We start from the raw sequence: 132,865 nt of genomic DNA on the forward strand, positions 1-132,865 counted from the left end.
GATTATGCATCATTTCTGTATATCCTCATTCATATATGTCCCCCAAATAAATATGAGCCAGACGTAATAACCTTAAATAAACTGTGCTGTCTTTCCCTTATAGGAAACATCTGTTTAAGTGTTCTAAATTCCATTTAGTCCACTGAGGTCAGAACACGGACGTTCTGTGCAGCCATTGCCTTATTTCCTTTCAGGTTTCATCTCATGTCCTTAATGCTCATTTATGTGGACACATCATCCTTATTTTTACCACTGCATTATGTCATTATTTATATTTGGACCATGTCAGACTGAAAGGTACTTAACGAAGGCACAGGGGCTTTGTAGCTCTTTTGTCTGTTCCCACGTCTCACACAGGTTCTTACACATTCTTATGGCTTGCCTCACTTTTATCTCTGTGATGCCCTCAAAGGTTCAGTGAAGGTGATACAGTCCATTATTAAACTGCATTATTGTCAGCAGCTCACACAATCACACAGAATCCGAGAGTGTTCAAAACACGTTCCTGTATTCTATGACTGAGTTGTATCTTCCAACTCAAAAATTTAGGGGTGTCACCAGTGGTCTCTATGCCACTCAACTGATCCCAGCTCCTGAAGAAGCTGGTACATGCCAGGGAGAGGAGTTGGTGGAAGAGCTCTTTGCCCCTATTTTGTTCAAAGGATTTACACACAGAAAGAATTTAGATCCAGGCAAATAAAACTTTATCCACCTATCTGCCTATCATTCTATCTATCTATCATCTATTTACCTATGTATCCATCACTCTACACATTTATTAAATATTAGGATGAAAAAGCCTGAATGTAGGTTCAGTGGCCTGGGTAATGGCAAGGGTGTATCAATAAGATATCAGATCATGGGGGTATAGACGCTCATGTTAAGTGTCAGTGGGACAGCAGTGGGAAGAGCCTGAGACAGGGCAGAACCTGGAGGGTCAGAGCTGAGAGCCAATTCCTGAGGAAGTGACCAGCGTCCCTGGCCTTATGCAAGGCTTAAAATCAAACAAGATGCCCCCACTGGTTAGGAAGATGGAACAGGAACCAAGTGGTAGAGGGTTTTAAAAGCTCTTTTAATGATAACACAGGAATGCATTTAAGAGTACTCATTTAATCATTGTTAAATAAATATACATGAGAAAAAGTCAGAAGTGCTATATTGTTATAACCTTGTCATTGTGCCCCTTCAGTGTCTGGAAGAGCACACAAACAGGCATAGATCATTAGCAGAAAGAACACAATCTTACCAGAATTCAATCTTAAACATATTTAGGGTCCATAGGGTCCAAAATATTTATTTACTACCTATATTACATAGGCTGGTGTGTACTCGGAAGTCCTATTTCTCTTCCTCAATCTTCTCAGCCTCCCTCACTCCTCCCACTTATTACATCTTGCCCCTGCTGGGGAACCCATCACTCTGGTGTCTTTTGTGGTCAAGGCTGTTCGAGGTCTGTTTTTGGCTCCATTTGCTGGTGCAATGGTGGATGCTCAAATTCTTCGCAAAGGGGCACCTTAGCAAATGAAATCCTCCAGATTATTGATAATAACTTCAATCTACCTTTAGGCTAAAAGAACCCCCCTAAAAGATAAGAAACTGAAAGAAAACTGAAGGCTTACCTCTCTAGGTGTAGAGTAAAGACTAGATCAAGATACTTCTATAATTTAAAAAAATGTAGACATCCTATATAGGTATTGTCCTGGGAGGTAGAAGGACAAAATCAGGTCTGATGTGTGAAGGGCAGTAAATTATTAAGACTCTACTCCACGCTTTCACGCTGTTACCTTTTTCCTAAAGCAGAGAGTCCACGAACAGCCACCACCTCAAAGCTGCAAGGGTAGAGCAGTGCTGAAGCAACCAGAAATGTTAGAGAAGGAAAAGCGTTTTGGAAATCCTCCAGACACTCACACTCTACTTCATTTTTATGTTCAATACTGGATTCACTGTGCAGCATCCCTGCCAGGTCCTGAAACCTCTGTTGATAAACTCCTTCAATGACAGAGAGCCTCGGCACGCTAGTGAGTCGTCTTCTTTTTTTTTTTTTTTTTTTTTTGCGGTACGCGGGCCTCTCCCTGTTGTGGCCTCTCCCGTTGCAGAGCACAAGCTCCGGACGCGCAGGCTCAGCGGCCATGGCTCACGGGCCCAGCCGCTCCGTGGCATGTGGGATCTTCCCGGACCACCGGGGCACGAACCCGTGTCCCCTGAATCGGCAGGCGGACTCTCAACCACGTGAGTCTTCTTTTGTATTGCGTTAAATGCCATGATGTACCACTCCAATCCCTCTTCGCCGCACCCTCCCTGTCCCTTTTAGGAGGGAGGCATCCCTTCCCCATCCTGCTGGGAATGTTGACAGGTGAGGCTTTCAGCTGAGTCTCTCTCCAGGAACTGTCCTCAGCTGAAGAGAGTCACTTTGCCCAACATTACACCTCTTTTCTAGGTTGACTTGATAAGAAGATACAAAGGCCTGTCCTTCTTGCCTCAACTCAGGACAGCTCTGCAGGGTCATCCCATATCAAGCCCATGGGATTGGCTGAGGCCTTTGTTGAGACTGCACTACCATTCAGCTTTTCACTCTGCCCAATCCTGGTCCCTTCACTCTGCCCACAGTTGTTGACTACAACAGCACTTCCTGATAAACTTCCTACATAGAAATCTCCATCTCAGAGTCAGTTTCCCAAGGAACCCAACTTGTGATATAAAGTATAAATCTGCCTTCGTATAAAAAAGTCCACTTGTCCTAATTTTGACCTCAGAAGCTGTACTGGGTAAAGCAATTTCTGTTCTACGTGATGGCCTTTCAGATGTTTGAAGGCAGTAATTATGTGCCTGGGGGAGTTTGTGAGAAGGAAGAGGCACCAGACAATGCAATATGACTTTAGGGCCAGAAGAGTGTTGTGTCTTGGAAACCATGCCTGCATCAGAGCTGCCAAGCACAGTTAGAGATATTCCCACCCACAGGACCAGCTGGTTCCATAAACAGTTTCCCATAAGCAAACTTGAAGACAGTCTGTATAAGTTTTCTATTATGCAAACAGTTCCTGCATAAAAAATACCACAAATTTAGCAGCCTTAAACAACACCCACTTATTAGCTTACCATACCATAGGTCACAAGTCCAGGAGGGCTCCACTAGATTCTCTGCTTAGAGTCTCATAAAGGCAAAATCAGTGTTTCAGTGGGGCTAAGATCTTATCTGAAGGGTCTGAGGAAAAACACTCTCCCAAGCTTGTTCAGGTTGTTGGCAGAATTTAGCTTTTTGCAGCTATACAACTGAGCTCTCTATTTCTTTGCAGACAGGCAGTCATGGACCACTTTCTGCTTTTAGAGGCCCTTCTCACATAGCCCTCTCCATCTCCAAACCAGTGATGTCCTGTACGTTTTTCACATGCAGATCTCTCTAATTTCCTCTTCTTCCATCAGCCAGAGTATGCTTTTTGCTTTTAAGGGCAAACAAGTAGCTATATATATATCTCACTTTAAGAAAATATGACACATGTAAAATCCATATTTATTATGAAAACACAACTGAATAGTGATCTATAACATCATGGGTTTTCACAAAATTTAAAGTCAGAAGGAAAAGTTATCTAATCATTTCAAACAAAAGATAAATTAGTGAAAACTTAAGGCAAAGTAGTAATTACCTGAAATAGTTACAAAATAACTTCTGTATATAAAAGATTTGTAATGGGCTTTCTTTAAAAAGCAGGCAACCCATGTATCCTTAAATGATACAATATGTTGCAAAACCACTTATGTACATCTGAGAATGGAAATCTATAATAGATAATAATTGAAAATTTTCATGTGCAGAATGCCAACTTTAAATTATTCTTTTTACATATTTATATTTGAATACATCCTGATTCTAAAAGTAATATATATATTGTTTTAAATTTTGAAAAAAAATACATAAAAGAATAAAGGAGAAGATAAAAATCACTCATTTCTACTTCCAGATGCAATCATTTTTAAGATTTGGTGAATATGCATCCAGTTTCCTAACTGAATGCCATTAAGCTTTCTATTTAAACTTCATTTTAATAAATACATATTAGTTCACTGTATGAATGGACTTTAACCTACTTAAGTATTACACTAATTTTGGATATTTATACTTTTAATATATTTGCTATGATAACATACTGGGATAAACATCATGATCTACATTTTTTATCATTTCCTTGGGATTAATTTCTGAATCACAAGATATAAACATTTTCAGTTTCTTGAAACTCTTGGACTCAAGGACACCAGGCAGAGTGTAGGGCAGTGGTGAGATACCTTACTGAAAACAGAAGTGTTAGGTAAGGGGCTTCCCTGGTGGCACAGTGGTTGAGAATCCGCCTGCCAATGCACAGGACACGGGTTTGAGCCCTGGTCTGGGAAGATCGCACATGCCACGGAGCAACTAAGCCCACGCACCACAACTACTGAAGCCTGCGTGCCTAGAGCCCATGCTCCGCAACAAGAGAAGCCGCCTCAATGAGAAGCCCATGCCCCGCAACAAAGAGTAGCCCCCGCTCGCTGCAACTAGAGAAAAGCCTGCACACAGCAACGAAGACCCAACGCAGCCAAAAATAAATCAATAAATAAATAGATTTTTTAAAAAAGAAAAGAAGTAATAGGTCAAAGTCTATGTATATTAAGAGATGAGACCCTCATTAATCACCCTCTTCACCCACTTGGCTCCTAGAACACTGGCAGACAGCATTCAAGAAACTGACCCAAGAGAAATGTCCTACAACAATGACATTTGGAAATCCTACAATGAATAGCTAAATCCCATCTAATAATCCTACATTTTAAAATTAATCTATTACTCTTTATATCTGTCATCTACAATCAGTAGTACCTTACAACTCAAACTACATTTTCCAGTCTGCTCTCTATTTGTCCACCATTATAGTATCCTACAGAATACTTTTCACTGCCCTAAAAATCCTCTGTGCTCTGCCTATTCATTCCCTCCTCAGGCAATCACTGATCTTTTTACTGTCTGCATAGTTTTGCCTTTTCCAGAATGCCATATAGTTGGAATTATAAATTATGTTACCTTTTCAGATTGGCTTCTTTCACTTAATGTTCCTCTATGTCTTTTCATGGCTTGACAGCTCGTTTATTTTTAGCAGTAGATAATATTCCATTGTCTGCATGTACACAGTTTATTTATCCATTCACCTACCGAAGAAGAACACCTTGGTTGCTTCCCAGTTTTGGCAACTATGAATAAAGCATCTATGAACATCTTTGTGCAGGCTTTTGTGTGAACATAAATTTTCAACTCATTTGGTAACTACCAAGGAATGTGACTGCTGGATTGTATGGTAAAAGTATGTTTAATTCTGTACGAAACTGCCAAGCTGTCTTCCAAAGTGGCTGTACCATTTTGCATTCCCATCATCAGTGAATGAGAGTTCCACATCCTCACCAGCATGGTGTTGCCAGTGTTTGGATTTCAGCCATTCTAACGGATGTGTAGTGGTATCTCCTTGTGTTAATTTGCAATTCCCTAATGACATATGATGTGGAGCATCCTTTCGTATCTTGTTGGCCATCTGAATATCTTCTTTGGTGAGGTGTCTGTTCAGGTCTTTTGCCCATTTAAAAAAATCAGGTTGTTCCCTTTCTTATTGAATTTTAAGAGTTCTGTGTATACTTTGCATAACAGTCTTTTTTCAAATGTCTTTGGCATATATTTTCTCCCAGCCTGTGGCTTGTTTTCTCATTATCATCAAGATAATCAAGCATCTTTGCAGTGGAGTTTTTAATTTTAATGAAATCCAGTTTATCAATTATTTCTCTCGTAGACTGAGCTTTTTGGTGTCATATTTAAAAAGTCATCACCATACCCAAGGTCATCTAGATTTTCTCCCGTGTTATATTCTAGCGTCAAGTATGTTTTTAAAGCGAATAGAGCCCCAAACGAGAATAAAGGGTCCACACTAGGCAGGTCAGCCACCACTTCTTATTTATCGTTGTTATCTCCAAAGACTAAAACTCAGCTTGGCACATAGCAAGTAATCAATACGTATATGTTTACCTGGATGAATGAATGTAAATGGCCTTTTTAGTCAGCATTTAAATTCCCACCAATAACGGACGCCCAGCTCGCCTCTCTTGCTCCTTTCCTGGCCTTCCGCGGAGCGGCGGGCCTCGGAGCCCCTCAGGGCCCCCTCCACTCTTGTCCGTGGCCCTCCAGGCTGCAGGTGGTAGCTTCCTTTGCTGGGGGCGGTGCCTGGACACCGGTGTTCCTCGCCTGGAACAGCCTTGCAGCCCAGAAGGAAGAGTGAAGAGCACTAGGCGGCGAAAGAGTGCGGCTTCGGGCGGCCGGGTTGGAGGCGCTCGACGGCTCGCCGCGGGCCCCCTGGACCCTGCTGAGCGCTCGACCAAGTTGGAGAGGCGGGGGAGCGCCCAGCCGTGGAAGCGGGACACTCTGGACTGGGCCAGCCCCGGCGGAGTGGCGGCCAACAGAGCGCCCACCTGCCCCGGTCCTGCGGCGCCAAGGTAGCCGGGCCGCCGGCCGCGGGGTTTCCGAGATCCGCGCGGCTCGGCCCGAGGGCGAAGGAGAGGGAGGGCGGTCGCTGACACCGCCGCCCTTCAGTCCCAGGTCTCTGCGCGACCGAAGCCGGCAGGCTTTTCCTTCAGCTCTCGGTTTCCCGGCGGCGGCCGGAGCCGTGCCGGAAGCAGGCGGCGCCACGGGCGCCAGGGGTGAGACCTTGCTGTCCTCTGCGCCTCTTACCTGTTGCGCGCCCTTGCCGCCGAGTCTCAAGTGGGCATGTTTCAGGTGGGCAGGTCCAGCATCCCCAAACCTGCCGCCCGGAACCTGGAGGACCTGGACTCTGTGCAGCGCGTCCTCTTACACAGGTCAGTGCTGGGCCGGGGGATCCGGGAAAAGACAGCCCTCCGTTCCCAGGGATGAGGGCGAGGGGAGGGGCGACCTTTCTTTCGAGCATCTTGCGGCGAAAGTCTCGTTTGGGATTCTCCTTGGGGCGGTGCTCGCCGCGGGAGGGGAGTCGGGACCTGCCCTCCGCCCTTTCCAGAATCGGACGCTCGGGATTCACCCGCTCTGGTCGCTCCGAGGCTGGCCCCGCGCGGGACGGGGTTACCCACCCCACTGCAGAGAACACCACTTTCTCTAGAAGAGATACAACAATTAAGCAAAGCTGTTTTTTAAACACCTCTAGACTTTCTCCAGGAAAACGAGCTGAGAGGTTTGTTTGGATTTGGGCTGTGATTGGAATTAGAAGGAGGCACTTTTAAACAAATCTAAATTCTATCCCCCGCTCCCAAGCACACACTCACGTACAGTCACGCGTGCGCATCCACACACGTAACTACACAAAAGAGATTTAGGAGTGCGTCTCAGAAGGATGAGAATCCCAACTTGCCATAAACTGCTACTGTATTCATTTACTCTGTCGAACCTTATACTTTATGGAAAATAGACTAACAAATATTAAACCCCATGGTAACGGTTAGAGGTTTATGGAAGAAAAAGAACTAAGAATCCACATGGAGAGCAAATTCTATTTCCATTTTAAGATTAAGAGAGGATGGTTGAAACGCCAGGCAGCTTAATGCTGCTTTGACTCTAAGAGAGCCTGGCCTTCATAATACGTGATCTGGGAAAAACTCGCTTAGAAATATGTCAAAAGTATCTCTTGAAAGAGTAAGTGGCGCTTGGTTAATATCTGTCAGGGGGAGGCTTATGTGAGTTCTCTCATCTGTAAACGTTTCAAGTGACTCTTTTAAGTCTTTGTACAAAAGCATATGAGCTGTAGAAATCTTGTTCTGTTGGAAGTGTGAATAGAGAAGAAAGACATTTCTGTATTTGAAGAAAAAGCAATATTTTGAAGGAAAAAAACAATATTCAACATTTTTAGCCTATAAATAAATAGTATCCTGTTTTACTTATTCTGTTAGCCAAAGATAAGGTTGGAAATGAGAAAATTGGATAATGCTTATGGATTTAAAAGTATCAGACATAGTATTCGATTCTGAGGAAATAAAGGCATAAATGGAAAAAATGGCTTAGTACGTAACTAGAAAAAATGAACTTAGTAAAGAATGACATTTAAAGGTTTATACAATCCTGTCCTGTTGGAAGTGTGCAAGGAAGAAATCCAGTCTCTTCAGTTTAAAAACTGTCTTCTGAAACCTGCAGTTTTCCACAGTTGGTTTCCTTCCCCTCTCTCCCCAAGAGAGCCCCTGCCGTATACAATAAAATATTATCAAATGAGCAGCTAAAAGGGGATTCTGCTAAATTCCCAAAGACAGTTCTCCCTGCATTTGAAAAAATTACAGTCCATGAATAATCCCCCAATTTATTAACTAGAAACTCATTCACAGCATGACTTTGATAAAGCTGGGAGGGGTGTTTGTTTTAAATGCTTAAAACCCTGATGCAACAGAATTTCTTCATGTTTTAAATGTCAGGTGCCAAAAAATTCCAAACTGATTAACCCTGCAGGGTTTCACATCCAAAGCACAAACCTGTCTGAATGAACCAGGACAAAAGAATATGTTTAAACTACAGCCATCAAAACTGAGATGATTATTTCAGAAGTAAGTAGTGGAGTGTTTCTGGAATAAACCTGCTCAGTATATGAAAAGCTACTTTATCTGAATTACAAATAACTGCACCCACATGCTATGGGAACTAATGGAATCTGAAACTTCAGTGTCTTTGTCAGTATGATGCCTACAATTCTCTATTTTTAACAATATGTGAAAATCTTTTTGCTTTTGCAATGCCTTATTTTTATCAGTGGTTATTTACTGTTTAATGTTTTCAAACACACTTATTAAAAAATTGGAAACATCTATAGAGGTTTCTGTTTCATTTCATTAAGATAGATTTTCACACAAGTTCATATTTAATCAAATGCCTTTTGCTCGTATATGTAAAGATTTGTTCAGACATAATGTAATAGAAATTAGAGAAAACAGATAACCTTTAAACTACACTCACCTACTCATTATAGTTCTCAGGCTCTAGACCAGTGCATGGCCTATTTTTTTTACGCCAGTTTTACAACATTTTCATGTTTTTCCTTTAAAACATCCCTTGTAAGATATCCACAAAATTTTGGCAATTACATTAAAGAGACCAGTAGCCTTGAGCCACAGAACATTTATAGACAAGAAAGAATAGCAGACTATTCTATTTTTACATCTTACTTTAAAGGATAACCCTTATGAGTGTTTATTTTTTAATTACTTGTATATTTTCCATTGTAAATATTGTTTTCAAAATGTAAAGCATTAAATTGCTGTGCTCTTGAAAAAGATACTTCAGCCAAACCAAAACTGAAGCAAAGTTGAAAATTTTTCTTTGCATGAGGTGTTAGCATTAAATTGCTGTGCTCTTGAAAAAGATACTTCAGCCAAACCAAAACTGAAGCAAAGTTGAAAATTTTTCTCTGCATGAGGTGTTAGCTTCAAAAGAAGCAAAGTTGAAAATTTTTCTTTGCATGAGGTGTTAGCTTCAAAATATGTCAATATTAAAATAACAACAGCTCAGCTTAAAATATTCAGCTATCCTACTTCTTTTATTTTTTAATTTTTTATTTATTTATGGCTGTGTTGGGTCTTCGTTTCTATGCAAGGGCTTTCTCTAGTTGCGGAGAGCGGGGGCCACTTTTCATCGCGGAGCGCGGGCCTCACACTATCGCGGCCTCTTGTTGCGGGGCACAGGCTCCAGACACACAGGCTCAGTAATTGTGGCTCACGGGCCTAGTTGCTCCGCGGCATCTGGGATCTTCCCAGACCAGGACTCGAACACGTGTACCCTGCATTAGCAGGCAGATTCTCAACCACTGCACCACCAGGGAAGCCCTATCCTACTTCTTGATAAAAAAGTTACATATAGGTTGTCTGAGTCAGGGAAAACTTCAGTATTGCATTTCTCAGTTATTTTTACTTAAGTAAATCAACAAATATTTGTGTCAGTCTTGATTATAGGAAGTACTCAAATAATCATATTAGCACTCATTAGAATTTTGCAAAGATTTTTCAAAAATTTATGCACTAGGTTACTGCAATTTAATCATTCCCTTGGAGTCCTATTCTGTTGCATACTGCATAGTTGTGGGATTTGGCAAGATTTAACTTGTCTATATTTTCCTGTTCATTCTATAATCTAAAAGGATAATACCCACTTCACAGGATGGCGGTGTGAACTTCAGGTGATATTTAATTGTTCTATAAAAGTAAAGTTCTGTGAAACAGAAGGGATTATATTTACAACTGTCCTAAAAAAATTAAAACAAAACCCAAAAAGACAGCTATTCCTAAAGGCTCTGAGAAGATTCAGCTAAGTGACTTTTGCCCAGAGCATAAAGACTAATGTATGGTTCTGGTCCAGGCTAGAGTGCTGACATTTTGACGCCTAAGCCAGCAGAGAAAGTGAGCTAAAGGCGAGTCTCTGAAAATGTTTGATGACCTAAATTTCATGCTTTTGGCAACAGCAAAATAAGCATATTTTAAATACCTCAAATATCCAAAACTCTCAAGGGTAAAGGTGTGCCCCATTAGATAAAATTCCTTTTAAATGAATAAAATATCCTTTTAAACTCAAAAAGTAAGATCTAAAATAAATAATAAAATCAAAGCTCTTTGAAAATATGGTATATATCACACACTGCTCTGTTTCCTAACGTGTAAGACATTAGATTTTAAAGGTTATCTCAGTTGGTTCTTAGCAAGCCTGTATAGTAGGCAGGGACTATTATTGCTGTCTTCAGATGAAGAAACTGATCTTGTTCCCGGTCACTTGGTTATTAGTGACAGAATCAGGATGAGAACCTGGCTCCTCTGACTGGGGAATGCCTGGCACTTATGGATTATCAAGCATTTTCATAGTGGTTATCAAATTACTGTAGAGTTTGACAAACATAGTGGGGGTTTTTTAGGTGCTTCTGAGGGCACTTGACACTCATTTATAAACTATGGTTTTTGTAAATCTCATGTGTGTCCTACTTTTTTCTTCATCAGCAGATTGTCAGGCATCAACAATTTTTGCTGCTGTGTATTCCTGTTTTAAGGAGGCCTTCCTTCCTTTTGGTTGGCAGCTACTGATCTATGGCAGTAGAACAGTTTACCAAATTTGTTAGAACTTGTAAATGAAAATATAAAATGAGGATAAGTAAGAGTAAATGAATTGGGTTTGGGGCTTAAACTTTGTGCCATCTACTTTAGTTACTTTTATGTTTGCTTCTGGATTCTCATCTATATTCTCTTATTATTCAAATGCAGCATGATCTTAGAACAAGTTCCATACATTTTTACGGGTAATTCAATTTTTATATAGGGAAATGAGAATTTTCAATCATAATGCAATTCTATAAACATAAGATTGCCAAAATGTTATTCTTATATATTATGACTCTGTCCCAAATTTGAAAAATTCCACATTATGAGGTCTGTTTTTAAAATGCTATTTTGCTGAGTCTACCAAGTTAATTATTCATGATTTTAAAATGACTGCAATTGTCAGTATTACTACATAGTTCATGAATTATTATTTCCATGTGCACAATTAAGGTGATATGAATTAGTTCCTAACAAAACTCTGTTACATGAATTTCTTACCTTGCAATTAAATTTTTTAATGGACATGACCTCCTGCGGCCCTCTTTTCATTTAGTTCTCATTGCTAGCTTATATTACTATTTAGGAAAGAGCTCTTGAACCTGCTAAAGATACTAAATATTTAATTATGCTCTTATCTGGTGTATTTAATGTCAGAATTGTATTGTTTGCCTAATTGAGATGGTAATCAATGGAAATAAGGACCTTATGTCTCATATATATTAAACTAAACATATCTGGGCCTCAGAAGACAGCTGGCCATTTGTGTAGTGAAAAATAGAAAATAAGAATATACCCTGGCCTGGAAGTTCCCTGGTGGCCTAATGGTTAGGATTCTGAGCTTTCACTGCTATGGCCCAGAGTTCAATCCCTGGTCAGGGAACTGAGATCCTACAAGCCATGCTGTGCAGCCAAAAAAAAAAAAAAAAAAGAATATACCCCGGTCTCAATCTTTTAAGTCTTCCTGCAATTGATAATTATGAAACAGACAGACAAAGTCAGTATTCTTATAAAGCCCCTGAAAATGGCATTTTATTCTTTTCCTTTCTTCATCCTCTCCAGTATATCTAAGGGTATCAAATATTCATTTAATTAGTATAAATACGATATATAAAGTTAGAAATCTGGAAATCAGATTACCATACCCTGAAAATTTAATTAAGAATTTAAAATGATTGCTATTATTTCTTCTTTTGTGAAAGATCAAGCAAAGGTGTAACTTTCTCTGGGGGCAGGGGAGGAATTTTGTTCATTAAACATACAGAAATAAAGTCGACATAACTCAGAGATTTATCTCGTGTGAAAGGACTTTTTTTTTTTTTTTTTTTTTTTTTTGGCCGCACTGCGCGGCATGCGGGATTAGTTCTCCGACCAGGGATCAAACTGGAGCCCCCTGCAGTAGAAGAGCAGATTCTTAACCCCTGGACCACCAGGGAAGTCCCAAGGACATTTCTTAAAAGATATACTTTTATGTGGCACTTCTTGCTCTGGTTCAACTTTGTGTAAGATCAAAGACTGAAAAGAAAAAAAAAAACAACAGTCATGTCTTCTAAGAGTTGTCATTTGGTAGTGAAGATAGACACATTCCTAATTAGTTTAGATACTAGGCAGACTGGCAGTTAATTATACCAGAACTTTATGGGATATGTTATGAGGGGAAGATGGAAAGAGGAATTCTTACTATAAGGTAGGAAAAGAGTCTGGGAAGACTTCTTGGAAAAGGTACAGCTTAAATTGGGACTTGAAGGAAAATGTAGTGTTTCGGATAAGCAGCGCTCCACAGACAGGGAACTGTGTGAGTAAATGATCCACAGAATAGCTAATGTTTTTTGACACTTTGTGTGCTAGGTATTTTACATGCATTAACTCACTGGATTCCAAACAGTCCCGTGAAAGAGGTACCAATATCCTAAGTCGCAGGTAGGAAAAGTGAAGCTTGCGGAGATGGGTGCTGAGGCAGGGAGAGGTCTGCCTGCCAGGCTTAAAACCAGGAGGTGGGAGTGGGTTCCAGCCTGTTTGCGAAATGGTCAGTGGGACTTATAGGTATGAAGCATAGAACTGAGGTAAGGCTAAGGGCAGTGTTTCCCAAGTTTGCCTTTGAGGATCACTGGGGTTACTTTTTAAAATAGAGATTTCCAGGCCCCTCCCCTGGAGGTTCTGATCCTGTTGAAGTGGGGCAGGACCCTAAAGTCTGTATGTTTAACAAGCACCTCAGGTAAGATATTTTGATCAGCAAGTTGGACACACTTGATTAACTTAATTAATGCATAGCAGGAAATAAGGCTTCTGATTCCTAGTTGGTGCTCAATTATTTGTAGAATTGGAAATTTTTTTTAAAAGACTACACAGTTTGGATTTTATTCTCTGTTTAATGGGGTGGCATTGAGACTTATAAGCAGGGTATGAAATTATTAGATACTTATAGAAAAAAATGAAGTGTTATTTATAGTAGGAAAATGTGGAGTTTTGTTAAAATTTAAAATGTCTTTTTTCTTTTTTTACTTCCAATAGGTTGCTTTTAAAATGATGAAAGGCTAAGTATTAAAGAGGTGCCTAAAGCATTTTAATTTTAGAATGGAATCTTAGGGATTGTGGTGAGAATAAGTATGTATGTTTTAACGTGAAACATAACTATTAGTGATTCCACCTTTTAAAATAATAGGATTTCTGATTTTAAAAGTAATACATCTTTTTTTTTTTTGGACCTCAATACTGATGGAAATATTTGTTTCTCTTCCTTCCTGGTTCCACTGTCTTCAGGCTTCTGACCCCATTACTTTCTCCATCACTTTTAGCTGGCAAGGTTGCCTTCTACTTACCAGAGAAAATAAACACCATCACATGGAGACTGCCTCAGCTTCCTGAGAGAAACTGGCAAGTCAGCATCCACACCTGCACCCTCCTTTGGGTACCAGCTTCAGGGAAGAGGTGTTAAACAAGGTTATAGCCCTCCATCTGTTCCTAGGGTGCCGTATCCTCCTGCCACCTCAAGAACCTCCTTTACCATTTATGAACTAGTCCCCTGTTCTCTAATTTGAGTGGTATATGGACCTCTCTTTTCAGGAAAGACTCTTGCAGATTTCCAGGGATAACAACTTTATTATAATTTTAAATAAACAGGCATAAGCTCTGTGCTTTATAGCTCTTATAATAAGATAAAAACAATTTTATAAATTAATACAAATAAACTACAAAATAAAATTCAATAGCTAGTTTACAGTTATAAAAAAAGCAAATTTAGAAATTAATACAAGTAAAACTTAGGATATTCAAATATACATAGTTTAATGTGACAAATGAAACTAAATTGCAGCTTGAAAGTTTAAATATTTGATGGCTACTGCCCAGGTTCTTTTGAGTTCTTCATGCATATATCTCTCTGGGCCATGGGGTGACTCATCTTCCTCATCTTCACTACTCTTTTCTGTTTGGAACATAATATCCCATAATAACAAGATAAGTTAAGCCTTCCTCTAAGAAATCTGCTGTGGCCCCACATGCCCTAGTTTGTTTCCCTTTGGGTATTCCAGTAGAACTCTGTATTTATCATAGGACACTATATGTTATAAACTGCCCATTCACCTTTCAGTCTCTACCATCTACCCATGTAGTTTAAGTTGAATCCCCAGCACCCATCCATTGATATCATAAAATAACATTATATCCTTCTCTTACCTGCTACAAAAGGAACATTTCCCCATGCATTACTCTTTGAAAACATTTCTATTCACATCATAATATTCATCATACTTTATATATAAAGGTGTATTTAACTTTTCCCCTATTGTTGAATATTTAGATTGCTTTCAGCTTTTCAGTTTTACAAATTTTATAAATTTTATTTATATTCCTTATTTTCTTAGATCTCTAATAGATGAATTACTGGGTCCTGAGGAGTAAATATAATCTAGTGGTTAATGACTTAAGCTCAGTTCTCCGTTGGCTTTGATGCCTGCTAGCTATGTGACCATTAACAAGATGAATAAACTCTCTAAGTTTCAGTTTCCTTATTTTAGTATAGGGATATTTAGTTCATATATATTTATAGACATATGAATAGAACAAGTAATTAGAACAATGGCTGAATCTCACTAAACGCTATTATTTTGTACTTACAAAAAATATTTGATGTAGATATTCACAAATGACAGGTAAATTTTACCTGTTTATACTTCCAACTTCAGTGATGAGAACACTTCACCAAATTATAAAATTTTCAGTTAGAAAATGAACACGCAGTAGATTTCACAATATGAGCACCAATTTGAAGCACCTCTACAACATCTGCTTGGGAGAACTGTTAAAATGTTTGCCACTGTGAAACAATAAGAAAATCAAAGAAACAATGGCGCGTATTTACATCAACACCTAGAAGGCATTGCTTAAAGGCGTCCACTCCTTGCGCGTAAGGAGAGGTAAAGGGTAGCTTTCTTTACCTCAAGGGAAACTCAGGCGGAGCGCCTCTAAGGTTTTGGAGAGCTGTTCAGCGTAGAAACAAAGTGCAAACCGCAAGAAAACAAAACAGTGGGCCTCCGCCAGTTTTAATAAGTTACGCTGCTCCAAAGGAGTGTGTTTAGGAGAGTGGAAGTGGTTAAGTTTCAGCTTCTTCCATTCCTCCCGGATACCCTCCTGGAAGTTCAAGTTCATTGGCTCCGTTCAGTCGTCTCGGTTCTCTCAGGGAAGCTTCCTCGTCTCCCTGGCAACCTGAGCTGCCACCAATTGAAGCTGAGGATTGGTGGTCACGTGTCCCCTACCCCTTCCCGAGCGGAGGCAACATGGCGGCCCCGGCATAGCTGCGAGATTTGAATTACCCTACTTGTAGCTGCTGCGTCCCTGCTGATGGCGTCTCCGGCGTTGTGCGGTTCACGTCAGAGCCCAGAGGGACTCCCTGGAGACCCTTCCTCACAAGAAGAAGATGAGGATTGTGGTCCTGAAGATCCGGTCAGCGACTCGGGCTCATACTCCTCTACAAGTACCGATTATGAGTAAGGTTCTCGAAGAGGGAGAATTAAATCCATTCCTTCTGCCTCGAGAGTGTACACGTAGGCTGGGGGGAATTCGAGAGTGTTGGCGTGGTAGAGACTGAGTGTTTGAGGTTCTATAATAAGTGGGGTTTATTTGCACCACGTTTCAATTGTGTGGTAATATGAGCCGAAATGACTGTGCCATTCTTTGTTACTTTAGGTTTTTGTGATTTTCAGAGGAGGAGGTTCTCTTCTTTGTGGTCGGTTCTATAATATATGAGAGTGTATCTATCTGTTAGAGTGTTCATAAAATTCTGTTCTGTCGCAGTGGCTTCTTGCTTTGGTGTCAAGATCTTTGTGACTTTAACCTCATTAGTGTTTAGAGTGAAGTGCACCCTCCACGTTTTATGTCAACTATTAAAATTATGTAGATTTTTCTCGTTATAAAAATGAATATATATATAAAAGAAAGAAAATCCACCCTAGCCTCACCATCGAGAACAACCTCTCAGCATTTTGGGGGGTATTTCTGCTGTATTTTCCTATACATTCCCATGGTTTTCTTGTTTTCTATTTTATGTTATAATGTAATTTTAAAATACAGAATATCTAAGTGTTATTTTCTACTTTCTTATCCCTAAAAATAATGAAAAAGTTATTTTTATTCACAGTACCCAATGCTACTTCAGTTTTGAAGGAATTTATCCCTTACTGCTATAGATTAGAAAAGTCAAAGTAATTAGCAGTAGCTGGAAATGACTAGCATTGAAAAGGTTCTGGTGCCAAAGCATCAATCAGTGACTGCCATATATAGTCATTTTTAGGATGACATTTTATGTGTATTTAGAAATAACAGTTACAGGTATTTAATGTGTATTTAGGAGTATCAGTTACTTGGCAATTATTTTCACCCATAGGTACGTAAAACATTTTTATCATTATCTTTAAAAGCACAAGGGAGAAAACCATCACTAATGGCTGCTTAATTATATTCTAGAGGCTTAATGAGGACAGATTATATTCTGGAAGACTTGAACAAATTTAAGGATCAAATACTTTGTACAATCTTCTACTGTGGTCGTTTAAAAAATAATTACAAAACTCATGGCTATCAAGCAAGGCTGCTGGAAGGAAGTATGGATTATGTAGAACCTTATTTGGTCTTGCTATGGGAGCCATAGACAGTGTGAGATTCAAATTCTTGCTTTCTCTACATCTTAGAATCACACATTTTTAACCCAGAGAGAATCTATAATATTCCCATGGTCACACAGCCAAATGTTGTCAGTGGAGAAATTTAAGAGACCTGATTTCAAATGGGGTGCATTGATTTTGATGAGTGAATAAATGAGCTAGTCCTTTTTTCTAGGAAGTAAGCAAGCTGAGAACTCATGTTAGAGAACTTATTTCAAAGCATTTTGTGATTTGGAATACATGTGTGCATATATATATATATATATATATATATATATATACACACATATATATATACACACATATATATATATAATATTTTAGCTTTTTAAAAAATGGGCATTAAACTTTCTATATCAGTCATTCACTGATCACTCCACATATGCCAGTGTCTTTATCATCCTAATAATTAAAGTACAGGAAATCTCGATTGTAAACTCTTTGGCTGGTCTATATTTCAAGTCCTACCAAGATTCAGATTATGGCGGTCGCTTCTTGGTGTTTAGGACATGAGAGTTGATATACACTGACCAGGTAGGCTTCTGTTCTGTTTCTTCCTTATGGTATTTACTTCCCTAAGCTGCAGCGTCACCAGTGCAAAAGGTGGGCTTCCCAGCATGGACAGGACACTGGAACATGTGGATCCAAGGTATAGGGATGCGAACCTAAGCTTTCTCATCAAAGCTAAGATATATGAATTGCCTATTGTCTTTCATTGCCTACATGGAGGTTATTAAAGAAGTTATGCTACTTATTGATTCACATAAAGTATCCTGAACTTTCAGGGCTCTAGTTAACTTCTGCATATTCTTTCTGGAAATTATCATTGTTTCTTGCATGCTTTGAAACTGAAAACCAGTTTGAGCTGCAAGTGATTGTCAATATAGAATTAATAAGTTTATCATTTTTTAGATAAAATGTCTTTAGGGTACATTCTGGTATAGTACTTTTAATAGGTTTGTTTAAGACATAAGAGAAAATTTTTAGATTGGTGCAGTACATCTTAACCTGGCATATTGGCAAGTTCCTGAGGAAGCTTCAGAGGTAATACTGGAGGGTGGGTTGGGTTGAGGAAACCATCGACTAGTTTCAGTATTAAAAAAAAAATTATTTATTTACTTATTTGGTTGCACCGGGTCTTAGTTGAGTCAGGTGGGCTCCTTAGTTGCAGCTCTCGGGCTCCTTAGTTGCAGTGCGTGGGCTCTTTAGTTGTGGCGTGCAAACTCTTGTTGTGGCATGCATGAGGGGTCTAGTTCCTTGACCAGGGATTGAACCTGGGCCCCCTGCACTGGGAGCACGGAGTCTTATCCACGGCGCCACTAGGGAAGTCCTGACTAGTTCCAATGTTGAAATAACAGAAATCATACACTTACTTGCAATAATGCCATGCTTTCTTTGCTTTGGTTTACAATTACCCAACTCATTGAAGCCACATTGGTTCATGTTGGCCAAAGTCATCCGTTTTATGACTTAAATTTTTGATTTTTCAGAGTAACTTGTTTATTGTTGTGAGTTTTAAAGCCTTGACTGATGGAGAGAAAAAAAGGATACTTTAAAAAGAGAATTTAGCTATAAAATGCTAAGGAGCTTCCACTGACAATAAGAAGAATGACTGGAGAAGAAGGAAAATATGTCCTTTAATTTTTTTTTCTGGTTTTTTTTTTAACAACTTTACTGAAGTATAATTGACATACAATAAACTGTACATGTTTGAAGTGTACGGTTAAGTTTTGATAAGTTTTGACATGTATACATCTGTCAAGATAATGAACATATCCATCTCATCCATCTCATCTCATTCCCCGTTTGCCTCCCTCATACTACTCATGCCTGCCTCACTCTTCATAACCACTAATCTGCTTTCTGTAATGATAGCTGAGTTTGTGTTTTCTAGAGTCTTATAAAAATGGAGTTATGTAGTATGGACTCCCTTTTTTGTCTGGCTTCTTTTAATCAGCATAATTATTTTGAGACCATTCATTTTGTTGCCTATATGTTGTTCATTCCTTTTTATTTCTGAATAGGATTTATTTCTGAATAGGATTCCATTTATTTCTGAATAGGATTTCCTTTTTATTTCTAAATAGGATTCAGCATAATTATTTTTTTCTTTGTGATTATTCAGCATAATTATTTTGAGACTCATTCATGTTGTTGCCTAGATGTAGTTCTTACCTTTTTATTTCTGAACTGGGTTCCATGGATATATCAAAATTTATCTTTTTCTTGGGTTTTAACTTGGGAATGTGCTACTCGAAGAATAAAAATATTTCATTCAAAGTTGTGATGTAATATATTAATATCAATTTAGTATAATATTTTCCTTTTTCTCTCCTGCTCTGAACCTTGACTTTTTCCTTTTAATTTAATTTTTCTTTTATCAAATTATATAGATTAAAAAGTCAAATAGTATGTAACTAGGTTTATGATGAGACATGGTAATTCTCTGCCAGCATCTCTGTATGCTTCCAGCTCAGCATGTTTGAAGAGAATTCATTGTCTGCCTTGTTTCTCCTCTAGTGTTGCCCATCTCATTTGCTGACCTCACTCTCTTCTTACTCAGGTCCTCAGATCTAGTAAGTCTCCAGCCCTGTTGAGTTGCTTTTCTGATATCCACCCCACCACCTCCTCCTGCTTCTCACAGGCACTGCCTTGCGTCTCCCATACACCAGTTGTCTAACTGGTCTGGGTGCCTCTAATTTCTCCTGTTTTCAGTCTTTCTCCCATACAGCTGCCAGAGTTTGCTTTCTAAATAATTTTTCTCTTAGAGAACCTACTACAAAAAGATATAATGTGTCAGTTTGGATCAAAAATAGAATTAAACACATGCATGAATATTACCAGCGAAGCTAACTAAAATGAAGTAGATATCCACCTGCTTAACCAGGTCATCCCTGTGATCAGGAGGAGAAGGCCAAGATTTAAAAACTAACAGTAATACTTCAGGTTTGTTTGCTGATGACTGTATTATTCAGAGAATTCAACCACTTCAATTACAATGGAATGTCTTTATAATGTAGCCTGAAATAACTGAGACTTTTGAAAATGAGACTAATTCTGTTAGTATTCATAGCACATCTGCAGTGTCGGAATAATTTTTTCAACAGATTATTATGAGAGGCATCCTGGTACAGAGTAATAAGTACTAGATTAAGAGTAGGAGTCAGAAAACCTGAAAGTGTTAACATTTTCATTTCATTGAGTTTTCTCTGGTCTTGAGGGATTCAGAATTAGGAGAATTCTTGGTTATAATTTACTGTTTTACAAGATGTCTCAAGACTGCTATATACTAAGGGGCAAGTACTTAAAGAGAAAATAAAGGCTGAATGTGTAAACATTTCTACCTCTTTGGAAATGAAGTCTTTGTGTTGATGACCTAGAAAAGACATGCTTTTCTTTAACATGAAAACTATCTTCCTGGTACTGGGAAACTTGATGGGCCTTCATCTATTTTGACTTTTATTTCAAAATTTAAAATATTAGGACAATTGTGTTAGGGCAGTGGAACTGTATGATACTATAATATCATATAGTATCTGTATAATACTATACAGATACTGTATGTATCTGTATGATACTATAATTATACTATAATGGTGGATGATACATGTCATTTTACATTTGTCCAAACCCATAGATTGTACACCACGAGAGTAAACCATAATGTAAGTTGTGGATTTGAGGTGATTATGTTGTGTCAATGTAGGTTCATCGATTGTAACAAATGTACCACTCTGGTGAGGGATGTTGATAATGGAGGAGGCCATGCAAGTAGGGGGACAAGGAGTATATGGGAAGTCACTCTACCTTCTGCTCAGTTTTGCTGTGAACCTGAAACTGCTCTAAAAAAAGAAAAGTCTTTTAAATCATTTTTCTACTCAAAAGCTTGATGGCCTCCCAAATAAACTCCAGATTCCTTAGGATGCTTTTAAAAGCTCTTTTAGATCTGTCCCTAGCCTATCTGATCTCATCTTTGATGATCTTCCTTTAAGTCACCTGTATTCCTGTTTGTCTTAGCTCTGGCCACTATTTAAAAAACATCCAAGGGAATTAATTCCCTGGCTGTCCAGTGGTTAGGACTCTGCACTTCCACCACAGGGGACATGGGTTCAATCTGTGGTTAGGGAACCAAGATCCCACGAGATGTGTGGTGTGGCCAAAAAAAAAAAAAAAAAAAAAATCCTAGACTGAGTGGCTTATAAACCATAGCAATGTATTTCTCACAGTTCTGGAGGCTGGAAGTCCAAGATCAGGATATCAGCATGGTCAGGTTCTGGTAAGGGCCCTCTTCCAGGTTGCAGACTGCAAGTTCTCATTGTATTTTCACATAGCAGAGAGGAGAAGCAAGTTCCCTGTGTCTCTTATAAGGGCACTAATCCCATTCGTGAGGGCTGCACCCTTATGACTTCATCCAATTCTAATTACTTCCCAAGGGCCCCACCTCCTAACACCATCCCATTGGATGGAAATGTTTCAATATATAAATTCTGGGGGAACATAAACATTCAGTTCATAATATTACTACACTGAAATATTCACCCATTCTCATTCCTAAAATTTTCTTTCATACCTACACTTATACGTATTGATACTTTGTTCTCTGTTTGAAACACCTTTTCTTCCTATCTCTGCTTGTCACAATCATTCAAGTTTTCATTTAAGTGCCACCTTCTCCTAGGACCTTATTTGATCCCTCTTAGACTTAATTTCTCCAATAACATTTTTCTCCTATAGCAGTTTTCATTCCTCACTTTTGTCACTTGCATTTCAGCTAGGTGATGAGCTCTCTGTCCACCTGACATCTTTAAAAGCACAATAAAGCCCTATCAAAAAATGATTTGCTGGTCTTTGATTTCAGCTACTAGAGTTAGATCGTATCCTTAACTTAGTGATGTGTAGACATGCCCTGTTTAGCAGAAGGGCTGGGGTAGGGAATGGGGTCATTATTAGCATAGTTCTAGTGAAGATGTGTTCCTGATGTAAAAATTTATTTCATGCATTGACTACACAGTTAGTAGTTCACTGGCTGATCCCTTCTTCTCTGACATGCTTCACATTTGTTCCAGTGGTAACTGGCTGGGCTAGAAGCAGCATCATCAGCTCCCACCAGGTTCCCCACCTCCTCAAGCTGCTGTAACAGCTAGCATAGATTTTAACCCTTAAAATCATGGTTTCCTTTTAGAAAACAATCAAAAGACTTCGGGGATGAAAACTAGATATTGCTGGTAGACAGAACACAGAAATGAAAACACAGAAAAGCATTAGGCAGACCCCTACTTACTGAACAAGCCCCAGATAGAATCCATGATAATTTGTCATGGTGTTTTTATTTTGTGTGGTTTGTCTTTGTACCTAGGATTGTCCTGCTGTACCTTAATAGGCACTATATAACTATGTAACTACATGTGTTGGCCACTTTGGTAAAGCACATTGTGCTTTCCCCACTAAAATGAAAAAAAAGAAAAAAAAAGTATTATAACAGGTTTGAAGTAGTAACAAAAGTCTGTTTTCCTTAAGGAAATGTGCCATGAGGGCTGGCTATTTTGTTAGTGTTTTTTCTTGTGGTGGCCAAGGAAATTGTGATACTACTTCATTTGGTGAAAAATGCTGACATTAACGCAACTAAGGACCTGAGAGATTCAATAACTTAGAAGAAGAAAAAAAGATTTAGTATCAACGTAGAATTTTGAAACACCTGAGTAATTGAGAAACTTAAAAGCATTATCTGAAGTTCATTTTCTTTAATATACTGTTAGAGCTTATGTAAGTGAACTTGTTTATTTGCAAATTAGCAAGTTTTTCTTTGGTAAGAAGGACTCTGCTCACATTTACCACATCATTTAGGGCCTTGAAACCAATTATAGTGCCGTCAAACTTTGCGGGCAGACTATAAGTATACAGTTATTTCTGTTTAGAGCAAAGTAGAATGCACAAAATAAAGATCTCATTGAAAGACATTTGCACAATGACAGCTTTGCAGCTTGCACCATAGGCTCTCAGAAAAAAAAGAAAGAATATTTATATTAATATTGATTAATGTAACCCATGTATTATAAAAATATTAATTAAAACTGATAGATTTAATTCTTTTTTAAAAATAAATATTTTAGACTTCCCTGGTGGTGCAGTGGTTAAGAATCCGCCTGCCAATGCAGGGGACAAGGGTTTGAGCTCTGGTCTGGGAAGATCGCACATGTGGCAGAGCAACTATGCCTGTGCGCCACAACTACTGAGCTCACGTGCCACAACTACTGAAGCTCACCTGCCTAGAGCCCATTCTCCACAACAGGAGAAGTCACCACAAGGAGAAGCCTGTGCACTGCAATGAAGAGTAACCCCTGCTCGCCGCAACTAGAGAACGCCCACAAGAAGCAATGAAGACCCAACGCAGCCAAAAATTAATTAATTAATTAATTTAAAAAAAACTTTAAAAAATATTTTATTTTGGAATACATTTAGATTTACAGAAAAGTTGAAAAGATAGTACAGAGAATTCATGTAAATTCTTCACCCAGTTTTTCTCTGATGTTAACCTTTTACACAAATAGGGTACATTTTTCAAAACTAAGAAATTAACATTACTATAATACTGTTAACTAAACTCTAGACTTTATTCAAATTTCACCATTCCCCTACTTATGTCCTTTTTCTGTTCCTGGATCCAATCCAGGGTATCATATGGCATTTAGTCATCACATCTCCTTAAGTCTCCTCTGGTCTGCAGTAGTTTCTCAGTCCTTCCTTGTTTTTCATAACCTTGATCACTTGGTTAAGGTGATGTCTACCAGGTTTCTTCACTGTGAAGTCGCTGTTTTTCATTTTCCATACTCTTTTCTTTGAAAGCATGTCACTGAGTCCAGTCTACACTAAAGAGGAGGAAAGATTAAGCTCCATCTCCTGGAGTGAAGAGTGTCTATATATAATATTAATTTCATTATTAATAAATAGTTACAATGAAAAGTTGGCGGTTTTGTTTTATTGTTGTTTTTAATACACCCCCTCCATTCTAATAGAACCAGTTTGAGAGTACAGTCTTTCCAACTCTGTTAAACTTTCTGATACGTTAATCAGTTATGCTCTTGATGTTTTTCTAAATAGGAAGTAATCACCTGTAGTAGGAATAAGGAACCTTTTGGGAATCCTGAACTGTGGCCTTAAAGGCAGTATCTAGTTTTGGTTCATATCTTACCAGCACTTAGCCTGGAATCTAGTAAATAGAGATCATTGGAGGCATCTTCATTTATTGCTAGGGGTTGGAAAAGTGCAGAAGTACAGGAGGTATATCTAATAAAGGTGTAAGTTTCTCTCCAGTTCTGACTGTGGTGCAAGAGGATGGGAACTGTCATTTATTTGGCCTTTACCATGCCAGGCACATTATTTTATTTGCTGTTGATAACAGCCCTGTGAGGTAGCTATAATCTGTTTTCTGGAAAAGGAAACCTAAAGCTTAGAAAAGTGAAAATCTCAATAGAACAGTGTTTGAACCAAGGTCTGTGACCTCTCGGGTCATTTTCTTTTTACTATATGTTTTGTCTTCTTTTTCAGTTTCCTATGTTCATTTCCTTGTCTTTATTCCTGTCTCTTTTCTCCCTTCTTTTAATTTCTCCCTTTTTAAAAAAATTTCTTCTGCTTAAAGTGAAATATTTTTTAAATAGCTTAAGAAAGTGGATCTCATTCTTTGCTGGTAGAAATGTGAATTGGTATAGTCTTAGGGTAAAGACACCTATCTATCTATCTATCTATCTATCTATACCCCTACATAAAAGAATGGTTACTGTATTGTTGTCCATAGGGGCAAAAAAAAAAAAAAAAAAAAATGAACACAAAGCTTATCAGTAGGTGAGTGACCAAATGTGCTACATCCCTCATGCTACATCCCTTAATGTAGCCATTAGAGGTTTTTAAATTGTTTTTTTAGTGATAAATGATAAAGGGGTGTGTGTGTGTGTGCGTGTGTGTGTATAGATTCCACTCACTTTTTCAAAACAAACAGTAACAAATAACCCTATATATGTTTTATATGATTATAAGAACACAGATTAAAAAAGAATTTTTATTGAAGTATAGTTGATTTACGATGTTTGTTTTTGGTATACAGCAAAGTGATTCAGTTATACATATATATCTATATTGTTTTTCATATACTTTTCCATTATGCTTTATCACAGGATATTGAATATATCAGTAGTTCCCTGTGCTATACAGTAGGACCTTGTTGTTTAGAACACAGATTTTTAACATGTCAGTGAAAGGTAGGAAGGGAGAATGACATGTATGATAATTACGTGCCCATTTATATAAAATGAGTCTGTGCTTATGTGTGCATGAAAGTACAGTCACCAACTAGAAATCTAGTCAACACCAGTTCTTTCCTCTCCCTCATCATCGCATCTAATCAGTCTCAACATCCTGGTGATTTTCAAGCATTTCTCAAATGTTTTTCCTACTTTCCATTTCCTCTACAATTGCCTTAGTTATCATCTTTGGTTGGACTACGGAAACAGCCCCCTAAATGGCCTCTTATCTTTTTTTTATAATTAATTAATTAATTAATTTTTGGCTGCATTGGGTCTTTGCTGCTGCATGGGCTTTCTCTAGTTGCGGCGAGTGGGAGCTACTCTTAGTTGTGCACAGGCTTCTCATTGTGGTGGCTTCTCTTGTGAAGCATGGGCTCTAGGGCGTGGGCTTCAGTAGTTGTGGCACACGGGCTTAGTTGCTCCACGACGTGTGGGACCTTCCCTGACCAGGGCTCGAACCCGTGTCCCGTCAATTGGCAGGCAGATTCTCAACCACTGCGCCACCAGGGAAGCCCCTGGCCTCTTATCTTGAATCTTGTCCACCTCAATTCCTTCTTCTATTGTCCTGTCAAAGTAGATCTATTCAGGGATTTCTAACATGTAAACCCCTCTACCTAAAACTCTTCACTGATGCTCTCTTACCTACACAACAAAACCCAAACCCTTTGCCAGGGTCCAAAAGGGCTTGCAAAATTACAACTTGCAAAATTAGACTTCTCCTCTCATTCCCTACCTCACCAGCTCCACTCTGGCAACCGCAGATGAGCTTTAGTTATCCACATAGGCCATGGGGACTACCCCTCAAGGCCTTTGCTTGTGCTGGTACTTCTGCTTGGGATTCTCTTCTTGTCTTCCCCCTCAGCTCCCCAAGCCCTCCTCCCCAGACAGTTGCTTTAAAACTCACCTCTGGGGTCTCCTCTGCCAGAAGTCTCCCTTGACCTCATCCTCAACCCCAGGCTAAGCTGGATGACCTCTCTTTTGCACCTACCATGTGTATTGTCATGAATTCCTTCTCAGTTTCTCTTCCCCACTAGACAAGGGAAGGAACTGAGGTTTTCATCTTTGTAATTCCAGTACTGTCCACCATGCCTGGCACTGTTTATTTGTTCCACAACTGAATGCCACCCCCTGTGGCACCTCCACCTGCAGGGATCTTTAAATCATAACCAAAAAGTGGTTTCGCATTCATATTTTAGAGAATAAGTGACTTCCCTGGTGGTCCAGTGGTTAAGACTCTGCACTTCCACTGCAGGGGTCCCGGGTTTGATCCCGGGAGCTAAGATCCTGTGTGCCACACCACACTGCCCCCCCCCAAAAAAAGTATAAATTCCAAGTTTTAGAGAATTAGGTGAACCATCTTCATGTTTAGCAGAGAGGGAAAAATGTTTCTTTGGTGTCACATATCTCTCATACAAATGACAGACCAGATTAAAAGGGTGAGATTATAAAGCAAGTAAATTTCATTCATTTTCTAATTAATATATATCTTCATAAGTAATTGTGTTTAATTATGGTATTTTCATTGTGCCATTTTATTTTATTTTTTAATTAATTAATTAATCTTTTGGCTGCGTCGGGTCTTAGTTGTGGCAGGCGGGAATTTTTGTTGCGATGTGCAGGCTCTTCCTTGTACTACGTGGGCTTCTCTCTAGTTGTAGCATGTGGGCTCCAGAGCATGTGGGCTCTGTAGTTGTGGTACACGGTCTCTCTAGTTGTGGCATGTGGGCTTAGTTGCCCTGTGGCATGTGGGATCTTAGTTCCCCGACCAGGGATTGAACCAGCGTCCCCTGCATTACAAGACGGATTCTTTTTTTTTTTTATTACATATTTATTGGAGTATAATTGCTCTACAATGGTGTGTTAGTTTCTGCTTTATAACAAAGTGAATCAGTTATACATATACATATGTTCCCATATCTCTTCCCTCTTGCATCTCCCTCCCTCCCACCCTCCCTATCCCACCCCTCCAGGTGGTCACAAAGCACTGAGCTGATCTCCCTGTGCTATGTGGCTGCTTCCCACTAGCTATCTACCTTATGTTTGGTAGTGTATATATGTCCATGCCACTCTCTCGCTTTGTCACAGCTTACCCTTCCCCCTCCCCATAACCTCAAGTCCATTCTCTAGTAGGTCTGTGTCTTTATTCCTGTCTTACCCCTAGGTTCTTCATGACATTTTCTTTTTTTTTTCTTAAATTCCATATATATGTGTTAGCATACGGTATTTGTCTTTCTCTTTCTGACTTACTTCACTCTGTATGACAGACTCTAGGTCTATCCACCTCATTACAAATAGCTCAGTTTCGTTTCTTTTTATGGCTGAGTAATATTCCATTGTATATATGTGCCACATCTTCTTTATCCATTCATCCGATGATGGACACTTAGGTTGTTTCCATCTCCGGGCTATTGTAAATAGAGCTGCAATGAACATTTTGGTGCATGACTCTTTTTGAATTATAGTTTTTTCAGGGTATATGCCCAGTAGTGGGATTGCTGGGTCATATGGTAGTTCTATTTTTAGTTTTTTAAGGAACCTCCATACTGTTCTCCATAGTGGCTGTACCAATTCACATTCCCACCAGCAGTACAAGAGTGTTCCCTTTTCTCCATACCCTCTCCAGCATTTATTGTTTGTTAATTTTTTGTTGATGGCCATTCTGACTGGTGTGAGATGATATCTCATTGTAGTTTTGATTTGCATTTCTGTAATGATTAATGATGTTGAGCATTCTTTCATGTGTTTGTTGGCAGTCTGTATATCTTCTTTGGAGAAATATCTATTTAGGTCTTCTGCCCATTTTTGGATTGGGTTGTTAGTTTTTTTGTTATTGAGCTGCATGAGCTGCTTATAAATTTTGGAGATTAATCCTTTGTCAGTTGCTTCATTTGCTAATATTTTCTCCCATTCTGAGGGTTGTACAAGATGGATTCTTAATCACTGGACCACCAGGGAAGTCCCTGTGCCATTTTAAATTATGGTACATTGTTATCTAAATTTTTTATGGTGGGGACACAGTTATTTAGACTCATCAGAGTAAAACTACAGAGATATTAAATACTGATTTCTGCAGGTACAGACAGATATGTCAAAACAACTGATATGGTGAATAATCCACAGTAAGTAGTGCTAAGTGCCTAAAATGATTCCACACACTGGGAACCAGCAACTGCCAAAGAAATGTTAGTTTTGATATCTGGGGATAGTTATGCCTTTTTTTTTTTAACCATTCATATATAGTTGAAAATTCTATGTTAATTACCAACTACAGACCAGCATAGTGGTTAGTTTCTGATTAATAGAATAGTGCATTTTTTGGATGAATTTTCACAGTATTTAGAAAGAAACACTTGACTTTTAAGTTAAAAAGAGCCAGGATTGCTAATAAACACTGCAGAAAACAGATGTCTTCTAACCGATTGAATGATTAGAACACAAATTATATCGTGCCAGGATATTACAGCTCATGTTTCTGAAAAGTCTCTCCACATGTTAGTTCTTCCACTGTAACCAGTTTTGCTTTAAAGAATAGCAGTTTGAAAGGTAAACTGTTTGTAACATTGAACAGGGTAGAGTTTGTGGTTAGGTCTGTTACCCTAAGATGGGTATTTTTGTTTTTTAATGCTCTTTGAATCATTTTAATAAAAATAATTTTGTGTTTTTCAATGGCCTACTTCCCAGTTAAAAGTTTTTTATAATCACATGATGAATCATGTAATGTGTGGTTTACTTTTCTTACTACAATTATTCATTAAAAGGAATTTTATGAAATTATAGGCTACAGAAGTGATTATTATTAACTGTGATTACAAACTATTTGTTTTCAGCAAAGATTTTAGTTCGTGGTGGGTAAATGTTCCTTTTTTGAAAACTTATTATATAAACAAAATCTTTTAATACTGGTAGGCTTTCACTTTTGTTTTAACATGTCAGCCATGCTGAATAATTTCTTTGCACATAGGATATTTTTATGTGCAACTTCTGAATGTCTCACATCTGTGTATATAATTGTATAATCAACTACTAATGTAAATCATTGTCCAGTGAAATTGTCTAAAGTGAACAGTAACCACACAGGGACTGAATTAAATTTAAAAAACAAAATAGAACCTTAGATTCTAGAAGGGGGCCATCTCTTTTTTAATTTTTCTTTTCTATCACTATGCCATTTTGATTCCATCTCCTCCAGCCCCAGTTCTTCAAGGCTCTACAAAAAGCATTCTACAGGAAATAATGTTGATGCTCACAATAAATTAGAATCAGTGAGGAGACTCTGAAATAATCAAAGAACTTTCACCCTTCCCATCTCCCCGCACCTCAACCCCTACCCTCACCTGCCTGCCGGAAAGGCATAACTGTTTTTCCCATGTTTGGCTGCGATTTAGATTATCTTTTCTCTTTTTCACAGTGACCTGGAGCCTGAGTGGCTGGACAGTGTGCAGAAGAATGGAGAGCTATTTTATTTGGAGTTGAGTGAGGATGAAGAAGAAAGCCTTCTTCCTGAGACACCTACTGTGAACCATGTCAGGTTCAGCGAAAACGAGATTATTATTGAAGAGGATGATTACAAAGAAGGAAAAAAGTATGAACCCAAACTCAAGCGGTTTACCAAGATTTTAAAAAGTAAAAAACTTTTACCCAAGCGCTATAATAAAAAAAATAGCAATGCCAGTGGGCCAGTATCCATTCTAAAGCATCAGTCCAATCAGAAAACAGGAGTTGTTGTCCAACAGCGGTACAAAGATGTGAACGTTTACGTGAACCCCAAAAAGCTAACTGTCACAAAAGCCAAAGAGCAGCTCAAGCTTCTGGAAGTACTGATTGGGATTATCCATCAGACCAAGTGGAGCTGGAGAAGAAGTGGAAAACAGGGCAGTGGAGAGAAGCTTGTGGTCCATGGCCTGCTGCCAGGAGGATCTGCTATGAAGAGTGGTCAGATATTAATTGGTAAGTCCTGCTGGTCCTTGTTTTCAGGGTTAATGGTTGATGATGCTTTGTGAGGAAAGTGATCAAAACAGAATTATACCCAGTGTCTCAACCAATTAAGGGCTGCCTGACGATATTTGGGACAGTAGTGAAATTGGAAGGATTGTGTACTGCAATGCACAGCATTCTTAAGACGAGCACTTTAGTGCATTGAATACACATGTGTGCCTTGTTAGGCCAGGGAACATCTTAACTAATTTTCAAGTTTTTATATAACTTTATTTCATCTTGGTTTTCTTTGCTGACAAGAAAAAGAAAAGTTGACTGTACAGTGATAATTTAGGTTTGAATGACCTATATCCAATAACATGATACAAAAATATATAATTTATGAATAAAAATACTTTAAAATTGTATGCTTGCACTTAAGTGCCCCGGGTTCTTGGAGTAGTTTTAAACTGTTTCCTATGGCATATATAGCAACATTGGTGTTATACGTAAATTTCCTTTTAAGGGTGCTTGTCATAAAATATCCCACCAATTTTGAGGGGAAAATAAGAAATCCACAGGTTATTCTGAATATATGTTAAGATGAGCATTTTGTGTTGCTGATACATTTTAAGCTGTTGGGTATGTTTGAGTTAGTAGCAAAGATAGATTAGTTACCTAGAGATTGATTAGTTACCTAGAGATAGATTAGTTACCCAGAGATAGGTTAGTTACCCAGAGATAGATTCATTACCCAGAGATAGATTCATTACCCAGAGATAGGTTAGTTACCCAGAGATAGGTTAGCTACCTAGAGATAGACTAGTTACCCAGAGATAGACTAGTTACCTAGAGATAGACTAGTTACCCAGAGATAGACTAGTTACCTAGAGATAGACTAGTTACCCACAGATAGATTAGTTACCCAGAGATAGGTTAGTTACCCAGAGATAGATTCATTACCCAGAGGTAGGTTAGTTACCCAGAGATAGGTTAGTTACCTAGAGATAGACTAGTTACCCAGAGATAGATTAGTTACCTAGAGATAGACTAGTTACCCACAGATAGATTAGTTACCCAGAGATAGGTTAGTTACCTAGAGATAGACTAGTTACCTAGAGATAGATTATTTACCTAAAGATAGATTAGTTAAAGATGAGGATATTTTGTTAACAAAACTTACAGGTAGTAACAGTTCTCCAAGCTGATGGTCTTAAGTTGACCCAACCTGAGAGATTTTGATGAAGGAACTTTTATAGATTCTTTAGAAACATTTCAAAATATTTCTTTAAGTCCAAATTTTTTGTTTGTTCATTGATTCATTAGATAATTTTTTGAGCACCTGCTAAATGCCAGGAGCACGAAGATTACTCTAATGATCCAGTTACTCCTCCTAAGGAGCTCATGCTATAGTGGAGCTCATGTAGGGTCAGAAATAAGCAGACAGTTTCCCACAGTGTGATAAGTGCCATGATAAGGGTTTGCAGGGAGGAACCCTGTAGGAAGGGCATCTGTGCAAAGCGTGTATTCCACATGGTTGCAACAAGATCTCCACATTCTCTTCTTACAGTGTGATATTGATACTCCTCCCATGGAGAGTTATGGTATGTGTGTGTGTTTCTGTGCCCCACTGCCCTGGCCTTGAATCTGGGTGGGTCTGTGACCACAGCTTAATGGGTACTGTACACACAGACTTAAGAAGTGGGCTTATAAAAGGGGATGCACCCTCTGCCTGTCCCCATTCTGGGAGGAAGGCCAGGCCACATGAAGAGGCCCTGAGTCGTAGCATTCTGGCTGATAGCCCCAGCTGAGGCCCCAGCCACGCTCAGGAACAGCCATCAGACGTGAGTGAAGAAGACGTCCCGGTAACTCCTGCCCCAACCATCTGGCTGCAGCTACACAAGGAACCCTGAGTGATAACCTCAGCTGAGCCCCATCGACCCCAGAACCGGGAGAGACAATAAATGATGGTGGTTGTTTCTTTCGTTTTTTTTTTTTAATTGAGATATAATTGACGTATTACATTACATTAGTTTCATGCGTACACCATAATGATTTTATATTTGTTTATCCTCCGAAATGATCACTGCAGTAAGTCTAGTTAACATCCATCTCCACACATAGTTACAAAGGATGGCTGTCGTTTGAAGCTACTGAGTTTTTTGGGTGATTGCTTATGCAGTAATAGGTAACTGGAACAGGAGCTAATGCATACTTACATTCTCTCAGGTCCTCACCTTCCTTTTTTGTCAAGTTACAGAATTGGACCAAAATATCTCTAAGGTTTGTTCTGTTAGTTCTGTCAAAGGAGACCAGAATTCCTGCTTATGAAATCCGGCCTGGTTGTTGCCCACCACCATAACTGTATGATCCCACATACTGGGAAACCTCGGCTACACATTCTCTTTATACTCACCTGGGGCTTCTGCTTGGAATGCCTATTTGGACCGAGTTATAGACAGATCTCTAAAATTCTTTTTACCCTTTTCTCTTGAAACCTAACAGAGTGGTGGTTATGACCAATGAGCCTCCTATTCCATATTTCCTTTCCCCTGATACTCCAGTCTGCTGAACCTTCTAGGAATGGCAGTTACCTCTGGCCATGATCTTTGCACCATCTGTATGGGAGGAAAGAGAATGAACCAGAGAGAGGAAAACTACCAGGGTGGTCCTACTGTTTATCGTTAAAATAATTTAAAGATACACAAGATGCTAGTAGTCTACCTTTTAACCTGAGTGAGGTAACATGGATGCGTTCACTTTGTGATAATTCATTGCATTGTACTACAATTTATGCACTTTCCTGCATGTGTATTAAATAGCAATAAAAAGTTAGAAAAATGAGGCTCATGAGTTCAATTTTGTAATAGAAAAGATTATGATTTACTAATAAGTAGAAAAGGAAATTTGTCAGAATAAAATGATTATTTCATCTTTGATGCGAGGCAAAATGGTTGGCTCATAATAAGCCCTCAAAAACATTTACTGAATGAATGAATAAACCATATAAAAAGAATACATGCAGGGAAAACAATTAGAAGTTAATATCAATACAGCAAAATGCTAATAGTGTTGGATTAGGGTGGGGGCATTATGGATAATTATTATTTCTACTTTTCTAAGTTTTTAATTTTATGATTATGTTCCATATTTTTTAATTTTATAATTTTGGGACTAAAGAATGGATGATTTTTTTTTCAGCATTAATTTTTTAAAAATTCTCTGAGCAGTCACAGGTGTTAAGCTTATAAATAATGAATATTACCTTATGCCCCTTAGAGCAGAGATATAAATCGCTGTTAGGAAAGAGACTTCCTCCTTGAATACTTCATCGAGCAGATGCTCTTGTTTATCAAGATCAGAAATCCTATTCCAAGTTGGGTATGTGTTCATACCCATTTGCAAGAATGGACGATTTTAATGTCATGGTGGGTTTGCTAATCGCACAAGGTGCTTCTGTGGTGGTAATTTCTCACTTGCTTCTTTCATAGTGACATTTCACACTGCAGTCACCCCACAGGCAGGAAGATCATGAACGCTTTGTCCTGGTCAGTGCAGTTTGCTGGGGTGACTTCTGCTGTTGTCTGGCTGGAGGGTGACCCACTGTTGACTGAAGTCCCTTGACCAGCACAGTGAGATGGGTGACTCTTCTTTCCATTTACGACAGCAGAACTCTGTTCTATTCTCATTCTTCTTTGCTGGATTCTTGGGGGTCTTGCTACCTTTTTTGGTGCCATTTTTGCTGTTCCTGCTGCCAAGGGCTTGCATGTTTATTTTTTATATTTCTATTTTTGTGTTTCTGTTAAAGTTTGACAGTTGATAGCTCCTGGACTATCTGTAGCCAGCCACTGACTCAGTTCAGAACAAATAGAAGTTCCCCTTTTATCTACATCCTAGAAACTGCATATCATCTCAGTGATTTATTTTTGTCTTCAAGATTACCCATTTTTTGGTCATTTTAAACTAGATGTTTTTTTAAGGATTGGGAAGGCTTGGGTTAGAGAAATTACACATTGATATTCTTTTTTTAAAATTAATTATTTATTTTGGCTGTGCTGGGTCTTTGTTGTGGCATGCAAACTCTTAGTTGCGGCATGCATGCGACATCTAGTTCCCCAACCAGGGATCGATTTCAGACCCCCCCCCTGCATTGGGAGCATGGAGTTGTACCCACTGGACCACCAGGAAAGTCCCCACATTAATATTCTAGACACACATACCCCTGGAAACTTTTTCTGATGAAGAATAAACAAAGTTTTTATTTCAAGCTCTTTTTGTGTCAACTTCTAATGTTCTCACCTGTGATCACTAAATAGATTTGTTTTGTATAATATTTGTGCTAAGTTTCTCTTTTAAATTTTAAAAAATTTTGGAAGTATTTTTGGATTTACTTTTAACAATCATTTTAATTGAGGTATGACCCATAATATGCACAAATCTTAAATGTATACTCAGTAAATTTTGACATATGTATGTCCCTGTGTAACTACCACCCAGGTCAAGATATAGAATGTTTTTGGTACCCAGAAGGCTCCATGGTACATCCTCCTAGTCAGTACCCCCTCCCAAAGGTAATCTTTTAAAAGTCAGAACTTTTCTATCAACAGAGTTGATTTTGCCTCTTCTTGAACTTCGTGTATATGAAAGTATATTGTGTGTATTCTCTTGTTTCTATTATATTTTCTTTAGTTTATAATCTATGAGAAATATCCATGTTCTCACTATGTAGTATTTCGTTGTATGAATACATACTATTTATTTTTCCATTCCACTGTTGATGGACATTTTGGTTATTTCCAATTAAAATATCTGAAGTGCTCTTTTGAAAAGACAGATTTGATTTTTATGAACACATAACGTATGGTTTTATTCTCTAATATTTTGCAGACTATTACTTGGTATACATTTTTATTTTCTCCTGTAATAGGTATAACATTTTGATATTCTTAATGAAAATAACTCTACTTGTTTGTCTCTCCTCTCGCACGTCATTTTTTCTCCATACTTTTCCCCATGGTACTTGAACCACTAGTAAAGGAAAGACACTGAAGCAGTGTGTTCACTGGAAAGACAGAATTTTAGAGTTTTTAGGCCTTTGTTGAGAGCGTCTGGTTGTTACTTCCCCCTACAGATGAGCACCAAAGGAATCACATGACTTACCCGAGAGCAGACAGCCAGTCAGTGATAAATCTGAGACCCATGGGTTGTGAATTACACTCACAGAGCTCTTTCACTTGCCAGGTTGCTCACTTGAATGGGTGGAGAAAGTGCCAAAAGATTTCTCTTTGAAATGAAAATGAAAAGAAATGATTTAATCCTTTCAAAATGTAATTGGGAAATAAGTGTTAAACTACCACAATGTACTGTTTAACCCAGTTAATTCATTCTGAGACATTTGTCCTAAAGAAGTAATCTAAGACATATCTGCAAACCGCAGCCAGCAGATCAAATCAGGCCCACCACCCATTTTTGTACAGTCAGCAACCAAGAATGGTTTTAACCTTTTTCAATAGTTTTTAAAAAAAATCAAAAGAGTGATATTTTATGACATATGAAAATTATATGAAATTCAGATATCAGTGTTCATAAATAACATGTTACTGGAACACAGCCACATTCATTTGTTTATTGCTGCTTTCAAGCTACAATGTCAGAGTTGAGGAGTTGCGACAAAGGCCATATGGCCTGCAGAGCCTAAAATATTTACTGATCTGACCCTTTACAGAAAAAGTTTGCTGACGCTAGATGTAAAAACAGGAAAAGCTATGTGCACGAAAGCATTTATTTGAGCATTTTTTAGTAATAATAAAAAGCATGAAAATGTCAAACCAAGGATCTGGTTATTTAAATTATAATTTAATAAAATTTGTATGTTATTTGACTATTAAAATTGTAATTCTAAAAACTGTATACCGGCATAAAAATTCTTATTACTTGAGAAGTTTAAAAGGAAAAAAATCCTTGATGCCTCATTTGTGTGAACAAAGGTAAAGACTAAAAATAATTTGCAGAAACAATCATGGCTATAGTTCCATTAATAATTTATAGTTATCAATAATTTTTACAACATTTCTGCAATATTATTTTCTATTTTAATGAGAAATAAAAACCTGGCACTAGTTTCTTATCCATCATCTTCAGAGAATGTGATGTTTTACTTAATATTCTGAATGGTAGTTACAGTAGATGAGCTACACTTATTCAAGGAATTCTAAAATGGTAGGTTGGGAGGGACCTTAATTTTCTCTGGTTTATTGCTTACATGGTATAGTTGAGGGATTGATATTGAAGTTAAAAAAATACAATAATTTTTATTCTCTCAAAACTTAAGAATTTGTCAGTAAATGCATTAACTTGAATGTATAAAATGGCAGTATGTAACTATGTTTCAAAAACCAGATGCTTTCCCCTCTGAAGTCAAATTCAGCTTAATTTAAATGATCTAGTTATTTATTTATGTACATTTGTTTATTTATTTTTGGCTGTGTTGGTTCTTCGTTGCTGTGTGCGGGCTTTCTCTAGTTGCTGTGCGGGGACTTTCCCTAGTTGCCGTGAGCGGGGCCTACTGTTCGTTGTGGCGCGCAGGCTTCTCATTGCAGTGGCTTCTCTTGTTGTGGAGCACAGGCTCTAGGCACACGGGCTTCAGTAGTTGTGGCATACAGGCTTCAGTAGTTGTGGCTCGTGGGCTCTAGAGCTCAGGCTCAGTAGTTGTGGCACACGAACTTAGTTGCTCCGTGGCATGTAGGATCTTCTCGGACCAGGGCTCAAACATGTGTCCCCTGCATTGGCAGGCAGATTCTTAACCACTGCGCCACCAGGGAAGTCCCTAAATGATCCATTTAAATGCACCATCTGATCCCACCCCACTGTCTCACACCTATTTCCCAGTCCTCTTGTATGTAAATACCAGCTTCTAACAAGACTGATTTATTCTTTTTCCAGTTACTGCCAAGTGTACCTTGTATATCCTTCTATTCTTTAGCATTCATGGTCCCTGGCTCTCACTTGGTGCTTAGCCAAAGTTGCTTTGTTCTGTTAAGCGGGTATATTAATTTTGTATTGCTGCTATGACAAAGTACCACAAACTTAGTGATTTAAAGCAGCACAAATATATCATCTTGCAGTTCTGGAGGTCAGAAGTCTAAAACCATCTTCCTGCACTAAAATCAATGTATTCACAAGGCTGCATTCCTTCTGGAGGCCGCAGGGGAGAACCCCTTTCCTTGGCCAGCTGCTGGAGGCCACCTGCATTCGTTGCCTTGTGGTCCCTTCATCTTCAAAGCCAGCAGCATAGTATCTTCATGTCTCTCTCTGACTGTGGTTTTCCTGCCTCCTTCCTATAAAGACCCTGTGATTACATTGGGCTCATTTGGATAATCTCCCAATCTCAAGATCCTTAACTTAATTACATCTGAAAAATCTCTTTAGCTATGTAAAGTAACATATTCACAGATTTCAGAGATTAGGATGTGGACATTTTTGGAGGACAGTTATTCTGCCTACCACAGTGTGTGTGAGTTTTAATTTTTTTCTCTTTGCAGTAGTAATAATATATGCTTATGGTAGACCATTTAGAAAATGTAATTAAACAAAACAAAGAAAAAGCCCAATCAATCACCCAAAGGGATTTACTTAAGCATTTTGATAAACTGATCTCCCCCTTTATGTTTTATTTGATTCTTGAACGAAATCTCTTGATAAACTTGATAAATTTTCCCTCTTACTTCTACCCATCAATAATTCTCAGACTATTTCTTATTTAACGATTCAAATCAATTCATGCAGTTCATTTCCTTTCAGCCTTTCAGTCACCTCACAGAGGTGCTCAGAAAAATGTGAGGAAAGCAAGTATCTGGAAAATGAGAAGTGGATGTACCATTTCTTTTATAGAAAGAGACAATTTTCTACTAAACGTTTAAAAATATTGTGTATATACTACACTTGTTCTAAAATTTATTTTCATATCTTTTGTGATGATACATGTCTCCTATTTTTAGAGGTTTGTTGGACATGATGCTTTTAGATGATACTTCCTATAACACTCAGCTACAGAACTATATTCATTAGGGTTTGGAGGGGGAAAAAAGAGTCATTTGGGACATTATCCAATGGAGTTTTAGTTTAAAGGAGAAAGGTTTAACTCTTTTCACTATTTAGGTGTCCTGAGGATAGAATAATCTATAGACAGTAGAACTCATGGTTGGTACGGTCCAGAAGGGGTTTTGTTTTATCAATACATCAGTACTTCTATATTGTGTTCACCTCCCTCCCTCCCAATCTCTCTCTCTCTTTCTCTCTCCCTCCCTCCTTTTTTAAAATGTTTATTTATTTATTTATCTATTTATTTGGTTGCACCAGGTCTTAGTTGCAGCAGGTGGGCTCCTTAGTTGTGGCATATGAACTCTTAGTTGCAGCATGCATGTGGGATCTTGTTCCCTGACCAGGGATTGAACCCCGGCCCCCTGCATTGGGAGCGCGGAGTCTTAACCACTGTGCCACCAGGGAAGTCCCCTTCCTTCCTTTTTAAAATCACGATAGCTATAAATAATTTGATATAGTACACTTGTTTAATCTCTTATTTAAAAATAATTAGGGGAGTATGTTGCTTTTTCATTTTTCCAAGTTGAATTGAAGTTGGAAGCTTATTTTAGTTTGCAAGTTCTTACTCTTTTCTTCCAGTTTGATTGAGATATAATTGACATACAGCACTGAGTTTAAGGCGTACAGCATAACGATTTGACTTACATACATCATGAAATGATGACCACAGTAAGTTTAGTGAACCACCATCATCTCATATAGATACAAAATTAGAGAAATAGAAAAAAAATTTTTCCTTGTGATGAGAACTCAAGATTTACTCTCTTAACACCTTTGTTATATAACAGACAACAGTGTTAATTATATTGATCATGTTGTACATTACATTCCTAGTACTTATTTATCTTATAACTGGAAGTTTGTACCTTTTGACCACCTTCATCCAATTCCCCTCTTCTCTCCTCCCCCACCTCTGGTAACCACAAATCCAATTTCTTTTCTGTGAGTTTGTTTGTTTATTTTGGAAGTATAATTGACCTACCACCCTATGTTAGTTCCTGTTACACAACGTAGTGATTCGATATTTCTATACATTTCAAAATTCTTTTAAGAAAAGTTGCCAGGTTGCTCAAAGTGCTGCAACAGCGGACCATCATATAAGGCTTGGTGCCCAAACCTGAGGAACTCTCAACTGAATAGCATCTCTTGAGCATTTGAACCTAGTGTAGGTCATTGCAGGCTTTCAGAGGGCTGGCCTAAGAAACTCATGCTCACTCTGCGCTTAACCTCTTTCCCATATGATAGATATCAGGGAGAGCAAGGAATGAAGGGATGGGGGGGTGTGAGGAATAGCAGTAGCTAAAGTAATGGCAGTTTCACCTGTTCCCCAACCCTCATTCCCACAGGGCATCATGAAAAGGGCCAGGTGACCCCTACACACATAGTGGGTTGCATTAAAGGACAGGAACTTGGAGCTTAGGGAACATAAATCTTTTATAAAGAACAATTATTAACAATAAGATGTTGTTAATATATCTTATACAGTATTTTTTTATTGTTATTATACTGTACATTTGCTCTGGAGGGAGATACTATCTCATCCAAAGCTATTCGCTATACAGACAATCTTGAAAAGATAATCCAGAACACAGACTTTCAGTGCCTTGGCTTTTAAGATATACAAAAATATGAGAGACCAATGGAGAATTGTCTACCAACACTATTTTGTCTATATATATCAATATATATTTATTATCTGTCTTCCCCAAAGAGTATTAAGCTCCATGTGAGTAGAGGTTTTTGTCTGTTTTGTTCTATTCTCTATCTGCAGTGCCTAGAACAGTGCCTGGCATACAGCAGATGCTCAATAAGTATTTGTTGGATAAACTAATGAATGGATGAGTATGAATTATTTAATCAATTTCCTAATGATGGGAATGAGGAGAAAAAAATAACCTTGGTATGTGTATTTCTATTAATATACTCACTGGTGTTTAGATATTACCTTTATGTTGTGAAAGTAAATTTCCATTTTAACACTGATCTTTATTAAAGCCACCTGATTTGATAATATACACATTTAAAGAAAAGCCATGGAAAAGAAGATTTTTTACCAAAACATGCTCTAGGTTTTATTGAGGTTGGGGGCTTTTGAAACAAAGACATGTGTAGGCACATATCAGTAATAACAGTGAATGCGCAGCATATTGAGTTATGATATACCACATGGATTTAATTAAAATTTCAGCTGAATTTTTTTTACTGTGAGTCTAAGTGGTTAGATTCAATTTTGTTAAGTGCAATATTTGGCTACAGATTTTCCATTTGTCCCTTGGGTTTATGTAATTCTCCCAATTGTATCAAAAATGAGAATATTCATCTCTTTAAATATTCATAGGTTGTATTAAGTTATGGTGCAATGTTGGGCTGCGTTATAGTTTAAGAAAGAGTGGGGTGGGAGATTAGTTCTGCCTGCCACTAATGAGCTTTATAACCTTGAACAAGTCCCTGAATGTCTGTACCACATTTTCCATTGTACTTTGAAGATCAGAATAGATGCTTTTTAATGTTCCAATTCTAGATCTTTTTCAGTTTTGGATACTCACACAACTGTCTTTTATTGTGATTCTGTTTTCAGGTGATGTCCTTGTTGCCGTGAATGATGTAGATGTGACCTCTGAGAACATAGAGAGAGTTCTGTCTTGCATTCCTGGACCTATGCAGGTGTGGACATTCTTTTTCTGTGCTTTATGATGAATTACATGAAATAAGTGTTTGTGCTATCTTCTTTTTATGAAATTCTGAAAATAGTCATGTATAATGGGTGAGTTATACTTACATGCTAGGATATTTTTAAAATTTTAGCTCTTAGAGATTGTTCCAAAAAGAGAGAGAAATATCTACAAGAACAATAATAAAAACATACATAATGACCAACTTGCCATTTTAAGTACCATACCTACTGATGAAAATCCAATTCCTAGAAAAGCCATTTAAAATAGTCATGGAATTTTCTATTTTCTGACTTAGTAAAATCATAATTGCTATAAAGTTTTTTATTGTGGTTTTGTTTATTTTAAAAGCTATACTATTTTCTTGATCTTTTTTTTTCTTTTTTGTTATCTAGTTTAGCCTTACTCCTGAGCTTTTAGTTAGCTACTTAATGAATTATTTTTCATTCCTTGTAGGTAAAAATAAATCTCTTTCATAATAAGTTATTTTGATTCTCTAAGCATTGACATATTGTATTACAGATGACATTTTTATGTCATTAGATGTATTTTTTCTTTTTTAGTTTTGTTTTTTTAATTTAATTTAATTTATTTTTTTATACAGCAGGTTCTTATTAGTCATCAGTTTTATACACATCAGTGTATACATGTCAATCCCAATCTCCCAATTCATCACACCACCAGCACCACCCCCTGCTGCTTTCCCCGCTCGGTGTCCATACGTTTATTCTCTACATCTGTGTCTCAACTTCTGCCCTGCAAACTGGTTCATCTGTACCATTTTTCTAGGTTCCACATACATGCGTTAATATACGGTATTTGTTTTTCTCTTTCTGACTTACTTCACTCTGTATGACAGTCTCTAGATCCATCCACAATTAGATGTATTTTTAAAATGCTATACCTCCTGTTTAAGAATGTTCTGCTCTTGTTATCATCAGGAATTGGCTTTCTCTCTTTCGAGGGGTAGGGAGGGTGATATGTTTTACACAGGTTAGAGACTCCATCAGGCAGTGAGAGGATGAAGCAATCTTCAGATTGATCACGATGAAGAACAGAATGCCTGATAAATCAGAATCATATCTGCATCTGATTTGAGATTCTGAAATAATAGGACCCATTATGAAATTTCTTGTTTTCTAAGAAAAAAGACTCCTGTTATGTTCACTTCCTTCTCTTAACACACACACACACACACACACAGATGCTCTGTAAATTTAGCTATCTTCGGAAATGCAAAATGAAAATGCTAGAATGAGTATGGTAGCCAGTGACTAGCAATGTCTAGGAGTGGATAGAGAGATGGAGATGGAGGTTGGGTGCTGTTTGAAATAATAACAATCAGGCGGACATAGTGCTTCAGTAGGGTGTGCTAGTATCCCCTTTAGTTGCTAGATGAGGGGAGGAATAGGGGCGGGCCAAGGTACTAGGGCACCTTAAGGGGTCCAGACAGCAGCTACTTGCCAGTCAATAATGAAGAATCACAGTATTTTAATGACTGAAACAGTGTCACCCAAGTAAACTGGCTGCGTATCAGCCCTGAGTGAGGGCTCCTCCTTTCTTGCCTATGTCAGTGGCAGGTGTCCTGTCAGTACTACCAAAGTTCAACCACATCTGTTCTGTCTTCAAAAAAAGAATTATGTTTCCAGTGGAGTCACATTATACTTATATTTAATTAACATTTGCAAATTCAGCTATGCACACTTGGCAGAAAAAGAAGAAAAAGAAATAATGATTTAAATATTTTTGGACCAATTTCACCCACCATTTCCATGTCCTCATTAAGCATGAAATAGCAGTGTATCTGCTGTCTGCCTGGTTTGCCTTTACAACTGCATTAAATGTGGTTCTGTGCTTAAACATACACACACACACACACACACACACACACATAAATATATGTATTTGTATATATATTTATATTTATTTTATATATATATATGTATATATATATTTTTAACAACATGGCTCTTAAGTGCCAATTCTTACATCTTGTGCCAAAATGAGGAAACGGCAATTTGTTTTAAAGATGGAAGAAAAACTGTTGTGAGTTGGAATTAGCCTATTGAGAGAGTATGTTGTACTCCAGCACGGCCTTGCCTTCGTACTGCAATTTCAAGGGGATTTTGACTATATACAACTTGAGAATTGGGAAGGGAACTAGTGTTTGTATGTGCCAGCAAGTGTGTCAGTGCTTTGCTAATAGCATTCCCTTTGATAATTTCATTTGTTCCCCATAACAATCTGTAAGAATCTGATAATTTGTATTCCTATTTTATACATGAGAAAAAAAACATCTGAGAGAGAGTTAATGATTTGTCCAAGGGTGCAGAATTAATAACTCAGAGCTAGAACTGAAACTGACCCCAGAGCCTGATCCTCCCATTTCACACACAACCTGGGTGGATCTTTGTGTCTGCATCCCCTTGTTCTTGTTGGGCCAGAACTAACTGCAGTGGATTTGTCTCAGAAAAAGCTGTTCTACCTAGTTTGTATCTATGGCATTTGAAACCGTTATGCAAGCAATAAGGGGAGAGGAATGCTGACTTATAAAGAAAACCTTAGCAGACTTAACATTTAAATTTGGAAATAGCCAACAGTAACATTTTAAACTTAGACTATAAAAATAGCCTGAAAGCCTTCTTGTCATCCAATAGAAGATACCCTGGAGGAGAGTATAATGTGGTAGAAAGGTCACTGAGAAGGAGGGCAGATATCTATTTTAAACCTCGCTCTGAGCAAGTTTCCAAACTCTTCTGGGTTTCAGTTTCCTCATTTATAATCAGAGGGGATTTGAGAGAATAAATCTCTGAGTCCCATTCCAACTCTACAGTTCTGAGTTTGAATTTTAAATAAGTTCTGTTATAAATAGTTTCAGAACACCAGGATGAAATCCAGAGGCAAAGCCTATATACCCCATGAGGCACAAAGAACCCAAATCATTTCTTTTAAAACCAGGTTTTAAGATTCTTCAAAACAATTATCTTAGATTCTTCAAAAATGTTAATGTCATGAAAGAAAAAAAAGGCTGGACAACTGTTTTAGACTAAGACAGGCTGAACTAACATACAACCAGATGCAGTGACTAATCCTTTATTGATCCTGTAGTGCAGTTAGGAACAGCTGTATTGAGATATTTGGGGAAATTTGAATACAACCTTTACTAGAGAATAGTATTGTGTTTAATATTAAAATTCTTAAGTGTCATAATTGTATTTAGTTTTGTATCCTTAGGAGACATGGACTAAAGTACTTAGCAATGAAGCATTAAAATAGCTGCAAATAATTCTCAGGTAGTTCAGGCAAACATTTTTTTTAAATAGAGGGTGAGGATGGAAAGAGAGGGGAGTCACACAAGCGAGAAGAGCGGGAGGAAGCAAATGTGGCAAAATGTTAAAAACTGCTAAAACTGCGTGAGAAATATATGCATAATCATACACTTGTTGCAACTTTCCGTAGGTTTAACATTTTTTGAATAAAAAGTTGTGGGTTTAAAAAAAATGTTTTAAAAATTCAAAATGACAAGAACAAAGGTGCAAGTACTTTTCTAATTACTGACTTTTGTGACCTTGACCTGTTGTCACAGCTCTGTTCACTCATTTATTCCACAAGCACACAATGATGCAGTTATACCATCCCCTCCCCTGGCTTGATCAGGAAACTTGGGTCCAAACATTGCAGTTGACCGGGATTGATTGCATTAAGCCCTGGGCCATCACCGGGTTTCCTGGAACTTTGGAGGAAACCAACTCCTTTTCTGGGAGATCGGCCTGCAGAACATTCATCTTAGACTCTCATCTTTCAAGTACTTCTTAGGCCTAGGAGAGAGGAGAAAGGGCTTCTTAAAGGAGATGACACTTGAGTAGAATGTTTTAACTTTTATTATTTCTTTGTTCCACAAAAAGTGGTGCTCATATATGTTGTGGAAAGATTAGGAAATAGGCAAATTTTTAAAAAGTATTTGTAAGTGTTTTTTTTATTCTCAGAACCCAGAAGTAACCAGCTATGTCAATGTTTTAAAAAAGAAGACTGATGTAATCAGATTTGCATTTAGGAATATATCCCTCTGGATGGGACTGGAGGTTGGGAAACCAGGTGGTCAGCTTTCCAGTAGTTCAGAAGAGAAGGGGTGAAGGCCTGAGCAAAGGCCTTGGCTGTGGATATGGAGAAAAAGGAGTAGATTAGATTTAAAGTATGTGGAAAGTAAAGAGGACAGTACTTCCTGCAGGAGAGAGTGGAGTCCAAGGTGCCTTCCAAGTTTTGTCTTGAGTAATCTTGTGAGATCACCCGAAAGAGGAGGATTGAGGAGAGAGAATTTGCTGAGCCATGTAGACTCAATTCCTTCAGAGTTTTGACTAAAGAATATTCAGAGCATCTGCCAGACAAAGGAGAAAAGATCAGACACATGGAGAGCAATGAAGATGTTGTGAGAGAGAGTGCAGACCGTGGGGCAGAAGTGAGAGTGTGGTCTGGCTCTGGAGCTGCTTCAGATTCTGACAGCCTCCCCAGGTCCCATGTGTGAAGAGGATGGCATGGTAGCTAATGGGGAAAAAGGGTCGGTTGGTTGGTTTGGCGGAGGCTGAAGAGACATTGCTTGTCACGTGGGGTGGGTTGGAGGTGGGAGTAGAGAGAGGATATAATTAAAGCAACAAGGTTTTGGAAGTGGTGAGTTATAGAGAGCATATCCTTAGACCTGAGGTAAGACATCATCTCCTGAACTGAGGGGCCAGGGGGGCTGCTGAGGAAAGAAAGGATGGGCAAATTGCACAAATAAGAAAACCTTTTGAGGGAGACAGGAGATGATGAAACTTGTCACCAGTTAATGTCCATAGAGGAACAACAGAAAACCCTTTTTATAAGAAGCCTCATATAAACCCAACAGAAAAACCCTCTTTGTAAGAAACTTCATATGAACTCTTATAAAAACCTTTTTTTATAAGAAGCTATAAACTATCTTATATCAGATGCTTAATAAAAGTTTTTTCCTATAAAACGCATAATATCCTTAATATTTACATATATCAACCCCTTTTTAAAAATGGCACTAAACTCTTAATTTGCTTATCTGTCTTACCCATTTATCATTTTATCAAGACAATCAGATTTCCTGACATTTATAGCTACTTAACATGTAAGCTTTTCAGAATGTCTTGTTAAAGTGTAGTTATCTTTGCGTTATGGAGCCAACTTTACTTAAATCAGAAGAATGGTGGCTAAAATAGTTCCTTAAAGAATGTTAATGGATGGTTCTGTGGTTTGTGTATTTGTCTGAGTTTTTGTCATGCTGGGGAAAAAGGTTCTTGCCCCACAGAAAAGAAGTTCTGTTGTTTGCCAAGTGTAGCATTAAAGTTAGTTTTCAAGTGTGTCATTCTTCACCAAGCATAACAAACCAGTCTTAAATTTTAGGTTGCTGTTGCTGCCTAAAGTAAAATTGGTAAATTTTTATTTTAAGTCTACCAACTCATTTCCTTTTGTCATTCTTGGTGAGTCATACCCTATCTTTTGACCTTTCCACCCACAAGAATCTCAGCTGGAGAACATGCCCTCCCTTCTTTCTCTTCGGACACATATTTCTTTCTCTTCGGACCACTGGGGCACACAGCTCTCGTAGACGTTCCAGCCGATGCAGCCCGCCTCTGTGACACCTGGTCCCCTAGGATGTCGCTCATCTCCTGCTTCCTATAGTCAGATTTCTCACCCTCTACTCCATTCATATACCTAGTTCCTCCCCAAAGCCCAGTGCTGGGGACAATCTTCAAAGCTCCCCTCTATACCGGTACAAAGTCTGCACTCGGGATTTCCCCCAATTCGAAAGATTTCTCACATTCCCAAGGAACACCGTCAAAGACTCCCATATATTTTCTTTTGGACACTCCTAAATCCTCATTCTCAAATGAAAGAACCCCCTGAGCTCCAAGCCATTTTTACTTCATCGGATCCTTGTTCAAGGATTTAATATATTTATGCTTATGTTTATATTTTTACTTATGTATACATATATTGAGCATTACCCACTAGAACAGATGCCATCCTCAGAACATAGTCTTTCAGGCCATATAATGCTTCCACGTTGCTTGTTTGGGTCAAAACCTCACACCAAATAGTCTTTTTCACATATTTCTAAGATTATTTTGGAAACAGTGTCTCTTCATCTCTCCTCACCTTATCCTTATATTAATTTTCCTCAGATCTTGATTGTTCTCATATAGGATCTCTAACTTTTTATGTTTTTGTTTAGCTTACTTAATATTTTCCCCCCAAATATACTAGTGTTCTATTAGCCTTTTTAGATACAGTGTTCTAATAATACCAAGGGCCCATTTTTCAACATCAAGTTTATAGAAAACATTAAAAATTAGTAAAGGTTGATCTTTTCCATTTGGAATAGTAAATGTTTTGTAAAGAAACATGATTGTTTGGCCTCAGAAAAATTTCATGAGGAACTTCTCCCTTCCTACTCTGTAGTCATGACCTGGTTCATCTTAACTCTGAATATATATATATATATATATTGATGAATTTAGACTTCATGTCTCTTTTCTACTTGTTAATAAAATACAATCTGAAACTTATTTTTTAAAATTATTTATTTATTTATTTATCTGGCCACGCCAGGTCTTAGTTGCAGCACGCAGGATCTTTAGTTGCAGCATGCGGAATCTTTAGTTGCAGCATGTGGAATCTTTAGTTGATATGCGGGATCTTTTAGTTTCAGCATGCAGGCTCTTAGTTGCTGCATGTGGGATCTAGTTCCCTGACCAGGGATTGAACCTGGGCCCCCTGCATTGGGAGCATGAAGTCTTAACCGCTGGACCACCAGGGAAGTCCCAGAAACTTATTTTAGAAAATATGTTTATTTAACTAAATTCACTTTAGGTAGACAAAGATAACTTAGTGCCTCTGAAGTGCCAGGCAGCCACAGAAAAGCAAAATTGAATACAACCATAAATAGTCACTCTTTGCCAACCAAAAAAAAGTATATCTAGATATTTCTTCATTTGAAAGCTTTTATTCATCAGGATAGATTTATTTTACAGTATAACACTAACAATAGTTAGATGGGCTGATGGGATTATGAATGAATTTTTAAAAATAATATTCTTAGCATTTTTGATAAAAATGTATAAATATGTAAGGCTTATTTTTTAAAGGAGTGATAGTAATATATTCATATTTATCATATAGTTAAAGTTGGCCTTGAAAATAGTACCTCTTTTAATAAATTATTAAAAATAGGTATTGTTTATTATTGTCTTGATAATAATTTTTAAATGTTTCCTCTCAAAATGCAACTTACTGCATACAAACAATTTTATCTTCTTTTAAATATTGACATTTCCTTTTTCCCCCGTTTTTTGAGGTATGATTGACAAATAAAAATCATATATGTTTAGGGTGTACAGTGTGATGGTTTAATATCCTATATTGACCAGACTTCTTTCTTCTTGATCAAGCATGAATTTATTTTTTGACTTTTAAAATTTAATCTAATTAAAGGAGTCATTGCACTTTAATGTCTAAATTTAAAATTTTATAGGTTGTTACAGTTAGAATGTCCTGTCTTACTTATCTGTATTCTGATAAGACTTTAAACATTAGGAACATTTTTTGCCTATATAGCTTGTGATGATGTCCTTGCTACACAAAATTAACTATATTTAGTGAAAACTTCTTTTAGTCAAGATACACACTGGTGCTTCTTTGAAGTAAGCAAGTTATCTTTGGCCAGCTGGCATCTAGTCACATATCTCCTTTTTCAAGGAAAGTTAATTGAGAAGTGGAAGCTACCTTTCAACAACTGGAAAATGGCCACATTCTGGACTCTTACCAATCTTGTTTGACATCAGGCCATGAAATTAAAACTATCTTGACAAAACTGATAGATAATCTTCTTAGGGTCATGGTTCAAGATCTGGCATGTTGATAGTTTTTACTGTCCTTAGCCTTTATTTTAAAGGACCACGAAGAGTGTCTAAGAGAAGAATATTTGAATATCACCTCACTTGAAAGGAGAGCTAATTCTGGTTGTATGAGGTCGCTTTTAATCCTGAATCTCTTCCTTTTACCTTCCCCAGATGAGACAGTGCTATTACCATTCTTAATGTAATGTTACTCTCTATTACGCTATCAGATCATACGAATTTTTGTTTTTCCATGGCATTTCTTGTATTTGTTGTCAGTACTTGGAATAAAATGATTAAGTTTAAACTAATGAACTTATATACAGAGAATTATATATTCTTAATAAATATTTGTAATAATGTGTGCCAGATACTGTCCTAGGACCTGGAGATACAAATATAAATAGAATACACAGTCCCTGCCATCAAGGAGCCCATACTCTAGAATGACTTTTATGCATACTGTGCGTACCTGAGTGAAAGTGCATGTACAGATCCTTCTTTGTGAAAACCACAGCTGATTTTCCTTTGTTGAAAAATCAACAAATTTTAATTTTTTAAAGGTGAAACTGACATTCGAAAATGCATATGCTGTGAAAAAGCAAGCAACTCAACCGAGACAGAAAAAGGCACAGTCAAACACAAGTGATTTAATCAAACTTCCATGGGGAGAAGAGGACAAAGGTACCCAGCAGAATATTCTAAACACTCCTCACATCGTTATGTATCTCACGCTACAGCTCGACTCGGAAACATCAAAGGAAGAGGTGAGTGTCTTCTCAAAAGTGCAAAAGAAAAAAGTAAGGACCTTTTTATAGTCTTCCAAATGATTCTCAGTCATTCTGTGTCTTATGTTTTTGATATGTCTCTTACACACAGCAGTCTTCAAATTGACAAGCTCAATGAGTCCATTTATAGAGATTACTGAAATATTTGAATTTGTTTCTTCTACCTTCTTTAAAAATTTCTATTTGAATTGCTTTTTCCATGATATTTTTTAAACTATACTTGGTTGCTTGTATCATTATTATTCTTGCTGTATATTCTTATTTCTGTTTTCTTGTGATTACTCTAAAAATTTTATCATGTTATTTCTCTTAACAGATTCTAAAGTTAAATACTATCTTAACCCCTTTTCAAAATAATTCAAGGCCTTTAGTACACCTTAACTCCAATTTTCCCCTCTTCACCTACATGCTATTGTCATCAATATTTCAGTGCTATAATTTTTTTAAATTCTACAAGTTGGGCATAATTATACTACTAGTACTACTACTTATTATTATCATATTTTATACATTATAAAACATATAAATTACATATCATAAAATGCATATTTTGTACATCGTATTTCGTACAGATGAGTCATCTTTAAATTTACATATATGCTTGCCATTTTCTTTATTCACTATTCGTAAATCTCAGGCTGACCTTATTTGATCATTTTTCTTCCTAAAACATATACTTTAGGCATCTCTTTTTAATGAAAATCTGTTGGTGATAAATTCTTTTTGTTGTTATTTATTTGATGATGTCTTTTTCACACCTTCTTGAAAGGTAGCTTTATAATTCTACATTGTGAGAATAGGCCAGTCGCTATAACAAACAATCCTAATGTCTCAGTGGCTTAACATAGTAAAAGTTTATTTCTCATTTCAATGTACATGTTCCTGGTCAAATGGCTCAATGATTTGAGCCCTTCATCCAGTGGTTCCATTATTCTCAAGGACTTCAGAGTCCTCTGTTGGATCTTTTCCATCTAGTTGGCCAATGAGAGAAGAGAGAAAGCATGCAATATCACATGGGACATTTCAGAGGCCTAGCTTAAAAGTAGGAACATCACTCCTGTTCATGCTCCAATGCCTAGAACTAGTTATATGGTCTCTCCCAATGCAAGAAGGTGAGAAATATAGTCTTCCTGTGTGACCAGAAAGAAGGTGAAGTCAACACATAGCATTACTTATGCCAACTAGGTAGAAAGTTATTTTCTCTAATCTGTTCGAAGATAGTATTTCTTTGTCTTCTGACTCATAATTGCTGTTAATAAGTCTACTGTTGGTCATTTCTTTTAAGGAATCTTTTATTTTCTTTGTTCAGTTTCTTGCTTCTGGTATGTCCAAACTATTTTTAACCTCTCCATAGTGTTTTTTTGTTTGTTTGTTTGCTTAAACAGTCCTATTTTTATTTTTAGAAGTTCCTGAAAAGTTTTAAACTAATCTACATGCAAATCTGCCATGCTATTCCTAGTAGTCTTTTGTTGTTTGCTTGTCTTAGTGATTCTATACTTTATTTCTCTAAGCATCTCATACGTAGCTCTTCTTCATTCTGTATCTTCCCATTCCAATATCTCTAAGTCCTAATGGGGACTCTGACTTGTTGTGGCTTACCTTGTTATTTCCTTGGGTATCATTGACTAAACTTACTGCTTGATTTTATCTTTGGGAGTCCTGTGGTTCTAAATGGGGAATGCCTTCCTTCAAAGAGAATTTGCTTCTTCTGCTTCTATCACTGACATAGAGCACTTAAGCCTCACTAAAGGGTCTAGGTTTAATGCAATGGTCCTAGGCCCAGCTCACCTACCTAGCCACTGGTAGGTGTCAGCCCTCAAGACAACCTGCCTCTGTCCTTCTGCCCACTACTCACCACTCCCAGCTGAGGCCCCAACTTGCTTTGCAGTGCTGGGGAAGGGGGTTGGAAAGGTATGGAGAAGATGTCATTGGAAACCTCTCCACTTGTTATATATCCAGCAGTTTAACAAGTATTATTTGGCCATGAATCCAGTTGTTTTACAGCACAAGGGTCTCAGAGCATCTAGTTTACCATAATGCTTTGAGCAGAAGTGAGATCTAAAGAGTTTTTACCTAGTTTACATTTCTTTCCTTTTGAAATCCTTGCAGCCTATACTCTCAATGCCAAACCCATTTTATCCAAAGGGTGTATTTCCTTGTGTTGCTTCTTCATATGTCAAAATTTAGCCAATAATTGAACTGGGAAGGAAGGGATTTACTTCTACATATTTTTATAATTTTCTGTGTTCTGAAAAATACATGGAGACCTAGAGTTGATAATTCTAATTTCTTGCACGTTTTACTAGTCCTTTGTATCTTTAGAACAATAAGAAATTTAACCATGTATTAAATAGAACACACAACATATTTCTGGGATGGTAGCATCCTGAATCTTTCTATGTCATCTTGGAGTAGGATAGTGCTGAGGCCTTTTGTCATCCTTGCCTTTCTTTCCATGGGAAAGTGTGTAGATGTTTCTCTAATGAACAGGTTTCTGTCTGTCGACAGCCCTGTATCAATACTGTAATTAGGAGAGGCTTTTTATTCTTACTGAACAGAGTGGAAACTGCTGCAAATGCATGCTATTAATGAGTGCTTTAAAATACAGCTAATTAGGGAAGAGATATGGGAACATATGTATATGTATAACTGATTCACTTTGTTATAAAGCAGAAACTAACACACCACTGTAAAGCAATTATACTCCAATAAAGACGAAAAAAAAAATACAGCTAATTAAATTGGTTAGGAACTGTAGAGCTTGCCAGCTCTTGAATTGTGAGGCTTTCTGGGCTGGTCGCAGCAGAGGTTGGAATAGAGACTTTCTCAAATGACCTTTGTACTCCGGTATTAGTTATTTTACAATTAAATGTCATAGGGTCATTTTGTTTTCATGTGAGTTACATATTTAATAACAGCTTCTTTTCTTCAAGTTACAAGATTTGGACATTTTTTTAAAAATGGATCAAAGACTATATGGTTATTTGTTTAAAGTGGTTTTTGGTATTTGGCTAAATACAGTAAGTTTATTTACCAGTTAAGGTTTAAATTTATCAAGTAGACATAACAGATGATCTTCACTGGTGTTTGAGTTAATTTCTAGAGATAAAATGTTTTACAATAGTTTTACACTATTACAGAAATTTTGAGTTGTTAGGCAGACTGTATTTGGCCCACATAATTCCATAGCAATTTTCATGTACTGAATGTGCTTAATAAGTATAAAAAACAGATGTGTCCAGTTTATTTATATTTTATCCTAACGTAAAAGTTGCGAAGGCATGGACTCCAAGTCGCATAATTATTTCTTGTAAAGAGAGACCAAAGCAAAGTGTAGAATGCTCTTTAGAGAGAGAACCAAAGAAAAGATACAGTATTTTAAGAGTTTGGGCTTTCAATAATGGCTATGTTAATATTTATGGATATTGTTATTAAGTAGCATAACTGGAAATTACTCTGAATTCTCTATGGTTTCTATCTAGAAATTTTAATTTTGCCTGCTTTTAATTTGTCTTGTGAGAAAAATAGCATGTTGCTTTAAGTAATAGCAAAAAAGTGAGGTACAGAATGATTCAATCCATCATGTAAAAGTACTAGCAATGCATATCTTGATTTTGCAATTTATAAAAATGAAATTTTTAAAAAACTGTGTGTTTCCTGGGAATATGCTCTTCTTGAAAATAGAAGACTATTAAGCATTTTGTGAATAATCTTATGGATTTAGTATTTTCCGTAATTTAAAATGTCTCTCTTTTAAAGTTTGAATACAGATTAATTTGTGGTGGGCAAACGCTTTCAAATTTAAACAGAAGATTTTATAATATCATAATACTTCTTTCTTCCTGTCTGCATGACTTTAATTTAATTTTGTATTCTCACTCTGTAAGTTTAATTGCAGTCTTGTCTTGTGTTTCAATAAAGATTTAATGGTTTCACCAAAGATGAAGCTTATCTTAAAGACTCCTAAAATTTACATTTGGTGTCTGTGTGCATATGTAACCACAGGAGATAAGAATATCTATATAATGAAATATAAATATTAGTATTTTAATTTATTGTAAAGGGAGATTAATGTTTGAAACATTGTTTGCAATTAGTTGTAATTATTCCAACTAATCACTGTCCTACTCAGCATATGTATCATGACTAATTTTGACAGTCTCTAACTTACTTTCAAATGTGGTATTTTAAATACTAGGTAATGTGTTAAAATTCCAGGCATACTTCTCTCCTTATGTTTGAATAAACCTCCCACTGAAGCTGAAAGGAATCTTTTTTTTTTTTTCCTTAATTTGAAGTCTGAACTTGCCATGAAAAATATAACGGTTGGAAAATTTGGGGGGAATTGACATTTCTATTTCTTTGTATTTAACAGCAGGAAATCCTATATCATTATCCAGTATCTGATGCATCTCAGAAACTTAAAAGTGTGAGAGGGATATTTCTCACACTCTGTGACATGTTGGAAAATGTAACTGGGACACAAGTTACTAGGTAATAATTGATTTTTATTTAGCTTTAATTCTCTTTCTCTCAAGTTCTTTACCTTAATTCTGACAAACAAAATACTAAGACAGGTATCTATTATACAAATATATTTGTATCTATAATGTAAATATTTATATGGCAGATATGATGTCTGCAGATATTTTGTTTCTCACCTAGGTTATTTCTACTAATCATCTATTTAAAGTGTAGGTTCCTAGTACAGTTGTAGATCTGGATGTTTTGGACTTTAACAAAATTGGATTAATGACTATACTTGAGAATTTCTTCGTGAAGGCAGTCTCTGTTAAGCACAGCATTATGATGAGTTTGGGCTTTTTTATGACTTTATCTTGATTATTAACTTGCTTGACAATAGCTTTGTGGTTGGTAAGGATGACTGAATACTGAATTTTTCATATAGTTCAAAATATTTTGTTCTGTTCTTAGAACAATGATAGAAAACACACAATACACATACACTTTAGGAAGAGTATTCAGAAGGCAGTATCATCTGTGCAAGTTCACTCAGTGATGGATAAGCAAACTGGTGTTAAATAACTTTTTGAAAGTTGATTATAGAGCCACACATCCCATTCCATGTTGATTTATCAAGTCTTGACTTTGAAATATTATAGTTAACTTATGGAAAAAGGAGGCTCAAAGTTTTTGAGTTTTGTTTTTGCTTTATTTCATAAAATAGATCTATAGATTATAAACCATTTTTCTTCGTTAATATTTCAACAATTTCAGACTTTACCAAAATAGTTTATCTCAAACTTTAAGAGCTCCTTAATATTGACAGAATATCAAATTGGATTTTCTAGGCTTTAATTTTTCTTTTCCCATCTTCTGATTAAAATGACACCTCTAGGACTTTTTTTTTTGAAGTATATCGTTGGCTTACAATGTCGTGTCAGTTTCAGGTGTACAGCACAGTGATTCAGTTATACACACACACATATATATATATTCTTTTTCAGATTCTTTTCCCTCTATAATAGGTAATTACAAAATATTGAGTGTAGTTCCCTGTGCTATACAGTAGGTCCTTGTCTAGGATTTTAATAGATGGGATCTGCAGGATAACGGGAAGAATTTCCTTGTTTTTCTAAATGAAAGTGATGTTTAACTCTGGGACTTTTAGTACAGTGTATATAGAAAAGATTAGTTCATTTCAGAATACTAGTAACCGAGGCTCCATTTAGTCTATAAATTCACATTTATAAAAGCATGTGATAGGCCTTTTAAAATTTTTTTAAATTGCTTTATTGAGATATAGTTCAGGGCTTCCCTGGTGGCGCAGTGGTTGAGAGTCCGCCTGCCGATGCAGAGAACACGGGTTCGTGCCCCGGTCCGGGAAGATCCCACATGCCATGGAGCAGCTGGGCCCGTGAGCCATGGCCGCTGAGCCTGCACGTCCGGAGCCTGTGCTCCGCAACAGGAGAGGCCACAACAGTGAGAGGCCCGCATACCGCAAAAAAAAAAAAAAAGAGAGAGAGATAGTTCATATATCATACAATTCACCCACTTAAAGTGTACAATTCAATGGTTTTTGTATATTCGAAGATATGTGAAACCATCACCAGAGTCAGTTTTAGAACATTTTTTTATCTCAAAGAGGAACCCTGTACCTTTTAGCTATCAATGCACCTACGCCACCCCAAGCCCTAAGCAACCCTTAATCTACTTGCTGTCTCTATAGCTTTCCCTATTCTGGACATTTCCTAAGAATGGAATTGAAATATGTTGTTATTTGTGACTAGCTTCTTTCACTTAGCATAATGTTTTTAAGGTGCAGGACTCATTTTTAATCTTATTAGTAAGGAAATGTGTTTAAGTTTCCCCATGTGGAAACCAGTAAATATATAGAGAAAAACTTTTTTTGTGAAAGAATATGAAAATAATTATTATTTCAGGGATTCCTTGGAAGCTTTCTTTTGAAAAAAAATTGCGTATAGTCAGTTAATGTTAGCAAAAGAATTTCAACATATTTTTGCTGTAATGGGTCTACTTTTGTTTGACCTAGAGTTTTTTGTGGGTTTTTATATTTCAGAATATGTTTTTGTTGTACAATTCCTTGCCTTTTCTGTGTGGCAGGTATATGCCAAGAAATTTGCTGATTAAGCGTGAAGTTCTTAAATCATACCATATGTAATCTTTTATGAATGACTGTTTATAATTTTATGACATTTAAAGATGTTCTAATTTCATTTTGACTCTATTTCTTTTTAGCTCATCCCTTCTTTTAAATGGGAAACAAATTCATGTAGCTTATTGGAAAGAATCTGACAAGCTGTTGTTAATTGGCCTGCCTGCTGAGGAGTAAGTTGAGATGCTTGTTTACCTTAAAATCATTTCTAAAATACTGCTAACAAAGTCTGTTTCATTAAAATGATGACATTTTTGTCAAAGGTAAACTCAAGAAGTTTTACAATTTAAAGGTTTGCTGCACTAGTATAATGGCTACCTGTGTTCATTTGGTATGAATAGTATAGAAAGGTACCAGGAAGGCCCAGCTAGACCAATTAGTAAGGGTGGAGGCCGTCAATACACTTTCCTCTGAGATATGGCCAGTACAGAGGTGGCTGAGAGATGAGCTTGTCCTCTGCTCAAACTTTTGACAGTATCGTGGTTTGGATTTTGCATGTTTACAGTTTTTTACTGTTGATGATTTTAGAGAATTAAGGGTCAGCAGAGAGGCGTTTTGCCTCGATGTTGAGCACCTTTGACCAAATAATGAATATTTATCTTTAAAGTGACTTCTCTAATGATATGTCTTATATTATCATGGTCTCCTTCTTAACTTTTTTGCAAGTATTTTGAAAAATGTCTTATTTTAATAGTTGGAGGTAAGAGCAGGGCTGACCATTTATACATTTGGTAGAAGTGAGTTACTAAATCAAGCCCACACTCAAAGGGGAAGAGTATCAAACAACTGTGGACTTGTTTTAACACCACAAAGAGGAATTCCAAAGGAGGCTTCAGTGAAAAATATCAGTTATTATGTTTTAAAGTGGTCTTTAATTTTGGACAGAAAGAGATATGATCTATCATAAATGTGAGATTCAAAACTTTTAACATGAGGGGATAGTGGTGCCATTATATATGTTAAATGATGGCTCTCTTTTACCAGCTAATGTGCATTTTTCTGTCTAAAACCCTGCTCGGAGACTGCCCTATGCCAATGGGTTGGATCGTGAAAAACTGAGTTGTTTTGAAAGAACAAGAATCGGATAATATCCAGAATAAGATACCTTAGGGTGTGGTGGCAGGGTGAAACATCTGCCTTTTGACTTTCATAGTAGCCCAAAAGGCAAAAGACAAGACACAGATAATACAATGGTGAGATAAGGTAGTGTGGGCAGTTAGACAGCAGAGAGGAAGGCCCAGCTAAGGAACTGAGCAGAGACTGCTTCCCCACTTTCTGATGCCACCAGCCAGATTAGTTAGGCAGACAGAGCCAGCTTCCAGGAGAGGTTTTACCCGAAGCCAAAAAAGGACTGTCACTGCTGAGCTCTGGATTCAGGTTGTGCTGGTTAGGGGATGCTTTAGCCAATTCTCAACCTTTGTTTCCCGGGGTGGGAGTGGGGAGGCGGGGTCTTCCCTAAATACTTATGTCATCCCTATCCTAGAGAACTTGGCTTGTTAAGTTGGAATGAATTCGAAGGTCCTCCTCCTTCTCTATCCTGAGCTTCAGGTCAGAAATAGCCCTAGCCACCTCTTTACCCAGTTCTCTTACTGCTCATAGCCACCACCCCGTACCAAACTCCTTTCCTTATTGCATCTTGTTTCACATGACTGTGGAAGGTAGTTATTATTATTCTCCTTTGTTTAGACTGGGAAACAGAGTATTGAGAGGTCATGCACAAGCACCTCCTCAGTGTCAATTTATATGTCTCTGTATCTCCAGCATCGTACAGATGGTTTGTAATTGAACTCTGGCAGCCCTGGGATTGTTTTTCCCTTGTCTGTCTTAATGCCACAGTCTGTCCTTTCTTTCTTCACCACTGTGCCTTTTACAAGCAGGATGAGAAAAGTGTTGCCTCCTCACCCAGGATACAGTGGAGCAGATGCTCCAGGAACATGTGTTTTCATGAGGGGAGATCATCTTCCTGTGACAGCTGCAGTCAATAGCGGGGACCTAACCAGGAAGACAGTGTGAGGTAGTGGAGAGAGTAACCTTGGAGCTAAGGAAATGAATGCCCACCAGCAGGTTCTATTCCCTGGGTGTGCCTGCAGAAGTTGCTTAACTTCTTAAACCTCAGTTATACCCACTGGTATAATGGGAATAAAAGACCTGCTCTGTAAAATTCTTACAAGGCTTCAATGAGAAAATGTTAAGTTCATTTCTTTCCTTTCTCCTACTTTCTTTCCTTTCTCTTTCATTTAAGAGTGTCTTTTTGTCACAAGAATTAGAGGTTAAGTTGAGATCCGAGTATTACTGGGAAGTGTCAAGAATTTTAACATTTCTTTCTATAGGCCCAGATACTGAACCAGCTGCTTTATACACATTAATTTTATTTAATCCTCAGAATGAACCTGAGAAGGCTTAGTGATTATGGTCCCATTTTACACATAAAGGAAATTGAACCCTGAGGGGGTTAACTAATCTCCATATAGATGGTGATATAAAAGTGCCTACTTGTAGAACCCCAGATATAGACATCAAACTCTTTAATTGCTAATGCAGGAAACAACTATTATACACAGCTATACTCACAGTTAACACACATGCTTCTCATATTCTTTACGTATAAAATGTAAAGATGATCTGCTTCTTTTATATTATGAATCAATTGATTATGTTATAAATGAACAGATGTATTTTTGCTTCTTTTTAGAGTTCCTCTTCCTCAGCTAAGGAATATGATTGAAGATGTTGCCCAAACCTTAAAATTTATGTATGGTTCTTTAGATAGGTAAGTACTTCTTTGAATTGAACCTCAAGTTTTAAGTATATGATTCTAAATCACTTTTTTGCACTTAATAGTGTTCCTTGGTTGTCAAGTTAGTTGTTTGGGTTTTTTCTTATGATTATTATTATTTTCTCATCCTTCATGACTGGCTTTTATTTTACAGCTCTAGGCAGTTTTTCATTGGATCCATTGCTTTTTCTTTTTTGGTCTCATATGTTACTTTTGTGAAATAGTGATGTAACCACAATTATATTCTGATTTGATGTATTTTTGTAGGGGCAAATGTAAGAGCATTTCTTCAGAACAGGTACAGAAAAGAGTAAGAAGTTTTTTGTGTTTTCCTCTGATTATAACATTGTCAAATTCACTATCCTAAAATGTGATACTTTTTCCTTAAAAAAAATTTTAGTAAAAAAAATGTATGTGCTATTAAAATAAATAAAAGACATGGTAGAGAAGGTAAATGTCTATTTAGTTTCATGTATATTCTTCCATATATTTTCTATATAATATGAGTATACATACTCTTTTTTTACACATGTGGGCTCATATTATGCATATTTTTCTGCTTCTTGCTTTGTTTTTATAAATTTTTTTCATATAAATTTATTTATTTTTATTTTTGGCTGCCTTGGGTCTTCATTGCTGCACGTGGGCTTTCTCTAGTTGCGGCGAGCAGGGGCTCCTCTTCGTTGCGATGCGCGAGCTTCTCACTGTGGTGGCTTCTGTTTGTTGCAGATCATGGGCTCTAGGTGCACCGGCTTCAGTAGCTGTGGCTTGCAGGCTCAGTAGTTGTGGCTTGCGGGCTCTAGAGCACAGGCTCAGTAGTTGTGGCTCATGGGCTTAGATGCTCCACAGCATGTGGGATCTTCCCGGGCCAGGGCTCAAACCCGTGTCCCCTGCATTGGCAGGCGGATTCTTAACCACTGCACCACCAGGGAAGCCCTGCTTCTTGCTTTTTCAACCTTGCAGTATGTGATGTATCTTTCTTGATCTGAAAGAGGAAATTTGGGGTAACCGTTTAATATTTGAACATGTAAAATTATGGATGGAAAATCGATGTTTGTAAGTCTCAGTACTTCAGAGGGCTAAAATGATGCCTTTGCTTTCAAAGCTTTAAGAGTATATCAATATAAAAATTCAAAGACAGTTTATACATCTTTCCAAACCATAGTAGTATCAGATCTCTGTTTATCTAGAGTAGATCTTTATTGTCACTGTTCTCAAAGCCGCCTAAAGGAATTTTTTATGATGATGCCATCTGAGAAAATTGTCTAATTTGCAGTATTTTCCTCCAGGAAAATACATACACCTCCCTCTCAAACCCAATTACTTATTAGCATTTTCCAAATGTGTGAACTACAAAAGACTGGGCAGCCATATACAGTGCTTTTACCTTTTACTAATAAGAAAAATTTTAACCAATAAAGAGTATAAACGCTTAAGGTGGTTATAAACTACCTCCTTAAATTTATACTAGATGAACAAACCTTGCTATGTTTTGCCCTAATTGAAGCTTTCTATTTTCATAAAACTAGAGATAATCAAAGATTAAGTTCCTGCAATGAATTCTGTATATGAAGATAAAGCAATTGGAGTTGTTCTGCAAATTCCAATGGAGTAGGTTGGGGGCAGAGGGACTCTTAATTTCTCTGAATTTCATTTTGAAATTTAGCTTCCATTGATTTGGAAGTATCTCCACGTTGACAGCAAATTTAAGTAGTTTCTTCTTGCCTAGGTGGGAATTTGAAAGGCAAACTAAGATAATAAATGTAAAGATCCACTGAGTTCTTAAAACCAAGAAGCACTATGGATCCAAGATATTGTTAATAGTCATTTTGCAATATTTTTTTAATCACAAGGTTTTTTTCTGATTATGAAAGATATTAAAGGCCATTGTGAAAAATTATGAAAAGACTAAAATGTCCAAAAACTTAAATTATCTTTTTCAAGTTGTGAGCTGGTTAGTTCCCTGTGAGCCACAGAAAACTGATTATACATTAATAAAGTTTAGTGTTGTGATCAAATTAAAGATATAAGTATCCTTCATCATTCCCAGCCAATCCATCAGCAAATCCGAACCAGTCTGTCTCCAAAACACATCTCAAATCCATCCATTTCTCCCCATCTTCACTATTACCCTGTCCACCGCCATCTCTCACTACTACAGTAACTTCCTGATTTCCTTGCCTCCATTCTTGCCTCTTTAATTTCCAAAGTTACAGTGACCTTTCTACATTATTATCTGGCTCCCACATACCTTTCTGATTTCAGATCTCAATCCACACCACCCCTCTGTATTGTTCTGCAGGCACCCTGGACAAACTTGTTCCCACCCTGGGCTTTTGCACTCTTCCCTCTCATTAGACCTTCTTGACATTGGGATCTCAGCTTAAATGCCCTGTTCTCAAGAGACCCTTCCCTAACCATTTGATCCAAAATAGCCAACCAGTCACCTCACCCATTTAGATGGTCCTGTTCTCTGCTTAGGCCTTTGTACAAGTTCATGTTTTTACTTTTTGTTCATTTGTTGTCATTCTCCAGTAGAACGTGAGCTCCGTGGGAGCAGAGACCTTCTCTTTTGTCTTGATATTTTTACTGCTGTACTTCCATCAATGAGAATAGTTCCTGAAACATAGTAGGCACTCAAGTAATTAGTTGAATGAATCAGTGAATATTATTCTGATATATTAATGGTATATATACCAGTTATTGTGTTATCCAGTACTTTATACCAGTGAATGGTTGTAGGTAATACTATATGCTACTTTTACATGGCTAAAACCAAGTTGTCTTTTTTTTTCAAGAGTTTTTAAATAGTTATGCCTTCATTACTGAAGAGGGGAGGAAATAGGCTAATTATGTATTTACTGCATACCAGTAAGTAATAAGCATAATAAGTACTTACTATGTACTGGTACTTTGCATGAGAGTTAGATTGTATTATCCCCATTTTTACAGAGTTGGGGCCAAAGTTCAGAGAAAAGTTAAATGATTTCCCTGTGAGATTTACCTAGTAAAAGCAGTGATAAGATTCAAAGTCAGATCTGTTCTATTACAAAGCTCAAAATCTCTTTGTTATCCCGTGTTGCCGGAAAGATACTGGGACTTGTAAATGGTTGAGAGATAGTCAGAGGTAAAAGCGAGTTACATTTTCTGCAAAAAGGGAACTTCAGCCTTCTGTTATAGATATACCACTTGTGTTAGCCCTTTGGTTTTCCCGTAGTACCATCTGCCCTATGTATTTGAGAATAGGCTTTAGGGTAAAAAATACTGACAGGGTGAATTTCTTAACACACTCCATCAGTAACATAGCAGTAATTCTTATTAAGGGAGGAGAAGTAAGGAAGAGAACCTATGTAGTTAGGAAAGATCCAGTCCCCTTAGGAGCTTACAAGCAATGACGACCATTTCTGTATGTTGTTCTAACTTTACAGCTCTTGTTTTTTCAGTGCCTTTTGCCAGGTTGAGAATGTTCCTCGTTTGGATCATTTTTTCAGCTTGTTCTTCCAAAGAGCACTTCAGCCTGCTAAACTACATTCCAGTGCCAGTCCCAGTACACAACAATATGATGCTTCCAGTGCAGTACTTTTAGACAATCTCCCTGGAGTTCGGTGGCTCACACTTCCACAGGATATTAAGGTAATCTTAGGTGTCATAAATAAGAATCAGAGCCAGTTGCCTTATATTCTTTTTTTTTTTCTTTGTGGTATGCGGGCCTCTCACTGTTGTGGCCTCTCCCGTTGCGGAGCACAGGCTCCGGACGCGCAGGCTCAGCGGCCATGGCTCACGGGCCCAGCCACTGCGCAGCATGTGGAATCCTCCCAGACCGGGGCACGAACCCGTGTCCCCTGCATCGGCAGGCAGACTCTCAACCACTGCGCCACCAGGGAAGCCCGCCTTATATTCTTTATCTTCTCTCTCTCTTTTTCTTTTCTGAGGCTTTTTGTTATTTTCAGGGTTATGGGTAAGAGTTAAAGGGGCAATTGGTTGATAAGGTAGGAGGTTCAGTGCAGTGAACTTTTTCTTTCTAAATAGAAATTAGCTCTTTCATATTACTTTAACATTTAAGCTTTGTTCAAACTTGGAATACTTTTCAGAAATCGTAATTATGTGGTGTGTTTACTTTTGAATTTTGTGATTTAGATTTTATAATGCAGGGTCATCGAGTCAGGTAGATGAAATGACTGGCTAACAAATTAATAATAGCAAAATCTTTGTTTACATGAACATTTGTAATTAGCTTTTGCCCTGTGCCAGAGATAGATCACTAAAGGTAAGATTCATGATGGTTAAACATTATCAATGTGACTTTAGTCATTTCTGTACATCCAAAATAACTTTACTGTTGAATGATTGAAAAGCTCATTTCAGACATTTTCATCAACAATAATGTATTTAGCCACAACATTTGTAATAGTATTAATGAGGCACTATGCCATAGCAGTTCCCTGCCCATGAAGAAACCGAGGTTATGTTGTAGTAATATCCCAATTCAAGATTCTGCTCTTCATGGAATTCTACAATATATGATCAAACAAATGCCTTTTGAAGTTTAATAATAATTTTAACAGATATATCAGTCCCTTTGCTCAGTTTCCTCATCTGTAAAATGGGAACAATAATACTACCTACTTCATAAAGAAGTTATGAGTTATCACATATGAAATGCTTAGAATCATGCCTGGCACTTTGTAGTTGTAATTATAGCTGTGAGAGTACTATTATATAATGATTATTTGGAGGGAGTTGAGGGGTTAAAGCATATTTAAAGGAAACTTTACCTTCTTGTATTCTTTTTTTGTCCTTGCCTTTGTCAACTGCCCCCTGCTGCATTTGTATCTCAGGCCAATTATTATCATTTTCCTAAATCATATAAAAACTAAAAAGTATGAGATAAAACTAAAAGTATGAGATATATAATTCTACTCCCATCAGTGTTTTCATAAGAAATCATAAGTGTTCAAAATAGACAGAATTTAACTAGATAACCTTACGTTTAAGATAGAAAGACACTGTTTCCACAGTCTGTCTCATGCCCATTCTGGGGTCTTTTTCTTCTGAAAGACACAAGGCTGCTTTTCGTGAGTCAGAGTTGCCATCTCATGAGGCCTGTCGGTCTGGTCTTGCCCAAGTTCTTTCTCCTGTCTCAGAATCTCTTCACTAAAGAAATCTCTTCCCTCAAAATATATAGTCTCTTCTGTGAGATTAGAGGTACTTAATGTTTTTAGTGGTAAAGTCTTTAGACTTTGGATATATTAAGATTAAATATTATTTTCCTTCTAAGAGTTCTTATTTAAGACATTTAAAATATAGCCTATTTTGGTCTTATAAATTCCATATGAAGGCTACCTTCTGTATTCAAATTTCTTTTTTATTGGCGGTTTTTTCCCTTAATTTGACATATATTTGATTAAAAGGACTGTATGCTTTTATTTCAACCTAAAAGAATATCAATCTGAGAAATCACTGTGTGAATTCTACTATATATATTTTTTAATCTTTTGACTTAAATCGTACCTGTTGCTTATCTCACCAAAGCTCTGGTTGTCTTTGTCCTTGTTGAGTTGGACACTACTGTATGCAGATCAGCCTTCATTGTGCCAGGTACTCAGATTTGTGCTGTGCTTTGGGAATCCAGAAAAGTCCTCTGGATACTCACAGTTTAGTTGGGTAGGTGGAATTAATACATGGGAAACAATGAGGATATAGCTTAGACATTTTCTATATTTTGTATTCTGGTTAAGAGAATTAAGAACAGTATTTTTGCAAAGAGATAGATATCTTCTGATAAAGTGATCTAAAAGTCTCTGATGAATGTAAAGTTTAAAATACATAATAACCCTTAAAGTTTTTGTTTTGTTTTACCAGCAAACTCAAAGAACTCATACACTTTCCTTTTGCCTTTGAGATTTCTTACTGTGTGAAAAATAGTAGGGTTTATTGACTATATATATTCTAATGGAAAATATTAAGGAATTTTATGCCTTGAGAAATTTAGTTAAAAGCATATGTGTGTGTAAGGTAATTTGTGCCTGGTAAATTTTAGGTGGAAATAGTTGTTTTTAACTTGGAAAAAAATGTACTTGTGGGCCTCCCTGGTGGCGCAGTGGTTAAGAGTCCGCCTGCCGATGCAGGGGATACGGGTTCGTGCCCCGGTCTGGGAGGATCCCATATGCCGCGGAGCGGCTGGGCCCGTGAGCCATGGCCGCTGGGCCTGTGCATCCGGAGCCTGTGCTCCGCAACGGGAGAGGCCACAACAGTGAGAGGCCCGCATACCGCAAAAAGAAAAAAAAAAAAAAAAAAAATGTACTTGTTCTGAGTTTAGTATATGATGAAGTCACACTTCTGTTTTCTTTCCCAGAGAACTTCCTCATTTTGTTTGGTTGTTTGTCAGGTTTTTAAAAAATAATTTTTCCTAAGATACACTGGAGTAATAAAGAGAAAAGATATTTTACTTCTTCTCTTAAGGAATATGAAGAAGCAATTATAGTAACTTTGTATATTAGCCTGTAGAGTTCAGTAGCAGGAATAGCAACCTGTTAAACATTAATGTCTCTGAGATCAAAAATCACAAATAGGTAATTTTCTTTTTGTCCTGTAGTCTTTCACAAGAGAAACTATAGCCACAAAAAGGAGAACATGAAGTATTTGCTAGATGCAGAAAAAAGTAGGTCACAAATGAGTAATAAGTCATACCATATGAAAAGCATTGAAAGGCGTGACTAATGTTTCCACAGCTTTTGTAGTCTCAGTAAGACACATTTGTGAAACAGTCCTGCAGAAAGTGCCTTGGCCTTAAAAAACAAAACAAGGATTATTTTTCACAAATACTGTATATGCTACAAGCTTCAACTGTCAATAGTTTCCAATTTATATATATGCATTACAGATTAAACTGCAGATTAAATTTATTCTGTTTTTAAATTTTGAATGCTTCAGCGAGGGACAAATACATGAAAGAGTTCAGGAAATTTCCATAGAAACAAAAGCTAAATCCTAAGAGATTTTTCTAATAACTCTGTAGGGTGGTTAAACTGTGCCAGATTCCAGGGGGACACTTGCCTTCATGATTTAATCCATGAATAAAGATGAACAGTCTTTTTATACAGAACATAGGAGGGAGACAGGGAAGAATGTTGGATTCTTGGATTTTCCAAGAATCCAACTGTTGAAAAATATGTAGGAAATAGAAAAATTAAAACAATTCATAATAGACTGGCTACATTCAGATTGATTTTTTTTCCTCTTAAGATTTTTAAAATGTTAAAAATTTTTTCTAACAGAACTGTAAAGCAGCTTTTTTTTTTTTTTTTTTTTTTTTTGCGGTATGCGGGCCTCTCACTGTTGTGGCCTCCCCCGTTGCGGAGCACAGGCTCCGGACGCGCAGGCTCCGGACGCGCAGGCTCAGCGGCCATGGCTCACGGGCCCAGCCGCTCCGCGGCATATGGGATCCTCCCAGACCGGGGCACGAACCCGCATCCCCTGCATCGGCAGGCGGACTCCCAACCACTTGCGCCACCAGGGAGGCCCTAAAGCAGCTTTTTAACCTCATGAATTAGTTTGCATTGAGTACAGAGTGAAGCCCATTTTGCAATAATTGAGATTTAATTGAAAAATGCCTATAGGTTAAAATACATTAATTTTTTTTTTTTTTGTAATCGCAAAGCTTAAAAGCAAGATGTTCCATTTGGGGACATTTCTTAAATAACACAAAGGAGAGAGATATATTTATTCAATTCGTCAAGTAATTATTAAGCAATTTTATATGGTCATTACTAAAAAGTAAGTAATATGAGTTAAATGTTTGTGTTACTCTTTTTTTTTTTCTCACATAGGTGGAATTAGACACAGCATTGAGTGACTTGGAGGCTGCAGATTTTGCAGAACTGGTAAGAGAAGCAGTGGATTTTAGGAAAGGTTCATTGTTGATTTCTTGTTTTGTAATAAATCAGTCATTATTCTAAGTATTTTCCAAGGGGGCATGTAATAATCTTGGAATATATAACATTAGGTTTCTATATTGAAATGGACAAAATCTATTTTGCTTGCCTTAAGATTTTCTGTTCAGTTAAAAATATTTGTTACATAATGTATACGTAATGATTAATTACATTAGTACTGTTTGGAACCGGGCTTTGAGAGAAAGGATACACATGTAATATTGGCTGGTAGTATGGTTTTTAATCTTTTTAAAAGAACTATTGATATATTTCCTAGCTCTGTCCACTAGAGCACCACTATCACCCAGGCCATGGTGTATAAATAATATTTCTCGCTAAAGGGAACCAAGACGCCTATGAGAAATGACTGATTCCAGATTTAGGGCTGACAGTGTACAAGATAAGCCTGGCAACATCTTGTTATATCAGACATCCAGGAAGCTTTCAAAAAGTACTAGGGTTAATTTAGGGTTCAAGTAAGCAGGAGAGACCTTGAAGAGGCTCCCTCTTGAGCATCTATAAGGACAGTAACTGCATTGGATTGAAGCACATCAGATATGTCTAAGTCCATGAGTTCATAATGGTACTGAAGAAAAAAAGAAAGCTCTTGGTCAACTTTGGAGGATGGTAAGGAACTAATTCATTATTGTGAAAACTGGTAATTAAGGAGAAAAAATCAAACATTTATCTGCCTTTCCTATCTGAACCATACCTCAAGGTTACCAAATAGAGATGAGGGGGAGTTTCTCTTTATGGAAGTGGTCTACCTAACATATCAAGAAAGAATGAGAGAATTGGAATACCATCATTTTTCAATTCCTCTCAGTGAGTTAAAGGATCTAAGCAATGATCATCAGTAGCTGTTAACATCACAAAAAGAAAGTCAGCCAGATAGTATGTGGTTCTTGATGGAAGCACACAAACCACCTATGAAATATACCTGATCACGCCTCCAGGTCTAACTACCACTTTACAGGAAATACAGGGGAAGAGGGACATGTTAAATGACCCCATTTGGGGGAGGGGGATTGCAGTCAGCAAAATTCAGACTAGACACAACAGGACGGTTTCTTCAACAAATAAATTTGTTGAAGAAGGTGAGGGGGTGGGCGTGGGGTTAGGAGAAGCTGAGAGAGACCTATCAGTCATAAGAGACTCAAGAAACATATCAACCAGTTTCAGTGTATGGACCTTACTTGGATCCTGATTCAAGCAAGCAAAAATTTTTAAAACATCTATGAGACGATCAAGGAAATGAAAACACTGTTAACTGGATATTAGGTGGGAATAATTCTCTAGATGTGGTAATGATATTATGGTTATGTATTTTTTTAAGTCCTTCTGTTTTAGAGATGCATTCCAAAGTATTTACAGATGAAATGATATAACATCTGGGATTGATTTTGAAATAATTTACCAGGGAGAGGGAAGAAGGAGAGAGGGATAGAGATGAAACAAAATTAGCTATGTACTGGTCATTATTTAAGCTGGGTGATGATGGGCACATAGGAACTAATTATAATATTCTTTTTTTGTATATGCTAAAATTTTCAGTAATAAAAGTCTTTAAAAAGTAAATGGGAAGTTAGGAAGTAGAAGCAGTGAGGCTGGATCATTCTTCATAAGATTGCTGGTAAATGTAGGGAGAGAATATTAGCTTAAGGAGTGGCTTAGTCTTAGCTAAGATCCTGAGCAAATGGAAGTGTATTTTGTTTGTAAAAATAGTGGAATGTAAGCAAGGTGAATTCTTCATAGGTCATAACTTTTTTCACTAATGGAAAAAAAATTAGCTAGATACTAATCATTAGGAGCAGTTTAGATCTACAATATTCAAATATCTGGGTTTTTAGGAACCTATATCCAATAGATTTAATTAAAACTCTAATTCCTGCCTTTATGGAACATCATTTTAATGAGCAGTGGAACTAACTATGGCTAGAAAAAGATCTATTGGGATTCCTTGCATACAACGTAAAGACACAGTACATAAAAGAAAAAAGTTGATAAATTGAGAATGTAAAGTGATACATTTACTTTGGAAAACAGTTTGGCAGTTTCTTAATAACCTGAACATACACCTACCATATAATTCTGCCTTTCTATTCCTATCTAATTACCCAAGAGAAATGAAAGCTATGTCAGTACAAAGACCTGTAAACAAATGTTCATAACAGCTTCATTTTTAATAGCCAGAGACTATTCAAATAACTCAGGTGTCCATCAACCGGTGAATAGACAAAACAAATTGTGGTATATTCATGCAATGGAATAATATCCAGCAAAAAAATTGGCAGGGGGTATTGATGGAACTGTTCTCTATCCTGATTTTGGTGGCACACAGCTGTACACATTTGTCAGAACTTGCAGAATAATTCACAGTGAGTTTTACCTTAATTTAAATAAAAAGAAGGGGGCTTCCCTGGTGGCGCAGTGGTTGAGAGTCCGCCTGCTGATGCAGGGGACACGGGTTCGTGCCCTGGTCCGGGAATATCCCACATGCCACAGAGTGGCTGGGCCCGTGAGCCATGGCCGCTGAGCCTGCGCGTCCGGAGCCTGTGCTCCGCAACGGGAGAGGCCACAACAGTGAGAGGCCCGCGTACCGCAAAAAAAAAAAAAAAAAAAAGGATTATTCTAAACTTTTTGTGAAATTAGATTTAAGATTTAATCTTATATTTTAATTCTGTGTTCTTTTCATTAGTTGTTTTAAATTATTATTAAGGTATAATTTATATTCAGTACATTCTTCTGTGCCCTTTTATAGTCGGTCCCTCTCCCTACCCCTGCCCTCTGGCAACCACTGATCTGTTTTCTGTCCACATGGTTCTACCTTTTCTGGAATGTCATATAAGTCGAATCACATATGGTAGATAATATTTTGGGTCTGACTCTGTTTTAAGTAGGAAGTTAAAATATGTCTTTTTATACAAATATTACATGAGTACATTTTTAGGGAGAAGTACAAACAACAAACATAAATCTAGCATTTTGCTTGACCACTCATACATCAAAACCAGCCCTATTCTTAGAGTTAACCATTGTTATCAGTTGATATATATTCTTGGTAACCTTGTATTTATGATCATACACTGAAGTAATTTTGTCTGATAATGTTCAGTATAGATGATGCTTTCACACTGCTAGTAGCTATATAAACTGATGCAACCTTTCAGGAACGCAATCTGGCAAAATACTTTAAAAATATATATCCTCTGATCTCGGAATTCAACCTCCAGGACCTTATCAACTAAGGAAGATATCAGGGATGTACACAAAATTTCTTTATAGGAATTATCTGCACAACACTATACCCTGAAAAAATTACTGGAAACAAATTAAAATACCACATTATGGAATCTGTTAAATAATACATCCATTAAAATCATGTTTAGAAAACTGTCTATTGATATGAAAAAATGTTCAAGATCATTTTCTAAGGAAAAAGCAGGGTCCAAAACTATACACATAAAACAGCTTGCCCACACCCGTTGGGATGTCTACCATTAAAAACAAGCAAAGAAACACCAAGTGTTGGCAAGGATGTAGAAAAATTGGAACCCCTGTGCACTGTTAGTGGGAATGCAAAACAGTGCAAATGCTATAGAAAACAGCATGGTGGCCCCCCAAAAAATCAAAACCAGAACTACCACATGACCCAGCAATTCCATATACTCAGAAGAATTAAAAGCACAATCTTGAAGAGATATTTGCACACCCACATTCACAGCAGCATCATTCGCAACAGCCAAAAGGAGAAAGCAACCCCAGTGTCCACCAACAGATGAATGAACAAACAAATAGACAAATCCATGGAAAATACATACAATGGAACATGACTCAGCCCCAAAAAGGAAGTAAATTCTGACATAGGCCTCAACGTGGATGAACCCAGAGGACAGATACCACACTAGGTGAACCAAGCCCATCATGAAAAGACAAAGTAGGGACTTCCCTGGTGGTCCAGTGGTAAAGAATCTGCCTTGCAATTCAGGGGACACAGGTTCGACCCCTGGGCAGGGAACTAAGATCCCACATGCCAAGGGGCAACTAAGTCCACATGCCACAACTATTGAGCTCACACACCTCAACTAGAGAGCCTGTGTGCCTCAAACTACAGAGCCCACGTGTCCTGGAGCCTGTGCACCACAGCTAGAGAAGAGCCACAACTAGAGAGAAGCCCGCACACCACAATGAAGAGCCTGCGCTGCAATGAAAGATCCCGCATACCTCAAGAAAGATTCTGTGTGCCACAAGTAAGACCCGATGCAGCCAAAAATAAATAATAAATAAATCTTAAAAAAAAAAAAAAAAAAAAAAGACAAAGTAGTGCACAATTCCACCCACAGGAGATGCCTAAAGTAGTCAAACTCATAAAGACAGGAAGTAGAAGAGTGGATGCCAGGGGCTGCAGGAAGGCGGGGGCGGGGGGGAATGGAGAGTTGTTTAACGGATACGGTGTTTTAGTTTTGCAAGAGGAAGAGTTCTGGAGATTTGGCTGCCCAACAGTGTGAATGTACATAACACTACTGAGCTGTACACTTAAAAATGATTAAGATGGGCTTCCCTGGTGGCGCAGTGGTTGAGAGTCCGCCTGCCAATGCAGGGGAAACGGGTTCGTGCCCCGGTCCGGGAAGATCCCACATGCCGTGGAGCAGCTAGGCCCGTGAGCCTTGGCTGCTGAGCCTGCACGTCCAAAGCCTGTGCTCCGCAACGGGAGAGGCCACAGCAGTGAGAGGCCCGCGTACCGCAAAAAAAAAAAAAAAAATTAAGATGGTAAATTTTATATTATGTGTATTTTACCATGATCAAAATTTTAATTAAAACAATTTTTAATTAATTAATTTCTATTTCATGCTTTTTTAATATTACTGAACACCCACTTAATCGCATTCCAGAGAAGGATGACATTTCTGGGGCACAGAAAGAATGGTATTCACAGCTATTTCCCCAATCACATTTACTACCATGAAGCAAATCAGAGCTTCCAGACCCTCAAAAAGCTTCCAGTGAACTTAATACCTTGTTCTTAAATATGAGAACAGTAAAGCATCACAAGAAATATCTTTGACATAAAGGCAGTCAAAACAAATGAAAAACGGTGGGCCTGATTTCTTTCACTTAGCATAATGCATTTGAGATTCATTCATGTTGTCTATATCAGTAGTTCAGTCCTTTTTATTGCTGATAGTATTCCATTGTATGATGATATCACAGTGTTTATCCATTCCCCAACTGAGGGATATTTAGATTTTTTCCAGTTTTCAGTTTTCCTTAGGTTTCGTTGTGTTGTTTTTTTTTTCAACTTACAAAAGTAATGCATGCATATTGGTTAAAAATAAATGCAAGCATGGCTATTAAAAACAAATGTCCTCCCTCCTCATCCCTCTCCCCCAGTTCCATCCCCAGTTACAACTGCTTTTACAGTTTGGAATATATTCTTCCAGACCCTTCTCTATACACATACCCCCATACAAACCAGCACATATGTATATACATACATGTATATAATTGGGGGTGCTGTTTTTAACAAGACTTAGATCATAGTGAATATTTTGTTCCACAGCTTGCATTCTTTGCTGAACAATGTATTCTAAAACCTTTGTGCTTGCTCATATAGATGAACCTTATTTTTTTGAACAGATGTATGATATTTTGTGATGTGAACATAACCTTATTTCCTTAACCATTTTCCATTGTTGAACTTTATCTCCAGTGTTTGCATATTGCAAATTCTACTCTTAACTTTTTTTTTTTTTTTTTTTTTTTTTTTTTTTTTTGCGGTATGCGGGCCTCTCACTGTTGTGGCCTCCCCCGTTGCGGAGCACAGGCTCCGGACGCGCAGGCTCAGCGGCCATGGCTCACGGGCCCAGCCGCTCCGCAGCATATGGGATCCTCCCAGACCGGGGCACGAACCCGTATCCCCTGCATCGGCAGGCGGACTCTCAACCACTTGCGCCACCAGGGAGGCCCTACTCTTAACTTTTTATACAAACATCTTGAATCTCTTGTTCAAGTATTTCTGTAGATTTCTAAAAGAGGAATTACTCAAAGAGTACGTGTATTTAATTTTTTTTCTTTACGTACTGCTCAGTTGCCCCCAAATAGGTTGTACCAATTTGTACTTTCAAAAATAGTATATGGTAGTATTGGATATTTTAGGTGATGTCCAGTAGAAGCATTTTGTCTTGGTAGATTTCTTTCAATCCCTCTTGGGGTAACAAATCTTATGTTCTACTCTTAGATGTCTCTAATCAACATTATCTTACAAGAATCAAAAATAAGATTGTTCTCAGTCAAAAATAAATATATAGGCACCTTATGTCTCACCCTAATAGCCTAGTATATTGATTTCTAAAGAAGGCACTATGAAAAGTTCAGTTACTACAAGGACCTGCTGTTCAGGGAACTATATTCAATATCTTGTAATAACCTATAAAGGAAAAGAATCTGAAAAAGAATGGGTGTGTGTGTGTGTGTGTGTGTGTGTAACTGAATCACCTTGCTGTACAACTGAAACACTGTAAATCAACTATACTTCCATAATAAATAAATAAATACCAAAAGAAGAAGAGATAAGTTACTAAAGAATGTAATTTCCATTTTAACTGTTGTAGCTTAACTAGGATTTTTTTAAATCATAAAATATATATATATATACATATAGTTATATATATATAAAATTTTATATATATATAATCCACTGTGGTTTTTCCCCCAGTCTGAGGATTACTATGACATGAGACGGCTATATACAATTTTGGGCTCTTCTCTATTTTACAAGGTAAGTTGAAGCTTGAAATTTTTATATATGTCATACTGCTATATGAACAGACCTAAAGTAAATTTTCTCAAATTGTTACAGACATGAAAAATACATTTAACTCTTTTGCTCTGAATGTAGGTACCATAAAATTTAGATCTTAAAACAAGACTTGTACCTACATATTTACAAATACAATAAATATTTCTGGTTTCATTACATTTTAAAGCATTTACAAACGTGTAAGAGAGAAACAGTACTCAAAGAACCAAGTGTATATGAGAGGAGAGCAATACTACTTTGTTGATTTCCTTTTGCAATCATGTGGGGTTTTTTTCTTATCTTCAGAAAGTAACTATGCATCTTTCTGGTAAATTTTCTAACATTAAGTAGTTGACTTCCATGTAAAGCAAGTTAAACATCAAATGAATTTAAGTATTTTAATTTTTAAAAAAGATTTTTAAGCACAATATAAAACATATCTAAAGAAGAATCAAACAATACAGAACTGTAAGCAGTGAAAAGTAAGTCTCTCCCCACCTCGACTCCTGCTTCTCTGCTTTTCATCTTCAGAATTCAGTGCTTTGGTAATTTTGCCAAATTCTCAGGCTAGTGCTACTTAGAGGTGATCTTGCTTTATGCTAAAGTGTACCTGTTATAGACTTAAGTTATCCCAAATACTTGATGTCTAGTTGAAAAAAACATCTATTTTTACTATGTCTTCATTTATTCCATTTGAAACTGGAATATTTTAAGCCAACTGAAGAAATACCTATAAAACTCTTAGAACTATATTATAGGATTATTGCTTTATGTCACTAGTTGACTTTTATTCTCTGTGGTTAAATTCAAGGGTTATTTGATATGCAGTCATTTGCCTAAGGATGATCTTATTGATATTGCTGTATACTGTCGCCACTATTGCCTACTGCCTTTAGCAGCAAAACAAAGAATTGGTCAGTTGGTAATATGGAGAGAAGTATTTCCTCGACATCACCTCCAACCTTCTACAGACTCAAACCCTGAAGTCTTTCAGGAACCTGAAGGGAGGTATTTTTTGCTAATTGTTGGCTTGGTAAGTTTACCTTAGTTTTTCTTGGGATTTTTTTTTTTTTTTTTTGCCATTTACAGACTAAATAAATACACAAACAAAAATGATAGTTTAAAATTATAAGCATGTCAAATAGTAGTATTCAAACAAAATATGTGCCCTTATTTCTTTTGTATCCATTTAATACTCATAGAGAAATATTAATGAAACTCAAGATAAGATTTTAGCAGGTTCTTAAGATATTTTGTTCCCATTTCTATAAAAACAGAGGTTTTATCTTCTAGTTTGTTTTGGGAAATAGAGAGAGACATGAAAAGAATATAGAACCAGAAACAGAATAAATATGTGATTGTAAATGAAAGGACTACCAATTATTGAGGCTCTTTGAAAGCTACCTTAGGGAATTTCATGTGCCAAAAGTGGCAGTTGATGATATATCAGGATAAGGCAATGTGAGATTTGTTTTCAAGGGTGATCAAGAAGCATTGAGGATAACTAAGAAGGGGAGGAAGGATTTTTCAATAATCATCACACGATTATGCCACATGCCCATATCTGTTTAGTATTCATAAATTTATACATGCATGTTACATACAAATATTTTCATGCAGCTAAACCTATATTAATTTTTTTCTTATAGAGACATTATATGTTGTGTGTACTATTAGAAGCTGGAGGCTGTGCATCCAAAGCTGTTGGGAATCCTGGACCGGACTGTATATATGTGGATCAGGTCAAAACAACTCTTCACCAGCTGGAAGGGGTAGATTCCCGCATAAATGAACGGCTAGCCTCTTCTGCAACCCCCTATTTGTCTTGTGCTGACTGGTTTCTTGCTGGATCACATGAAAAATTAGATAATTTAACAACCTCACCTATCCTCAGTAGGCTACAAGGTACTTCCAAAGTAGCAACCTCTCCAACATGCAGAAGAACTCTTTTTGGTGACTATTCCCTAAAGACACGTAAGCCCAGTCCATCCAGAAGTGGAGGATCTGACACTGGTTGTGAAGGTGGAGAAGGTGTTGGCCTGAGTCCCCACACTACAGCATCTCAGGGTTCTGATGGTTCAGAAGAAAGTGGGGCCTTGCTTAAGGTGTGTGTTCATTCAAGTGTGTACATTCTGGGAGCTAAGCTGTCTCTCCAGTCCTTACTTATAACTGCAAGAGAATTTTTAATGGCAGATACTTCCTTATTTGTATTAGTGGTTTTAGTCACTGTTGGCAAACCAACGATTGAGGACCAAAGAAAGAAGAAAATGTCAAGTAATAAAACATTAGCCCCTTGACAGCTAGGACATCTACTTGACAGTAATTACAAGTAGGGAAACTCTTTTATCCCACTTTCCATGTTCAACTCTTTCTTTTCTATTCACAGTGATAACAGAAAACATCCTACTTGTGGGGCATTTGGTGGCTGATCTAATTAAATAACCTAGGAAGTGTTCAGTAGAAACAAGAGAACCAGAAACTTTAAAAAATTATATAGATAGATAGGTAGATAGATAGATAGATAGATTCGATCTCCTAATTCCAAACAATAGAGCACTCTTGGAGCCCTAAGTGGGTATATTTAGGAAGTACTCACATTGGTGGTATTCATTATCCAAGTCTGTGAAATTGGTAGGAAATATAGGAGTAGGATAAGATAGGATTTGGATAGACTTAAAGAGCCCTGAACAACTCCTAAAAGAAATTGAATTAATCTCTAAGATTCAGCCATTTAACAAATATTGATGGAGCATCTACTATGTGCCAAGGGCTATGCTACACAAAGGAGATAAAAAGATGAGTAAGATGCAGCTCTTGCCTTCGAGGAGTGCAGAGACTAGAGAGGGGGATAAGTATGCATACATATAAATTGTAACAAAATTTGGTGATAGCTCCATTATGGCTCCAGTAGGTTTACGGGGAGAACTGTCATGTCTTCCCATGACATGGCCCTTGGGTCACTGTTAGCATAGGATAAGCCAAGAAGTACAAGTTAGCATCAAAAATATTTAAAAGAAACATTGCAAAATAGTAAGTAGTTCTCTTAGAAGGATTTTTAGTTTTACGTAATTTCTCCTGTTTGATTCCATTCTTAGATATAAACGGATCTACTTAATAATACTTTTTATTTAGGTCACTAAAAAGAAGTCTACTCTTCCAAATCCATTTCATTTGGGGAACCTGAAAAAGGACCTTTCAGAAAAAGAATTGGATATATATAATACAATGAAGTAAGAAACTTCCTTGTTTTATTCTTTTTCACTTAACTCTGTGTCTTCGAGGAAATGTTACAACAAAAAAGTGCTATTCCATAACATATAGAGATTTTATTCAACAAATGTAATTATGATATCTCTTACATATGAAAGGTAATAGCTATGCTATTTCTTTAATATCTTTCATTATACATATAGGAAACATACTCAGATTATAAAAATTAAAAAGCATACAAAGTAATACTTCAAAATATGAAAGTTCCCACTTATGTCTTTTCCACAGGTAACCTCCCTTTTGTGTGTCTAGTTTTTACATTAGAGTTTACTATTTTTAGACTCTGGTGGATGCTGTGTTTTTGCAGATAGTGCTCAGCCCTGGGTACTCATTCCCAGTGCTTGAGAGTGATGGCTGCTAATGGCTCATACATGGCTGGGTCCCTCCCCGGCCTTGTCCTATTTGGAAGTTTACTGACTCCGCCAAGGTTACAACCTCTCTCTAGGAGTAGCCTACATCTAATGACTAATAGATAAGTAAGTACAAAGGCTTGGCCCCTACTTAAATTCAGGACAACTCTAAAAGGCCATCCAAGCTTCAGCATTCCCGGTGGTATCTGTTGAGACGTCTGTCACAACTGCTGCGTGGTTCAACTTCTCCCACTGCTCAGTCCTTCAGTCTTACCCCCACAGGTGTTGTTTCCAAGCATCCTCCCTGATAAACTTCCTCCCTGCATATCTCCCGATCAGAGTCTGGGGCCAGAGAACTGAGCCTGTGACACCCTCTTTAGAAAATAGGTAAAACCTCAAATTTACAGTAAGTAGGGAATTCTGATGTAAAAGGAACTAAGTGAGAGGAGCATGTTTAACAGCTTAATTATTAAAATATGAAATGTTACATATTTACTTCTTGTTGGGCAAGAACAAGAACACTATTATGTGGTGACAAGCTGGTCTTCCTGAGCTTCATCTGCTATTTAATTACGATGTCATGCATGGTATCAACTTGTGTAAAAAAGTCAATTGCACACTTTTTTTTTTTTTTTTTTTTTTTTTTTGGCCGTACCACGCAGCTTGCGGGATCTTAGTTCCTTAATCAGGGATTGAACCCGCGCCCTCAGCAGTGAAGTGCAGAGTCCTAACCACTGGACCACCAGGGCATTCCCTCAATTGCGCACTTTTATTTGAACAAGTAGACATATACAAATAGAATTCCCATTAAAAACAAAAGAAGTTCAGAGCTACTGCCTTCTTGATCGTTGAAACATTTTATAATAAGTTCAAATACATATCTCACAGAGTTGTCAGGAAAAGCCTTTTTCCTGAAGTCAGGGCAAAATCAAGATAATTTGTCTACATAAAATAATGCACTGGAAATATTGATATAATGTGTTAAAATTTGGAATTTAATGCCTTCCAATATGATGTTTAATTTTTTAATAGTTAAAAATGTTTTTTAATCAAAGAAATCTAAATCAAACCTTTGTTGGAAGCCTAAAATACCTTCCCCAAGCCCTAGTCTTCCATTTAACAAAAACTACTGCTCTGAATTTTTATTACCTCCATATCTTATTTTTTAAATATGTATGTGTGTTATTTGGGCTTTATCTCTAGTAAAAAGAAACTTTTTCCAAGTTTATAACTTAAGTTTATATTATAACAACATAAATTTATAATTATGTTAAATTAAGCATAAAGTAATATGTGATGTAAATCATAGGCTCTCCTATTTAAAAGGATGCTACAGATGCATATTTATTCTCTTTATTAACATGGAAAGATCTTCAAACTATGTAGTTAATTTTAAAAGTGTGATATAAACCAGTGTGTAATATATTATCCTAATTTGTATTTGTTTTTGTAAAATAAAAATATATAACATACTAAAAACAACAATATACAGAAAACATTTCATTCAGTAACCAAGTCCTATCCATTCTGCATGGATCCAACACCTAATGATCCTACCCTAGATCAAGCTCCTATTCTCTCACCTGGTTGTATTGCAATGGGCTCCCAACTCCCAGCCTATCCTGAATCCATTCTCTGCTGTAGGAGTGACCTTTCTGAAGAACTAATCTGATTTAATCTACATTTTTTTGAACAAATATTTGTCTTCCCAGTGAGTAATTGCTTGTTTGATGATTTTTAAACTTTCGGTTTATACACTCAGTGAGTTAATATACACTGAGTTGATTTATGGTTTTCAAGCACTAGACCTGCTCATTTTGTCGTGGGTTTGTTTTCAGAGAAAATGAAAGAAGTTAACACAAATGTTAATTCTAAACTTCCCTAAATAGGAATCTTATTAATTAATAATTCCTATTAAGAATTAATGATTCTTGGGCTTCCCTGGTGGCGCAGTGGTTGAGAGTCCACCTGCCGATGCAGGGGATACGGGTTCATGCCCCGGTCCGGGAAGATCCCACATGCCACGGAGCGGCTGGGCCCGTGGGCCATGGCCTCTGAGCCTGCGTGTCCGGAGCCTGTGCTCCGCAACGAGAGAGGCCACGACAGTGAGAGGCCCGCGTACAGCAAAAAAAAAAAAAAAAAAAAAAAAGAATTAATGATTCTTATTAAGAATCATTTCTGTTCTATACCTTTTCTTGAATTTGGTGACCTCAGGATTAAAATGTATGTTTTAAATTATTTTCCTTTTTGAATAATTATAATTTTTTTCATTTTGATTATTTTTTACTTGATTGAAAAAATATCAGCCACCAGTATTAATGAGCCAACCACCCTATGGCAAAGTATGAGAAAAATTTGTAGATGATCTCCTTCCCTGCCTATCCCCCGTCTCTAAAGAGAACCAAGAGCATTAGTTAGTGATCAAAAGTTATTCTGATCTTGCTGCCTAATTAATAGTTTAACAGGAATTTTGTTATCATGGATGATTGAGGCAGTATTTAGGCTAAGAGCTGAAATATGCCTTTGCTTTGCCTCTGTGCTATGGCTGGAAGAAAAATCAACTAAATGAATTTTTTTAACAGACATTAGAATGAGAATAGAGCAGCCTGAGTGAGATGCAGCTGGGGAATTGCTGTCCATGTAGTTAAAGATTGCCAATCAGGAAAAAGCAAGGTATAGTGGAGCAGAGTCAGTTAAGCTCTGACACTTAGCTATGTGACCTCAAACAAGTTAATCCAAGTCCTCTGAACATTGATTTCCTCACGGTTGAAATGAGGATAGTAATGTTTAATATCTTACAGGGTCATTATGAGAATTAAGGTATTTTAAAGCACCTACCCTGGAACATAGAAGACATTCAGTATATGATAACTGTTGCCATTATTTCATTGTTGCTGTTATTGTTGCTCTTTAGCTCTTCATACTGCTGGCAGAAATAAGCAGTATTTATAGGTTCTCCTGGCCTGTCTGAGATCTCAGTAGGGGAAGAAAGGATGGAGAAGAAGAATGGAGGAGTGAAAATAGTAAGAGAACATAGAAGAGAAGGAAAACTGTAATGATAAGAAGTAGTAGAATACTTCTAGCAATTGCCATGGTATTCTAGAATATTAACTCAGCTTTGCAGTTGGTAATAATAATTTTATTTTTCTTCAGGATCATCAGTTTGACTATCGTGGTAAGAGACTTTAATGCTACTAACTGAAAAGCTTAGTTTATCGGAAGGTGTTTTTATTTGTGGTCCACGCTAGACATATCTTGTTTATGGCTTGTAGATATCTGGGCCAGACATGGGCTGTTATTCATTACCAACCATGGAAAAAGAGGAGTTTAGCCAGTTTGGGTTGCTTAGCAAAGGGATGATTAAGTTACTTGCAAACGAACTGGTGTTTATTTATCCTTGCATAACATGTAGTGTTTGCCTCCATTAAGGGAATTGATAATAACCCTAGCCTATATTTCAGATAAGGAGGAAGAGGGAATTCAATGTTTGGCCTAGTTTCCCTTCCCTAATTACACTCCTAAATATTCTGTTGTAGTTAAAAGCTTATTAGATGTCTACAGCATTCAAAATGAAGCAACATTTTTAAGTTTACTTCTAATATCTTTTTTTTTTTCTTTTCAAGATTGACGTCTGGTCCTGAGAACACACTTTTCCACTATGTCGCTTTAGAAACAGTGCAAGGGATCTTTATTACTCCTACCCACGAAGAGGTGGCACAGCTAAGTGGCTCTATCCATCCTCAGCTGATAAAAAATTTCCATCAGTGTTGTCTCTCCATTCGTGCAGTTTTCCAACAGACATTGGGTGAAGAGGTAGGGCACTGCTATAAATATAATTTTCTGCCAGTTTATTTCCAGACCTCTGAATATTCTCTCTAAAACTCTTTAATCAATATGTCCAGCAATGACTGTTTTCATTTATTTTTTTTAACAGTCATTCCATCTACCTTGAATGCCAAAGGATTATATTCACTGTACTTAACTTTAAAACTTTGTTTCATAATTCTGAGTTTGATGTCCCGGATTACTATTTCAGGAAACGGTGGACCTGTGTGTTTTCTATAGCAAAGTAGAACATAGTAGTTTGTAATGTAAACTTGCCTCCCATATTTGACCCAACCATTTCTCGGACAGTTATCTTTACCACTTGGTAACTGATAATTCTTTAAGTGTTCTACCAGCAGGATAAGGTATTTTGGAACAAAATGGAATAAAGTATAGCAGTAGGCGCAATACTGTTATGTTTCAGCCACTTGGCTGGTTGGTTGGTTGCTTGCTTGCTTGCTTGCGTGCTTGCTTTTCAATCCAGGATGAAGTTTCATTTAATATTGTACCTCTGGATAAGCAGTAATGTTGTATACAATTAAAATATCAAGTAGATAGTTTTAATAGCAGGGAAAGATAAGTATTGATTTCTTGAAAAGGATAAACATACAGAAGTTTACTTGTGACTGGTCAAACATCATACTGCCAAAAAAAAAACAAAACTCCCTGAAGAATGATTGTAATGTACATAGCAATACGTGTACTAAGGATACTAAATTTGTGAAGAATTTAGGCTTAAAGGTAGAAGAACATTGGGCTGGGAGTAAGGAATCCTGGACTGAGCCTTATAAATTCTTCCTGTTTTCTCAGCTATAAAGTGAGTGAGCTGAATTATGTCATCTCTTAGGACTCATTCAGCAGTAAAATTCTTTGTCTTACAGGATTTCTTCTTCGAGCTATCAGAAATTGGTATTCAACAAAATGTTATGTTTGACTATGTATCTCTATGTGCTTTGCATTCTTAGGCTCCTCCTTTCCTGTTTAACATACTGATAGATTCTATAAGGTTTATTTCATTAACTTATTTAGTAATATTTGGTAATATAAATTAGGCTTCCCCATATTATTTAAATATTGAGGTACCTACTACACACCAGATACTACTCAAGATGCTGGGGATACAGCAGTGAACAAAACAAAGTCTCTTTCCTCATGAAGCCTGTATTCTAACAGGGGAGGCTAATAAATTAGCAAGCAGTGTAATATATCAGGTAGGGTAAGTTTCAAGAGGAGTAATAAAGTAAGGTTGAGAGGTGGGGGTAACTATTTTGAAAGATGCCTCTGATCATGTCAAGTAATATTTGAACAGAGACCTGAATAAAGTGAGGGACCAAGCCATGTGGCAGATGTGGAGGCACAGCTTCCAGGCAGAAGGAACAGCAAGTACAAAGCCACGGAGGTAGGGCAGCTGAGAGAGCCCTGGAATGGGCTGAGTAGGGAGAAGAGTGGTAGCAGTTGAGATGGCAAAGGTAGCAGGGCCAGGTCATGTATGGCCCAATAGATTAGAGAGTCTGGGCTTTGTTTGGAAGAAGATGGGAGGTTCTTGGGCAGTTCTGAGCAGAGCAGGGACATGATCCTTAGTTTTGAAAGGATCACTCATGCTACTGTGAACGAGCTTGTAGGGTAGAGAGGGTGGAGGCAGGGACCAGTTAGGAGCTGTGGAAATTCTCAAAGCAAGAAGTCAGTGGCTGCTGGATCTTGAATATATTTTGGAGGATGAGCCAAAAGGATTTGCTGATGTCTTAAATAAGTATTTTGAGAGAAAGAGCAGAATCAAGGATCACTCCACTGTTTTGGCCTGAACTTTACAAAAAGTCTTTATATTCCAAATGAGTCACTGGTTTGCTAATGATTTACTCAGTGGGAAATATAGAGTATGCTTCAGAGGAAGAGACAATACTGCTTTAAGTATATGTGTTTTAAGTATATTACAAAATCATCTATTCATTTAGTAACTCATTAGTAATCTGTTCATTACTGTGTATCAAGCACAGCTGCTTTCAAAGAATACAAAGATGAATAGCGTATTTTGTCTGCCCTGGAAAAGAGATTTTAATGTACTGGGAAAAACAAACCTATAAACTGATGATATAATATAGCATATATATATATATATACGCTATATAATATAGCGTATATAATATAATATAATATAGCGTAAATACTAATAAGGTAGGGCTGTGAACAAAATGTTCCCTTGGAGAGTCAAGAGAGACTTTATCCGTGAAGTCTCTTTTAGGAGATGGTATTTCAAGTAAGTATGAGGGGACTTCCCTGGTGGCACAGTGGTTAAGAATCGGCCTGCCAGTGCAGGGAACACAGGTTCAAGCCCTGGTCCCAGAAGATCCCACATGCCGTGGAGCAGCTAAGCCCGTGCGCCACAACTACTGAGCCTGTGCTCTGGAGCCTGCGAGCCATAACTACTGAGCCTGTGCGCCACAACTACTGAAGCCCGCACGCCTGGAGCCCGTGCTCTGCAACAAGAGAAGCCACAGCAATGAGAAACCCGCGCACCGCAACAAAGAGTAGCCCCTGCTCGCCGCGTGCAGCAACGAACACCCAACACAGCCAAAAACAAATAAATAAATGTATAAAAAATAATAATAAAGTAAGTATGAGGAAGAATAGAAATTTTCCTGCAGGTAAAGAGAAGAATGTCATTGCAGGCACTTAAAGTATTACGATCAACCAATTCAAATCTATATATAAAACGTTTTAAAGTAACACTATTAATACCAGTTAGTATTAATAATACCTATTAATTTACAGAAGAAGAAAGCACTAAATGGTGGAGATCATTCAGGTTCTACAAATTCAATGTCTTCTCTTAACCCTGTGAAAGAACATGGTGTATTGTTTGAATGCTCACCTGAAAACTGGACTGATCAGAGAAAAACACCACCAGTTATGGCTTACTGGGTAGTAGGGTAAGTGGAAAAAAATATTAAAAAGTGACAGAAAAGTGGTAATGGAGATAAACATGTTCAGATATAGGCATGGAATTATTAACCTAACTATAATATTTTAATGTATTTTAGAATTTTATTTCCTAAGTATCTCCTTTAAATTGCTCCCAACTCTTTTTCTGTTAAAAAATAAAGAAGAAAACTTATTCAGTTATCTTACAAAATTGTATTAGTCATACACTAAAAGGTAATGAGTCTACACTTTCACTGCTATTTCCTTCTCTCTGTCCCTACTTCTTTTCTTCCCTCTCTCCTCCTTTCTTTCCCTCTTCTCTTCCCCTCTCCTTCTCCTACCCCCAACTAACTACAAGACCCTGCCCTCCCTGGCCCCTGCCCACCTGTCTGTTTCCACCTCCTGTCACTCTCTTCCTCCGTCCACTGTGCACAGTCACATTGGATGGGGGATGGTCTACTTCTTCACCTTTGCATATCTGGCTCCTGGATATTCAGACCAGTGCTAGCGTGCCATCCCCTGTTAAAGAGACAAGCCATGATCTCTTGCCCACATTAAAGTGGCTACTTGGTTATTCTCTGTTCTATCACCCCTTTATTCTTAATTTTCTTGTTTGTTTATGATCTTTCTCCCCCTCACTAGAATGTCAGATTTATGAGGTCAGGAATTGATCTGTCTTGTCCACCACTGGCACCTGCACCTGGCACACAGTCACTTGATAAATATGTAAGGATTTAGTAAATGGAGCTGTGCTTGGCAAAATGTGGTGGTGGGTAGGTGGACTGGCACACGCAAAGCAAAACACAGTCATTGCATCTGATGGTCTTACATCTAGCAGAAGAAATATGAAACATGCTTAAATACCTATGTATATATGGATGCATATTCTATGGAGATAGAGAGAAAGATAGCTGGCTATATATAATAAATTAGGTAATACAACCAAACACTCTGGGAATTCCAAGGAAGGGGGGGAAATCTAAGCTGAGATTATAAAGAAAGTCTTAGAGGTTCCATTGATCTGCTTTAGAAAATTAATTGGATTTTGGATAGAGCATTCTAGGAAAAGGATGGGATGAATAAAGATCCAAACAGGGGAAATCATAAGGCATGGCAGTGAGTAGACTGGTTTGCTAGAATGGTAGGGGAATAGCATATGCAAAGATGAAGTGAAAGATCAAGCTGGAAAGCTAAGTTAGGACCACTGCAGAGAGCCTTCAATTCCTGACTAAGGAATTGAATTTTGAGGAAAATATTGAGCCACTGACAGTTCTTTGAGTTGCGGTAGAGAATTGGTGGAGGAAGGAGCACAGAGTAAGGTGGGACTAATGTTACTGGACACCATCATATAGTACTAAGCTGTATGACAAATGCTTTACAAAGGCTATCCAAAGCAGTAATTCCCATGTGCTGGTCCACGGGATTTAGAATCACCTGAGTCACTTATTAAAATCAGAGATGCCTGCACCCCAACCCAGACCTACTGAACCATAATCTATGGGAGTGGGACTCTGTATGTTTAGTAAGCTCACTTGTGATTCTGATGTGTAACCAACCAAGCTTGGGAGCATCAGCATGATCAAAACTCAGTGTAGTGTGATCAGAGCTGTGCTATTGGAAGATCAAGCTGGGAGCAGCAAATGAAAACAGTGTGGACACAGGAGAGAATAGAGATAAGAAGACCAGTTAGGCACACGTGCAGGTGTACAGTGGAGCCTTAACTACATTCACAATTGGAATTGAAAAAAATCAATAGGTGTTGAATTATGACAATGCTGATCTATGTAGAATAGAGAAATTTAAGGAAGTCAGGCAGAACTACACCTGATTTAAATGGCTTGATTTGTATACATTAGTATTGATTAAATAGACTAAAATTTTAACTCTTTAAGACAATCAAAGTTTCAATGTTAATCCCAATTCAATGTATAATAACTATTGTACTTAGAATGATGGTACACCATTGCTGTATTGTAATAATAATGACTACATTTAATACTTTAAAACTGAGGGACATGATTATACATATTGGTATAATAGGCTTTTTACACTCTGGAAAAATAAACATAATTGACCTAAGGCATATATTATTTATTTTATAATAAATCCAGCTGCATTTCCCCCTACTGTAGATTTAGATTAGTGGTTTTGAATTTACTACTTATTCTTTCAGAAACAAAAAAAATTAAGTAAAATAAATTGAAGAGTTGGAGTCTTTTTCCTTTGTTTTTTGTTTTTGGAATTTCTGAAATGAGTGTGTTCTTTTCCTCTACAGGAGGCTCTTTCTTCATCCCAGACTTCAAGAACTTTACGTCTGTTTTCATGACTCAGTCACAGAAATTGCCATTGAAATGGCTTTTAAATTGTTCTTTGGATTAACCTTGTAGCTGTGTTTTCTTGATGTACAGCAACACTGCACAGACCATAAAGTAGTGTTAGAACTGCTGAAATCCATTCACAAAGAGATAAGGTTTAACTTCTTTCCACTGTTCAATACTGAACATAAGATTGTTAAAGACCGGGATGATATGCTGCTGGATTTGATGCACTAAATCTTATTGTGAGACTTTTGAAGAAGATACTTGATCAAAATATGAAGAAGGGATTGTTAACTTATTTCCATTTTGGTATATACCATTAATTTATTTACTAGTTTGAAATAATGTGATGTGTTTTATGTAAAATTAATATAGGAATGTTTATCTGGGAAAAATACCCAATTCGTTGTATATTTTTCTCAAGACTAATATTGATATCTGGTGAAACAATCATGAAATTGGGAGGAGGTGACCAGGTTCTGTAACTGATTAGTGCTGTGACCATGAGCAAGTTGTTGTACCTCTGTGAGCTCAGAGTTTTCATGTACAAATGAAATGATTGCTTTGAGGTGTCTAAGTATATGAAATGATTGCTTTGAGGTGTCTAAGTATAGACCCTCTTAAGTATAAAATGTGCAATTTTTTCCCTCTTGCCTATTGTTTGGTACCTAAATTTGTAATGTCCAAGTACTGATTGCTTCTTAGATCAGATACTTTTCTTTAGTTTAGGTGTTTTAGTAGATACCTCACAGTGGGGGAAGAGAGGAGTGAAAATTAAACTTCTTTTTTTATTTACTTGATTTTCTTTACTCTTCCAGGTCAATTCTGTTTTGACTAGGATATATTTTTTTAAACTATTTGTCCATAAACTTTCATTGTATTTCTCTTTGTTGAAATATATTCAGGTATACACACACATTTTATGCAAGTTCATGAATTTTGGGAAAGTTGTATGTAAATCTTTTTTAAAAACCTAATCATGTTGAAAACACTGAAAAAGCTGACTAAAAAAATTCTATGGTGACTTTTTTTGTTCGATACAAATTTTTGCCTTACAAGTATGGATCATTATGTATTGGGTTTTCCCAAAGGGGGACATTTTAATGAACAATAGTTTACTTGACTTTGAGTAGAGAAAGAAAAGTACTAAGATGAGAATTTTCATTGGCTGTCAGAATTTGGTGGATTGAAAGAAAGGAAGAACATGACAATTCTTAATTGACATTTACCCAACGGATTCTACTGAAGTCTCAGATGCCCCCAAGACTTTAAAATACTGGGTTCTTTCTTCTTCAGGACTTAACTTTGGAAGGCAAATTATGTCGGCACATCTAAAGCCAGTCCCTGCCTTTCCCCTACCTCAAACGTGAGACCTCCAGCTTACTCTGAATTAACTGCAAAATGTAGTGGATGCACCATTTGAAAGATTTGGTCTTAGAAGAAACACTATTATCCCTCTGTCATGAGTTTAAGAGATTTTCACCCAGGCGTTTAAGATGCAAACCACTATACTTGTCCCATTAGTGACTTGTGGGCCTTAATTTTGGCATTCAAAACAGGGAAAGAAACTTTGGTTCTTGAAATGTAGAAAATGGCTTGCAATATCCTCCCCCTTAAGATTATAATATTGGTCAAATGGTAGATAGACTCTTTACTACTGTCTTAGGACTGCTTGTGTACATACATAGGTATTGAGGTATTATTTTAAAGTATTTAGTAAATGTCTTAAATTTCTTGATATGTCCTCCAAAACACCATGAGCTATTTTTAATACTGAGAATTATTCATAAATGCAGCTATTGATCACCTCAGATTTTCAAACAGACTGAACTAAGACTTGGGATTTTACCATCAGGAACTTTTTGTTTCATTTAATGAAATTTTGGTTTGTTGAACTGCTTTCCTGGTGTCAAAGAATCATGAGACCACCATTTAATAACTGAAATAAAAAGACAAAGCAGACTACTGATGGTAATAAGGGCGAAGTCATTTGCAACATTGTAGATGTGCTCTGTAATGACCATGTTGCAGAGACATTGCATTTTTAAGAAATAAAACCAAACATTATCTTGGCTTTTATCTCTAAATGCATATCAAAATAAGCATTATAAGTAAACTTAGCTGCCTATTTTTCCATATACATTCAGATTCACATCTGAAAGTAGATCAGTCTGATTATTAGACAAGAAGTGCCTATCTGCCATTTTATTAAATAAAGAGGGACAAAGAATACTTTAGCAGATATAGAAGCATTCTTGAGTTGGAGTTTATTAGCATCCTGCAAAAGTTCTTGTTTACCAAAGACTGTAATGCAAAAGCCTATATAACCAGCATTAAAAAAAAAAAAAAAAAAGTCAAGTGCTGTCTTACCACCATCATATATTTTTTAGCCCCACAAAATTACATTTTAGCTTCTAACCCCTTTCTCTTTCTTTATCGCTCTTTGTTTCTTTTGGTCAGGTTAGAGAAGATAATGTTTCTTATTTGTGCCAAGGGACCCTTGATGGTGATGCATGCTGGCAAGATAGTAAATTTGCAATGCCTGCTTTTTTATATTTCTAATACAAATGGGAAAAGCTATGAAATCAATTTACTATGTTTGTCCACTCTGAACATTCTTGAAAATAATATTGTGAATAATCATGTGTTGTCTGTGTGATTTCCCTCTAAATAGTGCCTGGCATATGCTATGTGCTATAAAAGTGTTAGCTGCTACTACTACTACTACTACCACCACCATTTATTATTATTATTATTAAATATCCATTGGTTGAAAACCATGGAGTCAGCTAAATCATACCTTCTACTGTACAAAATTTTGGAAAGCTAAGAAAAAGTATTCTGCACTAAACACTTCTAAAACGATGACTTATACTTTGGATATTTTAAAATATATTATTGAATGATACTAAAACTTTAATTTGTATACTAAACTGTGTGGAAATAATTTAATTTTGTAGAGTTGTACTTCTATATTCTATATAACTGAAGATATTTTTATACTATATTGATAGTTTTTAATAAAGATGGTTTAGAGGTTTGTTTGCAGTTGTGTTGCCTTTTTGTCCGTTCATCCTACCCTACAAACATTTATTACATTTCTGCTCTGTACCACGCACTGTTCTGGATGCCAGAGATACAGCAGTGAACAAAACAGCTAAAAATCCCTACCCCCATAGAGCTTATGTTCCCATGGGAGAGGTAGGCCACAAGTAACACAAATAACTATGTTGACAAAAGCTAAGAGAAAAAAAAAAGTGAAGCAAGAAAATGAGATATGAAGTGTGGGAGACAGGGTGGCCAGGGAAAGTGGTGCTGAGGTGATCCCACATCTCAAGTAAGTGAGGAAACTAACCAAGCTGATTGCCAAGGAAAGAAGAGTGAACAGTGCAAAGGCCCTGAGACTCTATACTTTCAACATATAAATCACCAGGACTTTTTTCATTCCCTAAATCAGTAAATAAAATACAATGCAGCAAATTAAACATTTTCAGCTTTATCTATTGAAAAGAGCTGATTCAGAGCTCTTAATAGGGTTAAAAAAAAAAAGCTACACTTCTAAGTACTTTCACTTTTGCTGTCTCCTAACAAAGAATACATGTCAAAAGTAAGCTAGAGGATATCATAAAGGAATATGCTATGAACATGCCAACTATGGGGTCAAATGTCAGGGGAGAGGGGCAAGGGAGGCAAGAAAGGAAGGGACAGAAAATTGCCCTGGGAAGCAGCAGAAGACTTGCTTTTGCGGCCTCCGAGATACTTACTTTCCCTGTGACCAGAGATGGTTCCGTTGACCTCTCTTGGCACCTTAAAAAGACAGTGTGGCTTGGAGTGTGATTCAGGCAATTCACCCTTTAAATTTCTCCCTAAGTCCTCCGAATTACCTTAAAAGAATGAAACATTCCATTTTTCAGATTTTTGCAGATAAAATGCCCATCATTTCTTGAATTTGCAATGGGTTTCACAAAGGATTTTGAAGTAAACACAATGAGAAGACTTTAAATTTTTCAAGCTAGGAATAATGATTAATGCAATTGCTTCATTAAGATTAATCTGGCAGCAGCATGTAAAATGTAGAGAGACTCCGGCTGAAAAACCAGTTGAGTCAAATAAGCCACTATGCAAAGGAAGGTAGCACCAAACATGGTACCAGTAGGACTTGCCAACTAGCTTTATGTGAGGTAATCAAAATATTAACAGAATTCCTGCTCTGGAATCCTTCTGGCCTAAATATTTGTTTTTTTATTAGTGACAAGTACTATTAAAAGTGTTCGGACACACTTAAGATAATAAAGAAACAAATGTAACAAGTTCAAAAAAGCCAGTAACTTATCTCACATTTTATAGATGTGTTTCAAGACTGCAAGTCCTACAGAGTAAGAGGTGATAAGATGGAATCTGCCTTTATTAGAAACCATCAAACAAGCTGTAAAGAGGAATCAGGAATATATTCTTTTATTAATAATACTAAGACATTATTTGCCTCTTTCACTCATTAGCATACAGTGGAGTTCTCCACCAGCTACATGTTGTGTGATATTGCAGCAAATGGAGTGCAAAAACAGCTGTGTAAATCCAGCTGTCTTTTATTAAGCCAGACATTTAAAAAGACTTTCAAAAATATAAAACAAGGCTGTTCCCACTACGTTTTTTTTTTTGTTTGAAAATAGTTATTTTTTATTTTAAAATGTTTCTTATATAGGGGTTTACTATTGTTACTTTAAATGAGTTGATTTTTAAATTTTTCTGTTTCAATTTCTGAAATGGTTAATGTCAACACATATCACCAAAACAGAAGCTTCTTTGTGGTCTTCCAAGAAGAGTGAAAAGAGATCCTAAAATCAAAGTTTGTGAACCACTGTTCTCGAACAGGTCATTGATTCTCAACCCTGCACATTAGAATTACCTGGGGAGGACTTCCCTGGTGGCGCAGTGGTTAAGAATCCGCCTGCCAATGCAGGGGAACACAGGTTCAAGCCCTGGTCTGGGAAGATCCCACGTGCCGTGGAGCAACTAAGCCTGTGTACCACAAGTACTGAGCCTGTGCTCGAGAGCCCGTGAGCCACAACTACTGAGCCTGAGTGCCACAACTACTGAAGCCCAGGTGCCTAGAGCCCATGCTCCACAACAAGAGGAAGCCCAGGGGCAGCAATGAAGACCCAACACAGCCAAAATTTAATTAATTAATTATTTCTAAAAAAAGAAGAAAATACAAGGCTTAAAATAAAAAAATCTAAAAAAAAAAAAAAAGAATTACCTGGGGAATTCAAATTCAAATACAGACACCAGGGCTCACTTCTAGATATCCTGATTTAACAGTCAGGAGCTAAGCCAATCATCAGTTAGACTAAACACTCCCCCACTCCCCACCTCTGAGTGTGCAGTCTGGCTTGAGCACCACTGCTCTATACAGAATTACCAATTTAAATAAAATACAGGAGAAAGAGGAACATCTTGTGTTACGGGGTGCAGTCAGTAAAACCAGACAGTGACTAGACAAACGACCCCTGCTAAATTAGACGAGCAGAAATTAAAGCAATTTCTAACAGAAGGTGTAAGGCAGTGGTCCTCAACCCTTTTGGTACCAAGGCCCAGTTTCGTGCAAGACAATTTTTCCAAGGACAGGGAAGCTGGGGATGGTTCAGGCAGTAAGGCCATCGATGGGGAGCGGCAGATGAAGTTTCACTGGATGGCCTGCTGCTCACCCCCTGCTCTGCCGCAGGGTTCTTAACAGGCGGCGTCCTAGTACCTGGCCTAAGGGTTACCCTGGGAACTAAAACTAAACTCGGTTAATCCCACACAGTTGGTTTACTGCTCTGTCCTGGTTTGGGCTACTAAATTTCCTTATACAGAACTGGTTCTCCCGCGACCGTTCCCGCACCTTCCTGGGTCAGAACGCACTGGCCTGCTAGCCCTGCCTGCCGCAAGGACAGCCCCACACCAACACTTGCCAAGACACTTTTAGAGACTTGCACCACGCGGAGTAGCCACGTGTCGGGAGTCGCGTGGCCGGCGCCGGGTGGCGGAAGGCGGTTGGAGGCGCCTGCGCAACTCCGCGACCCCGGCGCACTGGTTTCCCGGCGTGCTGAGTGCCGCTTTCCAGTCGGGACGACGCTAAAGCAATTTTTGGCTTCCCTTCGTCCGTCTCTCCCGCTTTCGTTTTGAGCTTCTGCTGCCCGATTTCACGTCCATCGTCCCACCATGCAGCGTGTACCTCCGAAGAAGAAGCTGGAGAAGAAGGTGGAGAAGCAGCTCTTTGACGCCGCGTCCTTCAGGAAGGACCTGCTGGCGGGCAGGGTGGCGGCGGCCGTATCCAAGACGACGGTGGCGCCCATTGAGTGGGTAAAGCTGCTGTTGCAGGTGCAGGCGTCGTCCAAGCAGATCAGCCCGGAGGCCCAGTACAAAGGCCTCGTGGACTGCCTGGTCCGGATTCCCCGTGAGCAGGGTGTGTACACGAGGCCGCCACACCAGTCTCTCCCCGCGCCAGGTCAGCTTGCCAGAAAAGCGGGTGGGTGGGCCGGGCGGGGACGCTTGCGGGCGCCACGGCCATGTTTGTCGGTGATGAGTTTGTTTTCTTTGCCTTCGATAATTCAATTTCTTAACCGGTCTAAGAGGCTCTGCTTTCCCAGGGCCAAGAAGGCCTACACGTGACCAGTCCTGGGGCAAGGGAGACCACCACCTTCTCTTTCTCTAATTTTTCCCTTCGCAGGAGGCTCTGCACCTCTGTGCACCTGTGTCTGGCTCAGGAGGAAAATGGTTGACCTCCCCGTATTGGGGTAGATGCCATCAGGCCCTTGGCTGTATGTTAATAGGTGCTTTAAGTTGCTTAAATATCTGTTGAAATAATACGTTTAAGAGAAGTATTCCCAATATGGAAGCATTGGGGCCTCTCAGTATCTAGTATGTATTCAGTGAAAAGAGGTTCTGTTTATTCTCAAGAACTACTGAAGACCAGGGCTGAGACCAAGGAGGCACTCACATCTGCCCAAATTTTAGGGGGACGCCAAAAAAAAAAAAACTCAGTAGTAGAAACAAATAACTTTTTTTTTTTTTTTTTTTTTTTTTTTTTTTTTTGCTGTACGCGGGCCTCTCACTGCTGTGGCCTCTCCCGTTGCGGAGCACAGGCTCCGGACACACAGGCTCCGCGGCCATGGCTCGCGGGCCCAGCCGCTCCGCGGCATGTGGGATCCTCCGGGATCGGGGCACGAACCCGTGTCCCCTGCATCGGCAGGCGGACTCTCAACCACTGCGCCACCAGGGAAGCCCACAAATAACATTTTAATGCAGTATTTTTAAAAATCGAAATTAATGCGAAAAACCCATGATGAGCAATATATAAAAATTTTAAGTAAAGACGGGATCAGTATTAATTTTTATTTTTTTGCGTCAGGCTCTGTTTTTACTTAAAGTTTTGATATTTTGGTCCCTTGTGGAGTTTTTTTCCATTAATACTGAAATGATTTCAAGGAATAGATAATGAAAATGCTTTATTAATCATTCAGTGCCCTCCTCTTACTGAATGGCTCCTTAAGTTAGCTAAGTGGATAAGAGGATAAATTGATCAGAAATTTTCTGATATAGTTGGATTCAATTGAAACCTCTATATGAACTCTAAAAAGGAAAGAGGTCTATTTATTGTGTATTCTGAACAAGAAGTGTAGTGGCTTCAACTCCAGTGCAGTCCTTTCTTTCACTCCTAAGTCTAGGGCAGGTTACTCTTCCTCCCATAAAAAAGGATTCCTGGGAACTCCCTGGTGGTCTATTGGTTAGGACTCCTCACTTCCACTGCAGGGGGCACGGGTTCAGTCCCTGGTCAGGGAGCTAGGATCGCGCAAGCAGAGTATTTCAGGTTGAGGGTAGACTGTTAAGGCATCATCTAAACTGTGGATTTAAAGTGCCCATCTGGGAGCTGAGTTTAGATCTTTAATGGTAAGTGGGTGGTTCACATCCTCTCACTCCCATTTATTTTATCAGAGCAAGCTTCCCATTTCTCTTCAGAGAAGTAGGAGCCTCTTTATTATTTGCTAATCTGCTTTAAATATTCAGTCAAGTAAAGTTAAATATTCTGGATAGATTGTGCTGACCAGTGCTAAATCGTTTTATATTTTAAAGTTTTTTGTAGTATTTAAACCTAAATTTATTCCGTATGGCTCTTGTAAATTGAGACCATTATGAATAGTATTCTGGTTCCAGCTTTCTTTAAGCAGAATTTTAAGAAAATGTTTTCTAGTATATACAAGGCCTTGTTATGAGTACACCATGGTATATGCTATGCTAGAAGATTAGTAATACACAACAGGGATAATATTGCCATCTAGGGGCATTTTTGGAAACTCGTAAGGAATTTTTTGTTTAACACAAAGATAGAGGGGAATAATCCTTAACTGCAATGATATGAAAGGCAAAATCCAGGGCTGCTAAACATCCCGCTGCTGCTGCTGTACACGGCCAGTCCTACACAACAAAGACTTGCCCTGCAACCTCATGACTCAGATCTCCCACTGGACATTCACGTAGCAGTAAAACCTGTTTATGATTATCTAAGCCTAGAAACGAACTCTTATTTACCTATAAACACAAACTGTCTGGGGCAGAATTCTAGTACACAGTGATTCCAGTAATGCAGCTATCTTGTAAGTAGAGGAAAGATTGTACTTTGTTTTATTCAGAATTTTACTGAGAGTTATTCATCATTGTGAAAACTCATGTTAGCAGTTCTGTGTGTGATATTTGGTCACCACTTATATCATCTGCATTTTTTTTTTTTTTTTTTTGCGGTACGCGAGCCTCTCACTGCTGTGGCCTCTCCCGTCGCAGAGCACAGGCTCCGGACACGCTGGCTCAGCGGCCATGGCTCACGGGCCTAGCCAGTCTGCGGCATGTGGGATCTTCCTGGACCGGGGCACGAACCCGTGTCCCCTGCATCAGCAGGTGGACTCTCAACCACTGTGCCACCAGGGAAGCCCATCTGCATTTTTAACTATTGAATTCATGATGATTGTATAGATATATTTATTAAATATAAATATATATGTATTTTTCCAAATGTCAACGTGTGTCTTAAGCACAACTGATTCATTATAAATAGAAGCAAGCATCGGACTGTTAAGTCTATGGTGTGATCACGCCTCACCAATTTACTAAGTAATATATATGTTTTATTATAAACTCTTTTATTTTTTCTTTGTATATAGCAGAAAGGGCATTATATTGATTTTTTTTAGAACTAGTGAAGAGGTCATTGTCTTTGAATTCTATTTCTAGATAGTAAAGGAAGCATTGTAAAATATTTATTATGTATAGAAGACTTGAACCTGGTAGCGCTGAGAATCACTGTGCTAAATCATTATGGAACTTTACTAGGCAATCATATTCTGAGGCTGTTATTTTCTGGAATTTACGTTCTGTCTCTTTTGTGAAAGTCAAATACATTGCAGTCTCAGTGTTCTGAAGTTTCTCTTGTTTTTCCTGTTTGCTCGAGTTTTACTGATAACTTTTCCTTTCTTTAGGCAATGTGGAATAAGCATAAGAGACAATGAATTCAGAAGGTACAACAAGATGCTCTCTCACTATCTTCTTACCTTATCTCTTTCTTTACACCTCAAGGAGAGAGCTCTTCATTCTTCCTCTGAATATAGCTTTAAACATCTCCTTGGGTGTCTTTGATACTTTTTATAAGCTTTCCTTGGCTTATGAAAGCTTCTGGATTTATCCTGACTAATGCTTTTTTTTTTTTTTTTTTGCTGAACGCGGGCCTCTAACTGTTGCGGCCTCTCCCGTTGCGGAGCACAGGCTCCGGACGCGCAGGCTCAGCGGCCATGGCTCACGGGCCCAGCCGCTCTGTGGCATGTGGGATCTTCCCGGACCGGGGCACGAACCCGTGTCCCCTGCATCGGCAGGTGGACTCTCAACCACTGTGCCACCAGGGAAGCCCCTGACTAATGCTTTTTAAAAAAATTATTCTATTCTTTAGTTGGTATTATGACCTTCCAACTTTGTATGTGTACTTTTATTTAGTACTTTTTAAACCTGTATTACACAAATAATGCATGTTTACTATAGAAAATTGAAAAACATAGAGAAACAAAAAGTTTTTTTAAAGCACTGCTAACATCACCACAGTTAACATTTTGGTGTCTGTGCTGTGATTTTTTTTTCACTGAGCAAGCTATGCATCGGTAAATATATTTTAATTAATATAATTGTTTTATTTAATATATTGTAACATAGGCTTTTAAAGATATTATTTCTAAATCTCATTTTTAAGACCCTACCAGTACTCTTTTCTCTTTTAGGTATTTCTGGCCATGAATTCATCAGCTGTCTTTAATCTGAACTTTTCCAAACATATTTTCCTGAAGGCTAAAGCAGGGAGGTTTTTATATCTTGAAGAAGATATTTTGGGGTATGGAAAGAAAATGTTAGGTATATGTGTTATCTAAATAAAATGGGAATATAAACTTTACTGATATTTAGTAAATGAATTGGCACTGGCACCTATGGTTGGCCAAATGTCAGTTATATATCACAGGATGCTAAGGTATCCTGAAAAAAAGAGTAGGAGTTACACAGGGTAAAGGGGATAACAGGTACCCTTACTCAATTATTGTATACTGAACATATTATAGTTTATGTTGGCTCAGTTAAATGGATTTATATAGATAAGAAGACTATTTGAATATTTGAAATTGTCAAGAATACTATTTGAAATATAGATTCACATACACTATTTTTAAGAATGAACCTCACCCTAAGGGTGCCTTGAGATAATAGCAGATGATAGTATAAAAACATCATGATTAGAAAGATATCTGAAAATACTGTTTTTTAACTATTAAAACAAATGCTCAGTTGTGCCCTAATATCTACAAGTTTTCCCTGACCATCCTATCTAAATAGCCCTTCCTCATTCTCCAACTACATATACTATTTTTTTCTTGTGGCCACTTGACATATTTATTTGTTCATTGTCTGTCTTTCTCAAAATGTAAGCTCCATAAGACCAAGAACTTTGTTCCTATGCACTTGGTACCAAATAAAAGGTTTTTAAATGAAGAATCTTTTTTTAAAAATTTTTATTGGAGTATAGTTGATTTACAGTGCTGTGTAAATGAAGAATCTTTATCTCATTCTTTAATTTCTCTTTTGGATATGTTTTACAAATGTACGTAACAGGGTAGTATAGTAGCAAAGGTATAATATTATTTACATTTTTAAGTATGTACATATTTGAGAGTCATGATTACATTTTTTTAACTGATAGGCAGACTGTCAAAGCATGTTGGAGCCTGCTAGTCTAGAATATACAGTTGACCCTTGAACAACAAGGGTTTGAACTGTGTGGGTCTGCTTACACATGAATTTTTTTTCCCCCAGTAGCAAATACTACAGTACTTGATCCCTGGTTGGTTGAATCCATGGTTGCAGAACCGTGGATATGGAAGAACCACATATAGGGAGAGCTAACTACAAGTTATTACTTGGATTTTTGACTGCATGGATAATCAGCATCCCTAACCCTTACATTGTTCAAGGGTCAACTGTATACCCAAACATGCCTAGCATTTCCATTCTTGGCTAGTAAGTGGACCAGTAAATGGCCCAGTAACTTTTTCCCATTTTCCCATCAGTTCTGTATTAATTCTTAATTATTTGCTCAGAATTAAGTTGAGTAGGTTTTTCTCACCCTTAAATTTTGAAGAGATTATTTTTACTTAGCAATTAAGTAAAAAAAAAACTTAGATGTTCTGCTATTAGCAGAGAAATATACCACAGCCCCTATGTTTGTCTCTGTCAATTTTGTGATTATATATTAGGAAACTCTCCTTTTGTTCTGTGTGACGAGTCAAATACTGCTACATTTGCATCACACTTGCTTTTCCCTTGTTTTATTCTGACCACAAAGTACTACTGTTTTTATCCAAAATGGATTTTTACCTAGAGGCAATAGAGATTTAATAGCTCTAGGTCTGGAGTCAGATAGATCTAGAAAATTCTGAAGTTAAGTCCCAACCTTTCCCTTACCTTGTAATCTTGAACAGTTTTTATTTAACCTCTCTCAACCTCAGTCTTCTCAGTTCTATACAAGGTATAATAATATTACCTACCTCATATGGAAGTTGCGACGGTTAAACAAGATAATGCCTGTAAAATACTCAGCCATGTGTCTATTGCATAGTTAGTGCTCAATAAATTTTAACTCTTTAATCATTTTGAATACATTCCTAAATTTAGAAACATGTATTCCTCATGTTCATTTGTAAATGAATGTATTTGGGATAAATTTGCATTACATATAGATTTTTGTAATCTATCTAAAGAACCTACATAGTACACAGTGTACTTAAAGTACATTTGAGTAAAACCTTGAAACCTGGCCCCCAGAAATAATATTTCTATAGAAGATGCATTCAGAGTTCCACTTTGAGGTTCCTCCTCTTTGTACTCATACTAAGGACATTGGAACTCCTAAAAGCATGGTACAGCAGTGAGATGCAAAGAAGGGAATAAGTTTTTTAAGTATGATCTGTGGAAAAAGAGGCTAAAGCAGGGGGTTTTAACCTGATATCTGTAGCTCCAGGGAATCCATGAATCCTGAGAAATACATGCAAAAGTATTTTATGTGTGTGAGATACTTTTTCATATATAACTCATTAAGAGCTGCCACTGTTATACTGCTAGGGATTTTTTTATTTCTAGATTTTTCACTGAGACATTGACAGTTGTTTTGATGAATCCTCTAGGTTTTTTCATGCAAATACAATTTTGCTAAAAGGAATACATTCTTCTGTCAATGCTAGCAAACCCCTTTAGTCATTAAATCTGTCACTCTGTCAAGGTCTCGTTAATATGCAGATGTCTTTGTCATCAGAATCTTCCATTTATATTCAGTACATTAGCCAAAGTTACAAACCTTTATACTATTCTTATATTTATATGACACTCTTTTGTGAAATAAATATTAATTCAGTACTATAATCATAATTATATAATTATAACTAATAACTCATAATCTGAAACCTGTAATATCTCAATACCATCAAGCTGAATCAACCATTTCCAAAATGACTATTAGTAAATAAGAGCCATGTATAAAATGGGAATTCTGATACATGATACATGTATTAGAATTCGTGATACATGACACTTTTTAAAACTCAGTTTATTACTTTGGGTTTTTTTTTAAACAAATGATGATTTCAACTTAAATCCCATTTGATCAGATTGGCAGTTCTTTAGCCAGTATGTTCTTCTTTATCCTTTTAAGATCCTCTGCGAACTTCCGGGGAAGATGGCGGAAGAGTAGGACGCGGAGATCACCTTCCTACCCACAGATACACCAGAAATACAGCTACACGTGGAACAACTCCTACAGAACACCTACTGAACGCTGGCAGAAGACCCCAGACCTCCCAAAAGGCAAGAAACTCCCCACGTACCTGGGTAGGGCAAAGCGGAGAGATTCCCGCACAGAGGATCGGTGCCAACCGGCACTCACCAGCCCGAGAGGCTTGTCTGCTTGCCTGCTGGGGCGGGCGGTGCTGGAAGCTGAGGCTCGGGCTTCGGTCAGAAAGCAGGGAGAGGACTGGGGCTGGCGGCGAGAACTCAGCCTGAAGGGGGCTAATGCGCCACAGCTACCCGGGAGGGAGCCCGGGAAAACTCTGGAGCAGCCGAAGAGGCAAGAGACTTTTTCTTCCCTCTTGGTTTCCTGGTGCGCTAGGAGAGGGGATTAAGAGCGCTGCTTAAAGGAGCTCCAGAGACGGGCGCGAGCCGGGCTAAAAGCACAGACCCCAGAGACGGGTGTGGGACGGTGGGGCTGCTGCTGCCGCCGCCAAGAGGCCTGTGTGCGAGCGCAGGTAACTGTCCACGCCGCCCTTAGGGGAGCCTGTGCAGCCCATCATTGCCGGGGTCCCGGGTTCCAGGGAAGGCTTCCCTGGGAGAACGCACGGCACGCCTCACGCCGGCCTCTGCCGCTGCAGGCTCGCCCTGCACTCTGTGCCCCTCCCTGCCCCCCGGCCTGAGTGAGCCAGAGTCCACAAAACGGCTGCTCCTTTAACCCTGTCCTGTCTGAGCGAAGAGCAGACACCTTCCGGCGACCTCCACAAAGGGGCGGGGCCAAATCCAAAGCTGAGACCCGGGAGCTGTGAGAACAAAGACGAGAAAGGGAAATCTCTCCCAGCAGCCTCAGAAGCAGCGGATTAAAGCTCCACAATCAACTTGATGTACCCTGCATCTGTGGAATACATGAATAGACAACAAATCATCCCAAATTGAGGAGCCAGGAGTCAGTGCTGTGCCTCTGAGGTGGGAGAGCCAACTTCAGGACACTAGTCCACAAGAGACCTCCCAGCTCCACATAATATCAAACGGTGAAAATCTTCCAGAGATCTCCATCTCAACACCAACACCCAGCTTCACTCAACGACCAGCAAGCTACAGTGCTGGACACCCTATGCCAAACAACTAGCAAGACAGGAACACAACCCCACCCATTAGCAGAGAGGCTGCCTAAAATCATAAGAAGTCCGCAGACACCCCAAAACACACCACCAGACGTGGACCTGCCCACCAGAAAGACAAGATCCAGGCTCATCCACCATAACACAGGCACTAGTCACCTCCACGAGGAAGCCTACACAACCCATTAAACCAACCTTAGCCATTGGGGACACACACCAAAAACAACGGGAACTACGAACCTGCAGCCTGCAAAAGGGAGACCCCAAACACAGTAACATAAGCAAAATGAGAAGACAGAAAAACACACAGCAGGAGAAGGAGCAAGATAAAAACCCACTAGACCTAACAAATGAAGAGGTACTAGGCAGTCTATCTGAAAAAGAATTCAGAATAATGACAGTAAAGATGATCCAAGATTCTATTTCCAAGATCCAAAATCTTGGAAATAGAATAGAAAAATGCAAGAAACAGTTAACAAGGACCTAGAAGAACTAAAGATGAATCAAGCATCGATTAAAAACACAATAAATGAAATGAAAAATACTCTAGATGGGATCAATAGCAGAATAACTGAGGCAGAAGAATGGATAAGTGAGGTGGAAGATAAAATAGTGGAAATAACTGCTGCAGAGCAAAATAAAGAAAAAAGAATGAAAAGAACAGAGGACAGTCTCAGAGACCTCTGGGACAACATTAAACGCACCAACATTCGAATTATAGGGGTTCCAGAAGAAGAAGAGAAAAAGAAAGGGACTGAGAAAATATTTGAAGAGATTATAGTTGAAAACTTCCCTAATATGGGAAAGGAAATAGTTATAATCAAGTCCAGGAGGCACAGAGAGTCCCATACAGAATAAATCCAAGGAGAAATACGCCAAGACACATATTAATCAAACTGTCAAAAATTAAACACAAAGAAATCATATTAAAAGCAACAAGGGAAAAACAACAAATAACACACAAGGGAATCCCCATCAGGTTAACAGCTGATCTCTCAGCAGAAACTCTACAAGCCAGAAGGGAGTGGCAGGACATAATTAAAGTGTTGAAGGAGAAAACCCTGCAACCAAGATTACTCTACCCAGCAAGGATCTCATTCAGATTTGATGGAGAAATTAAAACCTTTACAGACAAGCAAAAGCTGAGAGAGTTCAGCACCACCAAACCAGCTTTACAACAAATGCTAAAGGAACTTCTCTAGGCAAGAAACACTGCAGAAGGAATAGACCTACAATAACGAACCCAAAACAATTAAGAAAATGGGAATAGGAACATACATATCAATAATTACCTTAAATGTAAATGGACTAAATGCTCCCACCAAAAGACACAGATTGGCTGAATGGATACAAAAACAAGACCCATATATATGCTGACAACAAGAGACCCACATCAGACCTAGAGACACATACAGACTGAAAGTAAGGGGATGGAAAAAGATATTCCATGCAAATGGAAACCAAAAGAAAGCTGGAGTAGCAATTCTCATATCAGACAAAATAGACTTTAAAATAAAGACTACTAGAAGAGACAAAGAAGGACACTACATAATGATCAAGGGATCGATCCAAGAAGAAGATATAACAATTGTAAATATTTATGCACCCAACATAGGAGCACCTCAATACATAAGGCAAATACTAACAGCCATAAAAGGAGAAATCAACAGTAACACTTTCATAGTAGGGGACTTTAACACCCCACTTTCACCAATGGACAGATCATCCAAAATGAAAATAAATACGGAAACACAAGCTTTAAATGATACATTAAACAAGATGGACTTAATTGATATTTATAGGACATTCTATCCAAAAACAAGAGAATACACATTTTTCTCAAGTGCTCATGGAACATTCTCCAGGATAGATCATATCTTGGGTCACAAATCAAGCACAAATCTTAAATTGGTAAATTTAAGAAAATTGAAATTATATCAAGTATCTTTTCCGACCACAATTCTATGAGACTAGATATCAATTACAGGAAAAGATCTGTAAAAAATAAAAACACATGGAGGCTAAACAATACACTACTTACTAACGAAGGGATCACTGAAGAAATCAAAGAGGAAATTAAAAAATAACTAGAAACAAATGACAATGGAGACACGATGACCCAAAACCTATGGGATGCAGCAAAAGCAGTTCTAAGAGGGAAGTTTATAGCAATACAATCCTACCTTAAGAAACAGGAAACATCTCGAATAAACAACCTAACCTTGCACCTAAAGCAATTAGAGAAAGAAGAACAAAAACATCCCAAAGTTAGCAGAAGGAAAGAAATCATAAAGATCAGATCAGAAATAAATGAAAAAGAAATGAAGGAAGCGATCGCAAAGATCAATAAAACTAAAAGCTGGTTCTTTGAGAAGATAAACAAAATTGATAAACCATTAGCCAGACTCATCAAGAAAAAAAGGGAGAAAAATCAATACAATTAGAAATGAAAAAGGAGAAGTAACAACTGACAGTGCAGAAATACAAAAGATTATGAGAGATTACTACAAGCAACTCTATGCCAATAAAATGGACAACCTGGAAGAAATGGACAAATTCTTAGAAATGCACAACCTGCCAAGACTGAATCAGGAAGACATAGAAAATATGAACAGACCAATCACAAGCATTGAAATTGAAACTGTGATAAAAAATCTTCCAACAAACAAAAGCCCAGGACCAGATGGCTTCACAGGCAAATTCTATCAAGCATTTAGAGATAAGCTAACACCTATCCTTCTCAAACTCTTCCAAAATATAGCAGAGGGAGGAACACTCCCAAACTCATTCTACGAGGCCACCATCACCTTGATAACCAAAACCAGGCAAGGATGTCACAAAGAAAGAAAACTACAGGCCAATATCACTGATGAACAGAGATGCAAAAATCCTCAGCAAAATACTAGCAAACAGAATCCAACAGCACATGAAAAGGATCATACACCATGATCAAGTGGGGTTTATTCCAGGAATGCAAGGATTCTTCAATATACACAAATCAATCAATGTGATACACCATATTAACAAATGGAAGGAGAAAAACCATATGATAATCTCAATAGATGCAGAGAAAGCTTTCGACAAAATTCAACACCCATTTATGATAAAAACTCTGCAGAAAGTAGACATAGAGGGAACTTACCTCAACATAATAAAGGCCATATATGACAAACCCACAGCCAGCATCGTCCTCAATGGTGAAACACTGAAACCATTTCCACTAAGATCAGGAACAAGACAAGATTGCCCACTCTCACCACTCTTATTCAACATAGTTTTGGAAGTTTTAGCCACAGCAATCAGAGAAGAAAAGGAAATAAAATGAAACCAAATCAGTAAAGAAGAAGTAAAGCTGTCACTGTTTTCAGCTGACATGATACTATACATAGAGAATCCTAAAGATGCTACCAGAAAACTACTAGAGCTAATCAATGAATTTGGTATAGTTTCAGGATACAAAATTAATGCACAGAAATCTCTGGCATTCCTATATACTAATGATGAAAAATCTGAAAGTGAAATCAAGAAAACAGTCCCATTTACCATTGCAACAAAAAGAATAAAATATCTAGGAATAAACCTACCTAAGGAGACAAAAGACCTGTATGCAGAAAATTATAAGACACTGATGAAAGAAATTAAAGATGATACAAATAGATGGAGAGATGTACCATGTTCTTGGATTGGAAGAATCAACATTGTGAAAATGACTCTACTACCGAAAGCAATCCACAGATTCAATGCAATCCCTATCAAACTACCACTGGCATTTTTTACAGAACTAGAACAAAAAATTTCACAATGTGTATGGAAACACAAAAGACCCCGAATAGCCAAAGCAATCTTGAGAACGAAAAATGGAGCTGGAGGAATCAGGCTCCCTGACTTCAGACTATACTACAAAGCTACAGTAATCAAGACAGTATGGTACTGGTGCAAAAACAGAAAGGTAGATCAATGGAACAGGATAGAAAGCTCAGAGATAAACCCACGGACGTATGGTCACCTTATCTTTGATAAAGGAGGCAGGAATGTACAGTGGAGAAAGGACAGTCTCTTCAATAAGTGGTGCTGGGAAAACTGGACAGGGACATGTAAAAGTATGAGATTAGATCACTCCCTAACACCATACACAAAAATGAGCTCAAAATGGATTAAACACCTAAATGTAAGGCCAGACACTATCAAACTCTTAGAGGAAAACATAGGCAGAACACTCTATGGTATAAATCACAGCAAGGTCCTTTTTGACCCACCTCCTAGAGAAATGGAAATAAAGACAAAAATAAACACATGGGACCTAATGAAACTTAAAAGCTTCTGCACAGCAAAGGAAACCATGAACAAGACCAAAAGAGAACCCTCAGAATGGGAGAAAATATTTGCAAATGAAGCAACTGACAAAGGATTAATCTCCAAAATTTATAAGCAGCTCATGCAGCTCAATAACAAAAAAACAAACAACCCAATCCAAAAATGGGCAGAAGACCTAAATAGACATTTCTCCACAGAAGATATACAGACTGCCAACAAACACATGAAAGGATGCTCAACATCTTTATTCATTAGAGAAATGCAAATCAAAACTACAATGATATATCATCTCACAGTAGTCAGAATGGCCATCATCAAAAAATCTAGAAACAATAAATGCTGGAGAGGGTGTGGAAAAAAGGAAACACTCTTGCACTGCTGGTGGGAATGTGAATTGGTACAGCCACTATGGAGAACGGTATGGAGGTTCCTTAAAAAACTACAAATAGAACTACCATATGACCCAGCAATCCCACTACTGGGCATATACCCTGAGAAAACCATAATTCAAAAAGAGACATGTACCAAAATGTTCATAGCAGCCCTATTGACAATAGCCCGGAGATGGAAACAACCTAAGTGTCCATCATCGGATGAATGGATAAAGAAGATGTGGCACATATATACAATGGAATATTACTCAGCAATAAAAAGAAACGAAATTGAGCTATTTGTAATGAGGTGGATGGACCTAGAGTCTGTCATACAGAGTGAAGTAAGTCAGAAAGAGAAAGACAAATACTGTATGCTGACACATATATGGAATTTAAGGGAAAAAAATGTCATGAAGAACATAGGGGTAAGACAGGAATAAAGACACAGACCTACTAGAGAATGGACTTGAGGATATGGGGAGGGGGAAGGGTCAGCTGTGAGAAAGCAAAAGAGAGGCATGGACATATATACACTACCAAACGTAAGATAGATAGCTAGTGGGAAGCAGCCGCATAGCACAGGGAGATCAGCTCGGTGCTTTGTGACCGCCTGGAGGGGTGGGATAGGGAGAGTGGGAGGGAGACGCAAAAGGGAGGGGATATGGGAACATATGTATATGTATAACTGATTAAATTTGTTATAGAGCAGAAAAAAAATAAACTGGTAAAAAAAAAAAAACATCCTCTGCAAGTAGTCTGTTGTTGTGTTCTTATAAAACATGGTCTAGAAAATCAAATCTTATTCTTCCGTATCATTTACACCGTCACATTTTACTTTCAACATTTCTCTTCCAGAGGTCTGACCTCAGAAAATAAAAATGCTTAGCTATGTTATTAAGTGTTTTTTATTAACTATGAAGAACTTAAAAATCTCTAAAAATACCTCCAAACGTTAGATTCACCAACTTCCCTCAGTAATTCAATGTGGCCATAACTAGCAAGAAATATTCCTTTATAATTTGCTTATATTTCTCATGTTTTAAGATTTTTATTTTGCTTCCATTAAAGAAAAATTGTTGACCTTTCTTAGTACAGAAAATATTTGTATGATTAAATTATTTATGGAAAAGTGTTATAGTTAAGGGACTGAATTACTGAGCCAGATTGCTTCGGTTTGAATCCAGGTCTACAGTTTTCTGACTAAGTGACACTGGGCAAGTTACTTAACTAACTTCTCTCTGCCATAGAAGTTGTTTTTAACTCATTTCTTCATATTTAAAATGGAGAGACTAATAGTACCTACATCAGGGGTGATTATGAGAATTAAATGAATAAAAAGTAGTTCCTAGAAATTAGTATTATTGTTTTGTTTATATTGCCTCAAAAAATTTTACAGTAATCATTTTCCATTTTTTAAAAAATAGAGCTTTATTTACCATACTTTAATAATTTTAGGGCTTCTCTAAGTTTTGTTTCTGCAGAAACCCAAAGCTGAAGTAGAGCTTTGGAGACAGAAGACTTGATTCAAAATCCTGGTTATAGTTTCTAAACTTATAAAAGTTTCAATTTATGCATGTATAAAATGGGTATTATAGGAGAACATATGTCATAAGCATAGTGTGATGATTAAATGAAATATATAAAGCCTTTGCCAGTGCCTGGCACATATTAAATGCTCAAGAAATTGTAGCTATTACCATTACGTGTTAAATGCCCTAGTAATTTATGCCTACAACTGAATGCCTTGTAACTGAATCAGCTGTGAGGACTGAGATTTCTTGGCTATTTATAAACTTCTTAATTGTCTTTGTGCAACTGCTTTATATTTAGCTTGGGATCACCAATATTCAGTGTTTTTTCCCACAAAGTATAGTTATTTAACAAATAAATATATTTCCCTTTGTGTGTTTATCTAATCTAACTTTTAGTTTCTGAGCACTGGGCCCAGTCAACTGAGATTATCTTCATTTGTATTTTTATCTTTAGAAGACTGATTCTGGGTATCCTATTCTCCCAGCTGGGACTAAAGGTATCCTATTCAGAGTAGCAGGGTCAAACCATCTGTAAAAACAACTATGGGTCATGAAGGGCTAGCCTGTTGTATTCCAGGGCAGCTATGGATTATAAAGGCAGTTCTGAATTATCAGGGTAACACAGTGACTGAATTATAAAGTTTGGTCATTCCATGGAGATTTGAAGTGGGAAGATTATTGACCTTGAAAGTTTCCTACTATCTCTCCATCAAGCCTCTGGAGACTGCCTTGAATTGTAAATTGATTCTTTTTTGGCTAGATTTTAAAATATAAAGATAAGATTCTTTTATCCCTTTCTCATTCTCAGGAGTGTAGACACAAAACAGTTTTGTTCCAACAGCCTTGTTACCATAGGAATTGTATTTTATGATTTGGAAATGAGGCTAAGGATTACTAGCTTCTCTGACAAACACTAGTAAGCTCTGTTTTTCTACTACTAAAGACCCCTATATTCAACTGGTAATGCTTTCCATAGGTTTTTAGGCATTCACGGCTTCCTATTGGAAATTAACAAAATTGAAATGGGGTACGTGGAATTAACACTGCCTTTTTTCTTCAGTTGGAGACACATGTAAACTTTATTTTTTTTCTCATGAGAAAAGATGTTTTAGATAGTTCAAACAGCTAAGTTTGTTAAAACTATGCACATTATTTAATAATAATAAAATATAAGTTTATATTTAGTATATTTTCTTTTGTAGGTTTCTTCAGTTATTGACGTGGCAATTTGGCAAATGTTATCCGGTATTTTCCAACACAAGCTCTAAACTTTGCTTTCAAAGACAAGTACAAACAACTGTTCATGTCTGGAGTTAATAAAGAAAAACAGGTAATTATTGTTTATTTTATTTTGTTATTTTTTAATTGAATGAAAGATTCTTTAAATTATATAGTACTTTGCAATTTTCAAAAGTTTTACACACATGATTTCATATTGTCTCATAGTAATCCCTTTTTTCTGCCACCCCTGTCTGCCTCTCCCCCTTCCTTCTCCCCACTGGTAACCACTAGTTTGTTCTCTATATCTGTGAGTTGCTTCTTTTTTGTTTTATTCATTAGTTTGTTGTATTTTATAGATTCCACATATAAGTGATATCATACAGTATTTGTCTTTCTCTGACTTATTTCACTTAGCATAATGCCCTCAAAGTCCATCCATGTTACTGCAGATGGCAAAATTTCATTCTTTTTTATAGCACAATAGTATTCCATTGTTTATATATACCACATCTTCTTTATCCATTCATCTGTTGATGGACACTTAGATTGCTTCCATACCTTGGCAATTGTAAATAATGCTGCTGTGAACATTGGGGTGCATGTATCTTTTAGAGTTAGTGTTTTTGTGTTTTTTGGGGTATACACCCAGGAGTAGAATTGCTGGGTCATATGGTAGTTTTATTTTTAGGAAAAACAGGTAATTATTTTTTAATATCTCTAAAATTTTTAAAGAAGTAGTTGGATTTGTCTTACTTGAGGGTTTTTTTTCAGTTGAAGTATAGTTGATTTATCAATACAGTGTTGGTTAATTTCTGCTGTATGACAAAGCAATTCAGTTATACATATATGTATATATATACATTCTTTTTTATATACTTTTCCATTATGGTTATTCCAGGATATTGAATGTAGTTCCCTGTGCTATACAGTAGGACCTTGTTGTTTATCTGTTTTCTATAAAACAGCTTACGTCTGCTAACCCCAGCCTCTCCCACCTTCCTCCCCCACCCCCATCCCCCTTGGCAACCACAAGTCCATTCTCTATGTTTGTGAGTCTGTTTCTGTTTCATAGATTGGTCCATTTCTGTCATATTTTAGATTCCACATACAAGTGATATCATATGGTATTTGTCTTTCTCTTTCTGATTTACTTCACTTAGTATGATGATCTCTAGTCCATCTTCCTGCAAATGGCATTATTTCATTCTTTTTTATGACTGAATAGTATTGCACTTTATATATGTACCACATCTTCTTTATCCATTCATTACCTGTGGGGTTTTATTTGGAGAGGAGGTGCTCAAATGGTGGAAAAAAATAATAGTTAAAGCATAGTAACTGTTAGGGACTTCCCTGGTGGTCCAGTGGTTAAGAATCTGCCTTCCAATGTTGGGGACATGGGTTCGATGCCTGGTTGGGGAACTAAGATCCCACATGCCACAGGGCAACTGAGCCCATGCAACACAACTAGAGAGAAGCCCACATGCCACAACTACTGAGCCCGCCTGCTCTGGAGCCCATGCACTGCAGCTGCTGAGCCCACGCACTCTGGAGCCTGTGCGCCAAAACTAGAGAAGTCCACGAGCTGCAGCTACTGAGCTCATGTGCTCTAGAGCCCATGCGCCACAACTAGAGAAGCCTGCACACCGCAACAAAGAGTCCATGCACCGCAGCAAAGACCCAGCGCACCAAAATAAATAAATAAAAATAATAAATAAATAAATACCTTTAAAAAAAGATTAGTAATACCTGAGAAAAAACATAGTAACTGTTAGCATACTATAATATGTATTAAGTTATAGAAATGACATATGGAAAACATAGAATTGTATTAACTTTTACCAGTTTCTCTAAACCTCTTAACACAGTTTTAATAACTAAGAGATGTTTTGTCTCAATGCAATATTTCTCTGAATAAATATTAATTTTAATATAATTTACATTTTATAATTCCTATTCTGCTGCACTAGAAAAATTCAGCATTTAATCTGGTTTTGATAAGCAAAAATAGCAGTCAACAAATGTGTATTTCCTAAACTGAAGTAATTTATTTCCTAAAGAAGCAAATTGTTTCTTCTTTATGACTGAGGCTCTATTTGGCTGAGATTAAAGTGTGTAGGAAGATCAAGTCAAACACAGGAAAATGATAAATTCAACTTAGAGAATTCTCTTGTAAAGCAACTATATTCCAATAAAAATTAATTTTAAAAAAGAGAATTCTCTTTTTTTAATCACAAAGGTGCTTTTTCTTTTCAAGTAATCACTCCCTTGGTTATAAAATCTCATTTTCAAAATTTCCTACTCATATGAACTATGTGTCATTTGTCCTGGTCTCTATTTGTTTTGTTACCTCCGTATACACTAGACCACCTACATTACTGTCAAGATCTTCCCCTCACCCGCCCTTATAAAGTCTCTCTACCCCCTCATCCTTTGTCTTTTTCTCTTCCTCCAGCCAACCAACCAAGCTGTCCTAGCAGATTCTTTAAAAGCAACTATTTATGGAACATTTCTTTGTTGCTATTTCCATTAATTTCCTTTTAGACCCCTTATTTCCTTTATTGAGTGCTTTGCGCTATCATGTAGTTGGAGGTATAAAGGTAACAAAGAAAATTCTTTACGCTTAGATTCAGAAGATCTGGATTTAGGTCCTGGCACTCAGCTTATTTAGCTGTGTGAATTTTTGAATATCACCTCTCTGATCTTTAGTTTCCTCATCTGAAAATTGGACATAAGAATACCTACCTCATGAGGTTTAGATGAGACTAAACATGTAAAGGCACATAAAGTGCTTACAGTAGTGCTGTGCTTTTTTTTAAGTAACTGGTATTTTTTTGAATATTTATTTATTTTTGGATGTGTTGGGTCTTTGTTGCTGTGTGTGGGCTTTCTCTGGTTGCCGTGAGTGGGGGCTACTCTTCATTGCGGTGTGCAGGCTTCTCATTGCGGTGGGTTCTCGTTGCAGAGCATAGGCTCTAGGTGTGCGGGCTTCAATAGTTGTGGCACACAGGCTCTAGAGCACAGGCTCAGTAGTTATGGTGCATGGGCTTAGTTGCTCCGTGGCATGTGGGATCTTCCCGGACCAGGGCTCGAACCTGTGTCCCCTGCATTGGCAGGCAGATTCTTAACCACTGCGCCACCAGGGAAGTCCCAGTGCTGTGCTTTTATGGTAGGCACTCAGAAAAATGTTTCTGTCATCTTTACATAACAATTCTAATAGTTGGAACTTCTCTTGACTAAGAACCTATGTCAGGGCCTCCCTGGTGGCGCGGTGGTTGAGAGTCCGCCTGCCGATGCAGGGGATACGGGTTCGTGCCCCGGTTTGGGAGGATCCCATATGCCGCGGAGCGGCTGGGCCCGTGAGCCATGGCCGCTGAGCCTGTGCGTCCGGAGCCTGTGCTCCGCAATGGGAGGGGCCACAACAGTGAGAGGCCCGCGTACCGCAAAAAAAAAAAAAAAAAAAAAAAAAGAACCTATGTCAGAGGGTCCTCAAGACCATCTTCACGTTCAGCGATTCACTAGGCCTCAGAGAACTCAGAAAAGCTGTTATACTCATGGTTTATTACAACAAAAGGATATAGATTAAAATCAACAAAGGGAAAAGGCACATAGGACAAAATCCAGGAGAAACTAGGTGCAAGCTTCTAGCTGTCCTCTCCTCGTAGATTCACCTGGACAGCACTTAATTCTCCCAGCAATAATGTATGACAACACATGTAATGTGTTGCCAAATAGGGTTGCTCACTTGAGCCATGATGGCCAGGCTTTTTGGGGAGTCAGTTTCATAGGCATGTGTAATGTGACTGACCTTAGCTACTCAGTCTCCAGCCACTGCCCCCACCCACTCAAGAGGTCATACTGATATAGTTTAGCCCAAAGCATACAAAGGGGTGTTCACCATAAATCAAGGTTAGTATAAACCATCTGGTGTTACCCAAAGCTTCAGGCATATAAAGACACTCTAATTAGGTAGGATATTCCAAGGGCTCAGACGGTTATCTCAAAGGAACCTTTGAGTTTGAGCAAGGGTGGTCCTGAAGATCTTTTCAGTGTGTATAGGGTTTGGGCAACACAGGCCTGCTGAGTTAACTCTTTATTGAACATTTTCCACCCCATCTCCCCCAAAAGATAATTCCTATAAGACTAAGCCAAATGGAGCAGTTAACTCCAGAATTAACCAGAAAATTTATGTTACTAACATCTATCCCTAACAGTGTAAATAACATGGCTCTAAAAGTTTTGAAGTTAACTTTGATCCGTGCTAAAATTCTATAATAAATTTCAAATTAGTAGAGCCTGAGGTAAAAACATTTTTAGTATACCTATAAAGAGCATGCTATCTTATTTAGAATGTAAAGGTATTCAGTCACAAGTAATAGTGTAATGTTTAAATATATATTATTTACTAAATCTGGATACCAATGACCCTTTTATTTCTCCCCTTGGACATCAAAATTGTATCCTATCTCTGCCCCCAACCCCCTGCCGAGAAAAGTGGGGGGGGAAAAAAAGAACTGAAAAAGAAAAGTCAATATTTTTGGTTTCTTACCTGGTCTTAAAAGAAGCAGAGAATGTAGAAAAAACAAATACAGTGTATGTGATTTAAAAGTGGTTGATCTACCACAGTGAGGTATCTCTGCACACTTACCAGAATGGCTAAAATGGTGACAACACCAGATGTTGGCACGGATTCAGAGAAGCTGAATCATTCTTACATTGCTGGTGGGAATGTAAAATGATACTGCCACTCTAGAAAAGAGTATGACAGTTTCTTACAAACTAAACATATGCTTATCATACAGTCCAACTCTAGGGCACTTATCCCAGAGAATAAAAACTTTTGTTCACAAAAAAAGCAATGTATACAATGTTCATAGAAGATTGTTTCATTATAGACAAAAATTTGGGAATAACCCAGATTTCCTTCAACAGGTGAATGCTTAAACAAACTATGGTACATCACACCATGGAAGATTACTCAACAATAAAGAGGAACAACCCTTTGATAAAACAAATACTGTATAATCCCCTTAGGGACCTAGAAAAGGCAAGTTCATAGAGACAGAAAGTAGAATAGAGGTTACCAGGAGCTGGGGGGGAGGGAGATTATTTAATAGACACACAGTTTATATTTAGCATGACGAAAAGTTCTGGAAATAGATAATAATGCCGCGTATACAGTATTGTACTTAATGCTGCTGAATTATATACTTAACATGGCTAAAACAGTAAATTTTATGTATATTTTACCACAGTTTTAAAAACAGACTTTTGATACCTACAGAAACTTTGAATGCTAAGTGAAAAGAAGCCAATCTCAAAAATTATATTTGCTTTCTGATTTCATGTATATAGCATTAGTAAGGTGAGAAGATTATAGAGATGGAAATTATAATAGTGGTTGCTAGGAGAGAAGGAGGTGGCTATAAAAGGGTAGCAATGAGGGGTCTTTATCATGGAACTGTTCACCGTGGTGATTGGTGGTTACATGAATCTGCACACATGATAAAATGGCATAGAACTAAATATACACACAAATAAGTGTGTGTAACTGGTGAAATATGAATCAGGTAGATTTTTATCAGTGTTAATTTCCTCTGCTATAGTTATGCTAGATATTAGCATTGGGGGAAATTGGTTGAAAAGCTTATAAACTCCATATGTATTAGGATGCATGTGAATCTGCAATTATCTCAAAGTAAAAGGTTTAAAAAAAAATAACCATGGTAGGGAGGTGTGTGCCTACTATATATACTGTTTCACTGAATTTTTACCTCATCCTTTGAGGTAGTTATTTTTATCCCAAATGTACAGATAAGGAAAGCAAGACAGAGCTTAAAGCACTTACCCTAGTCATGTGTTCATGTCTTTCTAACTCCCAAATTTAGTTCTTTCTATTGCACTCTATTCCTCTCTCAGCTGAGGTGACTAGACTAGATGAGTCTTAGCTGAACTGGGCATAAAATATGCCTCTGCCACTCCTTAGCAGCTACCAGCACAACCCTCAGCAGAGAAGACTAGAACTTCCAGCTGTCTTCCATGCCCAGACAAACTGTTAGAAAGAACTTTGGTCTCAGGGTATTTGTTCTTGGAGGCCTCAAGTCTGTTTATCATCTGTCAACAGTTGAAAATAAACAGGATTATTTTCCTCCAAACCCCCTAGACTCTTTTGTTCTCCTCTCCTTGCCTGACTCTTTTTGATGCCCTCTCCTTTTACAGTATAGTAGTATCTGAAATTACTAACTTATAATTAAAAACTCATTTATGCTGATATACAACCTCTCCTGGGTCTGTTTTATTTTCAGGCTTAATTGTGGAGGGACAGACTTGTTACACAAACACTTGCAGGATTATCATTCAGCATAGATTCTTACTTCTTATCTCCCTCTCCTTCCTCCCTTCCACCCTCCCCCTTCTGCCCTTCCTTCCTTCCATTAGTAGTTTGGCCATACTATTTATACATGTTGTGCCTGACTGCTTTTTCATAGGCCCCACTTTCACTAGCAGAGGGGTCCTCATTTGAATAATAAATTATATGATCATTCACCCAGAAAGTCATGGATCTGTTTTCTTTCTCTTATCTAGGAAGGAAAAAAAAGGTTAAATAGAATTTAAGATGTACTTTATAAATCTTTGTGCTGCATATCATATTTGGTTTGGTTTATTTGCTTGTAAGAAACAGAGACTTAAATTACTTCAAGAAAAATGGGTATTTCTTGCAATGATACACTGGCACTGGAATTTGAACCAAAGACAGCTCTAGGGATCAAACTGTATTCTTTATCTTTGTCTCCCAGGTCACTTAGTCTATCTCTGTCTCTAATGATCTGCTTTTTGTGTGTGTTTGCTCTGTGTTTTCTCATTATTGCCCTTTTTTACTTACCTATATTTTCTTTGTTTCTTTTAAGTTCAGTGTTAATATCATAGTGATTCCTTCTAACCTTTCAGATGGTGAGAGGTTCTTTCCCTGAGATCCATGCATGCTTGAGGAATAACTTACACTAAAAGTATATGTTTATATATATGTGATTTTTATTGGAAAAGTATCTATAGGTTTCAACAGTCTCAAAGTAGACTGAAACCTAAAAAAAATTATTTAATATCTTTTCCATTTCTGTCCTTACTGGTAACTGGCATAGAAATTCTGGAGTCAAATTCCTAAGACTTAAACTATGGCCCAGTTCTACTTTTTCTACCAGGTTACAGATCATCTTCTGGACTATGGATTAGCTGCCCTGGGGTGAGATTCAACCTTCTGGTCTAATCTCTGTGTGGTTATGAACCGTGGCTACCAATACAGTAGAACTTATGAGTTTCATTTAAAAGGCACAATGGGAGTCTGAGTACCCTTCATTAAACAAATATTTATTGAATGCATTACTCTTACTCTGGACAAGGCCCCATGACTTGCTTTCTGAAATAAGCAAATGAATTAAGAATCTAGGCCTCAAAAAAATGTAGACAACCTAAATGTCCATGAACTGATGAATGGATAAATAAAATGTGGTTGTGAAATATTATTTGCCAGTGAAACGGAATGAAGTGCTAACACATGCCACAACACGGATGAACCTTGTAAACACGTTATATGAAAGAAGGCAGTCACAAAAGACTGCATATTGTGTTATTTCATGTATAGGAAATGTCCAGAACAGGCAAATCTGTAGAGACAGAAAGTAGCTTAATGGTTATGTAGGGCTCAGGGGGATTGGGAAGATGGGGAGTGACTGCTGGTGGGTACAGGGTTCCTTTCGGGGTGAAGAAAATGTTCTGAAACTGGTAATGGTCGCACGGCTCTGTGAATATGCAAACAGTCCATTGAACTGAATACTTGACGTGGGTGAGCTGTATGGTGTGTAAATGTATCTCAACAAGTAAAAATAAAAATAATAATTCTGGCCTGAAGAAATTTATAGTCAGTAGAAGATAAGACAGGTACACAAATAATTATCAATTTAAAGTAGAAAGTTATTGTAAATACTATTTAAAAAATGAGAATCTGGAACATGTTGACACATTTTACATATTGATCACATGATTCACCTTTAATTCTCTGAGAGATGAAGTATTTATGGGGAGAGGGTATGATTACATGCAGTTTTGGGTGGGTTTTTATGGGGATCAGAGAATTCGTGGAAGAAATAGAATTTGAGTTAGAGCATAACTTGATAACTTTTTGTTTTAAAAAGATAGGAAGAAAATCTAAAAACAAGAAGGGCATTCCAGGCCAAGAGAAAATTGAGAGTTCCAAAGCATCTGAGACTTAAAATTGTTAGAAATAAGAGCTAGAGAAGTGAGAAACTGAGCTTGACTAGCTAGAATGGTTACTGTGGCCTTGTACCCTAGATTTTCTATGACAGTTCCAATTCAAATATTCCTTTCTTCTCCAGTGAGCTCTAGATGTTGAAAAGCAGTTTATTGGACTTAAGCAGGGCACATTTCAAATGTTTATCAAAAAGAACTTCAACAGCCCACATGAGCTAGTAGATCAATAAGGTCTTACATGCCACTCAACCACATTATAATTGATTTCTGCCAATTTACATGTTGGCATTTGAACATAATCTATATTTTTGAGCTACTTAAATTTATTTCTACTAAAACTACAAAGTGAAATTGTGGCATTATGATGTATTACTCTCCCTCTCCACTGCCGCCAAGAAGGGGAACCACTAAAGCCTCCACAGATGCCTAACATTTTAGTCATAACTAAAATATATTATTAACAAAAAACTTTATAGAGTCTAAAGAGCAGAATATCTTATGTGGCCTCTTTTGCTAACTTGGGCTACTTTTGCTGGAGGACATTAAAATATCTTGGAATTTCAGTATGTCAGCATCTAAGCTGTATCTCCCAGACCACCTGGTAAGAAATAAAGGCTGCATGGACATGAAGGGAAGTATTTTGCATGATAATATATGCGTTATTATAGGTGTTCACTTTATAAAAGCAGTTTGTAAATCTGGCTTTTTAACCTTATAAAAACAAGGATGTTTAAAAATCAGATTCTATAGTTTAATAACCATGTTTTAATTAATATATTTCAGTTCTGGAGGTGGTTTTTGGCAAACCTGGCTTCTGGTGGAGCTGCTGGGGCAACATCCTTATGTGTAGTATATCCGCTAGATTTTGCCCGAACCCGATTAGGTGTTGATATTGGAAAAGGTATGGGATTTTTAGAAATACTAACTCTTTCTTCTTTGTGTTTTTGAACACTGTATTATCTATTTTAGTTATGCTTATAACAAGTGTTGTATTCCATCTAAAAATTTTATTCACAACCAAATGATAAAGTTATAGAGCCTAAAGATTACTACTTTTTTCTTTTCTCTTAAAAGAGAGAAGGGGAAGGCCAATACTGTAGTAACAAAAAGAGTAAGCACAGAGACTGTTTATAACTTATTTCCAGTTTGTTTGTTTGTTTGTTTGTTTAGAGAGCCATCTCCTAGATCCCTTCATGCACTTAGTTTCCTGTCTTGACTGTGGCTCCTCTCTACATTAGGTGTATAACTCTCATCCTAGAGATTCCCTTTTCCTCTGTCCTTACTTATTTATCACATCTTTCTGTGTTTTTGTTATACCCTTGTTTTGGTAGATATGTTCTTTGATAGCTTTCTGAGAAGGTTGAATAGGAGATAAATTGAGATCTTGCATATCTGAAAATGTCTATGTTTCACCCTCTTAATGTTTGGCCATATGTAAAATTCTGGATTTAAAATTCTTTTCTTTCACAATTTTGAAAGCATTAATCTGGATTCTAGTTTCTAATACTGCTCTTAAGAAATCACTCTCTTACTGCTCATCCTTTTTATGTGGCTTTTTTTCTTTTTAATTACCGTATATCTCTGATGATCTGACATTCACAATGATGTATCTTTGTGTGAGTCATTTTCAGTAATTGTGGAGGTCACTCAGTTGCCCCATGTGACTGCAACACAAGTTGGAGTCTTGTGTTGAGTTCTGAGGATGACAGAGGAGTAAGTCACTTGGCTACTCAGGGTGAGGTTGTGGATTTTGAGCATCCAGATGCTAATTTGTTCTCACCACAATAGTACTTACTTCCTCTAATTTTAAGTATTTCTGTGGTTATTGGAATCAAATGGCTCGCTTCTCAACAATATCTCCCTCTGCAAGAAATTAGGTTTCAACTTTCTCTGCTCCACTTAGTGAGTTACCATCCTCCACCTCCTTTCCATCTTGCTAAAATTTGTGGATTTTATTCTCGTCATGTACTCTTTTTTGCTTATTTGGCTTTAAACCTGTTTTTTCTTTATTATTATTTTAATAGAATTTCTTAAGGGAGCAGAGATTCTTTCAACGAGTATTATTGAGTGCGTGAGGTGAACCAGGCCCTGCTTGAGATACAGGTTGTGTATGTGTAATATACACACACATACACACACACCATATTAAACATGGAGCTCCTGGTTCATGTACCTTACAGTCTAGTGGAGATCATGAGTAGTAAAAACAAAAAGAATAAATAACTAAAATATACTGTCAGCAAAAAAGTGCCATGAAAAAAATTCAGGAGACGAGAGTGACATCAATTTAGTTAAGTGATTAGAGAAAATGCCTCAGAAGGGGTGGCAGTTTGAACAAAGATGAGAATAGGAGTTTCATCTATGATGTTTAACTGGCATTCCAAATTTTTTTGTTATTGTTAGGAAACTGAAAATAACATATGTACCTTGGTTTAATTTCAATTCTATAGTTTTGTTTTCTCTCAAAATTGGGAGAACTTAGTTTATTTTGAAAGATTGTATTCTATATATAATATTTGTAAAATATCAAGGAGTTCTATGTCAAGGGAAAATAAAAACAAAACCAGCAAACATTAGAAAAATATGACACCTCATCTAAAATGCCAGTGATCCTTAAAGTTACTAGTTTTTAGCTTTGTCTTTTTGCTTCATCCGTCCTTCTGCTCTTCAGCTGAAGCAAGTTTTGCATGCCTAAGTATTTTCTGAATGCTAACTAGTAACTTCTCATAATTTTATTGAAATGTTTTAAGCCAGTCAGATTGCTTGAATTAGATTGCTTTTATAAGAGCTTAATATTTTCAGTTAAAATATCTTAAGATACTACTTGACATCTTAATTATCTTTAAATGAATGGAACAGCACAAAGACTTGTGCCTTTTTTTTTGTTATAAAGATTTCTAAATGTTAGTTCCAGATAATTTAAATCTGTAAAATGTTTAATTTACTTTGATTAAAGTGTTTATCTGATATAATGTTACTAATAAATTTTAAATGGCTTTATTTTAGGTCCTGAAGAGCGACAATTCAAGGGTTTAGGTGACTGTATTATGAAAATAGCAAAATCAGATGGAATTGTTGGTTTATACCAAGTGTTTGGTGTTTCAGTTCAGGGCATCATTGTGTACTGAGCCTCTTATTTTGGAACTTATGACACAATTAAGGTAATTTGGTACTTTAACTAGTATATATTAAATAAATTGTTTGTTTCTTTTTATTCTAATTAGTAATATGTTCAGCAGGTATGTTTACTTTTAATTATAGAAATCAAAATAAATGATGACATAAGAGATATTATAGCATTCTGTTTAATCATGACTTTTGCCATAACCTAATTAAATTATAACTGTATTATGGATCTGACTTTGGATATAAAGCATAAATATAAACGTTTGATTTTTGTGCTGTTTGCACTGAAAGACTCAAATAGAAAACATGCTGATTAGGTTATATCATAATTAGATCTTTGGTATATAGGAGGGCATCTTCTAACAGAGTTTTTCTGATTTTACATTCATTTTATTATCACTTTTTTACATGCATATTATCAGTTTACTCTCATCAATGGAAAGCAGGCAAGGCATAATTAATTAGTTAAATATGATAAATGCTACTGTAGCTCAGTGATCTATTGGGTACTGTTAGATTTTGTATTGTATTCTCCAGGTTGTTCTGCAATTTGCCTTTTCAGTTCAGATGTAAATAGCACTTCATAAGATAGGAAAGAGAAAGATTGTAATAATGGCTACCATTTTTTGAGGTATTACGTAGTTTTGAGAACCTTGTTAAGGACTTTATATCCTCACAGTGTTCTAGGATAGCTTTTAATATATCCCATTTTAAAGATAAATAACCTAGGAATGGCTAAGTAATTTATTTATGTGGCAAGCACAGGTCCCATGCTCTTAATCACTACATCATAATGCTTCTAAAAAGAAGCAATGAAATGAATCCCAGTATTATTTACTAAATAAGATTAAAACTTGAGGGAAATTTTATAATAGTTTTATATATTATCTCTGCCCTCCCTCATTAGTATAAATGTATCAATAGTTGAATGTTATTTTTATTGTGGTCTGGACATAATACTTTTAGTTTATAGTGTATTTTTTAGACAGATAAATAGATTAATGGAAATTACAGGATCTTATATATGTTTATTTAATCACAGAAAAATTTATGTTTAATCACCCTCTGCTTTCCTCTTTTATCACCTGTAGTAGTTGTAAGATTTAGGAATGTTTCTTCACTAGCTTAGAGCTTTAAAGCTGCTTATCAAACATCACCTGTTAATAATAACAGGCATTCTTTCATCTTTTCCAACTCTATGAGGAAGAACCAGGGAGGAACTTTTTTGGTCACTGGCTGCCATCTCTAGTTTTCAGTGCTATTAATAACAAATCTCCTGTAATAGCAGATACGCTATTCTTTTTCAAATATGCTTTTAAAATATAGCCATGTGTGGGATTCTCATTTCTTATTGATCTCCCGCTATTATTTTTATCTTTCCACATTAAATCCAACTGTTTTTTTTTTACTGCATTTTAAGTATAACTGAGCCCTCTTTCATATATTTATAAGAATTATCCTTTGACTTAATGATTTAAGATATTTTGGAAATTTAGATGGTTACTTGATAATTTTTCTTTTCTAGGGCTTATTACCAAAACCAAAGGAAACTCCTTTTCTTGTCTCCTTTTTCATTGCTCAAGTTGTGACTATGTGCTCTGGCATACTCTCTTATCCCTTTGACACAGTTGGAAGACGTATGACGATGCAGGTATTTTATATTATTTGTAAGTTTAATTGAGTTTTCCAGTATTTGATATTCAGATGTAATTTATTAAAATTTTAGAGACATTTTGGCTGAAAGGCATAGGCCATTTGTTTTACTTACTAAAATAAATACATGATGTATTCTGTCTTGTATTCTTTCCTATCCCAAAGCAGCCATCATCCAGCAAAGTTTCTTCCATGTCTACTATCAGAACAGAAATGTCTTTTACTCCTATAGCATGTATTGTTGTTTGGAGAGTGGAGGGGCATGGCAAGGATTAGATACGCATGTGTCTATCTTAACTGAATATTATTAGATTAAGTAGAATAAGCCCAGTCATAGGCCACTGACATATGTAATCATTTGTTATAGTAGTTTTGCTTTTGTTTTTGTTTTGTTTTTTGCGGTACGCGGGCCTCTCACCATTGTGGCCTCTCCCGTTGCGGAGCACAGGCTCCGGACGCGCAGGCTCAGCGGCCATGGCTCACGGGCCCAGCCGCTTCGCGGCATGTGGGATCTTACCAGACCGGGGCACGAACCCGCGTCCCCTGCATCGGCAGGCGGACTCTCAACCACTGCGCCACCAGGGAAGCCCTGTTGTAGTATATTTTAATAAAAGTAAATAATTTTTAACTCCAAGGATGAAGACTTGTTTATAATGATGTATGTTCTAAATGTAAATACCCAAACCAAAATTTTGATAAAGTCAATCTCCATTGCTATTACTTGTTATACATTCATTCATTCAACAAATAATTGAGTGCCTATTCACCAAGCTCTGGTGACACAAATAAAATAAGGCAGAACCTGCACCCAAATTCATAGCATAGTATTGAAGGCATACTGTTAATGGTTTAAGTAGAAATGTGCATAGGTTCCAGGAATGCAATAGGGGAGGGGGTACCCAAATGCTTAAAGTGATCAGATATGGCCTCTTAGAGAGCTAACTCTCAGTAAATAGGCTTTTTCTCCAGACAGTGAAGAATACATTCTCAGCATGGGGGAAAAAACATACCTAGAGGTATGGCTTGAGAAGAATTTCAGTATACCCATATGATAGGTTTCATGAGGACAAGTGAAAATAATGAGGCCAGAAAGCTGTGTTTATTATGTGCCAGAACTGTCCTAAGCATTTTACACTTTAACTCATTTAATTCTCAAAACAATGCTGTGAGGTGTAGTTATCCTCATTATTCTCTACAAAATGGTCCTGGAAGAACCCAGTGGGCCACCTGAAAGGGTAAAGCATATCTAACCTATTGCTTCATTTATGGACTATCCTTAAAGTTGTTACTTTTATATCTGTGTTTCCTCTTGATCTGTGTCTAGCTCTAGTTTAATAAACTGAAACACTTTTGAAAATTAGTTTGCGAATAGACTGTGGATTAAGTAAATGGTACTGTATCAATGTTAAATTATCTGATTTTGATAACTGTACTTTGGGTATGTAAGAAAATATTCTTAGAAAATGCACACTGAAATGTTTAAAAATAAGGGGCAATGATAGCTGCAACTTACTGTCAAAATAATTCAGAAAAATAATTGTGGGTGTGGATTTTTATATATATATGTGTGCATTGCTGTATGTATAAAACCATACCACTGCCATAACATAGTACCAAAGACTGGGTGGTTTAAGCAACAGAAATTTATTTTCTAACACTTTGGGAGGTTAAAAGACAGTCAAGGTGTCCAGCAGGGTTGGTGTCTTCTGAGGGCCTCTCTCCTTGGCCTGTAGATGGCCTTCTTCTCCCTGTGTCTTCTCATGGTCCTTTTTCTGTTTCTTTTCTTATAAGGCTTATCATAGTGGATTAGGGCCCACTCTAATGAGCTCATTTAACCATAATTATTTTTATAAAGACCTGGTCTCCAAATTTAGTCACAGTCTGAGGTTCTGGGGTTAGGTCTGCAATATATGAATTTTGTGGGGACACCATTCATAACAGTATTCTTTAATTTTTGCATTTTGATTTTATATCCCACAACTTTGTTAAGCCATATTACAAACACTAATCTATGTGTACACCCTTTGAAGTTTTTTTTTGTTTTTACACACAGTGATATAATCTGCAAATAATAGCAGACTTTTTTCCCTTCCTTATCAATTCTTATGCCTTTTATTCCTTTTCTTGCCTTTCTGCACTGGTTGAGACCTCTGATTCAGTGTTACATTAAAGAAGTAATAACTGGCAACCTTGTTTTGGTCCTAGTCTTACCGGGAATGCCTTCAATGTTAACAGATTACAAAGTTTAATGTTCGCTGTGGATTTTTCGTAGTTATCCTTTATTATATTATGACTGGTCTTTTCTGTTTTGGGTTCCAGTAATTTTTAATCATGAATGGTGGTCATGTTTTTTTCTATATCGAGATGATCATTTTTCTTATATGCCTGGGATCAATCCAGCTCGGTCATGGTGTATTGAATTTTGTACCCCTTGCTGGGTTTGATTTGCTGGGTTTTGTTCAGGATTTTTGTTTCCGTGGTTTCTGTGACATAAGCTTGTCATTTTTTTCCTTCTTGTGTTATCCTAGTCTAATTTTGGTATCAGGCCTATGCAAGCCTCATAAAATATGTTAGGGAGTCTCCCCACTTTTTCTCTTCTTTGGAATAATTTCTGTGAGATTGGAATTAAATTTCCATTGAATGTTTTGTAGAACTCACATATAAAGCCATCTGGACACGTGGTTTTCTAATTTATGAGAAGATTTACAACAACTGATTGAATTTCTTTAACGAATTTAGTATATTCTAAAGTTTTTTCCTATTCTGTTGGTAAATTATACTTTTTAGGAATTTATTTCCTCTGTGTTTTCAAAATAATTGTCATAAAGTTGTTCATAATATCACCTTGCTCTTTCTTAATTTCTGGGTCATCTGCAATGATGTTACCTTTGCCACTTCTAATAATTTGAGAGCCTTTTCTTGTTTTTCCTGAAATGGTGTTTCTAGAAATTTGTCAAAGTATTTCAGATAACTAACTTTTGACTTTTTATACTTTCTCTTGCGTTTATTATTTCCTTTATTTCTGGTGGTTAAAGTTACCACTCAAGCTGCATCTTACAAATTTAGTTGAGGAGTTTTGTGGCTGTTAGTTGGGTTTTAAATATTTCCTAAGATGTGTTTTTCTTAATACCCAAACGTGATATTTTTTTAGTTACCTTTTTTGTTCTTGATTTCTCTCTTAATTGCAATTTGGTGAGAGGATAAATCATGGTATGTGATGCCAATCTTTTAAAATTTGTTAAGCCTAATATGTGGCCATTTTTCAAGTGTGCCTGAAAAGCATGAGTATTCTGCAGTCAGTGGGAACAATACTCAATATATGACCATTAACTCAACATACTTACTCAACACAGTGTTAATTTTAATCTATCCCTGTTGCTAAATTAAATCTGTCTTATGATAAAAGATGTTAAGATAATGGCAAACTCTTTGTCTTTCTTTGTACAGAGTGGTGCAGCTGAATGGCAATATAAAGGAACTTGAGACTGCTTTGTGAAGACATACCAACACGAGGGAATTGGCGCATTTTTTCGTGGTGCCTTCTCCAATATCCTTCATGGTACAGGGGGTGCTTTGGTGTTGGTATTATATGATAAAATTAAAGACCTCCTTAATATTGATATTGGAGGTAGTTCATCAGGAGATTAAATTGAAAAATGGATATAGTTAACTTATTAAAGATACAAATTACATAGCTGCCATTTGTGTACATTTTGATAGTGTGTTATTACCACCAGTATTTTCTTAAAGTGCTACTTCTGCAGTGAAGCATAGGCTTTTTTCAAGGATTTAAATACTAAAAAATCAAATAACTGTGGTTTCTTTCCTACTTAGACTCAAACTCACTTTAATGAGGAATTTTACTTAAGTGGTACATGTTATTTTTATTAGTTTAAAATCTTTTTCTTTTGTGATTAAGAAAAGTAATTTTTTTTTTTTTTTTTTTTTTGTGGTACATGGGCCTCTCACTGTCGTGGCCTCTCCCGTTGCAGAGCACAGGCTCCAGACATGCAGGCTCAGCAGCCATGGCTCACGGGCCCAGCCGCTCTGCGGCATGTGGGATCTTCCCAGACCGGGGCATGAACCCGTGTCCCCTGCATCGGCAGGTGGACTCTCAACCACTGCGCCACCAAGGAAGCCCAAGAAAAGTAAATTTTATAATGCTAAAATCTAAGAAATGAAAGTATCTGCTTTTAAAATGATATTCGTTTAATGTAACTATCTCCCTATCTTTTAAAATCATATGATATGACAAATATTTCTTCAAAGCTTATTAGGAGATGTCATCATGCTATCTATGGGCGTAAGTAAGCTTTATTCTACAATATCTCTACTAAAGCAGCTCAGGTTATTACTATATATTGTGTTTATGGTATCATATAGCTTTTGATAAGCATAGATTCTAGATCTGATCATTAAAAAATTGATAATGACTTTAATGACACTGCAAACTGTAGTTGGAAAGTAAAAGATATAAAAATGGCATATGTGCTAACTTTTATCTATAAAATAAATAAACTCTTGCTAATGTGAGTATATCTTGGATCAAAAAATATCCCCTTGAAAATTACTTTGTGTACTTTGTATTGATGATAATAAAGGTTTAAAACTTATTCCTGACCTTTATTTTCCTTGATTCTAACTTATTAATAAGCAGAGAGTAACCAAATTTTTGTTAGAATTGGGAACTGGCTTAAAGACAGGAAGCAGGGTTTTCAAGGTTTTGTACAGGAGTCTGTCTTGTTTCTCAGAAATGTTGTAGAAGATAGTACATTTGAAATCCCCAAGACTTTAAAGTTTTAGTGGGTAAAGGAATGTTAAGCTAGTGGGGATAAACTATAGAAGGATTTTGTGAGGCTATGAGTGGGCAAAACCAAAATAGGGTGAGTGAACTTACTGGTGCACAGGGCAAAGTATATTTCACGGAAAATAATCCAAACTATACTTTTTAATATACTTGGTGTTATCACTTGAGGAAAAAAGTTAACTCTTTTGAAAACTCTCAACATGATTTCTTGCAGTGGTCAACATAACGCAAAAAGTTATATAACAAGATAGAAGACGCTTCTATACTATCATTACTTCTGTTTACCACAACAAAAGGAAGATTTAAGATGGCCCAAAGAAAATCGGTTAAAGTAATAAAATACTAGGAATAGTGTCCCGTATAAAGATAAACTAAGAAAAGATAAAAGTTTTTAATTTGTTTAGGGACATGCTTAGAGGCAAAAAGTCTTTAAAATCTTGAATGGCATCCATAGAGAGCAAACAGAATTTAATTACTAAATTGCTAGACCAAAAAGCATGTTCTTTGAATCCTGGAACATGTATATAGTTAGGACAAAAGAAAATAAAATGTTACCTAGAGGACTGAAACTGAACATGCTGTGCCTACCAACTGCACAAACTGTCCAATAAAGTTGAAAGGTTGGAAGGAGTTATATTTAAGAGGAAAAAGTAGGAAGATAGGCACCAAACCATAATAGACAAGGAGGATTGCCAACCATCTCAAAGCAGTGAGTAGGAAAAAGGAAAGTCATCTGTGAGAAATCATAACCCCCAGGCTTGTGTCACAACAAAGTATAGAATATATACATCTTACTATCTGTGATACAGGAACTCCAAACTGAATAAGTAAAACAGTTCTAGGACCAGTGAGACTTCCTCAGGGCTCTGACAGAAACAAATACAAAACCTCTCTGGGACACTTCTGTGACCCAGGGCACACAAAAATCCCACAGAAAAAGCAGCTTTACTGAGGATGTATTCATGGTGAAAACATAAATAATATGAGGAAACAAGCACTGTGTAGCAGAGTTGGTAGATATAATCAGAATTAGCAATTAGCACCCTAATTCTAAGAACTAAAAATGTGATAAAATACTCTAAAAGCTATAAAGTTAGAATACTTAAAATGATTAATAGATTTTTTTTTTTTTTTTTTTTTTTTTTGCGGTACACGGGCCTCTCACTGTTGTGGCCTCTCCCGTTGCGGAGCACAGGCTCTGGACGTGCAGTCTCAACGTCCATGGCTCACGGCATGTGGGATCTTCCCGGACCGGGGCACGAACCCGTGTCTCCTGCATCGGCAGGTGGACTCTCAACCACTGCGCCACCAGGGAAGCCCAATAGATTTTTTTAAAGGAAGCAAAATAAAACAAATAGTACAGTATGAAAGAACAGGCAAGTTTGAAAGAACATCTAGAAATGGTAGAGTGCTTGAAATTAAAAACATGACAAAAAGAGGCTAAGAGTCATAGAAGTTAGAATAAAGAGACCCTACACATTCTAATAGGAGATCTAGAAGAAACTAAAAAGAAGGGGTGAGAGGCAGTGATCAAAGGACAATGTCTGAGACTTCTCCAGAACCTAAAAAACCCATCCATCCTAAGGTTAATAAAAAATTCCCAGTAAATTTTTAAAAATTTTAATGCTATAAATTTGATTGAAGATGTTGGGATAGTACTTTATATTTGTGCTGTATTACACAAACATATTTCTAAAGCACTGACATACGTATTAGAAATAACCCTTGAAGTGAGGCAGATAATAAAGGTAGATAATAACTGGGGAGGTTAAATCATTTGCCCCAAATTACAAAAGTTAATGGTAAATCTTGGACTCCCTATATTTAATTTAAAGTTCTTTTTACTAATACTATACAATTAGTATATTTTAGGATAATATAACCTGAGAGCTCACAGTTGGCCTTGTAGAATGCAGAATCCACCATCTTCATTTTACAGAAGAAGGAACTACACCCCAGAGATTCTGTGGCTTGCCCAGAGAGGCACAGGTAGTTGTTGTTCATTCCATCATTGGAATCGGGTCAGCATCTGGTTCTTGCAGTAGTCCTCTTTTCAGGAAACAGGGTCAGGTAAAGGTTGGGTACACCTGCTCTGGAATCAAATCCCTACTCAGCTCTTATTGGCTGTATAACTTTGGGAAATCATTTTTTTGGTTCATTTTTATTGGAGTATAGTTGCTTTACAGTGTTGTGTTAGTTTCTGCTGTACAGCAAAGTGAGTCTGCTATACGTATATTTTTAAAAATCCACATGAGACATATCCTAATGAAACTACAAAATATCAAAAAAAACTCATGACTTTCAAAGGAACACGATTTTTTTTTTTTTTTTTTTTTTTGCGGTACGCGGCCCTCTCACTGTTGTGGCCTCTCCCGTTGCAGAACACAGGCTCCGGACGCGCAGGTTCAGCGGCCATGGCTCACGGGCCTAGCTGCTCCACGGCATGTGGGATCTTCCCGGACCGGGGCACAAACCCGCGTCCCCTTCCTCGGCAGGCGGACTCTCAACCACTGCGCCACCAAGGAAGCCCAGGAACACTATTTAGACTCATCAATAATAATGGATGCCAAAAGATAAGGGACAGTTACTGTCAATCAAGAATTGTCAACCAAATATTATTCAAAGTTAAGGTAAAGAAAGATTTTTAGACAGAAACAAAAAATTCACCATTCAGAGATCTTTACTGAAAGAAAACCCAGAAGGAAAGAGGTATGCAAGAAGCAATGAAGTAAGCAAATTGGTAAACATATTGGTAAACCAAGATAAACACTGGCTGTAAAAGACTTTTTGGTGGGAGAAGTAATGTAACTTGGTGAATTGGGGAATAATTTAGTCTCTTTCTCAGTTTTCTTGGGAGCCTACACACATTTTGGTCTCGCATTTTTTCAGGGGCAGGCCCCAATGTAAAACTAGGTATATTACTATAGGCAGGTAAGTCTGCTTAATTCTGGAGTGCAATAATTATAAGCCGATAGACACATTTCTGTAATATCAGTAAAGCTGATTTTTTTTCTATCTCCATTGCCCACTCTTCTAGCTCAACTGTTTGAAAATTCAGGTAGAGATTCAGCTAGAAGGAAATTTATGGCTGCAAATATATGTATTAGAAAACAAGAAAGACAAAATTAATGAGCTGGGTGTTAGAAAAAGAACAAAGTAAACAAATATAGAAGGAGATAATAAAGAGCAGATGAAATAGAAAACAAAGACATAATAAAAAGGCAAGAAACCCAGAAGCACTTTAAGAAACCACTAGTGATAGGAGCCAAGAAAAGAGATTCAAGTAATATTAAGTATGAGAATATTGGACATATAGAAAAGATTTTTTAAATAAATGAATAATCAGCTTTATGCCAACAAACGTGAAGGCTTACATGAAATGGTCAATTTTCAATAAAAATATTAATCAATATTGATACAGGAAATAATAGAAAACAAAGACTATATCCCCTAAAGAAACTTAACCCATGGTCATAAATCTACTTGTAAGCTCCAGGCCAAGATGGTTTTCAGGCTTGTCTTACCAAAACTTTGCCAGAGAAAAGAAAAAGGGGAAACCTCCTCAACTTCTTCTATGAAGCTAGTATAATCTTGATATTAGCAAGAAGAGTAAAGAAAGGAAAATTAAACCTTATAGATACAAACATTCTAAATAAAATAATCTCAAGCTAAATCCAATATATCTAAAAACAGAACCATCATGGGTGGCCTAACAGGTTTATCCGAGGAATACAGGGATATTAGAAAATCTATTAGTATTACTCACTGCATTAACTGATTTAGGGAGAAAAAAAGATCATTTCAATAGATGATGAATAGCGTTTGTTAAGTTTCAGTATCCACTTATGAGAAAAAACTCTTAGCAAGGAAAAGAGGATAATTTTAGCTTTTTTATATCAATGCAGAAGTATTTTCTTTAACATTAAGCACAAGACAAGGATGCTCACCGCTATAGCTTATATTCACCATTGTACTGAAGAGCTTAGGCAACATAATTAAGAAAAAACAAGAAGTAGGATTAAAAATGAAGAAAAAATTTGGTTATTTCCCAGGCCATATGGTTTTATATACAGAAAATCCAAGAAACTCTACAAATATTAGAATTTATGAGAATACAGCAGGATTGATGGATACATTGATCAATATACATAAATCAATATACATAAATCAATGTAATTCCTATGTTGTAGCAGCAGCTGGGCATACCTACCATGTATTGGCCTTTTCGGTTCCAGGCATTGTGGCTATGCTCACATTATTTAATAATAAAAACAGCCTCATAGGTGTATTTGTTGTCTTCATTTTAACAGGTTTTGAACCTGGGACTTGGATAGTTAAGTAACTTGCCGAAGGTCCTACCGCTAGTAACTTACGTGAGGCTGGGACTACTACCCAAGTCTGTGTGACCCCAAACCTAGCCAGGAGGTACTCTCATTTCCTCCCAGTAAATGTAGAGAATGCAATGATAATAATCCCTTGCTCCTGACCCCAACTCTTTCTTTTTACTCTGATATTTGGGGGGGGAGGTTGTTTTTTGTTTTTTGTGGTACACGGGCCTCTCACCACTGTGGCCTCTCCCGTTGCGGAGCACAGGCTCCGGACGCGCAGGCTCAGCGGCCATGGCTCACGGGCCCAGCTGCTCTGCGGCATGTGGGATCCTCCTGGACCAGGGCACGAACCCTGTCCCCTGCATCGGCAGGCGGACTCTCAAACACTGCGCCACCAGGGAAGCCCTTTGTGTTTTTTAATAGGAAAATTATTCTCACACCCTCAAGTTGTACACACAACATGGAGAAATAAATGGTCCTAGGAGAATTTAAGGATATTCTGGACTAAATCCAGACGGTGGCAGGCCTAAAAGGATGGTGGCCACAGGGGCAACTGAGGAGAGTGGGGAGAAGCCGGGAGCCACCCAGCAGCACTGGGGCCCGGGGTCTGTTTGGAGCAGCGGCACCCAGTCCCCGCGCTGCTCACGCACTGCCTGCTGGGAGGTGAGGCCGCGACACCCGCCGCTTCGGAGAGGGCAGAGGATGGCGTCGACGGGTGTCACCATTTTCTCCGGTGTGCTTGTGAGACGGAAGAGCGGTGTGATTCTTTAACGTAGAAAGACCAGAGCCAAAAACATTACATTGCGGTTTCCACAGTACCGCCCTTGAAAATGGATTTCACGTTCCTCATAGCAACAGCAGCAGGAGCTATAGCCACCCTTGCTGCTGCGGCTGTTGCAGCATTGATAGTGGTAAGAAGTCTAAGTTCTTTTAGAAAGTGGACAAATAAGGACAATGAGCGTACGAAAAAACCTCGTAAAAAAGTCTCTTTCATGAGACCAACCAATGGGAAACAGGAAAGACATGAGGAATCAGGCGAGAAGCAACAGGAATCACAAGGAACTGGACGAGAATGAACAAGAAACCCGGGAAGAACTGAACGACAAGGGACAGGACCACGAAGCACCGAATGACAAGGAACAGGAAACCCAGGAAGAAGGGAACAAGAAGGGAGAAGAAACTCACAAAGAAACGAATGAGAAGTAACAGGACAACCAAACTTCGTAAGTGTAAAGTACATCTTGGTTAAACTTCAGGCAGAGGACAGGTGCTGATCAAATGAAGAAAGCAGACAGCTGGGGCAGCGGAGGCTCCTTTTCTGCGGACCAAAGGGCAGAGGCTGGAGGCCATGCACAGGCTTGCTTGGTGTCACGGCGACACACAGACGTAAGGTTGCTTTCTTGTAAAACTGGTTTTCAGAGGTAAGGGTTAGTGGAGGAGACTATGAGGGAAGTTACGCGAAGGGAAAGTTGTCAGTGTGTTGTTTCTTGACATAAGTTTTTTTTTGGTACTTCAAGCCCTGGTGAGGCGGAAAAAAAAAGTCCCGTTGGCTTTCACACGAGACACTGTCACTTGTGAGGCGAAAAGGACTCTTCCCCCCACCCCACCCCCCCGCCCGGGATCGGCGGCGCCCCGTAGGGCGAGGCGAGGCCGCTGCCGGCCGCACAATGGGAGCCACCTCACAGGGGCGGGCGCGGCGCGGCAGGACTGCGGACGCGCCGGCCGGCGGCACGTGGGCGCCTCGGGGCGGCGAGGCCGGCGGGGGTTGGGGGGAGCCAAGGTTGCGAGCGGGCCCTCGGGGCGGAAAGAGCGAGGAGGTGGTTGCCGGGTCATCAACCGCCAGGCTGCGCGCCCGACTCCGGGCAGGCCTGGGCAGCGTCCTGCCCCTGCGACCGGCCGCTCCCGGTTACCAAAACAATCGTAAGGGGTCCTTCCGAACACGTGGGCAAACCGCCGGCGGCCGCTCTCACCTAGCCCAGCCGCAGTGCGCCCCGCTGCCGCGCGGTGGCGACCGAACTAGCCAGTTCTGCTTCC

General features: G+C 37.5%; 2 protein-coding genes across 4 annotated transcripts; both read left to right on the forward strand.

The window, feature by feature from the left end:
- The first annotated feature begins 6,830 nt into the window (after positions 1–6,830).
- Positions 6,831–89,655, forward strand: INTU (inturned planar cell polarity protein). 3 transcript variants are annotated; one of them, XM_060105778.1, is made up of 16 exons: positions 6,831–6,867; positions 29,958–30,496; positions 41,142–41,227; positions 49,700–49,903; positions 54,300–54,418; positions 56,645–56,734; positions 59,254–59,331; positions 62,781–62,970; positions 67,167–67,220; positions 73,987–74,049; positions 74,882–75,103; positions 75,720–76,175; positions 77,203–77,300; positions 81,314–81,503; positions 84,285–84,442; positions 86,710–89,655. In XM_060105778.1, the coding sequence occupies exons 2-16, from the start codon at positions 30,472–30,474 to the stop codon at positions 86,819–86,821; spliced, it is 2,145 nt and encodes a 714-aa protein (XP_059961761.1). In that variant the 5' UTR covers positions 6,831–6,867; positions 29,958–30,471; the 3' UTR covers positions 86,822–89,655. The 3 variants fall into 3 exon arrangements, with proteins under 3 accessions (XP_059961761.1, XP_059961740.1, XP_059961751.1); XM_060105757.1 differs by lacking the exon at positions 6,831–6,867 and adding an exon at positions 15,871–16,079; XM_060105768.1 differs by lacking the exon at positions 6,831–6,867 and adding an exon at positions 15,871–16,079 and having other exon boundaries at positions 62,829–62,970.
- Positions 89,656–92,953: 3,298 nt separating this feature from the next.
- SLC25A31 (solute carrier family 25 member 31) lies at positions 92,954–125,344 on the forward strand. The gene is given in 6 exon segments (XM_060089004.1): positions 92,954–93,197; positions 108,634–108,761; positions 117,701–117,818; positions 119,924–120,078; positions 121,569–121,694; positions 125,144–125,344. Coding segments are annotated over 6 exon segments (972 nt in total).
- The last annotated feature ends 7,521 nt before the right edge of the window (positions 125,345–132,865 follow it).

Source organism: Mesoplodon densirostris, chromosome 1 (assembly GCF_025265405.1).
Source record: "Mesoplodon densirostris isolate mMesDen1 chromosome 1, mMesDen1 primary haplotype, whole genome shotgun sequence".
Taxonomy (NCBI): domain Eukaryota; kingdom Metazoa; phylum Chordata; class Mammalia; order Artiodactyla; family Ziphiidae; genus Mesoplodon; species Mesoplodon densirostris.

Bases quoted from the DNA above. Each gene is read 5' to 3' on its own strand.
- INTU (XM_060105757.1), top strand. From the start codon at position 15,934: ATGGCGTCTCCGGCGTTGTGCGGTTCACGTCAGAGCCCAGAGGGACTC. The intron at 49,904-54,299 runs GTGAGTGTCTTC...TGTATTTAACAG, and splicing joins CGGAAACATCAAAGGAAGAG to CAGGAAATCCTATATCATTA. The intron at 77,301-81,313 runs GTAAGAAACTTC...TTTCTTTTCAAG, and splicing joins GATATATATAATACAATGAA to ATTGACGTCTGGTCCTGAGA.